The 144,179-nt window shown below is 44.5% G+C and overlaps 1 protein-coding gene and 1 pseudogene across 2 annotated transcripts; both read left to right on the top strand.

Annotated features, from left to right (window-relative positions):
- Positions 1-26,380: 26,380 nt before the first annotated feature.
- Positions 26,381-28,618, top strand: LOC101132944 (small nuclear ribonucleoprotein F-like; annotated as a pseudogene).
- Positions 28,619-42,293: 13,675 nt separating this feature from the next.
- B4GALT5 (beta-1,4-galactosyltransferase 5) lies at positions 42,294-123,053 on the top strand. Of its 2 annotated transcripts, none has more exons than XM_031004886.3 (9): positions 42,294-42,635; positions 99,254-99,388; positions 108,894-109,007; positions 112,311-112,435; positions 113,372-113,488; positions 115,284-115,471; positions 116,169-116,291; positions 118,532-118,633; positions 119,509-123,053. In XM_031004886.3, the coding sequence occupies exons 1-9, from the start codon at positions 42,521-42,523 to the stop codon at positions 119,654-119,656; spliced, it is 1,167 nt and encodes a 388-aa protein (XP_030860746.1). In that variant the 5' UTR covers positions 42,294-42,520; the 3' UTR covers positions 119,657-123,053. The 2 variants fall into 2 exon arrangements, with proteins under 2 accessions (XP_030860746.1, XP_055229163.1); XM_055373188.2 differs by lacking the exon at positions 42,294-42,635 and adding an exon at positions 78,981-79,000.
- Positions 123,054-144,179: the final 21,126 nt, after the last annotated feature.

Here is a 144,179-nt window from a genome sequence, read left to right as displayed (position 1 = left end):
TCCGAGACCACTTCAGCAAGAGCCGGCCTTGCCAGATTAAATGTACTTCTTTCATGCGCTTAAAAGAAATGAAAAACCTGGCTGGGCACGGTGGCTCACGCCTATAATCCCAGCACTCTGGAAGGCCGAGGCGGATGGATCACCAGAGCTTAGGGGTCGAGACAAGCCTGGCAACATGGCGAAATCACATCTCTACTAAAAACACAAAAAATTAATCAGTCGTGGTGGTGCATGCCTGTAATCTCAGTTATTTGGAAGGCTGAGGCACAAGAATCGCTTGAACCTGGGACAAGAAGATTGCAGTGAGCCGAGACTGTGCCACTGTACTCCAGCCTGGGCAACAGAGCAAGACTCTGTCCCAGAGAAAAAAAAAAAAAGGTCCCCAAGTGTTCCACATACTTTGAAGTTTTACTATCTACTTTTTGAAATGGTGAAAGTTGGCCCCAGAGAAACAAAATTCAAGCACACACAAAAAAATCTGAATTAAATAGGTTCCCCTCCACAGAGGCATTCAGCATTACCAGTCTTGTATATTTCCTTCCAGGTTAACTTTAGATGTATGGAAACATATATTGTTGTATCTGTTGGGATGCTTTTGGCTGCAAATACAAAACAATACCCAACCCGCAAATGTATAATTTACCTATGAGGAGTCTGGATGTAGAACAGTTTCACAGTTGGTTCATTTAGGGAAGCAATGCTATCACTAAGGATCCAGATTCCTTCTCTCTTCCTGCTCTGGCATCCTTAGTACTATAACTTTGTGTCTTTTTTTTTTTTTTTTTTTGAGATGGAGTCTTGCTGTGCTGCCCAGGCTGGAGTGCAGTGGCTCGATCTCGGCTCACTGCAAGCTCCGCCTCCCGGGTTCACGGCATTCTCCTGCCTCAGCCTCCCGAGTAGCTGGGACTACAGGCACCCGCCACCACGCCCAGGTAATTTTTTTGTATTTTTATTAGAGACAGGGTTTCACCATGTTAGCCAGGATGGTCTCGATCTCCTGACCTCGTGATCTGCCCGCCTCAGCCTCCCAAAGTGCTAGGATTACAGGCGTGAGCCACCATGCCCAGTCACTTTTGTGCCTGTTTTTTAATTTTTATTTTTTAATTTGAGACAGGGCTTCTCTGTTGCCCAGGGTGGAGTGCAGTGGTGCAATCATGGCTCACTGTAGTCTTGACCTCCTGGGCTCAAGTGATCCTCCCACCTCAGCCTCCCTAATAGCTGGGACTACAGGAACACACCACCACCACTCCAGGCCAGCTAAAACAATTTTTTTTTTGAAGAGATAGGGTTTCACTATGTTGCCCAGACTGGTCTGGAACTCCTAGACTCAATCAATCTTCCTGCCTTGGCCTCCCAAAGTGCTGAAATTACAGGTATGAGCCACCGTGCCAGACTTTTGTGTCTTGATACTGGGTGAGTCAGTAGCATGGGCAGAAGGAGTATCCTGGAAGCCATTTCTCTGCCAGGACAACAAGCGATACTTTCCTTATTCACCGAAAAGATCGTGAGCTACCAGACTACATCCCGCTAAAGCTGCGTGCAGTGGTGCACACCTGTAGTCCCAGCTACTCAGGAGCCTGAGGTGGGAGGATCACTCGAGCCCAGGAGCCCAAGTCTAGCCTGGGCAACATAGTGAGACCCCCAACTCTATTTAAAAAAAAAAAAAAGATTACATCCACTAAACCCAAATTTAATGGATTCCCTAACTCATCTTCCCCTTAGCTGATCCCTGCCCATAGCTCCCCAAAATGCCACCCGATGCACATTCCCAGGCAGGCAACGTTGGGGAGCTGGAGAGACCGTGTCTAACCAGTTGCAGCTAAAATACTTACCTTTGCAGATGTTGCAGAAACACATGACTGTGTGAACACATTGCTAGATTTGGAAGGGGCTGTGCAATTGAAGAGCCCTGATCTCAGCTTTGCTTCATTCACTTAATGATGGATCTATCTCCAGATTTTCAGAAAAGCTGGACAGGACTAGGTGATGAATCAGATGTAAAAAGTGAGTGAAAGGCCAGGCGCGGTGGCTCATGCCTGTAATCCTAGCACTTTGGTAGGCCAAGGCAAGTGGATGACTTCAGGTGAGGAGTTCGAGACCAGCCTGGCCAACATGGCGAAACCCTACTCTACCAAAATACCAAAACTCTACTAAAAATACCAAAAAAAAAAAACAAAAAAAAAAAAACAAAAAAACCTGGGCATAGTGGCACACACTTGTAATCAGTTACTCCAGTGGCTGGTGCACAAGAATCTCCTTGAACCCAGGAGGTGGAGGTTTCAGTGAGCTGAGGTGGCGCCACTGCACTCCAGCACCCCCCAAAAAAAGTGAGTGAAAGAGAGAAAAATCCAGAATTATTTCAGTGTATTTTTGGCTTGAGTAACCAGGTATTTAGTAAGGGAGAAACAGGTTTGGAGGGTGAGGAATCAAAAAGCTTAATTTTATTAGACAGGCGTGGTGGTGTGCACCTGCAGTCCCAGGAGGCTGAGGTGGGAGGATTGCTTGAGCCTGGGAAGTTGATGCTGCAGTAAGCCAAGATTGCACCACTGCACTCCAGGGCAGTAGAGTGAGGCTCTGTCTCAAAATAATAATAATAACAATAAAAGTTTAATCTTAACCATGTTAAATTTGAGATTCTTACTAGACATTAATGAGCAGTTGGACACAGAAATTAGGCATTTATTATCTCCACAGTTCTTAATAAGTAAATCTTACATCTGTAGGTTTTTTGTACTTAGTCAAAGCATCCCAATAGTTACAATATTTGCATATATGTGTGTACTATATTATACACACATATATATACTTCTATTCATCCGTCTATCTCTCTACAATTTACCCGGAAGATGATGCATGAAACTAGTCATAGTGCATGCCTCTGGGGAGGGGGGACTGTGGGCTACAGGATGGAGGTGGGAGGGAGGCGGGAAGCATCCTTTTACTCTGCTTGAATAAAGAACTGGAGACTAGGAGGAAACTTACTTAAGGTCACAGAGCTGGTGGGTAGCAGGGCTGCCATTTGGGCTGAGGTTGGCCTGGCCCCAAGTCCAAGCTCTTTCTGTTCTGACAGGTTCTCTCTCCTAAATGTGTACCTCCAGGATCAATGCTGTCTTTCTTGCTGCCTCTCCCTGGTCTGGCTCCTCTGTGTGTCTCACTGCGGCATCTCCTGTGGCTGAGCATTAATAACTGGCTAAAAGGATTCCTGCCTGTGGCCAGGAAAGGCTGGGTGCACTCTTCTTCCCCTCCATTATGGAAATCATCTATGTAGCCTGTGGCTACAGCTGCAAGTGAAAATAGTGCTGGAAGGTTCCCAGACAACACACCTGCCCCAAATGGACCAATTTCTCCTGCGTTCCTTTACTTAAGGATTAGAGATGTTCAGAATTCTGGTCACAGGCCTGGGTTATAACTGCTGCTCTTTCACTGCTAATGGTGCTGTGTGTCCTTGGGAAAGTTACTTACCTTCTCTGTGCCTCGATTTCCTCATCTACAAAATGATATTAATAGCAGTAGCTATCTCACAGGACTGTGGTAAGGGTCAGTGAGCCAGCAGGTGTAAACTGCGTGGCTCTCTGCCTCTCTGGCACACCATCAGTCAACAGGCATTGCTCCCGCCCCACACGTGTCCTTCCCCCACAGTGCCTTAGCACATGGAGTTCCTTCTACCTGGAATGCCTTTCCCTTCCCCTCTTATTAGTCTAACCGTCTAATTAATGACCACTCACCCTTCAGAGCCTCCAACATTTTACTGTAACATTCACAAAGACAGGACTGCTTGTGTCCCAACACCCAGCACACATGGTATTTGGCATATAGTTGACATTCATTAATTGTTTATCCATTGAGTGAGTGAATGACTAAGTGAATTAATAAGGTGAAAGATCAGGTAATGCTCACTCATTCAATATATGTTCTGTAAATGAGGATAATAAACACCCATCTGACTGTATCATTAGGCTTAAAAATGCTGCGCATTTAGGTCAGGCACAGTGGCTGACGCCTGTAATCCCAGCACTTCGGGAGGCTGAGACAGGTGGATCACTTTGAGGCCAGAAGTTTGAGACCAGCCTGACCAACATGGTGAAACCCCCGTCTCCACTAAAAATACAAAAAATTAGCTGGGCGTGGTGGCACACACTTGTAATCCCAACTGCTCCGGAGGCTGAGACATGAAAATCACTTGAACCCAGGAGGCAGAGTTTGCAATAAGCCAAGATGGTGCCACTGCACTCCAGCCTGGGGGACAGAGTGAGGCTCTGTCTCAAAAACAAACAAACAAAAAAGCAAAAATGCTGTTCATTTAAGTGTCTGGAGTGATACCTGGTCAGCAGCACTGAATAACGTTTATTATTAGTGCTATTTTATATTATTATCATTTAAAAAATTTTTTTGTCGTTTTTGTGGAGACAAGGGGTGTGGGGAAGGGGTTGCCAGGTTGCCCAGGCTGGTCTCAAACTCCTGGGCTCAAGTGATCCTCCTGCCTCTGCCTCCCTGAGTGCTGGGATTACAGCTGTCAGGCACCACACCCAGCTATGATCATTATTATTATTTCGCACAGGTGTTCTTGCATCTTACTGGTGGGCTTAGGCGTTCTTGGCCCTGCTGTCATGGACAGGCCCCTTCAGAGCTTCACCTTGGCAGCTGGATGCACTTCTCTGTCCAAGCAGCCTCAGCCTCCAGATGCAGGAATGTTCCTGTCTTGGGGAAACAAATTCTTAGCTTCAGGCCTGACTTCTGCCTGGCCTTGGCTTCAGTTTCTTTGTAGATAACTTCATTCAGCTGCAGAGCATCATGGACATATCGTGTGGTTTCTGCCCAGTTTGTGGTGGCCCACCTCTCTTTGAAACAGGTGCAACTACCCCATGAAACCACGCGTACAAGCTACTCAACCCTGCCCTCCAGCCAGAATTGACTGCACAAAGACGGGCACCTGACTGGTTGAGGTGATCAGATTCTCTGTCTTGAGAATTTGGTGAGTCTTGCGGGCTGTTGCTTAAAGGAAGGGGTTGTGCTGTCAGGTGCTATGGGGCAGTCGGGTTTGCTCATGGGCTCAGGGAAGAAGACAGGGAGAGGGAAAAGAGAGAAGCAGAGATGAGGAAACCTGTGGGCAGAGTCATAGAGAGACCAGGATTTGGCTGCCACAATTCCTGGTGGCCTTTCAGGTGCTCATTTAAGAAATGTGCGAGGCCACTGCACTTCCTGCCCTTGTGTTTCATGTGATAACAGCAGTTCTCACAAAAAGTATAGCCAGGTGGCATAATAGACACCTGTTGTCTTTGCCTTTCTGGCCTTGATGCCCCTTCTGGAAACAGCACCTGCATTCTCCCGGGAGCTACGGGTCTCCTCCTTTCTGTCCGTGGGGGCCAGCTCTGCCTAGTTCTAGGCTGGCCCAGTCACAGCGATTGGTTTAGAAATGGGCATGTGACCAGGCTAGACCCAGTGAGACTTCCTTCTGGGGTTTTCTGTTCTCATCCGTGAAAAGATAGAATTGCCTGGCTCTGCGGTTGCTGAGAGGCCATCTTGACCCAGGAGTGGGGACACAGCAAAGGCTGGAGCGCAGCACTGGAAATGGAGGGAGAGTCCCTGGAGCCACATGTTGGCCCTTGGGTCCAGCTGTGCTGGAAGCTGGCACTTGTCCTGATGTTTTCAATTAAGTGACCAAAAATAAAAGTTGATTCTCCTCATGCTTCAACCAAATTTAGTTGGGTTTCTGCAACAGCAGAAACACTCCTGACTGATACTTCTTATGGTGAATTTCCCCTTTATTTTCTTTCTTTTTTCCTCTTTTTTTTTTTTTTTTTTCTGAGACAGGGTCGCATTCTGTTACCCAGGCTGGAGAACGGAGAACAGTGGCACAATCATGGCTCACTGAAGCCTCAAACTCCCTGGGCTCAGGTGATCCTCCCACCTCAGCCTCCCAGTAGCTAGGACTACAGGCACTCACCACCACACCCAGCTAATTTTTTGTATTTTTGTAGAGACAGGGTTTCGCCCTGTTGCCCAGACTGGTCTCAAACTCCTGGGCTCAAGCAACCTGCCCGCCTTGGCCTCCCAAAGTGCTAGGATCACAGGCTGAACCACCGAGCCCAGCCTCCCCCTTTTATTATAGTTGGAGCCACTTTTAGTGGGTTATTTTCCACCAGATCCACAGATCTTGGACTGGGATATTGAGCCTCCATTCTAATGCCCACACTTCTGTTTCATTCCCAGTGATTTTGTAGGTTCCCAGATTTTGGCCTTAGTTCCTTTTCCTTTTGCTTTTGAGAAACTGCCTGGGATAAAAGAAGTGGGAACTTCCATTCATCAAGCGATTACAATTTCAATAATTGTAACTTCCATGAGGAAGTCATTCTAATCAGCCCCATCTTGGGATATGGTGGTTTAGAGTCAGAAGTGAGATGAGGACCAAAGAAGGCAGGATTTTACAAATGAGGAAATGGAGGCTCAAACTGGTGAAGTGACCTGCCAAAGATTACCCAGCCAGTAAATACTGAGCTGGGATTTGAACTCTGCTCTACAGGACTTCAAAGCCTGGCTTTTAGCCACTATCTGTCCTGCCCAGGAACAAGAGCAATCCAATGCACAACCACCTGCCTAAGTAACATGCATTGGAGGCCCCAGGTTTATGCTTTTCCCCCTGCAAATTCCAGGTCTAGGTGTTTAAGAAACAAGCAGACAAGAATAGCTGAGGATGTGTTTCACAGCACTGAGCATGCAAAACTAGGGCCAGGCGCGGTGGCTCACGCCTGTAATCCCAGCACTTTGGGAGGCCGAGGCAGGTGGATCACGAGGTCAGGAGATTGAGACCATCCTAGCTAACAGGGTGAAATCCCATCTCTACTAAAAACACACACAAAAAAATTAGCCGGGTGTGGTGGCGGGCACCTGTAGTCCCAACTACTCGGGAGGCTGAGGCAGGAGAATGGCGTGAACCCGGGAGGTGGAGCTTGCAGTGAGCTGAGATGGCGCCACTGCACTCCAGCCTGGGCGACAGAATGAGACTCCGTCTCAAAAAAAAAAAAAAAAAAAGAAGAAAAAAAAGAAAGAAAGAAAAACTAGAGACAATCTACATGTCTCCGAATGGAACATTAGATAAAATATGATGGCTGGAGGCCAGGCGCAGTGGCTCACACCCGTAATCCCAACCCTCTGGGAGGCTGAGGTGAGCAGATCACTTGAGACCAGGAGTTCGAGACCTGCCTGGCTAACATAGCGAGACCCTGTCTCTATTAAAAATATAAAAATTAGCCGGGCATGGCGGTGCACACCTGTAATCCCAGCTACTGGGGAGGCTGAGGCAGAAGAATCACTTGAACCCAGGAAGCAGAGGTTGCAGTGAACCAAGAATGTGCCACTGCACTCCAGCCTAGGCAACAGAGCGAGACTCTATCTCAAATAAACAAATAAATAAAAACAAGTAAATACATACAAATTTAAAAAAAAAGAATATTTTGTGACACATGAAAATTATGTAAAATTCAAGTTTCAGTATCCAGAAATAAAGTTTTATTGGCAGGTGGGCATAGTCATTTGGTTTTTTGTTGTTGTTGTTTTTGTGTGCTGTACAACAGCAGAGTTGAATAGTTGTGGCAGAGACTGTACTGCCGACAAAGCCTAAAACCTATATTATATGGCTCTTTACCTGAAAGGTTTGTCAAGCCCTGGCTTATTTGATTCTTATAACATTTTTATCCCCTTTCTACGAGTCCTATTTTTATCTACTATCACATATTTATTCCCTTTCTACCAATGAGAAGACTGAGAGAGAGAGGTCTCAGAGAGGTTGTGCCATGCCCAGGGTCACACAGCAGAAAAAAGCTAGGATAAGAGCCTAGGAGCCCGGCTTCTGAGTTCAGGGCTTAACCCCAGGTTAGAGCCCTCCTAGCTCACAGCCTCTGTGCTTGGGACTCGCCCTGGGAATTCCCCGGCCTTCAACTCGCAGCCCTGTGCTGGTGGAGGCCCATCCAGGGTGAGGAACTGCAATGTCTCCTCAGATAGCCTCACAGGGCACCTTGCCAGGCCCTTTTTTCCTCTGGAGCCTGTCCTGGCTCACACAGGCCGCTCTGTGAGGCTGTGGGCAGGAGGCCTCTCTGGCCAGCAGTGTTCGGTTACTGCAGTGACATTCAATTGTTCCTAAGAGAGGAGGCCTGTTTTTGGCAGCTCCTAGACCTGGATTCCAGGAAGCTCTGCCTGACTCCCTTTCTGTTTGTTTCCCATCAGCGAATCTGCCTGTATCACTTTCCACCAGGTTACGTAAGTCAGCCTGTCACTCTCACTCTGTCTGTCTTGCTGTTATCTTCTTATCACTCTCAGCACATTACCAGCCAGGGAGGAAGACTCAGGACTTAATAATAGGGGGATGGGACAAGACACAGGGCATGTCTGTAGTTTAGTACTTCCAAGATGGACCGAAACTTCAGCTCTACCCAGTTCCAAGGCTCCAGGGATGCATGTCTTACCCTAGATCCAGGGGCCCAGGGCCTCAAACCTGGAAAGTGATCCCTGGCGTGGCAGTGCGGCTCTGTGGGTGAAGGACCCATGCCTGTGTGGACACTAGCATAGTCCCTCTGCAGGCTAGCTTGGTAAGAGCTAGGAAAACAGAAAATGGATATTCAGACTCAAGAAGTGGATGTTTGAGTTCACATCTCAGCTCTGTCATTTACTGGTTATGTAATTTTGGGCAAATTTCTAAAACTGAGGCTCAGATTCTGCATCTGTACTATGGAAATAATAATAAAACCTCTCTTATTCAACATAATAAATTTTTTTTAAGAGACAAGGTCTTGCCGGGCACGGAGGCTCATGGCTAAATACAAAAATTAGCTGGGCATGATGGTGTGTGCCTGTGGCCCCAGCTACTTGGAAGGCTGAGGTGGGAGGATCCCTTGAGCCCAGGAGGCAGAGGTTGCAGTGAGCCAAGATCGCCCCACTGTACTCCAGTTTGGGTGACAGAGTGAGACCCTGTCTCAAAAAAGAAAAAAATAAAAGAGAGACAAGGTCTTGTTCTGTTGCCCAGGCTAGAGTATGGTGGCATGATCATAGCTTATAGCTCACTGCAGCCTCCAAGTTCTGGGCTCAAGAAATCTTCCCACCTCAGCCTCCCTAGTAGCTGGGACTACAGGCATGAGCCACTGTGCCCAGCTCGTAAAAATAATTACGTCATTTAATACAAGTAAAGGGCTTAGAGCAATGCTTCGGCTCAGGCAATAAGGGCTCAGTAAGTAGAAGCAATTATTATTATTACTAAAATAAGAACTATTGTTATTGGGCCAGGAGTGGTGGCTCACACCTGTAATCCCAGCACTTTGGGAGGCCAAGGCAGGCAGATCACTTGAGGTCAGGAATTCGAGACCAGCCTGTTCACAAACATGGTGAAACCCCGTCACTAATAAAAATACAAATATTAGCTGAGTATGGTGGTGTATGCTTGTAATCTCAACTACTTGGAAGCCTGAGGCAGGATAATCGCTTGAACCCAGGAAAAGGAGGTTGCAGTGGGCAGAGATCACTCCACTGAACTCCCATCTGGGCGATGGAGCAAGATGCTGAAAAAAAAAAAAAGAAAGTCGGGCGTGGTGGCTCATGCCTGTAATCCCAGCACTTTGGGAGGCTGAGGCAGGTGGATTACCTAAGGTCAAGAGTTTGAAACCAGCTTGGCCAACATGGCGAAACCCTGTCTCTACTAAAAATACAAAAAATTTAGCTGGGTGTGGTGGCAGGCGCCTGAAATCCCAGCTACTCGGGAGGCTGAGGCAGGAGAATTGCTTGAACTTGGGAAGTGGAGGTTGCAGTGAGCCGAGATCGTGCCATTGCACTCCAGTCTGGGTGTCAGAATGAGACTCTGTCAAAAAAAGAAAAGAGAGAGAGAGAGAAAGAGAAAGAAAGAAAGAAAGAACTATTGTTATTCGTACTCATCAGAGAGAAAAGGTCATGCACGTGCCCAAGAAGGTATGAACAGTAACATTTGTTGCAGGTCTATTTTTAATAGAGACAAATTGAAAACCATCTAAATGACCCTTGAGGCCAGGTGTTCAGGACGAGCTTGGGCAACATAGTGAGACTCCATCTCTACAAAAAATTTAAAAATCAACCAGCACAGTGTTGTGTACCTGTAGTCCTAGTTACTCAGGAGGCTGAGGTGGGAGGATCCCTTGAGTCCAGGAATTCAAGATTACAGTGAGCTATTTTCAAGCCACTGTACTCCAGTCTGTGACAGAGTGAGACCCTATGTCTCTTGTTTTTGTTTTTTGTCTTTGAGATGGAATTTTGCTCTTGTTGCCCAAGCTGGAGTGCAATGGTGTGATCTCGGCTCACTCCAACCTCCGCCTCCAGGGTTCAAGCAATTCTCCTGCCTCAGCCTCTCGAGTAGCTGGGATTACAGGCGTGTGCCACCACGCCCAGCTAATTTTTTGTATTTTTAGTAGAAACAGCGTTTCACTATGTTAGCCAGGCTTGTCTCAAACTCGTGACCTCAGGTGATCCGCCCACCTCGGCCTCTGAAAGTGCTGGGATTACAGGCGCGAGCCACCACGCCCAGCCTTTTTTTTTCTTTTTTTGACATGGAGTCTCATTCTGTTGCCTAGGCTAGAGTGCAATGGCACGATCTCAGCTCACTGCAACTTCTGCCTCCCAGATTCAAGCGATTCTCCTGCCTCAGCCTCCCGAGTAGCTGAGATTACAGGCGCCACCACACCTGGCTAATTTTTGTATTTTTAGTAGAGACGGGGTTTTGCCATGTTGGCCAGGCTGGTCTCAAACTCCTGACCTCAAGTGATCTGCCCACCTTGGCCTTCCAAAGTGCTGGGATTACAGGCGCGAGCTACCATGCCCGGCCACAAGACTCTATCTCTAAAAAAAAAAAAAAAAAATCAATAATAATAATAATAATATTGGCCAGGTGTGGTGGCTTACATCTGTAATCCCACCACTTTGGGAGGCCAAGGCAAGAGAATTACTTGAGGCCAAGAGTTCGAGACCAGCCTGGGCAAAAATAGCAAAACCCTGCCCTCCCCCACAACAAATCTCTAGTTTTTCGAAAAAAGAGAAAAGTAAGTAAGTAAATAAGTAAATGTCTCCCGATAGAGAATGGCTAAACAAATTATGGCACATCTATACTATGCACTTCTGTGCAGCAAGTAAAAAGAATGAGGCAGATCTATAAGGTCTGATATGAAAAGCCTTCCAAAATGTAGTGTTGCTCAACACAAAAAAGTAAGTAGCAGAAGGCTACATGCAGCATGAAAATGTATGTAAAACAAAAACACAAAATAGCCCCTGATGACATATACATATGCAAATGCCCAGAAAAAAATGTCTAGAACAGTTGATATGCTTGTCACCAGCCACATGTGGCTGTTTACATTTAAATGCAAATGAATTACAACTAAATAAAATGTAAAGTTTAGTTCCTCAATGGCATCAGGCCCATTTCCAGCGCAGCTAGTGGCGGGTGGATTAAACAGTGCAGATACAGGATCTATGCGTCGCTGCAGAGCCTTCTATTGGATGGTACTGGTCTAGAAGAATAGCAAAGCCAAATTGATAACAGCAATTATGTTGGCATAGGGGAGGAACAGGGATTGCAGGGCTTTATTTATTTATTTATTTTTGAGATAGAGACAGGGTCTTGCTATGTTACCCAGGCTGTTCTCAAACTCTTCAGCTCAAGCAATCCTCCCACCTCAGCCTCCCAAAGTGCTGGGATTACAGGCATGAGCCACCATGACTGGCTGTATTATTTATTCTTTTAAACACATATTTATTGAGCATTTACTCTGTGCCAGGCACTGTCCTTAGCACTGAGACCACACTCTGCATATATCCATGCCTTCTGGGTGTTCCCATTCCAGTGGCTGATATATCAAGTGGAAATAAGTGCTTTGGCAAAAAAAAAAAAAAACAGAGCAGCGGATATGGATAGAGAATTTTGGCAGATGGCACAGGGTGATCATTAAAGACAATTTTTTTCACTTACTTGCATTTTTTTAAAGATGAGACCTCCTTACTTTTTTTTTTTTTTTTTTTGAGACGGAGTCTTGCACTGTTGCCCAGGCTGGAATGCAGTGGTGCGATCTCGGCTCACTGCAACCTCCGCCTCCCAGGTTCAAGTGATTCTTCTGCCTCAGCCGCCTGAATAGCTGGGAATACAGGCGTGTGCCACCACACCCGGCTAATTTTTTTTTTTTTTTTTTTTGGTACAGATGAGGTTTCACCATATTGGCCAGGATGGTCTCGAACTCCTGATCTCGTGATCTATCCACCTTGGCCTCCCAAAGTGCTGGGATTACAGGCATGAGCCACTGCGCCTGGCCCTCCTTACCTTACATACTTTTACTCCTTATGTACTTTTAAAACTATATAAAAGGAGTGCCAGCTGCGGTGGCTCATGCCTGTAATCCCAGCACTTTGGGAGGCTGAGGCAGAAGGATCACTTGAGGTCAGGAGTTTGAGACCAGCCTGGCCAACATGGCAAAACTCTGTCTCTACTAAAAATATAAAAATTAGCCAGTTGTGGTGGCACATGCCTGTATTCCCAGCTACTCAGGAGGCTGAGGCAGGAGACTCATTTGAACCTGGGAGGCGAAGGTTGCAGTGAGCTGAGATGGAGCCACCTCACTCCAGCCTGGGCGACAGAGTAAGACTGTCTTTAGAAAAAGAAAAAAGAGAAAAAAAGTACATAAAAGGAAAAAAACATACCCCAGGACTGGAGAGAGGAAACCTGAATTCCTACCCAGTTGTGCTCTTGCCTTGTGTGCCTGATGCCAAGTGGCTTAACCTTTCTGGGCCCCCGTTTCTTTATCTGCAATATGCATTAGACAAAGGCTCCAAGGCCATCAGCCCTGTTGTCCTGCGGCTGGATGCTTCTGTGAGTTTCTCTACCTGTCCAGGAAACCCACGGATCATTGGCATTCTTTGGAAGTGTTAAAATGGCAAGATTCTGCAGGAACCTGTTGCAAGAATCACAACAATCCAGAGGGAAAGAGGAGAAGAAGGAGCAGGAGGAAGAGACCTAGGCAGCCAGCAGAGGCTTCGATCTCCAGCAAACTGCCTGAGGGCTGCTTCCGTGAACCTGGCTTAAAGCAATACAGCATTCCTTAGAAAGTCATGGGGCGTGGTGGCTCACAACTGTAATCCCAGCACTTTGGGAGGCCGAGGTGGGTGGATCACCTGAGGTCGGGAGTTCGAGACCAGCCTAACCAACATGGAGAAACCCCATCTCTACTAAAAATACAAAATTAGCTGGGCGTGGTGGTACATGCCTGTAATCCCACCTACTCGGCAGGCTGAGACAGAAGAATCGCTTGAACCCGGGAGGCGGAGGTTGCAGTGAGCCGAGATTGTGCCATTGCACTCCAGCCTGGGCAACAAGAGTGAAACTCTGTCTCAAAAAAAAAAAAAAAAAAAAAAAAAAGTCATGTTATAGCAGTGCAGACAGACACTTCCTAATAATGGCTAATATTCCTTGAGCACTGACAGTGCTCTGGGCACCCTTTATGCAGATTAATTCATTTAATCCTTGCGACAGCCCTGTGGAGGGAGTTCAGAAAGGCTGGGCTGCATAGCCCTCAGTCTTAATCACTGTGCTTCAGCACCTGCTGCGTACAGGAAACTAAAACATTAGACAGAAGAAACCAAGGCGTTTGCTTGTTTAAAGCAATATATTCATGTGCCCTGGGTACACAGACTAAGTGGAGATTAATTCTGATTGAGAGTGTTGGGGTCTTCCTGCTTCTTCCCAGCCGCTTCTCAGATGCCAGAAGAATCCTGAATCAGACCCTGTTTCTCTGCTGAAAATCTTCCTGTGGCTTCCACCTCACTCAGCATGAAAAGCCGAAGTCTCACTGTGATCCATTGACAAGGCCTTCCATGATCGCTTGCTCTGCCGTGCCCTCCGATCTCATCCTTCCACTGTCTCATCCCACTCCTGCCAAGCTGGCCTCCTCCCTGCTCCTCTGCTCCCTTGCTGGAGCTGCGGCCTCCTCCAGGGAAGCTCCCTGGAGGTGAGGTCTGAGCTGAGCCCAGCAGCATGTGTAGGTATAGTTAGTCTAAGAGAGTGGGAAGGTGAGGGGAGGGAAAGATGTAACACACAGCGTGAGCAAGCGTGGCTCATTCAGGGACTCAAAGGAAACCAGTGTGGTGGTGTTCGTAAGAAAGAAACTGAGTGGAAAATGGCAGAGGAAGAGTGGCAGAGGTGGGCAGACCTGCTTTATGCAGGGGCTGTGAGGCGTGTCAGGCTGTTTGGATTTTTTCCTGAGGGCAATGGGGAGCTATGGAAGAGTTGATTTGCTTCTTATGTTTTTTAATTTTAATTTTTTAAATTTTTTGTAGAGACAGGGTCTTGCTACGCTACCCACGCTGGTCTCGAACTCCTAGCCTCAAGTGATCCTCTGGCCTCGGCCTCTCGAAGAGCTGGGATTATAGGTGTGAGCCACCACATCTGGCTGGAAGGATTTTGAACAAAGAAAGAACATGTATGGGGCTGGGAGTGGTGGCTCATGCCTGTAATCCCAGCACCTTGGGAGGCCAAGGCAGGCAGATCACTTGAGCCCAGGAGTTTAGGACCAGCCTGGGCAACATGGTGAAACTCTGTTACTACAAAAAATACAAAAATTAGCCAGGCGTGTTGGTGTGCACCCACAGTCCCAGCTACTCAGGAGGCTGAGGCGAGAGGATAGTTTGAGTGTGGGAGGCAGAGTTTGCAGTGAGCTAAGATCATGCCACTGCACTCCAGCCTGGGCGATAGAGTGAAACTCTGAAGAAAGAAAGAGAGAAAGAGAGAGAGAGAGAGAGAGACAGAGAGGGAGAGAGGGAGGGAGGGAGGGAAGGAAGGAAAGGAGGATGAGAGGGAGGGAGGGAGGGAGGGAGGGAGAAAAGAGCTGTAGCGAGAACCCCGATCTTCTCAAAGAAGACCTAAGTGGTCATAAATAGAATGTTGGTGAAAATATGGATAAGAAAGGTCATTTTGATGAGGCCTCAGAGAGAAATGAGGAATATGTTACTCGAAACGGGAGGAAAGGCAATTCTTGTTATAAAGTGGCAAAGAACTTGCCTGAATTGTGTTTATGACCCACTATTTTGTGGAAGAACTTGTGAGCAACAAAAGTAGACATGTAGCTTAAGCTATTTCTTTTTATTTTATTTTTCAAGTTGGAGTCTGGCTCTGTCACCCAAGCTGGAGTGCAGTGGCACAATCTTTGCTCACTGCAACCCCTGCCTCCTGGGCTCAAGCTATTCTCATGCCTCAGCCTCCCTTGTAGCTGGGATTACAGGCGTGTGCCATTGTGCCCAACTAATTTTTGTATTTCTAGTAGAGATGAAATTTCGCCATGTTGGCCAGGCTGGTCTCAAACTCCTGACCTCAAGTGACTATAGGCGTGAGCCACCGTGCCTGGCCTGAAGCTATTTCTAAGTAAAGAGTTGAGGGTGCAGCCTGGGTTCTCTTGACTACTTATAGTAAAATGAAGTGAGAGAGAAATGACTTAAAGATGGAATTGTTGGCCAGGCACCGGTGGCTCACGCCTGTAATCCCAGCACTTTGGGAGGCTGAGGCAAGTGGATCACCTGAGGTCAGCAGCTGGAAACCAGCCTGGCCAATATTGCAAAACCCTGTCTGTACTAAAAATACAGAACATTAGCTGGGCGTGGTGGCAGGCACCTGTAATCCCAGCTACTTGGGAGACTGAGGCAGGAGAATTGCTTGAACCTGGGAGGCGGAGGTTGCAGTGAGCCAAGACTGTGCCACTGCACTCCAGCCTGGGCAACACAGCGAGATTCTATCTCACCAAAAAAAAAAAAAAAAAAAAAAATGGAATTGTTAATCAAAAAGGTAGAACTCAAAGCCTACCCATATTGGAAAAAAAGAGAAAGCCTATATAAGACAGAACAGCTGGGTGTGGCAGCACAGGCCTATAATCCCACACTTTGGGAGGCCGAGGAAGGAGGATAGCTTGAGGCAGGGAGTTTGAGGCAAGTCTGGGCAATATAGCAAGACCCTGTTTCTAAAACAAATAAAAAAAATAGCAGGCTGGCATGTGCCTACAGTCCTAGCTGCTTGAGGGGCTGAGGTGGGAGGATCACTTGAGCTTGGGAAGTCAAGGCTGTAGAGAGCCATAAACACACCACTGCACTCCAGTCTGGACAACAGAGCAAGACCCTGTCTCAAAAAAAAAAAAAAAAAAAAAGAGAGAGAGAGTGAGAGAACAAAGGTGTGGCCAAGGAAACATTTGATAAGGAGATTAGTATGGATCAGCCATCTCAACAGAAACCAGGATCTATTGTCCAAGAGAATGAAAGAAGGACCCCAAGGCCGGGTGCCATGGCTCACGCCTGTAATCCTAGCACTTTAGGAGGCTGAGGTGGGCAGATCACTTGAGGTCAGGAGTTTGAAACCAGCCTGACCATCATGGTGAAACCCCGTCTCTACTAAAAATACAAAAATTAGCCGGGCGTGGTGGTGCGTGCCTGTAATCCCAGCTACTCCGGAGGCTGAGGCAGGAGAATCTCTTGAACCTGGGAGGTGGAGGTTGCAGTGAGCCACAGTTGTGCCACTGCACTCCAGCCTGGGCAATAGAATGAGACTCCATCTAGAAAAAAAAAAAAAAAAAGAAGGACCCCAAAGACATTTCAGAGATGACTGGAGCTGCTCCTCCCGTGATAGGCCCATTGTGCCAGGGCCCAGAGGACAGAGCAATTTCAAAGCAGGGGCCACCAGGGCCTGTGGGACTTTGGCTGCCACTGCCTCTCGACTCTGCTCCCCACACTCCATTTCTACCTCCTCGGCCATCCCAGATGCTGCTCCAGTGGGCCCTGGTTTGGGGTGTACTGTGCCCAGCAAAGCTGTGGGGACGTGGCTGCCTCCACCTAGGTTTCAAAGGATGCCCCCAGAAGGCCTCAGGGCCTAGGCAGAGAAGCAAGGCAGCAGCATGGCCTCTGTGGAGAGCCCCCACAAAGGCAGTGCCAAGTGGAGCCATGGGGGTGGGGTGCCTGCAGAGGTGGGGCCACCCTGAGACTCCAGACTGGTTGCACCACCAGAGCGTGATGCCAGGCTGGGACAGCCACAGGCACATTACTCCAATCCATGAGAACTGTGGCATAGGCTGCACTCAGCAAAGCCGTGGGAACAGAACACTCAGAGCGTTGGGGGTCAAACTGCTGCCCAGCCAAACTGTGGAGGCAGGACCTCCATCCCAGTGGGTCCAGAAGTCAGGGCACAGCCCCCAGTGGGCCTGGAGGGCAGAGCCTTGAGTCAAAGATTGTTCCTGAGACGTAAGGTTTTGGACTTGCTTCAGATCTGTCACCCCTTTCCTCCTTCCTACTTCTCCTTTTCGGAATGGGAATGTCTGTCCTATGCCCGTCCCATCGATGTATTTTGGTAGTTCACAGGTTCATGGCTAGAGAGCAGTTTGCTTCAGGATGAATCGTATCTTGAGTCTCACCTATATCTTATCTTTATTTTATTTTATGTTTTGAGATGGAGTCTCGCTCTGTAGTCCAGGCTGCAGTGGAGTGGCGTGATCTTGGCTCACTGCAACCTCTACCTCCCAGGTTCAAGCGATCCTTTCACCTCAGCCTCCCGAGTAGCTGAGATTACAGGCCTGTGCCACCATGCCCAGCTAATTTTTTTGTATTTTTATAGAGACAGGGTTTGACCATGTTGGTCAGGCTGGCCTTGAACTCCTGACCTCAAATGATTCACCCACCTTTGCCTCCCAAACCGCTGGGATTACAAGCGTGGGCTGATATTATGGTTTAAGACTTTGGGGGCTATTGGGATGGAATGAATATATTTTGCATGCAAGAAGGACATGACTTTTGGGGAGCCAGGGGAGAAATGCTAAAATCTGAATGTTTATGTCTCCCCTACCAAATTCATACATTGAAACTTAATCACCAATGGGGTGGTATTAGGAAGTGGGGCCTTGGGAAGGGTTTAGGTCATGAGGGTGGAACCCACATAAATGGGATTAGTGCCACATATAAAAGAGGCCCCAGAGAGCTGCCTTCCCCTCCTCAACCATGTGAGGACACAGCAAGAAGATATCGTCCATGAACCAGAAATCAAGCCGTCACCAGACACTGAATCTGCCAGTGCTTTGATCTTGGACTTCCCTGCATTCAGAACAGTGAAAAATAAACCTCTGTTGTTTAAAATCCACCCAGCTTATGGTATTTTGATATAGCAGCCTGAAAAGATGAAGACAATGAGTGAGCAGATGAAATGGAGATAGGGGGAGTTCAAGGGAATAGATAAGACGGACCGTAGATAGCCAAGAAGCTTAAAGTCCAGGGACATAGCCGGGTATGGTGGAATGCACCTGTGGTCCCAGCTACTCCAGAGGCTGAGACAGGAGGATCACTTGAGCCCAGAAGTTTGAGGCAGCAGCAAGCTATGATGGCACCACTCTACTCCAGCCTGGATGACAGAATGAGATCCTGTCTCAAATAAATACATAAATAAGAAAAAATTTTAAAATGATTAAAGTCCAGGGACAAAAAGTACCATAAACAAAGTCAAAACACAAATGACAAGCCAGGAAAAATGTCAACTTGTATAGAAAGGGCTGTATCTTCCTAATACATAAAGCATATTCTTTCTAGAAATAGAAAAGTACACACCCAGTGGAAAATGGCAAAGGAAATGACCGGAAAAATACAAATGGCTCTTACATATATTAAAAGATGCTTGAATTATCACAGAAGAAGAAATGCAAGTGAAACTATGTGACGCTCACTCTGTTGTGCTGGCAAAGATCAAGCACCCTCCCATGTTGCTGGTGAGCATGTAAACTGGTACAGCACCCTTGGGAGCAAGGTCTCTATCATCATTACAAAGACATACCTTTTGACCCAGAAAGTCCATTTCTAGTCATTAATCCTACAGACACACCTGCCCATGTGCAAAATAATGTATATATATTGCAACATTGTGTTAAGGTAGAAAGATTAGAAACAACCAAATTTCTATTAGAAGAATAAACTAATTATGGTTTATTCATAAAACTGAATATTACGTGGCTATTAAAAAGAATCAGTGGGCACGGTGGCTCACACCTGTAATCCCTGCATTTTGAGAGGCTGAGGCAGGTGAATCACTTGAGGCTAGGAGTTCGAGATGAGGCTGGTCAACATGGCAAAACCGCTTCTCTACCAAAAAAACAAAAATTAGCCAGGGGTGGTGGCACACGCCTGTAATCTCAGCTACTAGGGTAGGTGAGGCAGGAGAATCACTTGAATCTGAGAGACAAAGGTTGCAGTGAGCCGAGATTGTGCCACTGCACTCCAGCCTGGGTAACAAAGTGAGACCCTGCCCCCTCTCAAAAGAAAAGAACAGGAAAAAAAAAAAAAGAGAGAGAGAATCAGGCTGGGTACAGTGGTACACACCTATAATCTCAGCACTTTGGGAGGCCAAGGCGGGAGGATCTCTTGAGACCAAGAGTTGGAGACCAGCCTGGGCAACATAGCAAGACTCCCTGTCCCTACAGAAAATAAATTAATTAATTAAATAAAAAGAATAAGGCAAGTGTAACGCACTGAAATATTAAATGAAAAAAGAAAGGGCAGAACAGTATTATGCTATTCTTGTGTAAGAGCATGGGGGAAAAGAATCTATGTTTATATTTTATGCACATAAAAACTGGAGAAACACAAGAAACTAACAATAGTAGTTAGCTTTGTGTGTGTGTGTGTGTGTGTGTGTGTGTGTGTGTGTGCATGGCAAGGAGCAGCTAGTGATGGGAACTGGTTCAATGGAGAACAAAAGTGGGAAGGAGATTTTTTTTTTTTTTTTTTTTTTTTTTTGAGATGGAGTCTCACTCTGTCGCCCAGGCTGGAGTGCAGTGGCGCGATCTCGGCTCACTGCAAGCTCCGCCTCCCGGGTTCACACTATTCTCCTGTCTCAGCCTCCCGAGTAGCTGGGACTACAGGCGCCCGCCACCATGCCCAGCTAATTTTTTGCATTTTTAGTAGAGACGGGGTTTCACCGTGTAAATCAGCAGGATGGTCTCGATCCCCTGACCTCGTGATCCGCCCACCTCAGCCTCCAAAAGTGCTGGGATTACAGGCCAGCCACCACGCCCCGCCAAGACTTTTTATTGGATTAAAAAATATATGTATATGTAACAGCTTTATTGAAATATAATTTACATGCGATACAATTTTTCCATTTAGAGTATTCAATCTGCCGGATGCGGTGGCTCATCCTGTAACCCCAGCACTTTGGGAGACTGAGGTGGGCAGATCACCAGAGGTCAGGAGTTCAAGACCAGCCTGGCCAACATGGTGAAACTCCATCTCTACTAAAAATACAAAAATTAGCCAGCCATGGTGGCACACACCTGTAATCCCAGCTACTCAGGAGGCTGAGGCAGGAGAATCACTTGAACCTGGGAGGCAGAGGTGACAGTGAACTGAGATTGTGCCACTGCACTCCAGTCTGGCAACAGAGCGAGACTCTGTCTTTAAATAAATACATAAATATTCAATCTAATGGTTTTTAGTATATTCACAGAGTTGTGCAACCACACCACAATCAATTTTAGAACATTTTCATCACCCCCTTAAGAAGCCCCATACCATTTAGCAGTCACTCCCCATTTCTCCCCATGCTCTCAGGCTTAGACAACTAATCATCTATAATAGATTTGCCTATTCTGTACATTCCTAGAAATAGAATCATACAGTATGTGGCCTTTTGTGTCTGGCTTCTCTTATTTAGCATAATGTTTTCAAGATTGATGCCTGGCCAGTCACAGTGACTCATGCCTGTAATCCCAGCATTTTGGGAGGCCAAGCGGGGAGGATCACTTGAGCCCAGGAGGTCAAGACCAGCCTGGGCAACATAGTAAAACCTCATCTCTACAAAACAATTTTTAAATAGCTGGGCATAGTGGCATGCACCTGTGGTCCTAGGTACGTGGGGGACAGAAGCAGGAAGATGTCTTGGGGCTAACAATTGGAGGCTGCAGTGAGCCATGATTGTGCCACTTCACTCCAGCATAGGTGACAGAGTGAGACCCTGTCTCAAAAATAAAAATAAAGTAAAAAGATTAATGCCCGCTTATGCCGAGGTACATGCCTGTAACCCCAGCTACTCAGAAGGTTGAGGGAGGAGGATCACTTGAGCCTAAGAATAAGACTCTGTCTCAAAAAAAAAAAAAAAAAGGTTCATGCACATGGTAGCATTAGCATACTTCTTTCAGTACATCATTCTTCATTTTCCTCTTTTGAGACAAGGACTCACTCTGTTGCCAAGGCTGGAGTGCAATGGTGCAATCGAGGCTCACTGCAGCCTCAACCTCCCCTGCTCAAATGATCCTCCCACTTCAGCCTCCTGAGTAGCTGAGACCATAGGTGCACACCACTACACCTGGCTAATTAAAAAAAATTTTTTTGTGGAGATGATATCTCACTATGTTGCCCTGGCTGGTCTCAAACTCCTGGGCTGAGTGATCCTCCTGTCTCAGCTTCCCAAAGTGGTAGAATTACAGGAATGAGCCACCAAGCCCCGCCTCATCTTTTATTTTATTTTATTTTATTTTATTTTTGGCTAATTTTCCATTGTATGCCTATACTATATTTTGTTTATCCATTCATCAGTTGATGGTATTTTGATTGTTCTCACCTTCCTCTCCCCGCTCCCCGCCACCAGCTTTTTTTTTTTTTTGACACGGACTCTCGCTGTCATCCAGGCTGAAGTGCAGTGACAGGATCTCAGCTCAGCTCACTGCAACCTCCGCCTCCCGGATTCAAGTGATTCTTGTGCCTCAGCCTCCCAAGTAGCTGGGATTACAGGCGCCTGCCACCACGCCTGGCTAATTTTTTTGTATTTTTAGTAGAGACGGGGTTTCACCATGTTGGCCAGGCTGGTCTCGATCTCCTGACCTCAAGTGATCCACCCACCTCGGCCTCCTAAAGTGCTGGAATTACAGGCATGAGCCACTGCACCCAGTAACTTTTTTCCACTTTTGGCTATGATGCTGTGAAAGGAAAATAAATCTTAGGGCCCCCAGATCCCTAAGCTAAAGGGAAAAGTCAAGCTGGGAACTGCTTGGGGCCAACCTGCCTCCCATTCTATTCAAAGTCACCCCTCTGCTCACTGAGATAAATGCATATCTCTTTGGCTCCTTTGGAGAGGCCAATCAGAAACTCAAAAGAATACAACCATCTGGGCCAGGCGCAGTGGTCCTTGAGAAACTTTTAAGCAGGGAAGTGTGAAAATAAGTGTTTCAAAATCTGAGCCATTGAGACTTTAAAATATTTCAAGCCTTAAGGGAATGTGATTGTGGGACACAAGTCTTCTGAACCTACTCAGCTGTAACCTAGGCAGGCGTTACCTTTGTTTGTTTGATTATAATCAGCCCTCTTCTCTACCTACATTGTTTTAGAAAGTATTGTAAACCGCCGGGCACAATGGCTCACGCCTGTAATCCCAGCACTCTGGGAGGCCAAGGCGGTCAGATCACGAGGTCAAGAGATGAGACCATCCTGGCCAACATGGTGAAACCCTGTCTCTACTAAAAATACAAAAATTAGCTGGGTGTGGTAGCGTGCGCCTGTAGTCCCAGCTACTCAGGAGGCTGAGGCAGGAGAATCGCTTGAACCCGATTCTCCTGCCTCAGAGAATCCTGCAGAGGTTGCAGTGAGCTGAGATTTTACCACTGACTCCAGCCTGGCGACACAGCGAGACTCCGTTTCAAAAAAAAAAAAGAAAGAAAGAAAATATTGTAAATGACTAAAGGGCACCAGAGAAGACCCCTTTCCTCTTCACTGTTCATCTTCATTGTATAATAACTTCCCTCTTACCTTTCTCACACAAAGACTTCATGACTATCATCATACTGTCTTGAGATGGAATGTCAAATACACTCTTTAAGTGTATTTCTAGAAAGGAAATAAAAACAAATCATAACTAATTAAATTGTTGTAACTCATAAACCAGCCTTGTATAGAAAATGTAATGAAGGCAGGTTCAGTGGTTCACGCCTGTAATCCCAGCCACTTAGGAGGCTGAGATGGGAGGATGGCTTGAGCCCAGGAGTTTGAAGCTGCAGTGAGCCCTGATCACACCACTACATTCCAGCCTGGGCAACAGAGTGAGACCCCATCTCTTTAAAAACAAAAGTCATAATCCTGTTAAATTTCTTTGTTTTCTTCCTATCTAAGCAAAACCCTAACTTTTAACTTTTGAGTACTCACCCCATTTCTCTGGAGTCTGTGTTTCCGAGTGGCCATTCACAGCTTCTTGCTTGAATACTCTCTTTAAAACTGGATTCTCCACTGCACTCCAGCCTGGGCGACATATTGGGATCCTGTCTCTTTTTATTTAACAGCCAAAAAAAAAAAAAAAAAAAAAAAAACCTGGCGGGCTTTTATTTAAAAGCCAAAAAAAAAAAAAAAAAAAAAAAAAGGTGGCTCATGCCCATAATCCCACATTTCGGGAGGCCAAGGCAGGCGGATCGCTTGAGGCTAGAAGTTCAAGACCAGCCTGGCCAACATAGTGAAACCCCATCTCTACTAAAAATACAAAAATTAGCTGAGCATGGTGGTGCACACCTGTAGTCTCAGCTACTTGGGAGGCTGAGGCAGGAGAATCACTTGAACCCAGGGGACAGAAGTTGCAGTGAGCCAAGATCCCGTGACTGCACTCCAGCCTGACAACAGAGCAAGACTGTCTCAAAAATAAATAAAGAAAGAAATAAATAAAATTATATAGACCCTGACACTGCATTTATTTAATTTAATAAATTAATTTATTTGTTTTTATTTATTTTCTTTTTTTGAGACAGAGTCTCGCTCTGTCACCAGGCTGGAGTGCAGTGGCACAATCTCGGCTCACTGCAGCCTCCGCCTCCCAGGTTCAAGCGATTCTCCTGCCTCAGTCTCCCGAGTAGCTGAGACTACGGGCATGCGCCACCACGTGCAGGTAATTTTTGTGTTTTTAGTAGAGACAGAATTTCACCATGTTGGGCAGGATGATCTCAATCTCCTGACCTTGTGATCCAACTCCATATGTACATGTATATATATATTCAATTTTATATAGATACACAATTACTTTTTTTTTTTTTTTTGAGATGGAGTCTCACTCTGTCACCCAGGCTGGAGTGCAGTGGCGCGATCTCAGCTCACTGCAAGCTCTGCCTCCCGGGTTCACGCCATTCTCCTGCCTCAGCCTCCCAAGTAGCTGGGACTACAGGCGCCCACCACCAGGCCTGGGTAATTTTTTTGTATTTTTAGTAGAGATGGAGTTTCACTGTGTTCGGCAGGATGGTCTTGAACTCCTGACCTTGTGATCCATCTGCCTTGGCCTCCCAAAGTGCTGGGATTACAGGCGCGAGCCACCGCGACTGGCCCCACAATCACTTTTTAACTTAACGCTATATCTTAGAGACTTTTCTACATCCTTATGTAGACAGCTTCATCATCCTTTTTTTTTTTTTTTGAGATAGTCTCACTCTGTCGACCAGGCTGGAGTGCAGTGGCTCAATCTTAGCTCACTGCAATCTCTTCCTCCTGGGTTCCAGCAATTCTCTTGCCTCAGCCTCCTTTGAAGCTGGGATTACAGGTGTGTGCCATCCCGCCCAGCTAATTTTTGTATTTTTATTTATTTATTTATTTTTGAGACTGAGTTTCGCTCTTGTCTCCCAGGCTGGAGTGCAATGGCGCGGTCTCAGCTCACTGCAACCTTTGCCTCCCAGGTTCAAACGATTCTACCGTCTCAGCATCCCAGGCAGTTGGGATTACAGGCGCCCATCTGGCTAATTTTTGTATTTTTAGTAGAAATGGGGTTTCACCACCACCACACCTGGCTAATTTTTGTATTTTTAGTAGAGATGGGGTTTCATCATGTTGCCCAGGCTGGTCTCAAACTCCTGAGCTCAGGCGATCCACTCACCTCAGCCTCCCAAAGGGCTGGGATTACAGGCATAAACCACCTCACTGGGCCATGAAATCAAGGAATATTTACAGAATACCCTTCTATCTGTAGTGTCATTAACAGCAGGCAGAGTTCCCTATGTTTAGTATTATGGAATCTTTACAGAGCACCCTTTGTTCTGGGTAGGTTCAGGGAAACCTGTACCCTCCTTTAGGTAGAATCATTAATTGTTTGAAGAGTGCTCTTCAGCTATAGAATCACCAACTGTGTACAAAAGCATAAAATCAAGAAGTTCTATATAGCCCATTTCTATCTATTAGAAGTATGTAATATTTATAAAGCCTATTCAAGCAATGAAATCATAAATGTTTACAGAGCACTTCCTGTGTACAGAATTTCAGGGTGTCAGAACAAATAAGTTTTCCTTCTTGTATATGGAATTATGAACTGTCGGCCAGGAGCAGTGGCTCACGCCTGTAATCCCAGCACTTTGGGAGGCCAGGGCGGGCGGATCACGTGAGGTCAGGAGTTTGAGACCAGCCTGGCCAACATGGTGAAACCTCTTCTCTGCAAAAAATACAAAAATTAGCCAGGCGTGGTGGCCCATGCCTGTAATCCCAGCTACTTGGGAGGTTGAGGCAGGAGAATCGCTTGAACCCGAGAGGCAGAGGTTGCAGTGAGCCGAGATCGTGCCACTGCACTCCAGCCGGGCTGGCAGAGTGAGACTCCATCTCAAAAAAATAAATAAAAATAATAAAATAAAAAAATCAAATTATGAGCTGTTTTTGAGGAACACCCACATGTATACAGAATCATGGAATGTACACAGAGTCCTTTCTTTTCTTTTCTTTTCTTGAGATGGAGTCTCGCTCTGTCACCCTCACTGGAGTACAGTGGCGCGATCTTGGTTCACTGCAATCTCCACCTCCCGGGTTCAAGTGATTATCATGCCTCAGCCTCCCAAGTCGCTGGGATTACAGGTTCCCATCACCATGGCCAGCTATTTTTTGTATTTTTAGTGAAGACAGGATTTCACCATGTTGGCCAGACTGGTCTCAAACTCCTGACCTCAGGTGATCTGCCCGCCTCAGCCTCCCAAAGTGCTGGGAATACGGGTGTGAGCCACGCGCCTGGCTAGAATCCTTTCTTGTAGCATGAACTTTGAACCGTTTGCAGAACATCTGTCCATGTATAAAATCATTGAATGTTTGCAGAACCTTTTTGCTTATCGTTATGGAATGTCTACAGAGCATCCTCATCTGTACAGACTTAAGGAATGTTAGCTAAACCCCCTTCTACGTGGAATCATGGAATGTTGGCTGAGCCTTCTATGGTATAAAATCATGGAATGTTACCAAATACATTTCTTACTATAAAATCTTGAACATAGTTTTCTCCTGATGCTCAGTGGCTCAGGACCTGTGGTAGCTGCTGTAGTCAGGAGCCTGGTCAGCCTGGTCAGCGGCCTGCAGCATTTGCCCATAGCATTTGCCTGTGGTTACGATGATGAGTTTATGTCTCAATCCCAAATCTTTCCTCAGTGGAGTAACAGGAAAGCCAAGGATGGTGAAACTTAAGCGGGGAATGGAGTACTAGGGCTACCTGGTATCTGTAGATGGCTACATGAACATGCAGCTTGCAAATACAGAAGAATACATAGACGGAGCATTGTCTGGACGTCTGGGTGAAGTTTTAATAAGGTGTAATAATGTCCTTTATATCAGAGGTGTGGAAGAAGAGGAAGAAGATAGAGAAATGATTGGGAGGCTGAGGCGGGTGAATCACTCAAGGTCAGGAGTTCAAGACCAGCTTGGCCAACAAGGTGAAACCCCATCTCTACAAAAATACAAAAATTAGCCGGGTGTGGTGGCACATGCCTGTAATTCCAGCTACTCAAGAGGCTAAGGCAGGAGAATCGCTTGAACCCAGGAGGCAGAGGTTGCAGTGGAGATCACACTACTGCACTCCAGCCTGGGTGACAGAGGAAGACTCTGTCTTAAAAAAAAGAAAGAAAAAGAAGATGGGGAAATTAGAGAATAGCATCTTTTGTGGGGGATTTTTAAAATATATATTTCTAGACAATAAAGATTTGTTTTTCAAAAAAATAAAAATAAATGAAATACAATATTGAAACATTAGCTCTATATTCCCTACTTACATGTTGGAGAGGGCCGGGCATGGTGGCTCACACCTGTAATTCCAGCACTTTGGGAAGCTGAGACAGGCAGATCTCCTGAGGTCAGGAGTTCGAGATCAGCCTGGCCAACATGGCAAAACCTTGTCTCTCCTAAAAATACAAAAATTATCTGGGCGTGGTGGCACACACCTGTAATCACAGCTACTCAGGAGGCTGAGGCAGGAGAATCGCTTGAACCTGGCAGGCCGAGATTGCAGTGAGCCAAGATCGAGCCACTGCACTCCAACCTGGGAGACAGAGTGAGACTCCGTCTCAAAAAAAAAATAAAATAAAATAATTTTTTCAAAACAAAGCAAAAAAAGATTTTACTAAGTACAGTAATCTACAGTAAATCTTTTGATATATTAAAACTCATCTTGTAGGGCAAGGTCAGCAAAGTACAATCCATGAGCCAAATCTGGTCTGCTGCTTGTCTTTGTAAAGAAAGTTTTATTGGAACAGAAACACACTCCTTTGTTTACATAGTGGCTATGGCTGCCTATGTGATAGAATAGCAGAATTAATTGACTGTGCCAAAGATTGTATAGCCAGTAAAATAAAAAATATTTACTATCTTGGCTGGGCACAGTGGCTCATGCCTATAATCTCAGCACTTTGGGAGGCTGAGACAGGCAGATTATTTGAGGCCAGGAGCTGGAGACCACCCTAGCCAAAATGGTGAAACCCTATCTCTACCAAAAATACAAAAATTAGCTGGGTGTGATGGCACATGCCTGTGGTCCCAGCTACTCAGGAGGCTGAGGCAGGAGAATCGCTTGAACCCTGGAGGCAGAGACTACAGTGAGTTGAGATCAAACCACTGCACTGCAGCCTGGGCAACAGAGCGAGACTCCATCTCGAAAAAAAAAAATTTACTATCTCTAATCCCAGCCCTTTGGGAGGCTAAGGTGGGAGGATCACTTGAGGCCAGGAGTTTGAGACCAGCCTGAGTAATATAGTGACACCTTGTTTCTATAGAAGAAAATAAAAAATCTTTGCCAGGCATAGTGTTGTAAGTCTGTGTCCCAGTTACTTGGGAGGCTAAGGTGGGAGGATCACTTGAGCCCAAGAGGTCCAGGCTGCAGTGATCATGTGACTGCACTCCAGCCTGGGTGACAGAGTGAGACTCCGTCTCAAAAAAACAAACAAAAAAATTACTATCTGCCTCTTTATAAAAGAACTTTGCTCACCTGTGCTCTAGTGGGAAAATATACTCTGAATTTCTTTTTAATATTTAGTTTTTTTTCTTTTCACAGCAGACTCAGTTGAATTCATAAATAGTTTCATTAATTCATTCAACCAATATTTACCAAACACCTATCAAGTGCTTAGGGTGCTAATTTAGGCACTGGGGTGCAAATACGAAAAAAAGACAGTGCTTGCCTTCAAGGACAGGCCTTCCCATCAAGAGCATTCCCCATGGCATTATGAAATCTACCCATAACCTTACATAATTTATAAGAAACCAGTTGTGTGACCTTGGGCAAATTTCTTAATCCTTCTAGACTTTGATTTCCTCATCTGCAAATGAGGGTGGCAGTAGTACTTACCTCAAGATGTTGTTGTAAAGATTAAGGGTTTTGTTTGTTCAGTGGTTTGTATTGTTTCGTTTTGAGACAGGGTCTCGCTGTGTCACCAGGATGGAGTGCAATGGAACGATCTGGGCTCACTGCAACCCCTGCCTCCCAGGTTCAAGCCATTCTCCTGCTTCAGCCTCCCGAGTAGCTGGGACTACAGGCGCATGCCACCACGGTCCAGTTAATTTTTTGTATTTTTTAGTAGAGATGAAATTTAGCTGTGTTGGCCAGCCTGGTCTTGAACTCCTGGATTCAAGTGATCCGTCCCCTTTGACCTCCCAAAGTGCTGGGATTACAGGCAGGAGCCACCACACCCAGCCCATTAAGTAAATTTTTTTTTCTTTTTTTTTGAGATGAAGTCTCACTCTGTCGCCCAGGCTAGAGTGCAGTGGCAGGATCTTGGCTCACTGCAACATCCACCTCCTGGATTCAAGCAATTCTCCTGCCTCAGCCTCCGGAGTAGCTGGGACTACAGGTGTGCGCCACCACACCCAACTAATTTTTTATTTTTAGTAGAGGTGGGGTTTCACCATGTAGGCCAAGCTGGTCTTGAACTCCAGACCTCAGGGGATCCACCCGCCTCGGCCTGCCAAAGTGCTGGGATTACAGGTGTGAACCACCATGCCTGGTTGTAGATTTTTTTTTTTTTTTTTTGAGATGGAGTTTCACTCTTGTTGCCCAGGCTAGAGTGCAGTGGTGCGATCTCAGCTCACTGCAACCTCCACCTCCCGGGTTCAAGATATTCTCCTTCGTCAGCCTCCCGAGTAGCTGGGATTTCAGACACACACCACCATGCTCAGCTAATTTTTGTATTTTTAGTAGAGATGGGGTTTCACCATGTTGTTCGAGCTGGTCTTGAACTCCTGACCTCAAGTGATCTGCCTGCTTTGCCCTCCCAAAGAGTTGGGATTACAGGCATAAGCCACCATGTCTGGTCCGTAAATTTTTAATAAAGTGCTTAGACTAGTGCCTGACACAGAGTAAGTGCTATTCAAGTGCTTTTTTAAAAAATCTTTTATTTTATTGTATTTTTTTGAGACACAGTTTCTCTCTGTCACCGAGGCTGGAGTGCAGCGGCATGATCTTGACTCACTGCACCTCTGCCTCCCAATTTCAAGCGATTCTCCTTCTTCAGCCTCCCGAGTAGCTGGGATTACAGGCATGGGCCACCATGCCTGGCTAATTTTTGTATTTTTAGTAGAGATGGGGTTTCACAATGTTGGCCAGACTGGTCTCGAACTGCTGGCCTCAAGTGATCTACCCACCTTGGCCTCCCAAAGTGCTGGGATTACAGGTGGAAGCAAGCGCGCCTGGCCCAAAAAAGAATTTTGAGGCTGGACAGTTGTTCACACCTGTAATCCCAGTGTTTTGGGAGGCCCAAGTGGGAGGATTGCTTGAGGCCCGGAGTTTGAGACCAGCCTGGGCAACAGTATAAGACTCTGTGTCTATAATTAAAAAATAATAATAATAATAATAAATAAAAAAGATTTAATACAGGGATATAGGTGCTTACAAAATCATTAGGAGGTCTGGAAGAGTAGAAGTCAGGGGCCATTTCAGGCTTTTGATTTCAAGGTTCCTCCAGCAAGGCCTTGCTCCCAAGGTTACCAAACTGCTGCTTCCCTGCCACCACCATGGCCTCCATCCTACTACCTCACACCCTCCTAAGTGGGGACTGCACAGTGGACTCCACTGTACATGCTCCTCCCACCTGCAGAACCGCTCCCTTAGCTGACACAACTCCAGCAAGACGACCTCTCCCTCTCTCCCATCCTCCAGATCTCATGCAAATGAATCTAACTGACAGAATTTAACTTCCCACTGTCATAGCTGCAAGAGAGCCTGTGGAATGCTGTTTTAAGCTTTTGAGCCTCTTCCAACAGAAGGAGAGTAAATGGAGGTTAAGAACATCCATCCAGGCCGGGCGTGGTGGCTCAGGCCTTTCTAATCCCAGCACTTTGGGAGGCCAAGGTGGGCAGATCACCTGAGGTCAGAAGTTCGAGACCAGCCTGGCCAACATGGCGAAATCCTGTATCTAGTAAAAATACAAAAAATTAGCCAGGCATGGTGGCATGCGCCTATAATCCCAGCTACTCAGGAGGCTGAGGCAGGAGAATTGCTTGAACCTGGGAGGCGGAGGTTGCAATGAGCCGAGATAGCGCCACTGCACTCCAGCTTGGGCAACAGAGCGAGACTCCGTCTTAAAAGAAAGAGAAAAAAAGAACATCCATCCAGAATCAAGTCCAAAAATTCTGCGAGGTTTCAGGATGGGAAAAAATATTTAAGCTGGATCTTAGAGGATGAGGAGAAAGAGAACACAGTATTTCCTGGTAGCAGAAACAGCACCTAAAGGCGTGAAGCCATTGAAAAAAAAGTTGGTGTGGTCCACAAATATCTGTTGTTTTTGCCTGCCCAGCAACAATTCCACTTGAATAATTGCACTTTGATTTCCCCTCGGGGAGCCACTCCTCCCTACATCAACCATGTGGTTCACAGGAAGCTGATCTTTCTTCCTGGCTCCAGGGTGGGGGCGGGTTGGGGAGTGGGTATGTGACCACTTCCGTCCAATCAGCACACTCCATCCCTTTAGTCACAGGGATCGGTTCGGGGAGGAACATATGAATGAAGCCAGACCAATGAGACTTTATTATAAAATTTCTTTTTTTGGCTAAGTGACTGGGCTGGGGAATGGAAGCCTGGAGCAGCTGAGAATAAGCTGGTCAGGAGGAACACATGAATTTGATGAAACCAACTCAGAGGGAAGCAGAACTAAGATATTGAGAGAAACTAAGGCTGCTGATATCATGTGAGCCCCCCAGCTATGCCTGACTAATACACTACATCAAGAGAGTATTTCACAAGCCTGAGAGCCACTGTCCCAGGGAGCTTTATAGCAGCTTTATTCCTAGTATCCTCTAACTAGAAACGATCCAAATGCCAGATGACAGCAGTTGACTGGAAAGTAAACTATGGTGTATTCACACAACGGGATACTATTCAGCAATTAAAATGAATGGTTTTACAATCTCACTCATCGGTATGCATGAATCTCACAAACATGGTGAGCAAACGGAGCCAGACGTAACAGCACAGATGCTCCTCAACATACAGAGGGGCTACATCTTGCTAAATCCATTGTGAGCTGAAAATACCGTAAATTGAAAATGCATTAATCCACCTAAACTACCAAACATCTTAGTTTAGCCTAGTCCACCTTAAATGTGCTCGGAACACTTACATTAGCCTAAAGTTGGGTAAAATTAACACAATGCCTATTTTATAATCAAGTGTTGAATATCTCATATCATTTATTGAACACTGTACTGAAACTGAAAAACAGAGTGGTTGTATGGGTAGTTGAAGTCCAGTTTCTTTCTTTCTTTTTTTTTTTTTTTTTGTGAGATGGAGTCTTGTTCTCTCACCCAGGCTGGAGTGCAGTGGGGCAATCTCGGCTCACAGTTACCTCCGCCTCCTGGGTTCAAGCTAATCTCCTGCCTCAGTCTCCCAAGTAGCTAGGATTACAGGTGCGCACCACCATGCCTGGCTAATTTTTTGTATTTTCAGTAGAGATGGGGCTTCACCATGTTGACCAGGCTGGTCTTAAACTCCTGACCTCAAGTGATCCACCCGCCTCGGCCTGCAAAACTTCTGGGATTACAGGCATGAGCCACTGCGCCTGGCCTTCTTGAAGTCCAGTTTCTACTGAACATGTATCACTTTCTCACCATCATGAAATCAAAAAGCGGTACATCAAACTATCATAAATTGGAGACCATGTACATCATATACATACACATATTATATACATATGTGATGTACATGTATACATCATATCATGTCCTTATTTCTTGATGTGAGTGTTGGTTAAATGGGTATATTCCATTTGTAAAAATTTAGCAAACTATACTTTTGTTACAATGTGTATTTTTCTGTGTGTGTGCTATGATTCAATTAAAATAAAAAAAATACTTGTAAAAACCTCAGCAGATGCAAAACTGGGGAAGGAAAGAAAGGCAGGTTAGGACTAGGTGAATTCAAGAGTCAAACTATATCATTAGGACTCAATTTCTCTTTGCTGTTTGTATCAGTCTGTTCATATGCTCATTTCATTCTCAGGTTCCACATGTTGATAAAACAGTTGCCATTGCTGTGGCCTCACAACCTGTCATGTTTATGTCTAGCATGAAAGAGAAAGTTGGCATCTCCAAAGGCACAAAGAAAGCTGGACATTTAGCATCATTGGCTCTGGCTGGTCTGCTCAGCCCTGAACCAATCACTGTTGCAAAAGGAATATAATATTCTGACTGGCCAGGCTAGTTCATATCATGTCTGGAGATGGAAATGGACTTAACAACCTCAGAGAACCACGTAGACTGAAAACAAGGAGAGAAGGAAATCTGGCTGTTTCAGAAGTCAAGTGAATGGATGCTGGGTGACTAAAAAATTCAATAAATACCTGGTCCCTAGATGGCAGTGGCATCATCATCATTCTCATCATAATTTTCTCTTAGCATCTAGAAAAATGTCTGGCATCTAGTTTGGTACTTGATAAATATTATTATTTTTTCTTTTTTTTGAGACAGAGTCTCACTCTATTACCCAGGCTGGAGTGCAGTGGGGCGACCTTGGCTCACTGCAACCTCTGCCTTCCAGGTTCAAGCGATTCCCATGCCTCAGCCTCCCGAGTACCTGGGATTACCGGCACCTGCCACTACACCTGGCTAATTATATATATATACATATTTTTTGTATTTTTAGTGGAGATGGGATTTCACCGTGTAGGCCAGGCTGGTCTCAAACTCCAGACCTCAAGTGATCTGCCGGTCTCGGTCTCCCAAAGTGCTGGGATTACAGGTGTGAGCCACCCTGCCCGGCCAGTACTTGATAAACACTAATATCTGTTGAATGAGAGAATGAGTTATATCAGGCAATACTAGGAGCAATCTTGTCATGCCTTAGGCCTTCCTCTACAGGATAGGAAAGACTGAGGAGAATTTAGAGAAGGGATATAAGTCAGTTTTTATTTTTTATTTTTATTATTATTATTATTTTTTGAGACAGAGTTTCACTGTTGTCGCCGAGGCTAGAGTGCGATGGTGTGATCTCAGCTCATTGCAACCTCTGCCTCAGCCTCCTGAGTAGCTGGAATTACAGGCGCCGGCCACCACGCCCAGCTAATTTTTGTATTTTTAGTAGAGACGGGGTTTCACCACATTGGCCAAGCTGGTCTTGAACTCCTGGCCTCAGGCGATCTGCCCGCCTTGGCCTCCCAAAGTGCTGGGATTACAGGCGTGAGCCACCATGACCGGGCTATTTTATTTTATTTTTAATTTTTTAATTATTTTAGAGGCAGGGTCTCATAATGTTGCCTAGGCTGGAGTGCGGTGGCTATTCACAGGCGCGATCCCACTACTAATCAACACTGGAGTTTTGACCTGCTCCATTTCCAACCTGGGCTGGTTCATCCCTCCTTAGACAACCTGGTGGTCCCCCCATCCTGGGAGGTTGCTGTATTGATGCCGAACTTAGTGCAGACACCCAATTGACATAGTGCACTACAACACAGAACTCTTGGACTCAAGTGATCCTCCTGTCTCAGCCCCCCGAGTAGGTGGGACTACAGGCTCATGCTACCACGCCTGGCTATAAGTCAGTTTTTTTTGACAGCAAAGACATAGTCCTGTACAGAATCAAAGCTCTTGGAGGCCTTTGCTAACTGTTACCTTACTCTCTCTCTTCAGAGGGGATTGGTGGCAGAAGGACCAAACCCTGGAAAATTCTGATTACAGTAATGGTGGGTGAAGCAGGAAATAAAGGAAGCCCTCCTTCACTGCTGCTGGGAGTATAAATTGCTACAACCATTTTTGAGAACAATTTGGAAAATAGTAAAGCAGAAGATATGCGTACCTCACCTGTTCACCAAATGCTCTTTTGTAAACCATGTCACCTGGAGACATTTTTGCCCCATGCACAAATTATATACAGACGCGTGTTGAGCCGGTTGCAGTGGCTCACGCCTGTAATTCCAACACTTTGGGAGGCCGAGGCAGGGGGGTAGGGGGAATCACTTGAGGTCAGGAGTTCGAGACCAGCCTGGACGACATGACGAAACCCTGTCTCTATTAAAAATAAGAAAATTAGCTGGGCGTGGTGGCGTGCACCTGTAATCTCAGCTACTTTGGAGGCTGAGGCAGGAGAATCACTTGAAGCCAGGAGGCAAAGGTTGCAGTGAGCTGAGATTGCACCACTGCACTTCAGCCTGGGTAAAAAAGCAAGACTCCCTCTCAAAAAAAAAAAAAAAAAAGTGTGTTGCTCCAGTTACTACTGCTGCAGCATAACAAATTATCCCAAATTTAGTGGTGTAAAACAATAACCATTTTATCATTTTGGAAAGGGCACAGTGGGACAGCTTGTCTGGGGCTTTAGATGGGAAGGTTTAAAGGGTGAGGATGACTTGACAGCTGGGAGTTGGGACATCTAAAGCCTTGTTCTCTGACATGCTTGGTGGCTGATGCTGGCTATCATCTGGAACCTCTGCCAGGGCTGCTGACCAGAGCATCTGTATGTGGCCTCTCCACTTGGCCTGAGCTTCTTCACAGCATAGGGGTTCCAGGCTCCAAAGGTGAGTGTCCCAGTGATCAAGTCAGAAGCTGCCTTGCCTCACAAATTGTGCAGGATCATTTCCATCTTTTTTTTTTTTTTTTTTTTTGAGACAGAGTCTCACTCACTCTGTCTCCCAGGCTGGAGTGCAGTAGGGCAATCTCAGAATCTTGGCTCACTGCAACCTCCACCTGCCAGGTTCAAGCTATTCTCTCACCTCAGCCTCCCAAGTAGCTGGGATTACAGGCATGCACCACCACGCTTGGGCTAATTTTTGCATTTTTAGTAGAGATGGGGTTTCACCATGCCAGCCAGGTTGGTCTTGAACTCCTGACCTCAGATGATCCACCTGCCTCAGCCTCCCAAAGTGCTGGGATGACAGACATGAGCCACCATACCTGGCCATTTTCATCTTTTTATTGGTTATAGATGATTCACAATCCCACCCAGATTCACAGGAAGAGGAATTAGAGAAAGTTCTAGAAGAGCATGAGGACAGGAAATATTGTTGAGGGCATCTTTGGAAAATGCATTCTGCCACACGCATACATCGCAGTCATGTTTGTGCCTGTCCACCATCCCTTATCCAAAGCCGTTGGGGCTAAACGTGTTTTGAATTTTAGAAATTCTTAGAATTTTGAGGCTGGGCGTGGTGGCTCATGCCTGTAATCCCAGCACTTTGGGAGGCCGAGGTGGGTGGATCACCTGAGGTTGGGAGTTAGAGACCAGCCTGACCAATATGGTGAAACCGTGTCTCTACTAAAAATGCAAAATTAGCCAGGCATGGTGGTGCACGCCTGTAATCCCAGCTACTTGGGAGGCTGAGGCAGGAGAATCGCTTGAATCTGGGAGGCGGAGGTTGCGGTGAGCCGAGATCAGGCCATTGCACTCCAGCCTGGGCAAAAAGAGTGAAACTCAGTCTCAAAAAAGAAAAAAAAAAAAAGAAATTCTTAGAATTTTGAAAGACAATATGGTGCATTCATGAAATCTCCTATCATACCCCTTGAGAGGACTGGTTCATCCTGTAAGCAAAAATCTAAACTCGGTATGGTGGCCCATGCCTGTAGTCCCAGCTGTTCAGGAGGCTGAGGCAGGAGGATCGATTGAGCCCAGGAGGTTGATGCTGCAGTGAGCTGTGATTGCGCCACTGCACTCCAGCCTGGGCGACAGAGGGAGACCCTGTCTCAAAAAAAAAAACAAAAAACAAAACAAAACAAAACAAAAAAACACTAAATATTTCCTCAGTGGAACATATGAATATTCACATTAAGTGGCATAATGATTATAAATAGCTTTCTGTCTATTCAGGTCAGGTTTTGCCACTAAAGAAGTTCAAATCAGGTCAGATCTTGCTGCTAAATAAATTATAAAAAGCCTTCCATTTTTAGGTTTCCTGGAATTTGAATTGTAGCTAAGGATTTATGGACCAGTATGAGGAAAAAATTGGAACAAACTTAAATAGACATCATTAGGAAAAAGGATTTTAAAAGGTGAGGCCAAGTTATATGATAAAATATTACACAGCAGTGAAAATGAATAAACTTGAGCCACATGTATCATTATGGAAATATCTTATAAAAATAATGTCAGGAGAAAGCAAGTTGCAGAACAGTATATTTATGATAAGTAAGGATAGGCCAGGTTTTCTGTATTAAAAATAGCCCTTGGCCTGGCGCGGTGGCTCATGCCTATAATTCCAGCACTTTGGGCGGCCGAGGCGGGCAGATCACTTGAGGTCAGGAGTTGGAGACCAGCATGGCCAAGATGGTGAAACCCTGTCTCTACTAAAAATACAATAATTAGCTGAGCATGGTGGTGCACGCCTGTAGTCCCAGCTACTTGGGAGGCTGAGGCAGGAGAATCACTTGAACCCAGGAGGCAGAGGTTGCAATGAGTCGAGATCATGCCACTGCACTCCAGCCTGGGCAACAGAGCAAGACTTGTCTCAAAAAAAAAAAAGCCCCTATATCTCAGAGGCTTTATTTATTGCTCATGCTACGTGTCATTATTGGCAAAATGGAGTTGGGAGCATCTCCTCCTCATTCTGGAACTTAGCTGGTGGGCGGCTGCTCTGAAGAACATTGATAGTTATTTGACAGAAGGAAAAGTAGAGGGAAGGATGCACCGGCTTTTTTTATTTTTATTTTTATTTTTTTTCTTGAGACGGAGTTGCGCTCTTTATTGCCCAGGCTGGAGTCCAGTGGCATGATCTCAGCTCACTACAACCTCCGCCTCCTGGGTTCAAGTGATTCTCCTGTCTCAGTCTCCCGAGTAGCTGGGATTACAGGTGCCCACCACCACACCTGGCTAATTTTTGTATTTTTAGTAGAGACGCAGTTTCATCATGTTGGCCAGGCTGGTCTCGAACTCTTGACCTCAGGTGACCTGCCCATCTCAGCCTTCCAAAGAGCTGGGATTACAGGCGTGAGCTACCATGCCCTGCCGGATTGTTTTCTTTATGTGTTTGATTTCAGCCAGCCTGCAATTGGGTGTTGACAAGCACAAGAGGCCCAACCTGTGCTCTCCTGAGATTTCACCAAGGACCTCCCTTTCTTTAGGCCACTCCCCTGCGCTAAAACCTTCAAGGGCTCTCTATGGCTCAGAGGAAAAAGTTAAGAATAGTGATGGCTCCCATGGATTGAGCACTTCCTACATATCAGGCCCTTTATAGAGATACTATTTGTAATCTGTGCACAATCCTAGAAAGAAGGAACTGTCTGATCTCCATTTTACAGATGCGGAAATGGAGGTTCTGAGAGGTGAAGTGACTTGCCAAGATGACAGAGTGAGGGCAGGGAGGAAGGAAGACTGGCAGCCAGATCCATCTAATTCCAGGGCCCATGCTGAGCCACAGGGTCAGGCTTCACTCCTCCAGCCTCACCCCTCACCTCTTTCTTTTCCTTGGCAGGACTAGCTGCTCCAACCAGGCAGGCCTCTTCTCACTGCCCCTTGAGCAAACCTGTCACAATGTCCCTTCAAAGACCATCTAGAATCTCACAGAACACCTTTTCCTACTGCCAGCCATGCTGAGTCCTGCCCTTATGACAGTGTCCCTCAGTTAGTCACTTTCCTGTAGCTCATATGTCACTAGGCTGCAAGAATGTCTTAGTCATCTTTGCATCTGCCATGCCCAGCACACAGTCACTGCACACCTGTCGTCCTTCAACAATTATTCAGCGCCTACTGGCTGCTGAGCACTGTGCTAGGTGCAAGGATACAGCAGAGAGTGAAACCAAATCCCTGCTCTCGTGAAGTTTACATTCTGATCTGGGAGAAGAAAATGAACAAGTAAACCCGTACATGTATAGTAGAATGTCAGGGGATAAAAAGTGCTATGGAGAAAAATCAAGCTGAGGAAGGCTATGGATAGAGAGTGCTGGGATGGGCAGAGGAAAGCTACTTTAGAGGAAAGGTCTTTTTGAGACAATAACATTTGAGCAGAGATTAGAATACAGTGAGTTTGTCTGAGGAACTGAATAGTCAAATGAATATATAATGAATGCATGCTTTAGTGAGTTGGAAACCTAACTTGGAGATGAAAAAGTAGTGTGGAGGAAGGAGTTTGAGGTAGGGATCCCTGGATACCCCTGACATACTTCTTTTTCTTCCATTTAAAAACATAAACTGCCGGAGGCGGTGGCTCACGCCTGTAATCCCAGCACTTTGGGAGGTCGAGGCAGGCAGATTACCTGAGGTCAGGAGTTCGAGACCAGCCTGACCAACATGGTGAAACCCTGTCTCTACTAAAAATGCAAAATTAGCCGGGCATGGTGGCGTATGCCTGTAATCCCAGCTACTTGGGAGGCTGAAGCAGGAGAATCTCTTGAACCTGGGAGGCGAAGGTTGCGGTGAGCAGACAATGTGCCATTGCACTGCAGCCTGGGCAACAAGAGCGAAACTCCATCTGAAACGAATAAACAAAAACCATAACCAGTTTATTTATTTATTTATTTTTGAGACGGAGTCTTGCTCTGTCGCCCAGGCTGGAGTGCAGTGGTATGATCTCAGCTCATTGCAACCTCCACCTCCAGAATTCAAGCGATTCTTGTGCCTCAGCCTCCCAAATAGCTGGGATTACAGGCTGCCTGACACCGTGCCTGGCTAATTTTTGTATTTTATATATATATATATTTTTGAGGTGGAGTCTCACTCTGTTGTCCAGGCTGGAGTGCAGTGGCACGATTTTGGCTCACTGCAACCTCTGCCTCTGCCTCCCAGGTTCAAGCAATCCTCCTGCCTCAGCCTCCCGAGTAGCCGGGATTACAGGCACGTGCCACCACGCCCAGCTAATTTTTGTATTTTTTAGTAGAGATGGGGTTTCATGTTGTTGGCCAGGCTGGTCTCAAACTCTTCACCTCAAGTGATCTGCCTGCCTCGGCCTCCCAAAGTGGTGGGGTTACAGGCGTGAGCCACTGTACCCGGCCTAAAACATAACCAATTTATTTTGATGCCTTGTTATTTCAGATAGGTCAGAAATAGAGACTGATCATTGGTACATAGTTTAGATGTAGGAAGGTTTCTCTTTCTCTGTCTATCCAGAACAGACTGGATGTTACAGAATGTTATGGTATAATTGTTAATTCTCTTAGTATTACTGTGGTTCTGAAGGATAATGTAATTTTCCTTAGGATTTGCTACTGAAGTATTAAGGCATGAAGTACTAGTAAGGCAACAACTTACTTTTTTTTATTGTTTTTTTGAGTCAGGATCTCACTCTGTCTCCCAGGCTGGAGTGCAGTGGCACTATCTTGGCTCACTGCAACCTCCACCTCCTGGGCTTAAGAGATCCTCCCACCTCAGCCTCCCAAGTAGCTGGGACTATAGGCACACGTCATCACGCCCAGCTAATTCTTTTGTATTTTTTGTGGAAATGGAGTTTTGCCATGTTGGCCAGACTGACCTCAAACTCCTGAGCTCAAGCGATCCATCCGCCTTTGCCTCCCAAAGTGCTGGGATTACAGGTGTAATCGCCCGGCCTACCTTTAAATATTTAGCAAAAAATACAAATTTTCAACATATGAATATAGATACATACATGTGAAAAAATGATAACAATGATCAAATCCAGGTGGGGAGTGTACAGATGTTTCTTGTACTATTCTTTCAACTTTTCTATATGTTTGAAAATGTTTCATAGATACAAGGCTTGGGAGGGGCCATTGTGTGGGCCAACAAAAAGTATTTGCAAGTTAGATGATTCCAGCTAGTCTGGGATTTCTGGTCCAGGGCCTTACCTGCACTATTTCATCGAATCCACATCACATCCCCGTGGGGTGGGCAGCACTGGGTCCGATTCACAGGTGATGAATAGAGAAGCTCAGAGAGGTAAGTGACTTTCCCAGAGTCACACAGCCAGGAGAGGCCAAGCCGAGATTTGAACTCACATCTATCTGAGTCAAAATTCTCTGCTTTCCTTTTTGGTCGTTTAAGCCTCTTCTCTTCCACCATACCATTCTCCAGGGGTATTGAATTAGGTGACAGCTAAGCGCACTTACTACGTGCACTTTGCATGTATTACTTAAATCCTCGCAACAACCTGATGAGGTTGCTAATAACCTCCTCCATTTTACCGAGGCACAGAGAGTTTAACTTGCGTGAGGTCACACAGCTAACAATGGAAAAGCTGGGAGTCAGAGAACCTGGGCATTGTGGCTCTAGACTCCCCACTTAAAGGATCAAAGAAACACTGTAAAAAGTAGAAATCACTTTAGGAATATAACTCAGGATTATTGTTGATTCTCACAGAATCCCTGCAAAGTCCTCTCCCCTCCCCACTGCTTCTGGCATTCCAAGACAGTACCCTAGTTTCAGATATGTCTACACATGGACACTGGCCTCCTCAGTCCAGCTTCTTGAGGCTACTGCTTCTTGCCATAAATTTCTAGGACTGTTCATTGCCTTCTGAGGTCCTTTGAGCTGATGCTGATCTGAAAGCATTTTTTTGGATATGGTCCCATACCCAGGTGATGGGGATAGGATACCGATTTGCCTGCAGGATAAGAATTAGAGGCCATACAGACTGCTGAGACAGTTACAACCTAGAGGTCAAGGGCCTGACATGGGAGACAGGCCAGTTTTGATTTGAGCCCTTACTGCAAGGCTTGGGTGAATTGCCTTTCCATCTAGAAACCTCAGTTTCCTCACTTGTACGATAGTAATAATAACAGCACACATCTCAAGACTGGTGGGGGAATTTCATGGCATGAGTAAAGTCCATGTTTCTCAGCAGAAGTCTAGAGACATTGACAATTGTTATCATTATGCTATTTCTGATACAGTAGGATCCCTGACTACGGCTCCAAGCTCATCCCTATTTCCCCCCCTACTTCACTGGATTTTTCCATGTTGGCCTTGGATTCAACTCGGGGGCAGATCAGCCCTTTTCCTACCTCAGGGCCTTTACACCTGCTGTTCCCCCTGGTATGACTGCTTTTTCCCCAGCTTATTAAAAAAAGCTGGCGCTTTCTCACCCATTTATATCTCAGTTCGTGTCACTGCTCAGTGAGGCCTTCCTTGACCACTCCAGCCTGCCTGCAATACATCCTCCTGTTTTATCGTATTCATATGTGTTACCAGTACCTGATATTACTAGCTGATTTGTTTCTTTTACCTCTCACATAATGTAAGTTTCAAGTAGACAGAGATTTTTATCGTTTTTTTCTCTGCAGCATGCCCAGCGCCAACAACTGTTTCTGGCATTCAATAAATAAATGGTGAATTGAATGAATGAATGAATGAATGAGGGTGTATACCAGGCCGAACCCCCAAGCCTTGCAGTCCTCACTCTTCTGCTGCAGTGGGCAACGAGATGAGTCAGACTTTGTAGATGGCCCCTTGGCCCCCGAGATGGGGGGCGAGCTAGCGCGGAGCACTTGGGAGACGTTCCCCGAAAGCCTGGGCGGTGGCCGCACTGGGAGAGGGTCTGTCGCCATTTGGCGATATTCCATGCGGGCTGCTGTGGGCGCCGAGCGAGGGTCGGCGGCGAGCGCAAGCGCGCGGGTCTTTTGCGACGGTGCCCGGCGGCGCTGGCCCCGCCTCCCGCGCGTGCGCCCCGCCTCCGCCCCCGCCGCTGCGCCCGCTCGGGGCCGCTCTGGCCCCCGCCCGCTTCATGTGGCCCGGCCCGCGACGGCCGGCGGCTGGGAGCGGCGAGGCGGCGGCGGCGAGTGGCGGCCCGCGAGGCCCGGGAGGCGGTGGCCAAGGCCCAGGCGGTGGCGGCGGCGGCCCAGGAGGCGGCGGACGGGGAGCTGCGGAAGCAGGCCCGGCCCGGCTCTCGAGCGGCCGCCCTGCTGCAGCATGCGCGCCCGCCGGGGGCTGCTGCGGCTGCCGCGCCGCTCGCTGCTCGCCGCGCTCTTCTTCTTTTCTCTCTCGTCCTCGCTGCTCTACTTCGTCTATGTGGCGCCCGGCATAGGTAGGAAGGGGGCTTGGGACCGCGGCGGCTGCCGCTCTGGCCTTGAGGGACCCGGGGAATCCCCGCCCCTCCCTGAGGGGCCCCGGCCGGGAGGCGGCCTTGAGCCTGGTCCTCCGAAGACTCCAGAGTCCTGGCCCGGCTCTCGGGGACGCCAGGACATTCCTGCCCTCTGCACCCCAACGGGCTCCCGGGATCCCTCTCCCGCGCCAGCCTCCGGCCCACCCCGCCCCTCCTAACGCCACCCTCGCGAACCCGACTGTGCCTTCACGCCCGCCCCTTGCTCCGGAACCCCCTTCCCACTCTTGCCTCGCTGGAACTCCCACTTCCCGCTCCTCTGCTCGAGAACTCCCGCTTCCCCTTCCCTTCCCCGGGGTCTCCTCGAACCCCCATTCCCGGCATTCCCCGCACCCCAGTCCCCCGCGGCGCGCCCGCTCTTCGCCGAGCCCATGTGCCCGGGTCCCAGGCCGCCCCACCTTCTAGCTCCCATCCATCCTCCCCCACTCCCCGTGACTCCATCGTTTCCTATTCCCGTGAGCCCCCTCCCTCCCCTTTCTTCCTCTACTTCCCCTATTACATCCACCTCCAGGTCCTCCTCCCTAACTCACGTTCACCTCTTCAGTGGCCTGATCTCTCTGCCTGCCGGTGGCACCCCCCTTCCCCTTACAGAGGTCCACCCCCATTCAATCTCCTGCTAATCCCCTGAGTGTCCCATGCCTCTTCCCCATCTCCCCCCCCCCCCAGCTCGCGTACCCACAAGGGCACATCCTTGTCACCTTTGCCCCCAGCCCCCCAGACTTTCAGCCACAGCTTCTTTCTCAACTGAAGACCTGGGGAAGGGGTGCTGTCTGTGTTCTCCTTTCTTCCACTTCTGCCCTCTCCTAGCCTTGAGGGTAGATGGTGTGGTTCTTCAGTATTGGATAGTGCCTGCTCTGGGGACAAAGGAGAAGTTTAAATTGGCCGTAGAGAAGGGGATATGATTGGGGCCTTTGGGAAATGGTACCAGGTGAGAAGGGGGAGCATGGAGGAAAGATGTACTGGGTACTCCTTCTTTTCAAAGTCTTTTTTTTTTCTTCTTTTTTTTTTTATTATACTTTAAGTTTTAGGGTACATGTGCACATTGTGCAGGTTAGTTACATATGTATACATGTGCCATGCTGGTTCAAAGTCTTATCCTTTAAAGGAAAGGCGGTCTCTGGAGAAACTGACCCTCCCACCCCTCCCCCGCCTGCCCCAAGCATAGTCTTTTATAAGACCACAGGGCACCAGTTAGGACAGGAAGAGATCAGAAGGAAAGACAGCATGAGGGTTAAGAGCGGAGGACACAGAGGTCGGACTTGGATTCCAATCTCTGCCCTGTCTGACCTTGGGCAGGTTACTAAGCCTTTGCTTTTCTCCTCTGTAAAATGGGAATGTGAGTCCCAATCTCATACAGTGTTAAGGATGGAAGTGGATACATGTTCTTTAAAAGCACTTTCCACTGTACCTGATGCTTGAAGAGTTTTAAGAATAAGTAAATAAAGGCAGCTATTACATGTAACTTCCAGGAAGAAGGGAGTTAGGTGGAACGCTTAAGGAATGTGTTTGCCTGACTTGGCATCACTGTGAGGAAACCTCAGTTTATGGTGAAAAATGATCAGAAGATGCTGCTGGGGTAGGGGCAGGGAGAGTAAATTCTGCTAGAAAAATTTTGGATTATATGGATTTTAGGAAAGGGTTGATGGTTTAGCTGTAGGAAAATGCCTTTTAGGATTGTAGCAATAACTAGTGCCATTCTCTGTTGACCTGTCAACACAGAACTAGCTGAATAGAGAAATTTCCAGATAGAGCAGGAGGAGATCGTCTCCTGATTATTTTTTTAAGCATATTTTTCTTGTGGTTAATGTTGATGTTTTGAACTATCAACTAGATCTGGGAAGATAGAACAGGCAGCATCAGATTGCCTTGTTTACAAAGTGTCATCAGGAAAAGTGTCCCTCTAGGAAGGCATAATATGTGGCCTGATGGATTTGATGAGTAGATTGTAAAAGGGTTGGGATTCTGGCAGAACAAGAAGAGATAACTAATTAGTGGAATTAACTGAGAAAAGAGTTCATTAGCATGTTGGCTATTAGACTCTAATAAAAATGGGTGTGAAAAGATGGGATTTGGACCTAGAGGCAGTCTTAGAGCCATAATCCCTTTTTTCTCCTTTTGTGAAAGTGACAGGTACTTCTGGTCTGAGTCCATAAATCAGCTATATCTAAATGGAAAACTGTATCCCACTGGGATGGTAATCACCCTTTTGATAGAAAGGTTAGAAGCCAGATTCTTCAACAGAAATGGAACTTATCAATTTAATTAAGATTACTCAACAGTAGATTTTTAGGTCAGTGGAACCCCTGTGTAAAGTGATGTGCTACTGCCATGCCTAGAATCCTGTATCACTGATAGCTGAAAAAGAGGCAGAGCACTTACATTTTCATTAGTACTGTATCTCCTTGAATGTAAGCCTTCTGAAGGGGAATTCTACTTAGGATGGAAATTTTGTTCGTGAGAAAGGGGAACAATAAAAAAAGGATGTGGAGTAGTTACATTTAGCTGTTTGCCCTTCCTACTAATTTTTTTTTTTTTTTTTTGATACAGAGTCTCTGTTGCCCAGGCTGTAGTGCAGTGATGCTCATAGCTTACTGCAGCCTTGATCTCCTGGGCACAAGGGATCCTCCTCCCTCAGCCTCCTGAGTAGCTGGGACTCCAGGTACATGCCACCCTGCCTGGCTAACTTTTAAAACAGTTTTTTGTAGAGACAGGATCTCACTATGATGCACAGGCTCTGTTGAACTTAAATTTTTAGAATGTCTAGCTTTGGACAGTGGGGTGGCAAATTTTTTCGAGGTTAAGGCAATCTGGAGAAATAGAAGGTTGTTTTGTGTTCCTTGGGTTATGAAGACCTTATTTGAACAGTTATTAAAATGAGCTTAGAAAATAATACTAGGTTGGCTGGGCGCGGTGGCTCACACCTGTAATCCCAGCACTTTGGGAGGCTAAGGTGGGTGGATCATGAGGTCAGGAGTTCAAGTCCAGCCTATCCAAGATGGTGAAACCCTGTCAGTACTAAAAACACAAAAATTAGCCGGGCGTGGTGGCAGGTGCCTGTAATCCCAGCTACTCAGGAGGCTGAGGCAGGAGAATCGCTTGAACCCAGGAGGCAGAGGTTGCTGTGAGCCGAGATTGCGCCATTGCACTCCAGCCTGGGTGATAGAGTGAGACTCCGTCTCATACACACACACACACACACACACACACACACACAAAAAGAGAGAGAAAATAACAGAAAATAACATTAGGTTGAGCCATATGAAATTTCTGTTTTTGCAGGTCAAAAACAGTTGTATATCAGCAGTTTCATGTAGTTCACTTTAATAAATTTCCCAGTGACAATTCTGTTTTCTGGCACAGTGGAATTATTGGACTTATATTTCCTTCTAGGTTTAACTTTTTCCAGTGCTTGCTTTTGATTTGCTTTGTATACCCTGTGGCTACATTGTGCTCAAGGGCTAGAGATATCATCACTCCAAGAGTATATTACAATTATATTCAGAAATAGTAGACTTGAATTTGAAATAAGAAAAATCATGTAGCTGTAAATGTTTTGAATTGTCCATGTATACTGTAACCCAGCCAAAATTTCAGCCTAACCATTAACTTAGTATTTTTGAGCTCTAATGCCACTTAATATGGGTGACCCGTATTCTAAGAGCAAAGGAAACTTTTCTTGGACTTGAGAGTCATCCGTGAAATGGGGTACCATCTCACAAAGAAAATTGGATATGAGGAAAATTACTAAATAAGACTATTAATAGTGTGTTTGCAAAAAATATAAAATGCCCTCAGCTACTATAATGATACCATTTGATCCATTTAATGTTTTAAAAATACGACTTTGTTGGAATTTTTTTTTTTTTTTTTGAGACGGAGTTTCGCTCTTTTGCCCAGGCTGGAGTGAAATGGTGTGATCTCAGCTCACTGCAACCTCTACCCCCCAGGTTCAAAGGATTCTCCTGCTTCAGCCTCCAGAATAGCTGGGATTATAGGCGCTTGCCACCACTGGCTAATTTTTGTATTTTTAGTAGAGATGGGGTTTTACCATGTTGGCCAGGTTCGTCTCGAACTCCTGACCTCAAGTGATCCACCCATCTCAGTCTCCCAAAGTGCTAGGATTACAGGCGTGAGCCACCGTGCCTGGCTGGGAGTTGTGTTTGTGTTGTTAATTTTGGAAGTAGTGTTTTATATCAGCAATTTAAAAGGAGAAGGTTGGGACAGAAAGTGAGAGAGTGAAAGAGAGAAAGTGGTGGATTTGATAAGGAGCAAGGTAATAATGTTGCATGAAAATGTGATGTCCCTTCTCTTCAACCCTCTACCCCCTGGCCTTTATGATTCTCATTTATTTAATCACTTGTTTTATTTGCAATGTTGAAATATCCCTATTCCCTTCAGGGTTCTGCAGAAAACTTTTGAACTTATTTATGACCTGTTAACTTAAAAAAAAATCCGAGAGCTCAGAGTACTTCCGTACTCCAGTCTGATCAGGTCTTTTAAAAGATAACAGAAGCGAGCTATTTATAAATATACATATGAGGTGCTGATTTAAAATCTTAATAAGTTTATGGTACCATCATATGGCAAGGTTGTGTAGAGGTTACTGACCTTAGCAAATTGTCAAAACAGTTATCGGTTTCAAGAGATGCATGGTTAGGGGTAATTGTTTATGCATTGATGACTTTTTTTTTTTTTGAGATGGAGTCTCGCTCTGTTGCCCAGGCTAGAGTGCAGTGGCGCAATCTCAGCTCACTGCAACCTCCGCCTCCTGGGTTCAAGCAATTCTCCTGCCTCAGCCTCCTGAGTTGCTGGGATTACGGGCACCTGCCACCACACCCGGCTAATTTTTGATGGGGTTTCACCATGTTGGTCAGGCTGGTCTCGAACTCCTGACCTCGTGGTCTGCCCACCTTGGCCTCCCATAGTGCTGGGATTACAGACGTGAGCCATTGCACCTGGCCGATGACATTTTATTAATTGAAATTCTGTTCTACATTTAAACTAATTTTTCTCTTCCCTTGATTACTAAAGAAAAGAGATGGGGAATGATTTTGACATTTTTGGCCTGCTTAGTTCCAAGAGAAGTTTGATTTATGGCTGGCTTTTGGAAGGCAGGAGCCAGTAATTCTAATCTTACCTGATTTGACCAAATGACCTTGAGCAAGTGACTTGATTTCAATGATCTGATACTTTCAAAAAATCCCAAAGCCCTTTGAAAAACTAGAACTGCATCTTAGTCAATCTTTTAGAGAATTTTTAAGAAATCATACCTCAATAAAACTAGTGAGATGCTTTCATATATAGAAAGTTGATAATTCATTTACATTCTACATAAACATTGGTCCTAAGATTTTAATTTATTTTTATCTTACTATTTTTTGAGATGAAGTCTCGCTCTGTCACCCACGCTGGAGTGCAGTGGCATGATCTTGGCTCACTGCAACCTCCACCTCCTGGGTTCAAGTGATCCTCCTGTCTCAGCTTCCCAAGTAGCTGGGATTACAGGCACCTGCCACCATGCCCAGCTATTTTTTTTTTTTTTTTGTATTTTTAGTAGAGACGGGGTTTTAGGTTTTACCATGTTGGCCCAGGCAGGCTGGTCTCAAACTTCTGACCTCAGATGATATGCCCACCAAAGCCTCCCAAAGTGCTGGGATTAGAGGTGTGAGCCACCGTGCTCGGCCATTCCCAAGATTTTAGACAAAAAAAAAAAAAAAAAAAGGCTGGGCAAGGTGGCTCATGCCTTTAATCCCGGCACTCTGGGAAGCCAAGATGGGTGGATTCCTTGTGTCCAGGAGTTCAAGACGACCCTGGGCAACATAGTGAAACCTCGTCTCTACTAAAAATACAAAAAAATTAGTTGGATGTGGTGCATGCCTGTAATCCTAGCTACTCGGGAGGCTGAGGTCAGAAGATCACCTGAGCCTGGGAGGTCGAGGCTGCAGTGAGCCATGATGGAACCACTGCACTCAGTCTGGGCACCCAGAGTGAGACCCTGTCTCCAAACAACGATTTTAGAGAAGATACATGTTTTATATAATCAAATACAACTTTTCCTAATAACCACATGAAAATTTCAGATTTTCCCCATTCAAGTGTAGTCTGAAAATAGCCTTTTTTTTTCTTGACATGAAAAAGCCCTCTGAATCCCTCAGCACACTCAGTTTCTGAGCTTTCTAGAATGAAATACATATGGGGAAATATGGGTTACTTCGCTTTAGAGAATTAAAGAGCCTTATCCTGTGAAGGACACCTTTTTTTTTGCTCCAAATCCACATGCACTCTTGCACGCATATTTGAGTATAGTGTTGTCCCTTCTTCTTAGGAGGAAGCCATGTTTGGAGAACAGGTTGATGTTACAAAAGTAAACAGCACCACTTTTGACCAGGACTTTGGTGGTTTTATGTTCTCTTTGTGGAGTTTTTGCTATATTGGAAGCCAGGTCTTGGGTTTGGAGTTGAAATTTTCTTTAGTAGAAAGAAAGTGGTTGGTTTTGGATAGTCTCAGCCATTCAAACAGTATTAATTACTGTTCCAGGATACCTAGCCGGCAGATGATTCTGTTCCAGCATCGACTCCCCCCGCCCCAGCTGAACAGGCCAGTGGGAGCCTTGTATAATAATCACCAGGAAGGAGGGGCTCTGTGTTGCCATGCCTCTTTAGAGCTCTCTGAGAGAGCAGAAATTCCAAAGCAGCAGAAGGCCAGAATACAATTGACTTCTTGCTTCCCTAAATTTTGCTGCCTTTTAGATCTTGGAAGTATGTTGGGCACATCTAATCACATAAGGCAAAGAAAAACCTTAGCATGTAAGAAGTGAGCAATGTAATGCTGCTGAGGCCTGTCAGAGAAATAGAGAAAAAGGGAGGTTACCACTGGCTAAGAGAAACAGATAATCATAAGCAAGCAGGTTGGGTGTGGGCTGAAGAGAAGAGGCAGGCCTGTGTGCACTGTGGGGAAAAGGGCAGTTGTTCTTCACTTTCTAGTAGCCAATAAAGGTATGCTTGCCTTTGCACACGAGTTACGTTTTGTAGAAAATTGTGAGGAAAAATTAATGGGATTTTAAGATCCACTTAAAATCCTGGAGCTACCCAGGTACCCAGCATTTGAGTGTCATGTTATCAGTTATGGGAGATCTTTGAATTCTAAACTTTTGACTACGTCTCTCAATTTATAGATGATCATATAAGTCAAGTTGAGTCATTAACTTGCCCAAAGTTGAGAATTACTAAGATATTCCTGAAGCACATACAGTATGGTTGAAAAGAGATCTGGGTTCAGATCAGCTTGGAGTGGGCAGATTCATTTTGTTTTCAAATAGAGGATACTACCTTTCTCAGGCTACTTGTCAGAATTAGGTAGAATATGCACATAAAAGGGCTTAGCACAGAGCTTGACACAAAGGTCCTTATGTTTGTGATTTTTTTTTTTTTTTTTTTGAGACGGAGTTTCGCTGTCTTGTTGCCCAGACTGGAGTTCCATCGTGCGATCTTGGCTCACTGCAACCTCCGCCTCCTGGGTTCAAGCGATTCTCAATCTGCTTCACCCTCCTGAGTAGCTGGGATTACAGGCACCTGCAACCATGCCCAGCTAATTTTTTTTTTTTTTTTTTTTTTTTGTATTTTTAGTAGAGATGGGGTTTCACCATGTTAGCCAGGCTGGTCTCTAACTCCAGACCTCAGGTGATCCGTCCTCCTTGGCCTTCCAAAGTGCTGGGATTACAGGTGTGAGCCACCGCACCCGGCCTTATGATTCTTATTTATAACCATAGGAGGTGCCCTCTTGGTCTCATGCTCATATTAAACTGAGATTAGGTTTGGGCTCCTGTCTGACTTTACCAATAACTAGGTATGAATTTTTTTTCCTGTTTTCTGTGAACTGAGGAGACTGGACTATTGTGCAGAATCTAGGGTCCCTTTCAGATCTGAAGTTTCATGATTCTGAGCATGTGTGAATTGAACCTTTGAAGTAAAGAAGGAATAATTTTGTCAAGTAAAGACACTGTCTTTTAAAGTTCTGATTTCCCGTTGACTTCATCTCCTCCCCAGACTGCTGTGGTGAGAATGGTGACATGCTTGTGTGTAATCTTCAGACTTTATAGTTTCAGTCTTTGGGGTGAATGGCAAGGTCCCCACTGTGCAGTGCCATTGCTTTCGGACATTAGCCTGGAAACTCCAGACTTGGTGTCTCTACATGGAAATCTATCTTTGAAATCATTGTCACTAAGGAAGGGAGGGAAAATTGTGCTGTCTTGGTCAAAGGAAAGAAAATCAGAAAGAATTTTTGGAAATATCTTTGGGATGTTAAGACCATTTTTTTCCTTTTTTTGGGCCATTTTTTTTGTCCTGTAGGCTAATCCTTTTACATTTTGATCTGCTAAGCCAGTCCTTTCCTCTGGCTTCACACTTCAGCTTTTAAGTGTGAAATAGAGCCCCAGACTCATTACCTCAATCCTCTAGGTAGTTGGATGTTAAATGAAAATGAATATTGCATTTGGATCCAGTAATTCTTTTTATATGGTGCCTTTTATACTGAGGAGCATTCCAGCTCCTGCTGGTTGCATGAATTCAGTGTTTTCCCAAGCATGGGAATCACATTAAATAATTTAGAGTGCTGCCCCTTCTCTAATTCCTCCTTTTTTTTTCTCCTTTTGTTAGTTTGAGTAAGCAATTATTAGACCCTGGGTATTGTTCCTCTGCCTTTGCAGGTGACGGAGCTACCCAGGTACTTTGCAGCAATCAGAAGCGAACCTGTTCATTGTTTCTGAGGCACGTTCATTACTGTCATCAATTATGAACAGTTCTCTTAGGCAGTTAGTAGCCTAATTATAAAGATGAAAAATATTGTGGAGTATTGGGTACCGGAAAGAGTAGGTTGTAAGACAGCAATGTTGTGTTTTTACATGTCAGTGGATCCAGGGTATGCTAGTGAGCACAACTGTATGTTTATTACAAAGTTGTAGGATATTTAAATATCAGTAAAGAGGTAACTTTTTCCACCCCCTCCCAAGTAGTCCTAAAATTATGGATAATTGACATTTAAACCTTCTTCTTAATTCTACTGTGTTGAACAATCATAAGCTTGGGAAGATGGAGAGACAGGGTTATTTTTTCCTCACAGAGCTGCTCATTATCCCATTTTAAGTTCTACTTTCAGGAACCAAGCCTAAATTGTATTCCTGATCAGGATGTATGTATTTGCTGATTGGTAGACTTGGCTGGTGAAGGTCATAAAATAGTGTTTTCCTAAATAGTGTGTTGTGTCTTGCTTATGTAATTGAAAAAGGAAAAAAATGTTTTATTCCTGTTCAGAAAAATGACAGAATTGCCAACCTAAGGAAGTCAAACCAGATAGACCAAAAATGATAGTAGACTGGCTTTAGGATTCATGATATAGTTATTTTGAATCTGTATTTTTTTTTTTTTCCTGAGATGGAGTCTCACTCAGTTGCCCAGGCTGGAGTGCAGTGGCGTGATCAGGGCTCACTGCAACCCCTGCTTCCTGGGTTCGTGTGATACTGCTGCCTCAGCCTCCTGAGTAGCTGGGATTACAGGTGAGCGCCACGACACCTGGCTATTTTTTTTTTTTTTTTTTTTAGTAGAGATGGGGTTTTGCCATGTTGGCCAGGCTGGTCTCGAACTCCTGACCTCAGGTGATCCACCCGCCTCGGCCTCCCAAAGTGCTGGGATTACAGGCTTGAGCCACCATGCCCGGCTGAATCTGTATGTTTTAAATAAAAGCATTTAATCCTTTAACTTTTTTAGAAAAGCTCATTTGACCCATATCCTCATAATCTATATAGTCATGAGAGGGAAGTTTTCTGGATTGTAATTTCCTTGTGCCTAGGATGGTGCCCAGCACGTTGTATGTACTTAAATATTTAATGAAATGAAAGAAGAAACTATTGTCTGGGCTGACCAGCCTCTTGGTCGTTGGACTGCATTTACTTTGGGGAAAGGAATTAATTAATCCTGATTTTGAAGTGACTGAATTAATTTTTTCCAAATCTACTTTGTACTTTTTTCTTCTTTTGGTGGTAAAATATGAAATTTGCCATGTATCTATTTTGGTAATTTAAGTAATTAAGTGTATAGTTTAGTGGCATAAATTACATTCATAATGTTATGCAGTAATCACTTTTTTTTTTTTTTTTGAGACGGAGCCTCGCCCAGGCTGGAGTGCAGTGGCGCGATCTCGTCTCACTGCAAGCTCCGCCTCCCGGGTTCGCGCCATTCTCCTGCCTCAGACTGTCGAGTAGCTGGGACTGCAGGCACCCACCACCACGCCCGGCTAATTTTTTTGTATTTTTAGCAGAGACGGGGTTTCATCGTGTCAGCCAGGATGGTCTCGATCTCCTGACCTCATGATCCGCCCGCCTCAGCTTCCCAAAGTGCTGAGATTACAGGCGTGAGACACCACGCCTGGCCAGTAATCACTATTTTTTAGGGTTTTTTTTGTTTTTTGTTTTTTGAGATTGACTCTCGCTCTGTTGCCCATGCTGGAGTGCAGTGGTACTATCACGGCTCACTGCAGCCTCAACCTCCCAGGCTCAAGTAGTTCTCTCACCTCAGCCTCCCAAGCAGCTGAGACCACCAGTGCGTGCCAGCAAGCCTGGCTGATTTTTACATTATTTGTAGAGATGGGATTGCCCTATGTTGCCCAGGCCGGTCTCAAACTCGTGGACTGAAGCCATCCTCCCACCCCAGCCTCCCAGAGTGCTGGGATTACAGGCATGAGCCACCATGCCCGGCCTGTTAGGAGTTCTTTACGGATTCTGAATAATATTAAACCTTTATCAGATACATGATTTACAAATATTTTCTATTCTGTGGGTTGTCTTTTCACTTCTGATAGTGTCCTTTGATGCACAAAAAAGTTTTTAATGAGGCCCAATTTACCTAATTTTTTGTTTGTGCTTTTAAAATACACTACTTTGTAAATATTATCACTTACCTTTTGCTCCCTACAGTGTGCCCATTCTTTTTCTGCCCATGAGGGTCTTTATAAGCTACTGATGTGATTTTTGAGAAAGCAGGAGTCATGGTTTTTTTTGTTTGTTTGTTTCTCTTGCTCTAACGTGTTTAAGTTTGAAGCTGTTTTCTTTCTTTATTATTCTCTGTCTTTATTTATTTATTTAGATTCGGATTCGGCAGGCGACACGGGATTTATTTTTTGCCATGCAGGAATGAAAAGACATGATGATTTCGAAGATAGGGAAAAGTACATTTTGTTTGGTATTTCCTTTTTTTGTTGTTGTTTTTTGAGGTGGAATCTTACTGTCACCCAGGCTGTAGTGCAATGGCATGATCTCAACTCACTGCAACCTCTGCCTCCCAGGTTCAAGTGATTCTCCTGTCTCCGCCTCCTGAGTAGCTGGGGTTACAGGCGCATGCCACCACGCCCAGCTAATTTTTTTATTTTTGGTAGAGATGGGGTTTCACCATTTTGGTCAGGCTGGTCTTGAACACCTGATCCACCTGTCTTGGCTTCCCAGAGTGCTGGGATTACAGGCATGAGCCACCACGCCTAGCCTGTTTGGTATTTTCTTAGCCCCAAATCTCCATCAACCAGCATCATTTATGTTTTGGTGTTTAGTATTAAGTAGTTACAATAAAGACCCTGAGGCATGACTTTCAGTTTGGTATTGTGGGTGTTTTTTTTGTTTTTGCCTTCTAATTCTTTGAAAATTAGTAATGCTTTATTCACCAGAATATTCTGTTTCCCCGTGCCTTCCTCGTCCACAACACAGGCACAGGGTGGCAGGTGGTGAAGAGAAACAGGCTGCCAAGATGGTCCCTAGATGACTAGGAGGGGCGTGATGTGTGCACAGGGTTTTTTTTTCTATTATCCTTTATAACATCAGAAAATGATGTCAAATGCTGACGAATGAGGAAATAGAAAGATCTAACGTGTAAAAGCTGCTGGACTCCCACAGCTCTGACTTAGTAAAATTTGACAATTTGATACATATTTTTTTTTCTGATATCAGCTGAACTGCAAATGTATTTATCTAAATGTGAGTGATAAAAATGGTGATTAAAGGCAGGGGTGGGTACTTAGAAAACTTTTATGTTCTGGTGCCTGTGATAAAAGAGAAAAAATTACAAACTGGTCTTTGCATTTGCCTGATTTTGCTATTTTCTTATAGCTAAATTCATTAATCTCTGTGTAACACCCCTACAGTGTGCTAGACTTGAAGGGTACAGTGATGAACAAAGCAGACAGTGTATCACTGTTATTTTTTGAGTCTTCTAAGGAGCATGCTTCACTTTAGTAAATTTTTAGTTTTGGGTGATTTTATATTTCTGGACAGATGTGTTTAATTGAGGGCCAATTCATCTGGTGTTCAGTTGGAGTTAACATTCTTTAATTGCCAGGAATGATAGTGAATACGGTAGTCACCCCCTTATCCAGAGTTTCACTTTCTGTGGTTTCACTGAGTTCTGAAAATATTAAATGGAAAATTCCAGAAATAATTCACAAATTTTAAATTGTGCACCATTCTGAGTGGCGTGATGAAATCTTTCACCATCCTGCTCTGTCCCCCTTTGTCTTGCCTGGGATGTGAGTTATTCCTTTGTCCAGCATACCCACGCTGTATACACATTTAGTAGTCGTCTGGATTATCACATCATCATCATGGTGTCACAGTGCTTGTGTTCAAGTGACCCTTATTTTAATTTTATTATTTGTAATACTTTTGAATTTTAATCTTATGGCCAGGTGTGGTGGCTCATGCCTGTAATCCCAGCATTTTGGGAGGCCGAGGCTGGAGGATCGCTTAAGCCCAGGAGTTTGAGACCAGCCTAGGCAACCTGGGGGAAAACTTGTTTCTACAAAAATACAAATAAAAATTAGCCAGGTGTGGTGGCACATGCCTGTAGCCCCAGCTACTTGGGATCGCATGAGCCTGGGAGTTTGAGGCAGCAGTGAGCCATGATCACTCCAGCCTGGGCAACAGAGTGAGACTCTCTCAGAAAAATTAATTTTACTTAATTACTTTTATTATTGTTATAATTGTTCCATTTTATTGTTGTTGTTGTTATTGTAAACCAAATTGTAAAACCATTTTATATTTGTTGCAAACCAAAAAGTATCTGAGACAGGTCTCAATTTATTTAGAAGTTTATTTTACCAAGGTTAAGGGCGTGCACCCAGGCCCAAGGTCTGTGCCTTTCTCCTAAGATGATTTTGAGGGCTTCAGTGTTTAAAGGGGGAGAAATTTTAGGAAGGCGTGGTAGATAGGAGGCAAATGGTTACATTCTTTTGAGTCTTTGATCAGCTGTTCACATGTGGCGGGCAAGGGTGGGGGGCAGCGGAGGAATAGTCCCTTATGCATTCATCTAGCTCAGTGAATCTGCATTTTTACATAAGACAAAATATACTTACAGGGCAGAGGAAGTGATCAGATTATGCATTTGTCTCAGGTGAGCAGAGGAATGACTTTAAGTTCTGTCCCTTGTCCCATACCTGTGAAGATAAGCTGTCAATTTACGTTGTCAGGGTGAAATTCAGCAGAGTGGTTGTAGGGTAAGGATGTTGAGGTCCACAAGGAATTTCCTACTGGGCAGATTGTGAGGGAGGTAGGTTTGCATGATGCCGTTCCTACCTTGACTTTTCTCTTTGACTTAGTGGGTTTGGGGTCCCCAAGTTTATTTTCCTTTTACATTGTTATTCATCTTTTACTGTGCCTAATTTATAAGTTAAACTTTACCATAGGTATGTGTGTATAGGAAAAAGCAATGTATTTAGATCTGGTACTACCTGCAGTTTCAGGCACCCACTGGGGAATTTCAGAACGTATCCCTTGAAGATAAGGGAGGACTACTGTATGATTCATAGCACAGTTTCAGATTAATCATGTCCGATGCAGTCAGATGCTTGATGGTTATATGGGGCCTGGTTTGTGGGCAAATGACTAGTGGGGTTTTTTTTTTTTTTGCCCATTTAGGATTCAAGATGGGTTTTAACCTTTTAAGTTACAATTAAGCACTTTGTGTCGTACAGTATGTATACAATAATGCTTTGAAATGGCTAGTCATGAATGTATTAATGGTTTGTCTTGCACTGAAACCTGAAATGTAGATGAAAAAGTTGATAAACATAAGGCAATCAGTACTGATTGTCGTTGTCATCTACCCCAGTACATTCTAAGTGGGGTAGATATAGTAATTCTTATATGTTGCTATTAACGTCATTTCTGATTTTTGATTAGAAAAATATTTAGGTTAATGGCTTTCTTGTTGGTTTCAAATTTATAATAAAAGCTATACCTTTATGTCTTGAATCTGCTTGCCAGTCTTTGCTTTGAGAGGTGGTTTTTGCTTAGGCTACGATAAATTGTTTCATCTTTTCTAAAGAGGGATGAGGAAGTATTTACTTTGTGAAATTGGAAAACCGTGTGGTTGGTGTGGAAAATAAGCATGTTATTAATAAACAGCTAGTCTTGTGCTCCATACTCTTGGATGGAAGGTAGAAATAACCTTGCCTCTATTGCTGAGATTTAAAAAAATAAAAAGCTAGGCTACTACCCGTGCCTTCCTCGTCCACAACACAGGCACAGGGTGGCAGGTAGTGATGAGAAACAGGCTGCCAAGATGGTCCCTGGATGACTAGGAGGTGTGTGATGTGCGTCCAGTTGTCTGGACGGGGCAACTGGAATCCTTCATTGTGTGGTTCATGCTTGTGTGTGTGTCTGAATGCGAGAGTGGGAGGAAGTTCAATGTTTTGGCTTTGGTGTGGGATTAATTTTCTCTTCGGTTGTTAATTTGGCATACCTGACTTTTTCATTCTGGTTTAAAGTATTAGAAATCTTAAGATTTGTGTGAATTAGAAGATTGGGATTTCTTTGAATTTCATTTGGCACTAGGGAAAATTCACTTTAGGTAAGAGCTACTTTTTGGGTTGGCTTTATGTTCAAAGCAGTTTTTTCCTTAAGAGTTTCATTTTATTATGGAAATTTTCTTTTTTCTTTTTTTATTTTTTTGAGATGGAGTTTTGCTCTGTCCCCCAGGCCGGAGTGTGGTGCCACTGTCTCGGCTCACTGCAACCTCCACTTTCCAGGTTCAAGCAATTCTCCCGCCTCAGCCTCCCGAGTATCTGGGATTACAGGTGCGTGCCACCATGCCCGGCTAATTTTTGTAGTTTTTACTAGAGATGGGGTTTCGCCATGTTGGCCAGGCTGGTCTTGAACTCCTGACTTCAGGTAATCTGCCTGCCTCTGCCTCTCGAGTAGCTGGGATTATAGGCATGAGCCACCGCACCTGGCCGGAAATTTCCAAACATATAAAAGTAAACTTAATAGTACAGTATAATGGGACCCCATGAACAAAAGTAATTTTTCTAACCTCAAAAGCGGGGTCAGTTTATTTAATCAGGTAAAAACTGAGCCTTAAAAGTCAGACTTTGCTAAAAGAAAACAGTATTTTTTTCACTGTCCTGAATATAACATTAAGGAAATAGGATTTGGTTAGGTCTAGATAACATTTAATAATTTCAACTGTGTTAAAGACAAAAGTAATTTTTGATGTGACCGTGGACTTGTCATGAAAAATATAAAGGTGAAAGGGATTCCATCCCCCTTCCTCTAAACAGAATGGAACATAAGCACAGGTTTAGGCTAATTCATAACCTGGATTTTTAAAGCTTTTACATAGTTGGGTTTCATGTTGTTCAGATGTCTTACTAAACCAGGTATCTAAATGAGTGTTTTTCTGTTAAAAAAAAAAAAAGGACATGTCCTCTTCCTCTTTGCCATCCCTTAATCACGGGGCTCCACTGGAATAGAGATGGGCGGATAAAGAAGGAAACTTAGTGTTAGCAGCTCCAGTGAACTGGTATGAGGTAGAGGAGGGTTGAAGCCATTGATCACAGTGACGTTTCCAGAGGATTTAAGCTTTCCCATTGCCCCATCCTTCATTTGAACCCTCAGAATGTACAGCCAGAAGTCCAAGAGCAAGCGTCTCTGCGAAGGGTAAACCTTCCAGACTGTGCTCCCTCAAAGGCGCCGCTGCGCTTGAGGAGCAGGTGCTGTGGCTGCTGAAGTCAGGTGCTCTGGGAGCGGACAACGACTGCCTGGGTGTGTAGCACCTGTGTCCTTTTGGCTCCCCTGGCCTTGTCTTCTGAGACTCTGTTGTTAATTTCTTTAGCTGTTTATGTCAGCTTTGACCAAAGCCCACTGCAAAGCTTAGAAGGGTAAGGGAGGCAACAATATCCCTTTGAAGACTTATTTTGGCACAGATTTTGTGATTTGTGAATAGTAACATTCCTCAGTAGCCACAAATTAAACAACATCGATCTAATTTTGGTATTAATTAGTTGTATAATTAAAATAGTAAAACCATCTGCATAGATTGAAGCTATAGTTTCAGGTTGTATTATATGTGTGAAAAACCGACTCTTCATTGTGAATTTTGAGTAGACTTCCCAGTAGATTATTTGTGTAAGCTGTGTCATCAGAAACATTCCAGAATGAATCATGTTTAATTAGGATCTAACAAATGTTACCACCTTTGTTCTGTTGAACAATATTTCTAAACCATAAATCAACTTGGTTGATAAAAGGAAATTGCAGTAATTTATTCATAACCCTTTCATCACAAGTGTTTTCACTTGTGTCCTTGTCATTGTATACACAGATATTTGAAAATTTTGCACCTCAGGAATTGCTAGGCTGGGAGAAAAAGGATGGCAGCAATTTAATTCTGTATTTGTGCTAGAATAATCTTTTACAATCTCTTTGCTATAAGATCTTTTCCTGGCCAGTTCTGTTTCCCCCACTATAACGAAACATCATATCTTAATATAAGATTATTTCTGGCAAGGAATTCTTGAAAGCTGTAAAGAAAACATACCTGCTGTTTTTACCGATAATGTGGAAAACTTCATGGGAAATTCTAGCCCCTTCGATGTCAAGTCTATTTAATCTCATTCCTTTGCTATTAATAAATTTAAATAGATGAATTTCAAATCTCATTAAATGTTACAACAGTATGTCTAATTAGTTTTTTTCTTTCTTTGATTGGATTCCACAAAGTAGAATAAAGCTCTTCTCAGAAACCTGTTTGGACTTAGTGATTATTTTTCTCTGGATTGTTATTTTTTTCTCTAGTTTGTCAAGAGTGAGTAAACTTTGAATGATTGAGAGTCTGTTATGACATAGGTCAAATCAATTGAGCAGGACCAAAGAATTGGGCTACCCTGGTCACATTAACTATATACATTTACTGCGATTATTTCCATTGTTTCTTCATACACAGCTGTGTGACACAGCTTGCCTTTTGCATCGGTAAAGGAGTTAAATCTGTAGTTAATTTGTGTGGCATTCTCTAGGCTGAGCCAGGCTTTCTTAGCCCTTTGGAAGATCCCACATGGAAGCATTAGACATAATGAAAACTCAGCATATTTCTTTGCTTCTGAGTTGTTGGAAATGATTAGATTGAAACTCAATGTGTTGTTTTCTTTTCCCACCCCCACCCTTTAGAAAGGTATCTGTATGTACAGAATGGGAATATCATTAATGTCATGCAGTTTATTCTTTTCTACAAAGGTGATTATATTAAATAGTTCTGCTATAACATGGCATAAGCATTTCTAACAGTGACCACACTGGCTGGGCCCGGTGGCTCACACCTGTAATCCTAGCACTTTGGGAGGCCAAACACCTGAGGTCGGGAGTTCAAGACCAGCCTGGCCAATGTGGTGAAACCCCATCTCTACTAAAAATACAAAATTAACCGGGCATGGTGGCATATGCATGTAATCCCAGCTACTCGGGAGGCTGAGGCAGGAGAATTGCTTGAACCCGGGAGGTGGAGGTTGCAGTGAGCCGAGATCGCGCCATTGCACTCCAGCTTGGCGACAGAGCAAGACTCCACCTCAAAAAAAAAAAAAATAAATAAACCACAACAGACTGTCATGATAGGTTCACTTCACCCTGTGGTTAATGAGTTAATCCATATAAAGCAGTGGTCTCCAACCTTTTTGGCACCAGGGACCAGTGTCGTGGAAGACATTCTGAAAGGGGCTGGGATTGTGTGGGGGGTTGTGTGTTGTGCCACTCCAGCCTGGGCAACATGAGCAAAAGTCTGTCTAAAAAAAAAAAAAAAAAAAATTACCGCACTATGCCAGATTGTTCAATAAAAGCCATAGAGATTATGAAAAATTGGAGTTAGGTGTGCAACATTCAAAAACTGCATTAGTTACTCATCACCAAAAAAAAAAAAAGAACCTAATGAAAACAGTGCAGGTGTTCACATGTTAAGCAGTTAAGGAATACTGTAAATATGGCACTTTGAAAATCTAAATCTGTGGTTTGCTCATAGAAGTGAGCATCAGCAGGGTTGCAGCTTGAGTTATTGTGAAGTGGTGGAAGGAGGGTTATCTGAAATGGCATTGAGAGTTCTAACATCAGATGTGTGTGGCACCCACTTGGTGAACTGAGTAGCTGGTAGATGCTTCAGGGGTGTGTGTGTGTGTGTGTGTGTGTGTGTGTATGTATCTGTCTGTCCAGCTGGGTGTAGTTTTCTGGGTTTTCCTCGTGGATGAAATTGTGCATATGCAAAGGCAGAGTTCAGGTTATGCTCATATTGTTCCCAGGTGTATCAGTTGTGTTAGAGCAAACTTGCCTTCCCTTTCCCTTTCCCTTTCCCTTTCCTTTTCCCTTTCCCTTTCCCTTCTCAGCAGGGCCTTGCTGTGTCACCAAGGCTGGAGTGCAGTGGTGTGATCACACCTCATTGCAGCCTTTACCTCCTGGGCCCAAGTGATCCTCCCACCTCACCCTCTCAAGTAGCTAGGACCAGTAGCTACTTTTTTAAAAATTTTTTTGTAGGGACTAGGTCTCCCTGTGTTGCTTAGGCTGGTCTCAAATTCCTGGGCTCAAGTGACCTTCCCACCTCGCCCTCCCAGAGTGCTGGGGTTACATGTGTGAGCCACCGTGCCCAGACTTTGATTTGCTTTTGATTTAGGAAGAGGAAGTTACAGTTTTCCCAACTATAACTTTCAAAAGTTATAGTTGGGAAAAGAAAAATAGATGCGCAAATCGGTGGTAGGTAGGTGTGAAACCTAGGTAAACCCATTCTTTTCCCATCTAGGCACATTGCATCTCTATACAGAAAGGGCACTTTGAAGTATGAGGAACATACTTTTTCTAACTTCTTTCTGGAAATAAATGTGAAAATTAGGGTGTTAATAAAAAGTACGTATACATAAGCTGTCTGCTTTTCAAGGAAGAGTGGCTTAGACTTCTGCTAGCTTAGTTGATCAGGTCATCTCACTTCTGTTATTTTTTTGTAAATCTAATGAGGTGGCTAATTATCGAAAGTGAGGTGTCCATCCTGTCACTTTGAGTTATCTTCCAGGTGCAGAGATTAATTTTGTCGTGCCTTTGTTCCCTTCATTAACTGTTTGTGGGTAGGCATTTGTAAGGTCACTTTCTGGGATTGGGGAACCTCCCCTGAGGCTACCCCTTATGCAAAGAGTTGTTCTTTATGCAAAGCTGCATACCTGCCCTGGAGTCCAACTGGCACCTTAACCTCATTTGCACTGCTCTCTAAACTTCTGGGGCCTAGCTAGTCACCTGAGCATAAGCGCACACTGCTGCCAGCAGGCTTTTGGAAAATGTCTTAAAAAGTGGTGGCGAAATAAGCTTGTTTCTTGATGATATGTAACCATGAATAGTGAAGATGTTTATACTCAGAATTCCTAGACTCCTAGAAATCAGATGTAGACAGCTTCCTTAGTCATCTACCATAGGGCCTTTAGAAACAGCAAGGTAGAGATACTGTGTTGTGTTGTTTAGGACAAGGAGAATTAGCCTGCACCTTGGAGAGAGAAACTGCAATGAGCTGTGGAGCCTAATGATTCTTAACTCTTGTCCCCGCTCTGCAACTTAGTGGTTTGGTGACTTTGGGCCAGTTACTGGACCATTCTGTTCGAACTTCAGTTTCTTCATTGGAATTGATATTAGTTTCTACCTGATAGTGAAGAACTTAGCAAAGTCCCTGTGGTGGCAAGCATATCCAGTCAGTGTTATTGCTACCGTGATTGATATTCTGACTATTGGGAGATTATAATCTCAGATGTGTTTTCAGGATGAATTCACAAACACAGTCATATGTTGCATAAGTATGGGGATACATCCTGAGAAATGCGTTGTTAAGCAATTTTGTCATTGTGGCAACATCATGGAGTGTACTTACACCAACCTAGATGGTATAGCCTATTACACCCCTTGGCTGTATGGTATAGCCTATTATTCGTAGGCTACAAATCTGTACAGCATGGTACTGTACTGAATACTGTAGGTAAGTAAATGTGTAGCTAAATATATCTAAACAGAAAAGGTATAGTAAAAATACAGTATTATAATCTTAGAGGATCACCATTGGATATGCAGCTAGTCATTGACTGAAACGTCATTATGCGGCGCGTGACTGTGTAAGATACAACAGGATCTGAAGAATTGCAACATTTTGGATAATTTTTTTTGGTATGTGTGTAATTTTCAAAAACATAATTGAACTTATATGTACAGTTGTATATACTAACTAAAAACGTTAAATGTAGTCTAGAGGCAGTGTGACAGGTTTTCAGTGGAAAGGATACTCAAAATTATTGGGCTTACCCCTGTATTTTACAGGTGGGAAAACAGAATCATGGAAAGGTTTAAAGGATATACTCAGCCTCCTAGGCAATGCCAGCACTACAACTGAGTCCCAGTCTAGTTGTTATTCCAAGGATTTTCACCAGTTTACATCAGGAATTTTCATAAAGTTGGCATTGGATGATGATATGGTGATACCAAGATATTTTCTATTGTTTTTGTTTTGTTTTGTTTTTTGAGACAGGGTCTCGCCTTGTCACCCAGGCTGGAATGCAGTGATGCCATCATAGCTCACTGCAGCCTTGACTTCCTGGGCTCAGGTGATCCTCCTGCCTCAGCCTCCTGAGTAGTTGGGACTACAGGCACGCGCCACCATGCCTGGCTACTTTTTTTTTTTTTCTTTTGTAGAGACAGGCTCTCACTTTGTTGCCCAGGCTGGGATGTTTTCTTTTGGATGGGAGTGAAAGGCTTATGTATAAATAGAAACAGCACACTCAACATACCTATTGTTTTTATAAGGCACACTACAGTGAATACATTTAAAAAAAACAGTAGGTGAGAATACTCTGAAGATAGTGAGAAAGCATAATTGTAGGGGACATAGTTTTTAAATGGTTGAATTACTGTCTGAGGCCTCTTTACAGACATGGGGTAAGTGGGATGCCAAGGTGTGTTGTTGCCAGGAGAATCAGGTTATATGTACCTTTGGGTGGCAGCAAGGATAAATCAGGACAAAGGGCATTCATTCATTGTAGCTTCATAATCACAGTGTGATAAAATCAGTCATTTGGGGATCATTACAGGTCAGTCACTGCCTAGGGTTTTGTTTTTTCCCCGGTATCTTTATTTTGGATTTGAAAAATAATACATTCAGTGTATAAAATTTGGGAAATACAGCGAAGCATAAGGAAAATAAAGACAATCTAAAACTTCATAACCCAAAGATAACACACTATTAACATTTTGGTGCTTTTTCTTCTGGATCTTTTTTTAGGGGAGTATGTGTAATTTTTCAAAAACGTAATTGAGCTTACATTATATGTACAGATTTATATACTAACTAAAAATGTTAAAACTGTAGTCTAGAGGCAAAGTGACTGTCAGGTTTTCAGTCCTGTAAGAAAATGTGGACTCTACCATATACTGCAGAAGAACATGTTTTGGCATGTGGGTTTTTTTTTGTTTGTTTTGTGAGACTCTGTCACTCAGGCTGGAGTGCCGTGTGGCAATCATGGCTCACTGCAGCCTTGACCTCCCAGGATCAAGCGATCCTCCCACCTTAACCTCCTGAGTAGCTGGGACTACAGTTACATAGTACCATCACGCCTGGCTAATTTAAAATTTTTTTTGTAGAGACAGGGCCTCACTATGTTGCCCAGGCTGGTCTTAAACTCCTGGGCTCAAGCAGTCCTTCCACCTCTGCCTCCCAAAGTGTTGGGATTACAGGCATGAGCCCCTGCTCCTGGCCTGGCATGTACTTGATATAGGAGCAGTGTCTAAAGCTGGCTGATTGCCCCGCACCGTCATTTTAATCAGAATGACTCATTTTTCCCATCTCTAGCTAGTCTCAAAAATTAATAATAAATTACTTAACCCTCCAGGAAGTTTCAGCAAACACCCGGTTGATCATTTACCACTCTTATCTGCTATCTCTTAAATAATATTCTAGGACCGGAGCACAGGCATAATCTGCTAATTTACGTTAAATTATCTGTCTGCCAGTTAGAGCCGGGTAACTACAGTTCACAGTAGAGGCAGCAATCCATTCTTGCCAAGAAAGGATTTCATTTGGTTATATGCAGAAGGGAAACCCAGGTATTCAAGGAATATAAATTATAGATAAATTGCAATTTCAGGGTAAGGGTTCTTCTCTAGGATATTTTGTGTCTCCATGAATTCATAAAAATAGAATTTTAGGAAACAAGAATACTTGTGTTGAACATATCAATCGGTATGCCTTCTTTGAGACTAAATATTTCATTGAAAATTAGCTGTTAGATTGATACCATTTAGATGGCTTATATGCATTTAAAGATGTAACAGATATAACTTTTTTGCAACTTTTTATAAGTATTAAATTTAGCTTCAGGAATATGGTTTCATTTACTATTTTATAATTAAAATATAATTGTCACCCCCCCCCTTTTTTTTTTTGAGTTAGAGTTTCACTGTTGTTGCCCAGGCTGGAGTGCAATGGTTCAGTCTCGGCTTACTGCAACCTCTGCCTCCCAGATTCAAGTGATTCTCCTGCCTCAGCCTCCCGAGTAGCTGGGATTACAGGCATGCACCACCATGCCTGGCTATTTATCCCTTTTAAACATTACTTTTCTAAGACTGTCTCTTCACACCAGAGACTTGAAGATTGTTCAAAGTGCCGTGGGTTAAAAATAACACTTGTGGCCAGGCATGATGGCTCATGCCTGTAATCCCCGCACTTTGGGAGGCGGAGGTAGGTAGATCACTTGAGGTCAGGAGTTCGAGACCAGCCTGACCAACATGGCGAAACCCTGTCTCTACTAAAAATACAAAAGAAGTAGCCAGGTGTAGTGGTGTGTGCTTCTAATCCCAGCTACTTGGGAGATTGAGGCAGGAGAATTGCTTGAGGCCAGGAGACAGAGGTTGCAGAAAGCTGAGATCATGCCACTGCACTCCAGCCTGGGTGACAGCGAGACTGTCTCAAAAACAAACAAATAACAACAACAAAAACACTTGTGCTATGTATGCCTAGAGACCTAGCTCCTCAGAACCTGAGGCCAGGAGTTCCAGGACAGCCTGGGCAACATAGCGAGACCCCGTCTCTAAACAAACAAAAAAACATTTATTCTGAGAGAGGGAAATAAGGGTAGGGATTGACTGGAAAGGGGCTTGGGAAACCTTTCAGGAGTGATTGTAATGTTTCATATCTTGATAGGGATTTAGATTACACAGGTATGTGCATTTGTCAAACTCCGCAAATGCACACCTATTCATTGCATGAACTTTTACACCAAGAAGGGAAAAAAAATCTAATTAATTAACATGCATGTTGAAGTGTTTAGCAGGAAGTATACTGATCTCCGCAGTTTACTTGGAAATAGGTCACAAAGTAAGATGGATTAATGGATATATTTGTGATAAGCAAGTTAATAGTGGAATCAAGATGGTGAGTATATGGGAGTTCACTGTAAAATCCTTTCAACTTTGCTGTATATTTGAAATTTTTCATAATAAAACGGTTTAAAAATGTTAAAAATTTTCACATCGGTGATTAGATATCAAAAAAGATGTTACAAATTTGTATCTGTGAAATTGTAGTTCCCACAGGGCAGAAACGGATCCATTGAATCAGACCACTCCCGTGATCATTTTAACTTTGAGATTGATAAGAGAGTGAGCTAAGAATTATCAGGTTCTTCATCCTCAGTATGTTAAGGATCTCTCATCTTTCTCATTGAGTCTAAATATTTTTTTCCTGATTATTTTGCTGTCTTTGTTACTTGGAAATCGAGTAACATAAATCCTGTATAATTGTCAAAGAGGTGACATCTGTGTTTATTTCTGCATGTATCATCCAATGGATACCTAAACACTGTTTTGCTGAGACATTTTCTCAGGCTAGCACTCAATACAAATCTGTATTTTTCTATTCTCCTTCCTTCTCCTCCAGCTTTCAGTCTAGATGTTTTCTGATGGCATAGCTTTTGGATCAATCATTCTCTTTTTTTGCTCTGTCTTACCCAATATTAAAATATTACACCCTGGTTTTTTTTTTTTTTTTTTTTTTTGAGATGGAGTTTCACTCTTGTTACCCAGGCTGAAGTGGAATGGCACGATCTCGGCTCACTGCCACCTCCGCCTCCCGGACTTAAGCAATTCTCCTGCCTCAGCCTCCTGAGTAGCTGGGATTACAGGCACGCGCCACCAAGCCTGGCAATTTTGTAATTTTAGTAGAGATGGGGTTTCTCCACGTTGGTCAGGCTGGTCTCGAACCCCTGACCTTAGGTGATCTGCCTGGCTTGGCCTCCCAAAGTGTTGGGATTACAGGCGTGAGCCACTGCACCCGGCCTTGACACTCATTTTGTCCTATCTTTTGGCATGCCTGTTAATTTTTATTGAAAAGTGGGCATTGTATATAAAAAAATTGTAGCAACCCTAGATGATTTTATAATATCTAGATGGCTCACACCGTTTGCTAGGCAAATAGAATGGGGGCTGATTCCATTTATCTTGTCTGAGCTGACCACAGCAAGGGCGTGGTTTTGGTCAGGCTCCATCTCTTTTTGGTTTGCCTCTACTCTTTGGAAGTACCCTGCAGGAGTTCTGGCTAAGAACTGGGGCCCTTCCCCCATGGTGTGTCCTAAACTTTAATCTTTGTCCCCCACGGTGTGTCCTGAACTTTAATCTTTGTCTTCTTAGTACATGGGATTGGTGAAGAAACCTGCTGTGCTAGTCAGAGGCTTTCTGCTTGGTTTCAGCCTTCTGACCTGTGCATCTTTGGGATTTTGTAAAATGTCTTCAGGGTAAAACACTCAGTTCTTTTCACAGGAATCCTAGGCCCTTGTCTCTATTTTTCTTTCTTCAGGCCTGAGACATTACCATGAGCTCTGCTGGTTTCTCTGCCTGTGAATAGTGGCTCTGGTCATGTTCCCAGGCTGCTTTTCTGTTTCCTCAGCCTCCTTCCTGGCACCTAGCATTGGCAAATTCCCTGAGGGGCAAAGCAGTTGTGGTATATTGGCTTGCTCCTAAAGGGTTTATCCTTCCGGATTGTGTCTCTTCAAGTCATAGTAGCTTCCACAGTTCTCCAAAGTCTTCAGACTTTGAAAAAAAAAAATTTTTTTTTTTTTTAAATTTTCTCTGGCTGTTGGAGTTGTTTCTCTGAGGGATCTCTGGTCTGCCACAGGCTCTCAGTCATAGCCAGAAGCAGAGGCTACTTGATGCAGATCTTGCACATGTGCATTGTTACTTATGTTGCAGAAAAGGTGATGCTAGTCTGTGCTCCATTTACTAAGGAAGAAATATTCAGTTTATAGGGAATCGAAAATAAATTATCTGTTTATTTTATTTTATTTTTTATTTTTTCCCAGGACAGAGTCTTGCTCTGTTACCCAGGCTGGAGTGCAGTGGTGCGATCTTGGCTCACTGCAACCTCCGCCTCCCGAGTTCAAGCAATTCTCCTGCCTCAGCCTCCCGAGTAGCTGGGATTACAGGCGCCTGCCACCACACCCGGCTAATTTTTGTATTTTTAGTAGAGACAGGGTTTCACCATGTTGGCCAGGCTGGTCTCGAACTACTGACCTTATGATCCGCCCGCCTCAGCCTCTCAAAGTGCTGGGATTACAGGCATGAGCCACCGCGCCCAGCATGTTTGTTAATCCAATAAATGTGAACCAGCAAATATAAACTTAACGTTTATGCATTACTGCTGTACTTTCTAACAATGTCAGTGGTTAATTTAAAAGTCAGTAGAAGTTAAGTGATTTGTCTAAGGCAGAGTTTCTCAACCTTGGTGCTGTTGACATGCTGCTTTGTTGTTGAGGCTGTCCTGTGCCTTGTAGGATGTTTTGCAGCCTCTCTGGCCTTTACCCAAGAGATGCCAGTAGCACCTTTCTCCCGCAGTGGTGACAACGAAAAGTGCCCCCAGATACTGCCAAATGTCCCCTGGGAAGCAAAAGCACCCCTAATTGAGAACTACCGGCCTAAAGGAAGGGATTAGTTTTCCTAATTTGATATAATGCCAGAAAAGCAGAATTGGATTTTGAGTTACTCAAGTCATTGTCTCTGACCATTGGACTATATGCCAGCTTCATTCTTTTTTTTTTCTTTGGTAGAGATGGGGTCTCGCTGTGTCACCCAGGCTGGAGTATAGAGGCATAATTATAGCTCATTGCAGCCTCTAACTTCTGGGCTGAAGGGATCCTTCCACCTCAGCCTTGTGGGTCTCTGGGGCTACAGGCATGTACCACCACACTTGGCTTTTTTTTTTTTTTTTTTTTGGGCAGAGACAAGGTCTTGCTATGTTGCCTATGCAACATAGCAAGAACCCTTGGCCTCAAGAGGTCCTCTTGCCTCGGTCTCCCAAAGTGCTGGGGTTACAGGCATGAGCCACTCCACCTGGCCCAGCTTCATTTTTTACTGACAATTTGATGGTAAATTCTAGGGTCCTAAAAATGGTTGTAAGAGTAAATGTATTTTTTTTTTAACCATTGGCTTGCCATCTGTGAATTGGGAACTTAGGTCACTTGGTTGCTTATTCTAGGGTTAAGAAGACAGACTCTTGATTTCTAGGCAGTAGTAAGTGTTAACATCCTATGTGTGGTATCTCTTGGGCTTCTGCAGAGCAGTTCTGTTGCAGTCTGTCTTCATTGGATCTAATGCGTGTACAGCAGTTCTTTAAAACTGACAGGAGCAAACCAACACAGAGAAATCCACTCAGAATGTAAGTAGTAACCATTTGGAATGTAAGGTAGGAAAGACATAAAGAGATCAGAATTAGAGCTAAAACTAAGGGAGAAAAAGACAACTTAGAAGATTAGAATGGACAATTTTGAATGGCATGACACTACCAAAAATAATTTAAGCTGTTAGCTCCCCTTTCTCTTATTCTGCAGACATTTTCCGGTTTTCCAAATCGTTCTGCTTTGATGCCAAATGTCTTGTTAATAATGCATGGCTTTTTTATAGTACTCCCTCCCCATCATGCCTCTTAGGTGCTGAGTCAGAGGAGATGTTACAGCAGCAGCCCAGGAGAAAGGAGAAATCCCTCTGCAATGCTCAAATACTACTTTTTTTTTTTTTTGCACATTTATCTCTTAGCAAGCTTTTCACTTTAAATACTCTAAAGCTTCAATTCAGGGGATGCATTTTTCTTACTGTTAAAGAACAAGACTTTTAAAACTATCCAAAAATGTCTAATAACGTGAGGTTTTTGAAAGCTCTTAAAAGCAGATCTAAATGTTAGTGTGGATTGTATTTGATTTCTAGGACAATAGCTGTTATTTTTCTACTTTTCTACCTATTGTCTGGATATGCCTCTTCTGAGTCCGTAATTCCTATTCTGTAAAATTTAAAATAATATTTTCACATTGCCTTTATGATAGACAGCTATAGGAGACAAACAGATAATTGAGGAAATGGGACAAATGATTGTCCGGTGAGCACTGGGATCCAGGCTTGGATCCAGCGTTTTTCTCCCCTACTGTTTGCCAGCCCATTGCATTCTGGGTGGCTACTCAGAGGCTGACTTTTGAGGCTCAGCAGTTGCTACCCCTGCTGCTTTCAAAGGCTGGGCTGTCTGGGTCACAGAGTTTTTCGTTTTCTGTTGGTTAGGAAATACTGTGTTTTGAAGGGCCCTGGTAGAGGGAAAGTAATTTTTGAAGCCCCTGGGTTTGTGGTATGAGTTGAGAGGAGGCACCCACTGCACCTGCTGAAGTTCCTTTTAGAGACGGTAACATGGAGAAAGTGTTCCTAGGTCTGTGATACACGTTAGCCTCTTAGTCATGTCTGCCTTTAAACTGTGTAACACATCTTAACAAACTTGGGAAATCAGTTCACCTGATGTGGAGTGGTGTGTTTAAGTGCATAAATCAGAAGTTTCCTAGAGTGACAGTATTCTTTGTTGTCGTGGATTTTTAAGGTGTAATTTAGAAATTGTTTACCTCTCTTCACAATCAGAATAACAATATTGGTGAAAATAAAGTAACAGCATGGAAACTCTGTGTACTATATTCACAACTTTTCTATAATTCTAAAATTACTCTAAACTGAAAGGCTTATACAAATAATAACTATGACTTCCTGAAGGCCTACTCTGTTTCAATCACTCTGGAATCTACATTTGTTATTTCTAACTCTCCTAAGACTGTAAGAAGTTTGGTCATGAGCTCGAGATCACACAGCTAAGCCGAGCAGGGACTCAAACCTCTGTCTTAGCTGAGTGAAACTCTAATCCTACCCCATGCCACCTCTGTTCTCTGGGGAATTGGAATGGAATTATTTGAACAAGGACGTGGCTCTTCAGTATGTCGTTTAAGTCTGCAGGTATGCCTTGATTTCTTTCTGTTGTAGATCAGTACTTACTGTATGGCACTTGCTGATTTTGCGTGCTTATGTCCTTGATATGTGGCCTCTTTCAGTTCAGGGACCAACTTTTTTTTCTTCTTGAGGAGTCTTGCTCTATCGCCCAGGCTGGAGTGCAGTGGCGCAACCTTGGCTCACTGCAAGCTCTGCCTCCCGGGTTCACACCATTCTGCTGTCTCAGCCTCCCCAACAGCTGGGACTACAGGCGCACACTGCCACGCTCAGCTAATTTTTTTGTGTCTTTAGTAGAGACCGGGTTTCACTGTGTTAGCCAGGTTGGTCTCGATCTCCTGACCTTGTGATCCGCCCGCCTCAGCCTCCCAAAGTGCTGGGATTACAGGCATGAGCCACTGCGCCCAGCCAACTTTTTTTTTTTTTAAATTAAACTAAATTCTGAATGAACACATTAGTGCTCACCATATACAAGACTCCCTTAGAGCTCTGCATGTGTTGCTTCTCTTCCTGACCCAGTGAGGTAGGTACTATTACTTTGCTCTTTTTTTTTTGAGATGGAATCTTGCTCTGTTGCCCAGGCTGGAAAGCAGCGGTGTGATCTCAGCTCACTGCAGCCTCCACCTCCTGGGTTCAAGCGATCCTCCCTCCTCAGCCTTCCAAGTAGCTGAGATTACAAGCATGTGCCACCACACCTGGCTAATTTTTGTATTTTTAGTAGAGACAGGGTTTTACTATGTTGGCCAGGCTGGTCTCAAACTTCTGACCTCAAGTGATCCACCCACCTCGGCCTCCCAAAGTGCTGGGATTACAGGCGTGAGCCACCGTGCCTGGCTGCAGTCTTTATTCTTAAATGTTTTACCAATATTAACTCATTCAATACAAATGAGATAGGGATATTATTATCCCCGTTTTATGGATGAGGAAACACAGAATGAATAATTTGCCAAAGGTCATTCAGCTGACTAGAATTTAAACCTGTCTAGGCCGGGTGCAGTGGCTCATGCCTGTAATCCCAGCATTCGGGAGGCCAAGGCGGGCAAATCATCTGAGGTTGGCAGATCATCTGAGGTCAGGAGTTCAAGACCACGCTGGCCAACATGGTGAAACCACATCTCTACAAAAATACAGAAATTAGCCGGGCATGATGGTGGGTGCCTGTAGGGTCAGCTACTCAGGAGGCTGAGACATGAGAATCGCTTGAACCCAGGAGGCGGAGGTTGCAGTGAGCCGAGATTGCACCATTGCACTCCAGCCTGGGCAACAGAGTGAGACTCCATCTCCAAAAAAAAAAAAAAAAAGAATTTAAACCTGTCTAGCCCTCCTCCAGAGTTAATACTTTCAACCATTAAACCATTTACCTGACAATTTATTCAGCTTAAAGATAAAAGGAAAACCAGAAAATACCTGTTAGACTAGACAGAACACATTTATGTGCAGATAGTTTGCAACTTCTAAGGAGAACATTATTTGTGAAATCAAAACAATTTATTTCTAGGATAACTTTTATTATTTAACTTTTAGTTGAGAATTTGTATTTGTTATATATAAGCATATGTCGTCCTTCTATGTCACTTTTTTTTTTCCTCCCCAGAAACAGGGTCTCCCACTCTGTTAACCAGGCTGGAGTGCAGTGGTGCAATCACAGTTCACTGCAGCCTTGAACTCCTGGGCTCAAGCAGACTTCCCACCTCAGCCTCCCAACTGGCTGGGACTACAGGTGCACACCACCATGCCTGGCTAATATTTTTTTATGTCAGTAGAGAAGGGGCCTTCCTATGTTGCCCAGGCTGATCTTAAACTCCTGGGCTCAAGTGATCCTCCTGCCTTAACCTCCTGAAGTGTTAGGATTGCAGATGTGAGCCACTGCGCCGGCCTAGAATTGGAATCTTGAATTTGTGCCTTAGGCTTACTAATAATACTCTTTTAACTACATTTAACAAATATTTATTGGGCTGCTGCTATATGGTAGGCAAACTTGTGTGTCCTTTTAGGTAATTAGTGCTTTGGAGAAGCAGAGGAAAGTGGATGCTTTGCAGGGAGTAGAGAGAGGAAATTTTGCAATTTTAAATATATTGTGATGAGGGAAGGTCTCACTGAAGTGAGGTATTCAGGAGGTGTGCGAGCAAGCCATGTGGTTGTCTGGGCAGCGCTGCCAAGAGAGTGGTTGGGTCAGTGGCCCGTGGTGAGAGCTTGCATGGGTATCTTCAGGACAGGACAGCGAGAAGGCCCGTGTAGCTGGAACAGAGTGAGTGAGGTGCAGAACTAGAGAGATGAGGTCAGAGGGATAAGGGAAATCATTTAAGAGCTGGTGTAGACAGACTTGCTCTGCGAAGGGCGAGATGTAAACGTTTTCGACTCTGCAGTCCATAGCAACAACACAACTCTGCCTGCAATGCCGAAGCAGTAGTAGGCAGTGCACAGAGGGGCACAGGGTGTCCAGCAGTGCTTTATTCACACTGGCAGGCACTGGGCAGGATTCACCCACCACAGCTTCTGACTCCTGGTTTAGAGCCTTGTAAGCCATTGTCCAGAGTTTGATGTGTACTCTGAATGAGATGAGAATTCATTGGAGGGTTTTTATTTATTTATTTATTTTTGAGACAGGGTCTGGCTCTTTTGTCCAGGCTGGAGTGCAGTGATGCAATGGAAGCTCACTACAACCTCAACCTCAAAGGCTCAAATGCTCCTCCCACTTTAGCCTCCCAAGGACCTGGGACTACAGGCGCAAGCCACCATGCCGGACTAATTTTTGTATTTTTTGTAGAGACGGGGTCTTGCCAGGTTGCCCAAACTGGTCTTAAACTCTTGAGCTCAAGCCCTTCGCCCACCTCAGCCTTCCAAAGTGCTGGGATTACAGACGTGAGCCACCACGCCCAGCCTTTCTTGGAGGTTTTCAAATAGAGGAATTAGAAAATTTGACTGCTGTTGTAAGGAATGCCACTGGTTGCCTACTTGAGAATGAACTGACAAGGAATGAGGGTAAAAGGGTAGAGTTACCATTAACCAGGATGGGAAGACTGCAGTAGAACAGGTTTGTGGACGGGAAGGACAGTGATCTGGTTTTGGACAAATTTGAGGTAACTGTTAGGCTTCTGAGTGGAGATGGCAGGGAGGCTGTTGGTCTACAATCCTGGTGCTCAGTGCAGAAGTCAGGGCTCAATATAAGGATTTGGGAGTGTCCAGCAAACAGGTGGTATTTGAAATCATGAGACTGGATGAGATCACCAAGGGAGTGAGTGTAGATCGAGAAGTCCAGGGTCTGGGCCTTGGGGATCTGCAGCATTAAAATGAGAGAAATTAGTTTGGGGCTGTTTTGTCACTTTGGGAGTGTGGATTCTTTGATTCTGATTACGGATGCATGTAGCACTCTGACTCTTAACATGAATTTTAAATACAGAACCTCAGTGTCCTTCCGGCTAGGTTTATTATTTACCACCTATGTTCTTACTATTTTTTTTTTTTTTTTTTTTTTAGAGATGGGGTCTTGCTCTGTTGCGCAGGCTGGAGTCCAGTGGTGTGATCATAGCTCACTATAACCTAAAACACATGGGCTCAAACAAACCTCCAGCCTCAGCCTCCTGAGTAGCTGGGACAACAGATGCATGCCACCATGCCTGGCTAATTGTTTTTGGTAGAAATAAGGTTTAACTCTGTTGCCCAGGCTGGTCTCAAACTCCTGGCCTCAGGCAATTCTCCCACGTCAGCCTCCCAAAGTGCTGGAACTTATTAAATTATAATTCTAGTTTTTATGTACAGTTTTTTTTAAATTGTGGTAAAATATATGGTAAAATAAACATAACATAAAATAGGCCATTTTAGGTTGTCCTGCCTATGGAGTAGCCATTCTTTTATTTCTTTACTTTCTTAATAAACTTGCTTTCACTTCACGGAAAAAAAAAGTACCATTTAAATCATTTGAAGTATACAATTTAGTGGCGTTAAGTACATTCTCAATATTACGCAACCATTACCACTATTCGTTTCCAGAACTTGATTTCTTCATTCCAAACAGAAACTCTGCACCTATTAAAAATTAGTCCCCTTCTCAACCTCTATTATTAGTCCACCTATTATTAGTCCCCTTCTCCCCAACTTCTAATAATCACCATTCTACTTTCCGTGTCTGTGAATTTACCTATTCTGGGTACCTCAGATAAATGGAATCATATAATATTTGTACTTTTGTGTTCTGGCATAGTTCACTTAGCATGTTTTCAAGGTTCATCTATGTTACAGCATGTTTCACTGCTTTTTAAATTTAAATTTTTTAAGTTTTAATTTTGTTAAACATCCTAGGATGCACATCAGTGCTTTTATTATTATTATTTTTTAAAACAACCTCTAATATCGAGTCTTATTTCTGACAGGAATTCTTTGCTGCAGAAGGGTCTCCATAGCTCAGCCTTATGTTCCAAAACACTCATGGTCTCTGTGTCCAGAACACTCCAAGAGCTTGTTGAAGTTGCTCTTCAGCCCATGCAGCCCTCTTATTTGTGCTACTAGTAAAATAATGATAATGCTATTGAATAGCTGGATTGTTGACCCTCTGGCTAATATGATTTGATGGATTTTATTATATGGCATTTTAATCAAAGGATAAGCTTGTCTCATTTGAAATAGATAGAAAACCTGAAAAAGGGACCGTTTAAAGGTAGCAATCAAGTCAAAATAGTTTTCTTCTTCTGGAATGCGATAAATGTATTTAGTGAGAGGTATCTTGGAGAGCGTGATTTTACCGCTTACTCATTTGACAAATTGCTGAGCTTAGGGGCCAAGTCCTGTAATATTTCCCTGTTGCTTCAAGGCAGGTATACTGAAAAAAATCAGTTATTAAATATTTGCCATATTTCCTAAATAACCTATTCATTCTTTGCCTGATAACAGCAGTTTTTATGGCAGCAATATGTGTTAAAGGAAAACCTGGCTGTCCTTTGGGGTTCAGTAGTCAGGTCCACTGAAAGTTCAGCTGATGTGTGAAACAAGGTTTTTGTTTGTTTTGTTTTTTTTTTTTTTTTTTTTTGAAGATGTAGTCTCACTTTGTTGCCCAGGCTGGAGTGCAGTGGTGGGATCTCAGCTCACTGCAACCTCCGCCTCCTGGGTTCAAGTGATTCTCCTGCCTCAGCCTCCTGAGTAGCTGGGACTACAGGTGCATGCCACCACGCCTGGCTAATTTTTTGTATTTTTTTTTTTTTTTAGTAGAGATGGGGTTTCACCCTGTTAGCCAGGCTGGTCTCGAACTTCTGACCTCATGATCCGCCTGTCTCGGCCTCCCAAAGTGCTGGGAAACAAGGTATTTGTTTAACTAACTTTTGATATTGTAGGAAAGACTCATTAATGTTCTTGATTGTGGTGCTAGAGAATGACCAAGGATAAAATGAAAATAAATTTTTAGCTTCATTTTAGGACTGGTGATTACGAAACAACAACAACGAAACAGCAAAAAACCCTTTTTAGTCAAAAAAATTGGGGGAGAAGAAAATTAGAGGCAAGAGGTTATTTTTAAGATGTGGCCACAGTTCAGTCTGGTTTCCAGTAGACCTTTTAGGCCATTTCCCATAATCTATTGAGTCATCCCAGCAGTTCTGCAGTCAGCTATAATGAAAGTTTAAAAGGAAGATCATAGTATCCATTCTTCTCTCCTTTTGTATTGTGGTTAACTTTGGGTCTTGGCTTTATGTTACCCTCCCCACCCCCAGCCCCTTTTAATGTAATCATGTAGTGGGCAAGGGATTAAATTAATGTAATTAGGAGAATGGAGGGAACTTTGCTTTCTGCTCCAGGAACCCTGGGGATTCCCCCCAGCCCCCATTACCAGTAACAGCACTAACAATGTTTATATTGAAGTGGATATGGAAGCCAAGGATCTTCAAGGTCTTAGTAGCAAGCCTAGTAGTGAGCTGTTAAGCCAAATGAAAGCAGTGATTGAGTCTCAGCTTGTTTTTCTATAAAATGAGAGTACTAATACCTACTTTATCGAAGTTAAATGAAACCTTTTAACCCTTAATATTGATTAAGGCTTGTGTTAGGAGGAAGTTTGAGAGAATGTGTCCTTGCTACATGTCTGTCCAACTCCCAAAGGCCCGAGGGTACCTGGATGGCTTCCAGGGCTCAGTGATTATGTATTTTATGCATTAGTAGGCTTCTTTCAAGATATCTTGGCCAGGTAATTATGAGGCTTGTCCTTCAGAGGCAGCATGCACACCACCACGTAGGGACTCATGGCTGGTGCCTGTCTTGCAGCTAGAATAGCAAGACATCTTCATTCTTGGAACAGTGAGAGTGAACTCAGAAAAGGGCCAGCATTCTTGTCCAGCCAAATTATTGTTCACCTGTCCTAGACTATAAATAATTTCATGACATGTGTCCAGTCCTGTGTGAGTTCCAGGGTTGGTTTTGCTTTTCTATTTTGATTGCCTTGGACTTGCTCTGCGAAATCAGTAACCAAGTTGACCTTCATCTTTTAGTTTAGCCCAGGACTCTAGGCCCTATGTGCTTGTCATATCAGGAGGGGTGAGATCAAGGCCCCACTTCCAGTGTCATTTGATTCTCTACCCTGCCATTCGCTCTGTTCTGAAGAAATAAAGTTTGTTTGCTGTTTGTCCTAAGGTGGAACATATCTTTCAGAGCACATGCTAACAAGATTTAAAAGATATTTCAGGCTGGGCGTGATGACTCACTCCTATAATTCCAGCACTTTGGGAGGCTGAGGCGGGCAGATCACCTGAGGTCAGGGGTTCGAGACCAGCCTGACCAACATGGTGAAACCCCTGTCTCTACTAAAAAATACAAAAATTAGCCGGGCATGGTGGCACGCGCCTGTAATCCCAGCTACTCAGGAGGCTGAGGCAGGAGAATTGCTTGAACTTGGGAGGCGGAGATGGCAGTGAGCCGAGATTGCACCATTGCACTCCAGCCAGGGCGTTAGAGTGAGACTCCATCCCAAAAATCAATCAATCAATCAATCAATCAAAGATATTTCACCTCACACAGCCAAATACAGATGTAATTTTGGGGGAGTACGATCCTTATTTTATATTGTGTTCTGATTATATGTAATTTTTGTTTTATCCTTTCAGCTGCGTAAGAAAAACTCAATTTCCACTCTTTGCAGACAATTCTTCAAAAATAGATTGCAAAGTTTTCATGTATTCATTTTACCATTTGTTCTTAAGAAGACTTACTTTAACATAATTACCAACAAATGTTTGCACCTAGCATTTCTGCTCAGAGAATGGTGTGAAAGGGGATAAAAATAGTAAGCCTTAGCCAGTGCCAAAGTTGTCAGTGGATTAAAGAATAGTGCTATCCTGGAAATGCTGCTTTAGGGGAGTTGGAGGCAGGGGGTCTTGCTGGGGGTGGTGTGCAGAGGGTGGTGCAGGTAGGAAGAGGTTCCAAGCACCTTGTTAGGCTTAGTTTCTGTGCTGTTATCTTACGGCTAGACTTTTGGGAGGGGTTGTACTTGTACTTCAGTTTGTATGTGGGTCATGTTTGCACCATAGGGGGTGTGGTTATTGACAACTGTGTTTCCCTGTGGTTCCCCTTCCAGCCCATGCTCACCAGATGCTATTAGCAAGTTGTACCTTCTCTAATACCCTGAGGTTTTTCTGAGAAGGCTGCAGAAGTACCCCAGAGAACAAAGAAGTCAGCAAAAACAAAACAAAACAAAAAACACCACTTAAGGGTAAGCACACAAACACATACAAATATAAGCACATACATCATAGGTATTGTAATGTCCCAATCCCATAATTTTGGAATGATTACATAGGTGGAATACAGAAGTATCCATGCTTTTCAGCATGACTGCCCTTGATGACTCACCAAAAAACAGCAGTGCTAGTCATCTTAGACACAGAGGATGTGTGCCATTTAGACTTGTTCTTTTAAATAGTGAAAATTATTGCTTTATGGTTTTATTCTGTGCCCCCCGCCCTCATGCCCCCATGGGCCAGAGAGGCAGTTCACCAACTTCTCTCCAGTTGTGCCTCCCCTTCCTTCCTGTGACTTTAGGGAGTTTGTACGCATCTGCTCTAGTCCTAGAACCATGGGGCCTTCATAGCCCCTGCGCAGTAGCCAAGAGCAGGGGCTACTCTTACGGAAGGAAGAGCTCAGTTGGCAAGTATATCCTGAGCTGAGTTGTGAAGGCACACATTCATACCTCTCTTTATTTTTAATGGGGTTAGCACAGTCTTCAATCAATAGCTTAACTTCATCTCTGCTTTTATTTCTGCTCCTAGCATAAATTATTTAGCACAAATGCAGACATAATCAATCTCAGAAATTACTTAGTATTAGTGTCCTGCTGTGAGCATCATTTTCTTGAGTGTGTTGTGTTCTAACTGCAAATTAGCAAAAGACCCTTCAAGAAAGTCTTTCTGTGGATTCATTTAGGGGGAATTTAGAAGGTTGTAGTCAGTGCTACCTGATCACTTTTATTTTCAGTGAAATTTTGTTTTATTCATAGTATAGTTAATAGCTTTCCTGTAACACTCTCTTTCTCTCTTTCTACATATATATGTATTATGTACATTTTTAAAAGTCACTTTTTACCTGATAATATCTTAATCCCTTAAGCATTTGTCAGTTGGCCCATCAGTGGATTGAGTCACTTTATGAGTAGGGATTCCGAAAATGCCAAGCTTTGTCTGGGGGGGTTGGGTTGGGGGAGGATGCAGTAATAAAAACTCTAACCTTGAAGATGCGGGGAGGGCCTACAGACATGTTGGAATTCAACAATTAGGTATATTTTAGTGTAGCCTCATAGTGCAGCGACCCAGCTGTAAAGATGAAGTCACTCATTCCTGTAATGATTTGCTAGCTTGTTGAAAATTCTGCTCCTTTTGAACAGTGATCTAATTGTGAAACGGACAGTTGGCTACTGACAGTTTTCAAATATTAGCCAGTTGCTGATTTTAAAAATAACTGTGAGAAAGGAAGACCAAGGTGAGAAGAGACTAAAAATCAAACAGTCACATGAGGTTTTGTATCTTCAGACAGCTGAAGAAACCCGACAACCTACAAAGATATGATATTTGCTTGGGTAGTTGTAGTTCAGGTGTTTCCTTGTGCACCGAGCCCCTAGTGCATTGCTCATAATAGGTTCTGGGGCAGAGGTACCTGCTCATAGCTCCACAGGGTCATAAGCAACTTTGAACACCCCCAGGAGCCTTGTTGTTGGGCGTGGTGGGAAATGTTAATTGGCCTCTGAGTGAACTAGGAGGTACTGTTAGGATTCTTATCCCTTGATAAACTTACTCCCTGTGGCAGTCTTGTTAATATTTAAAAGTGAAGTGTAAATCTATTACAGGACACCATAATTTAATATTTGTTGCATTTCTGAGCTATGTGGTTGCCAGCATAGGGTCAGTATCCTAAGGCCTTTGAGTTTTCTGAGTTTTAACTCTCAGCTTGACTGTGGGATGTGCGGGCTTGGGAATTGACTTTTGTTTGAGAGTAACAGCAGTCTTAGGAATTAGTGATTTTTTTGGTCCTTGCAAATGTTACTGAACACACGGAACAAGCCAGCCACCAGGCTGCTCGTGGAAGGGGAAGGGAGGCAAAGTTGGGTTTGGTCCCCATCCCCTGCTCTTATCCCCTCCACTCCCTTTTCTTCCTGAGTTCATGCTTTTGTTGTGATAGATTATTTTTCCCGGGATTTTTTGCTTTTCAAATCGTAGTTTTTGTGTCTTTGCACCTAGCCAGTAGGAGCAGCATTGTCTGAGATCTTAGCAGGTTCCAGAGAACTGTCCATTGTGGGTAGAGTTGGGAGTGGCAAGAACTGAAATTCCAGAGGCAGGAGCCAGGTTTTATGGACTTTTCTGAGTCATACCAAGCATGAGGAATTTGGACCTTGAAAGTGGTGGAAAGCCATTGAGAGACAACAGGAGGATATATTTATCATTTCTTTTAGTTCACCTATGACATTATAGGACGTTATAGGTAAAGACTAAATGCAATTCTTCTTCTTCTTTTTTTTTTTAAAATAGGGATGGGGTCTCGCTATGTTTCCCAGGCTGGTCTGGTCTCTGTAACTACTGGGCTCAAGTGATCCTCCCACCTCGGTCTCCTGTGCCTCCCTTCCCCTTCCATGAGCAGTCCTGCGGCTGGCTTATTCAGTAACATTTGCAGACTCACTAAAAAAAGTTACTAATTCCTGGGATTTTGTAATTCCAAAGTGTTGGGATTACAGGCATGAGCCACCACACGCGACCCTAAATGCAGTTCTTGATTCCAAAGACTAAAGAATACTTTACGGGCATAGAAAAACCCTGCAGTGCTTTAACTTCTTATGTGAACATTGCTAGGGTCTTTATTCCCTCTGTAACAATTCCTGGCCCATTTACAGGATTTTTAATATTAGTATACTTTGATTTAGGTTTAGTTGGCAATCTAGATACATCCCAAACCAAACTTTTCCCACATCTTTTTTTTTTTTTTTTTTTTTGAGATGGAGTCTTGCTCTGTCACCCAGGCTGGAGTGCAGTGACACAATCTCGGCTTACTGCAAGCTCTGCCTCAGCCTCCCGAGTAGCTGGGACTACAGGCACCTGCCACCACACCTGGCTAATTTTTTTTTTTTTTTTTTTTGTATTTTTAGTAGAGATGGGATTTCACTGTGTTAGCCAGGATGGTCTAAATCTCCTGACCTCGTGATCCGCCCACCACGGCCTCCCAAAGTGGTGGGATTACAGGCGTGAACCACCGTGCCTGGCCCCCACAACTTTTTATTATGAAAAAATTCAAACTTACAGAAAAGTTGCAAGAATAACACAATAAAAGCATTATCTTCCATCTGGAGTCAACAGTTACCACTATTTTGCTTTTTTTGTTTGAACTGTGGCTCTGCTTTCTCTGCTGAGCCATGTTAAATTGTTGATAATTATCCAGGCAGTTAACCTTTAAATACTTCAGCACACATCTCTTTAAAAAATGACATTCTCCTGTTTAATCAAAGTACTGTTATTGCATCTAAGAAAATTAACAGTACTTTCATAATCTTTTCAATACTTGATCTTAGCCAGAAGGCCGAGAAGTGATCATAATACTTTCTAATATCCAGTCCTCATCCAGTGGTGCTCAGAATGTTATTTGTAGCTGCCCCCATCCCCAAAATAACATATTACATTTGGTTATGTCTGTTAGTCTTTAGTAGCTTTCTCACCCCATCCACTGCTCATTGTAGTAACTCTTTGAGAAAGAGTTCAGGCCAGTTTTATTGCATGTCCTACATTCTGGAATTGCCTAGTGTCACTTTGATGTGTTCCCTAGTTTTCTGGTTTTTTTTTTTTTTTTTTTTTGAGTTGGAGTCTCTCTGTGTCACCCAGGGTGGGGTGCAGTGGCACGATCTCGGCTTGCTGCAATCTCTGCCTCCTGGGTTCAAGCGATTCTCCTGTCTCAGCCTCCTGAGTAGCTGGGATTACAGGCATCCACCACCACGCCCAGCTAATTTTTGTATTTTTAGTAGAGATGGGGTTTCACCATGTTGGCCAGGCTGGTCTCGAACTCCTGACCTCGTGATCCGCCTGCCTCGGCTTCCCAAAGTGCTGGGATTACAGGTGTGAGCCACTGCGCCTGGCCAATCCACTGTATTTTTGTAAACCAGAAGATAAGTCTAAGAGCTTGATTCAATTTAAATTAAAAGTTTTTGGCAAGAATACTCAGAAGGTAATCTTAGTTTTTTCTAGTTGGTGATACCCAGTTTGGGCACTTGGTTAAGTGATACCTATCTGATCTCTTCATTGTAAATGCACGTTTCCCCCTTTGCAGTTATGCGATCTGTGGGAAGAATTTGTTTTTAATTTTCTTTCCAAAGTGTAGCCTTACAAGATTTGTTTTTTGTTTGTTTTTTTTCTGGTTTGTTTTCTTTTTTAAATCCAAGCCTTTGGGGAGGTCGAGGCCAAGCCACCCACCTTGGCTTCTCAAAGGGCTTGGATTATAGGTGTAAGCCACCTTGCCTGACTCCTTACATGTTTCCATCAATCATGCTCTTCCAACGTGCCTTTTGTAGAGTAGGTTGGCCCTTCTGTTTCTGTGGACTTGGGTCTTGAATTGCTTTAAAATGTGAACATTACTTAGCTAAAGAAAGAAAAGTTTATATCTGATCAAGTGACAGAGTCTGTCTGTCATAATAGATGACAGAAAAATAATCCAGCATTCTGCATGGCCCAGAGAACCCGTTTCTAGGACTACAAGTTGATATATGCAAAAGACAAGCCATCTGGAGGAGAGGAAGGGTTTCATTACCCACAAGGTGTTAAGGAAAGACTTTGTTTTGCTAAGTGTGTGTGCCTTAGAAGCTAGAAATTTTCAAGTGCTTTCTCTGGCATCTTTTGCCTTTTTATGGAAAGCATGGCTCTGATTTCCTATGTTTGACAGTTTGGGTGTTAATACCAGTTGGAATGCTGCCTTCTTGGAAGCACTTAAATTCCCAACGAGTAGATAACCCATTAGTCTGTTACAAGCTTCCAGGCTAACAATAATGTGATTAAAATATATTATCCCCATAGGACATGAAGAATAATCTTTCCAAAAGAGAATCAGGAGGGAGACCAAAGAACAGTGTGTGGAAGAATATGTTTGGATGGTAGGCTAGATAGAGGAAACTTGCTTGATGAAGTTAAAGCTAGAAGCACCAAGAGCTTTAGGATCATTATGAATCATTTGGGGTAGGATAATTTGGGGGTAGAATAACAGTTTGAGATTAGGGGAATTATTAGGGTCTGGAGCAATGAAGAGGGGAGGAAACTCTTACTAAGGCAGAAGGTTGTGTTTTTGTGCTTCCCTCCACCCCATACAAAAATGTATTGATGATTGTTTTAAAAAAAATGAAAAGAAAAAGACGCTGCCCAAAGGCAGTATTCCTAAAGGGTGCTCATAAAGTAGATGCTGTGTGAAAAGGGGTTCTCAGTAACTTTGGAAACTTTGAAATTTTGGGTCAGTTGATTTAAACAGATTTGGTTACTGCAGTTTTTCACTAGTGGAACAGAGAACCTCCTTATCTTACAGGGTTCTGATGTTCATGGAAATGTTGCATTGTAACAAAGAAAAGACAACCCAGATGACCTGTAATTCTGCCACACAGAGATAAAACACTGAACATCTTGATAAGTAATTTCTAAAACTGTTCTAGGCTTATATTTTCCTTTGTGTCTTTAACACAAATGTGATATACTGTATGTAGTATATATACAATGTATATACAGTCTTGAATCAATAGCTTCATCTCTGCTTTTATTACTGCTCCTAGCGTAAATTATTTAGCACAAATGCAGACATAATCTCAGAAAATTATTATTTTTTGAGACAGAGTCTCACTCTGTCACTCAGGCTGGAGTGTAGTGGCATGATTTCAACTCACCACAACCTCTGCTTCCCAAGTTCAAGTGATCCTCCCACCTCAGACTCCTGAGTACCTGGGGTTACAGGCACGCACCACCACACCTGGTTAATTTTTGTATTTTTTGTAGAGATGGGGTTTCGCCATGTTGACCAGGCTGATCTTGAACTCCTGACCTCAGGTGATCCGCCCACCTTGGCCTCCCAAAGTGCTGGGATTATAGGCATGAGCCACCGTGCCTGGCCTGCACGGTGTGATTTTTAAATAGTGAGTACTTCTAAAACAATAATCATGATTTCAGTGATAGCTGAGTTAGTCATGGTCTGATTTTGCCATAATTTTTTTTCCAGACCCTTTTGGTGCATAGATAGGTTGGAGTTTTGCTTTTGTAAGTAGCACTGAGATAAACAGTATTGAACACATTTGTTATTTATCCAATTATTTCTTTAGGATGAATACCTGAAAGTAGGAACTACTGGGTTAGAGTATGAACATTTCACTTTGATCTGTATTGCCAACCTCTCTAGAGGTTATATCAATTTGTTTCCATCAACAAGGTGTGGGATACCTGTTCCACCAAAGCCTCTGAATGTTGGTGAGGCTTTGGTAGAACAGGTATCAGTCTTTTGACTCATTTAGACAAGCAGTTTGTAGTGTCAACTTAAAATTTTACGTTACATGTTCGCAGAGGGTTAGAAGAAACTTAGTTGTAGGCAGATAGCAGTTCAGTGTTGAAGAAATTCAACTTTTTGCTATAGAATTGCATTCTTTTAAACCCTCACTCAATCAGACACCATGATGCATGCCTGTAGTCCCAGCTGCTTGGGAGCTAAGGCATGAAGATCTCTTGAGCTCAGGAATTCAAGACCAGCCTGGGCAACATAGTAAGACCCTGTCTCAAAAAAATAAATCATTACTGTTGTAAAGAACATTGGTAAAACAGAAGGAAAAAAGGTCATCTCACATCACTGTTACTCCCTAACAGCAAAGCAGGTTGGTAAATTTGCCTCAAGTCTGTTTTAGCCTGATACATGTTCTTATTCCTTAGCAATAGTTGTCATGATATAGCAGAACTTTTTTCATGTTGTTAAAAATGTGATAGTCTATGCTAAATATTATACATAAGGTGTATGGTGATAAGGTTGCATAGTTTTCACTTTTAAAGATGTGTAAGATTCCGTCAAGTTTTGTGTCACAGTTTATGTGCTGTTGTTTTAGTAAGTGAAAGCAAGTTTATTAGAGAAGAAAAGAAACTGGCTACTCCACAGGCAGAGCAGCACTGAGAGCTGCTGGTTGTTGATTTTGAGTTGTTTCCCAAGATTTTGCTTTTAGAAATAATGTAATTAAAAACTTTGTGCATAGAATAGCCTCATATTTAGGATACTTTGCTAGCTCAGAAGGTATGAGCATTTTTATGGCTATTGTTGAATTTGCAAATAGTTTTCCCAAAGGGTTATACCAGTCTGCACGAACACCAGCACAGTTGGTGAAGTATCAGTTTCACTGTGACCTTTTCTGGCTTATAGCCTTTTTTTGTGTGGTTGCAGAAAAACCAGTATACTTCTACCTTAAAAAAGCAAGGCAACTCCTCCGGCTATCACAGCATCTGTGTGCCAAGCTATAATTCTTTTTTTTTTTTTTGAGGTGGAGTTTCGCTCTTGTTGCCCAGGCTGGAGTGCAATGGCGCGATCTTAGCTCACCGCAACATCCGCCTCCCAGGTTCAAGTGATTCTCCTTTCTCAGCCTCCCGAGTAACTGGGATTACAGGCATGCACCACCATGCTCGGCTGATTTTGTATTTTTAGTAGAGACGGTGTTTCTCCATGTTGGTCAGGTTGTTTGTGAACTCCTGACCTCAGGTGATCCACCTGCCTCAGCCTCCCAAAGTGCTGGGATTACAGGTGTGAGCAACCATGCCCAGCCTATGTAATTCTTTAATAAATAGCTGAATGCCTACTATTTATCAGAAGTTGATGAAGAAAAGAATAAGACTGTCTGTACTCTTAAGGAGCTTACAGTCTGTTGGAAGAGAGAGACATGCTCAAATTTGTAGAGGTCATGGATAGAAGTTGGTGTATCAGTTGAGAAAGAGCCCAAAGATAGGTGTAGGCAGTTCTAATCTTGGGGGTGGGATGATACCAGGAAAAGCTAGGAAAGGGACATTAAAGCTTGGTATTGGCTGGGCATGATGGCTCTCACATGTAATCCCAGCAGTTTGGAAGGCTGAGGCAGGAGGATTGCTTGAGCCCAGGAGTTTGAGACCAGCCTGGGCAACAAAGTGAGATTCTACCTCTACAAAAATAAAAAAATTCACCAGGTGTGGTGGTGTACGCCTGTGGTCCCAGCTACACAGGAGGCTGAGGCAGGAGGATTGCTTGAGCCAAGGAAGTTGAGGTTGCAGTGAGCCGTGTTTGTGCCACTGCAATCCAGCCTGGGTGACAGGACGAGACACTGTCTAAAAAAAAAAAAAAAGCTTAGTATGAGCAGGTGTCACAAAAGCACGTTCATACAGAGGAGGTGTCAGTGGGGGTGGGAGGCTGGAACCACAAGGCAATTCAGGGACAGGGATTGGTCGGTGGAGTCGGGGGGGTGACGGACAGAGATTAGGACGAGGGGGTGCGGAGGTGAGGGGAGCAGAGCCTTTGTTCTGGTTTCAGTTCCAGAGAGGAGTGTGGCAGTGCTGGTCTTGTGCGTCTAGCACATTCCCATCAGCAACATCCGTCATACCCTGACGCCCCCCCCACCCCCACCCATTCTCCGCAGGGTTGTTTTGATAAGTGTACGTGTTCAGTTTCAATGGAACCAGCAAGGTAATTTACAGTTTTCTCCCACCCAAGCTTATACTGAGGTTATGTGGCTGTGCATGTGGATATTGGTACTTCTGAGGGTTGTTAACTGGTCATGCTATTAAGAATTTTGGGGGAAGCAAAGCTGAAGCTTAGATCAGTAAAGTACTTACCATAGGCTACCCAGCCATCTAATATCTGTTTAGACAGCATTTTCATGTCTAATCTTATGTACAGTTTAATAATTTAACAGATGGTAGACTAATAGGTCAGTGGAAATGTTTATAGGGTGCTTCATAGTTGTTAATTTTTACCACTTGGATTTTTTTAATAGCTAGGAATAGTAATTAGGGTGAAAAATGAAACCTACGAATGACTTCGTGATTTTTCCGCCTCAAATGAGAAGGATTAGGAAAGCAAAAGTTTCCTCAAATCAGTTTTTTCCCCCAAAATATTTATTTGGATTATTTACTTTGTTAATGTGTGTATGTGTCCCCCCTCCTCCCAGTTCTCTTTAAACACTTTTTGTATGAAAATTGTCACACGGTTGCTCCAAAATATTTAAATAGATAAGACAATGGGTGTAAATTTTGCTGCCAAAAATTCCTTGTATCTTAAAAAAGCTGTATTTTCTCTCTTAAATGTATGTTAATGTCTTCCAATGCATAGTGTGAGTATCCAGCATTTTAAGCAGATTTAAAATGGAAAAATTCATGATTCACATTAGAGCTTCAAACTTATAAAATTTGGGGGATGCATTATAGCGTGAGTATTGGCACCCACTCCTGAAGTGGAATATTGGAAGCCTGAAATATATGACATGTTGACAGTAAAGATCCAGGTAATATTGGCCATGCGGGGTGGCTCACACCTATAATCCCAGCACTTTGGGAGGCCAAAGTGTGAGGATTGCTTGAGCCAGGGAGGTTAAGACTGCAGTGAGCCATGATCGTGCCACTGCACTCCAGCCTGAGTGACAGAGCAAGATCCTGTCAAAAACAACAACAGGCCGGGCGCGGTGGCTCACACCTGTAATCCCAGCACTTTGGGAGGCCAAGGCGGGTGGATCACAAGGTCAGGAGATCGAGACCATCCTGGCTGACACGGTGAAACCCCGTCTCTACTAAAAATACAAAAAAAATTAGCCGGGCGAGGTGGCAGGCGCCTGTAGTCCCAGCTACTCGGGAGGCTGAGGCAGGAGAATGGCGTGAACCCCCGGGGGGCGCAGCCTGCAGTGAGCTGAGATCACGCCACTGCACTCCAGCCTGGGCGACAGCGAGACTCCGTCTCAAAAAAAACAACAACAACACAAGCCAAAAAAAAAAAACACTTCAAAAAGATCCAAGTAAAAGGAATCAAACAAAGTGTGGGCAGCATAGCAGCTGTGGATTCAGGGGATTGAGCATCTGAGAGGCAGTAGAGCATGTTTGTTAAAAATCTGGACTCTGGAGACAAAGCCTGCTGTGAAATCTTGGCTCCACATGGTCAGATTGCGTATTCAGACCTGAGTTTTTTTCATCTCTAAATTGATGGTAACAACCTGCCTCTCAGTTATTGTGAGGATGAAATGAGATAAAACACAGGCATTTGGAAAGGTGCTGGCACATAAGGACTCAATAAATGCATGATTAGTTGTATAGGAATCCATCTCTTTATAAGCAGAATAAGCAGATTCTTTCTTTACCTGTTGTGCAGAGCAGTGAACACTGATCATCTGCTTGTTTGGGGGTAAGGTTCAATTATTTTTCAGGTTGTGCTTTTTCCACAAAATATTGGTCTAAAAAGATAATGCAGGTTTTGCAGATACTCTAGCATGGCAGAAATCAAACTTCAACATTCCTTTGGCACATTTTGTTTTTCCTTAATTTTTATTGTGTCTTATCTGTGTATTTTGTATATGGGGGAAGGAGAGAGCACTAGCAAGCATGAGCGTGAGAGGGAGCCTCCTGTTCTATTTATTCATTTTCTGCTTCTCTTCTCTTTAGATTCTCTTCCCTTTTCTCTGTTCTTTATGTCAAAAGCATGGACATGCTAAAGAGGTAGAACCTCTGATCCATAGATTGGCTCCAGTGTTTTTCTGGAATTTATTTGACTCTGTTATAAATCCCACATTTTATAGTGGGATGATGATGTGAGTAAATTCAGAGAAAGAAAACCCAGTCTAACAGACCCCCCTGAGCACCAAGCAGCACCTTTGCTGAGTGTCATTCTTTCTGGCTCTGGTCAGTTGTGTCTAGCTTTATATCTTGACATTTTCCCTCCACTCTACATGCCATGGAGATGTGGTGTTCCTCTGCATTGCTCCATGTAGAAAGTACAGTCTTTGCTAAGATTCAGGCTCCCAACTTTTATTAATCACTTGGGGGATTCTACACACAGAATCTTATTTAGTTCATCTAAGAATTTAGATGTGGATACTAAAAAGTTCAGTCCTTAATCTGGAGCCAGGAATTTTGAGTAGGGTAAATTTACTTGTTCCAATTGATACCTACTCATTGGCCCACTGGAAATCCAATCCTGGACCGTTTCTGCAATGTCGTGGCTTTCAGAATCAAGTTCAGACCCCAAGTATAGTGCGTGAAGCCCTTTCGCTCTTGCTCCCCCCATTTTTCTAGCCTCCCGTCTCATGTTCTTGCCATATGTAACCTTCGCTCCAGCCATATGAAACTTCTTTGATTCCTCAGATGTATTTCCCCCTGGATGGCTCTTTGTTTTCATTTATGCTGGTCCCTCTCCTGCTTCAGTGCTCTTCTTTCAGGACCATACTCTAGAATTACCTCTTCTGAGAGTATTTTCCTGGCCCCTGCTCCCAATATGATCTAGTAGCTACTCTCCTGTACCCCTGAACAAACGTGACTATTCTTCCATTGCAAGGTGATGGCAGGGATTGTGTCTTATTTGTATCTCTTTATCTTTAGAGTATAGGGCAGTCCTGGAACATCATTATGTATATAATGAGTGTTGAATGAATGTATGTCTGAATTACAGTTTGTAACATTTATAAAAGAATTCATCATCTCTTTGTAGCTGGTGTTTTATAGAAGTGTAAAAAGTCCTTAGGACTTGATGTTTCTTCATTATTATTATTACTACCCCCCCCCACCCCCCTTTTTGAGAGACAGGGTCTTGCTGTGTTACCCAGGCTGGAGTGCAGTGACATGATCGTAACTCACTGCATCTCAAACTCCTGAGCTCGAAGGATTCTTCTACCTTGGCCTCCCAAGTAGCTTGGGAGTACGCCATCATGCCCAGCTGATTTTTAAATTTTTTTGTAGAGACGGAGCCTCACTAGGAACAGCCCAGGCTGTTCTCAAACTCCTAGCCTCAAGTGATCCTCCTGCTTAGGCCTCCCAAACTGCTGGGATTACAGGCATGAGCCACTGTGCCCAGCTCTGTTTCTTCATTAAATAAAGTTGGGAACTTGGCCACTCCTGGAGAGTAAGTGGCCACTTTACTTTCCCCCTTTTGGAGAAAGCTTGAAGTCCAGCAGAACAGTAACCCACTTAACCTGGCAGTTGCAACACATTAATTAACAACCTTTTATTTTTCTTTTGGAAAAAAATTGCAAATCTGTAGAGACATTGAGAAAATAGTACAATAAATATATGCTCTACACCTGAGTTCACCAGTTGTAGCATTTTGTCACATTTGCTTTAACTTTTTATATGCGTACATAAGCTCATACATGCATATGTGCATATGCACACATTTTTTTCAGAAGCATTTGAAAGTAAAGTTGTAGACATCATGATGCGAAACCTCTAAATACTTCAATATACATCTCCTGAGAATAAGCGCATTCTGCATAATCACAGCACTATGATTACACTTAAGCTTAACATTTAGTAATATCTGATATACATTCCATGTTTAATTTTTCTCACTTGTCTCAAAAATATCTATTTTAGCATTCTGATTTTTCTATTCAGAATTTAGTCAAAGTTCATGTATTGCGTTTAGTTATGTCTCTAATCTAGAATAGCCCCTGCTTTTTTTTGGTCCAGATCAGTTATTTTGTAGAATATCCTATGTTCTTTCAGCCTGAAGAATCTGAAGTGTGTGTGTGTGTATGTGTGTGTGTGTGTGTGTGTATTTGGAGACCTCATCTCTAAAAAAATATAAATGTTAGCTGTGTGTGGGGGGGCATTCCACTGTGGTCCCAGCTCCTCCTGAGGCTGAGTTGGGAGGATCACTTGAGCCCAGGAGTTGGAGGCTTCAGTGAGCCGTGATCATGCCACTGCACTCCAACCTGGGTGACAGAGTGAGATCCCAACTCTTAAGGGATATTCTAGATTTATCTTCTTGTTTTCTCTTCAGTAGATTAGCAAGAATATTATATAGGAAGTAAATATCTTACATTGCATTAGGAGCCTGGAACTGTAGGTTGTTCTAATATTGGGGTTGCTGAGTTGAGACATTTGGTAAAGGGATGAGCTGCTAGATCTTCCTCTTATGCAGCAGAATTACAAATGTCAGTTGTGATCGGCATGTAATTTGTGGGGTGGTGCATTGAATATGTGTTTTGACTATCCTCTTCAACAACCCTTTCACCTGAGGGTTTTAGCATCCGTTGATTTCCATGTCATGATTATGACCCAAATATGACTGTAATCAACAGACCTGCTAAACAGAGTTCCATATTCTTTACGGTTCTTTTTGTCCTTACAGTATATCTCTCAAAGAATGTATCGGAGTACTTTTCCGTTGGTTGTGTTTTCAGTACGATGTATTATTAGAATTATTTGTTTGTGTTTGTATTTAGTTTTAGGGTTTGCCCATTTTTCATATATATATATTTATTTTCTTGAGATGAGTTCTCACTGTGTTGCTCTGGCTGGACTTAAACTCCTGGGCTCAAGCCAGCCTCCTACTTCAGCCTCCCAAGTAGCTGGGACCATAGGTGTGTGCCACCATGCCCAGCTAGATAATTTTTTTAATATGTAAATGTCCAAAATATAAAAGGTGTACTCAGGCCTCAGTCCTACCCCTACATTTTTATTAGTTTCTGGTTTACTCTTCCTATGTTTTTTTTTTTTTTGTAAAAATATGTGAGTGCATATCAATTTCCCTTTATTAAGTAGCATAATATGTCTTGGAAGTCAATTCATGGGTTTTGCTCACCTTATTTTTGGGGAAGGTAAATTTTGTTGACATATAACATTAAAATGTGTACATGGAAGCAAAAAGCTTGGTGAATGTTTAGAAAATGAATATATCTGAATAACCAGCATCCAGGTTAAGAAATAAGATGACCAGAAGCCACCTTCAACTCTCCTGCACTCCAGGGTAGCCATTCTCCTGACTTTTATGTTGTAGATTAGCTGTGCCTGTTTTTGTATTTTATCTACATGGAATCATACCACATGTGTTCTTTTGTGTCTGGCTTCTTTGTGTCACATAAAGTGTGAGAGATTCATTCACGTGGGTGCATGCAGTTCTAGTTTATTTATTCCTGTTGCTGTATAGTATTCCAAAATCGGAATAGGCTACAAATATTTAATCTCTTCTGAGTTCTTTCTAGTTTTGGACTATAACAAATGTTTTCTCATTCTTTTTTATGGTCTCATGGTACTCATCCATGGGAGTGAGTATAAAAATGTATTCAACCAGTCTCCTTTGGATGGTCATTTAGGCTTTTTTCCCTAGTGTTTTTCTACTACAAATATTATTGCACAAGATTTTGAATAAACTTGTGCATTATAGTATGGAACATGTTTTTAAAAGCTTTATGAGGAATGAGAGTAACAGAGAACATTTTGGGGGGAAAGCTAATCTTTTTGGCAGTGCTGCTCAATTGGTGGAAAGGAATGACTGAGCTTTTCTTAGGAACAGGTTAGTGCAGTGAAACTGGTTAACTTACGGTATTTTGGGTTCCTCTCAGAAAGGAGGAGGGGGCTAATGCAAAATAAAGAGAAGGGCTTGAAATCCATCTCCATGCCTCCTGGAGCACAGCCAAGTTCAGAAAACTCTATATTGTCTCAACTTATTATTTTTTAAATTCAGATATTTATTATGCATCCTCTGTGTTCCCGACACACCGTTCTAGCCACTGGGGGTACAGCATTAAAGGAAGTAGGCAACAGCCTTGCCCTCATGGAGCTCACATTCTTATGGGGGACAAGATAAATTTTAAAATATGTTGTATGTTAAGTAGAAAACCAAAGCAGAGGAGGGTGATTGGTGTTTGGGTGTGAGTGTGTGTGTGTGTTGTATGTTTGCATATGTTGGGGGTGAGATACAGATTGTAAAAAGTGGTCAGGAAGGGAATGGTTTCTTTTCTGGTTCTGAACCTTCTTTTAGCTTACCAAGCCAACCGCAGCAAACATTAAGGATACACATTAAGGTTCAGTGAGAAAGGAGGAGGTTTTCCTGTTAGAATCAGAAGCAGAGAGGAAGAAAGGCACCGTTGTGTGGCCAAGAGGTGGCTGAAGGGCAGGAAACCCAGTCCTTCGCCCCTGGAAACTGTCCAGTTAAGCCATGGCCCAAGGCTGCTAACACTGGCATCTGGATGGAAATTTCTAATTGTGTAGACCTGAATGGGGCTTATTTTTCTCAACTGAATTATGGTTATATATAAGAGATCCCTCCTCCTAGATATGAGGCTGGATAATAATTACATTGTCTCATGAAAGTGTAAAACAAATTATTAGTAAGTGTGAATTTGTGTTAAATGTTGTCGTCGCATTTACCACACTGCATTGTAATTCGTTGAATTTTGTCTATATATTACTCATCTATTCAGCGTTGCCTTATGCATACTTGGCCTCCAGTGCCCTCGTATGGTGCCTAAAAAGCACACAGTAAAGGAGGTGCTCAGTAGAGACTCGTTGAAACTGGAGGATTTAACCACTGCACACCAACTTAAAATTGTTTTTTTTAACTTTGATTCAGCCACTGTTGCTCAGGACCATATTATTAGAAAGTACTGCTTTCAGAATTTTCAAAGTTAGCTGGGTGCGGTGGCTCACGTCTGTAATCCCAACACTTTGGGAGGCCAAGGCAGGCAGATCACCTGAGGTCAGGAGTTCAAGACCAGTCTGGCCAACATGGTGAAACCCCATCTCTACCAAAATACAAAAAATTAGCTGGGCATGATGGCAGGTGCCTGTAATCCTGGCTACTCAGGAGGCTGAGGCAGAAGAATCGCTTGAACCTGGGAAATGGAGGTTGCAGTGAGCCGAGACGCGCCACTGCACTCCAGCTTGGGCGACAGAGGGAGACTCCATCTCCAAAAAACAAAAAGAAAAAAAAAAGTAAAGCTCATCAAAATATATGCAGCAACTCAGTTCACCTCTCTGGTTTTGATTTCTCTAACCATATGACCTTGGGCAAATTACCCCCTGGAGGACTTGACTTCCTAATCTAAAATAAACACTCAAGATGATATCTACTTCACAGAGATGTGAATTTTGAATGAGATAATTTAGATTGAAAGCAACATGTGTATGCATATGTACTTCCTAGTTTAGGCCAGAGCCATGGCCTAAGTTTATTAACAAGACTGCTTTTTTTGTTGTTGTTAACCAGACAGCATCTCACTGTTGCCCAGGCTGGAGTGCAGTGGCACAATCATGGTTCACTGCAGCCTTGATCTGAATGAGTAGCTGGGACTACAGGTGCACACTACCACACTCGGCTAGTATTTTTAAAATCTATTTTTGTAGAGACGGGATTTTGCTGTATTGCCCAGCTGGTCTTGAACTCCTGGCCTTAAGTGATCCTCTTGCCTCCGCCTCCCAAAGTGCTGGGATTACAGGTGTGAGCCACTGCGCCCAACCAGTAACAAGACTTTTAATAGAGACACCTGAAAGGTCCTACAGTTTGATTTATATAACCAACTGCATGAGCATTGCACAGGAGAAGGGCAATTTAGCATCTCTAAAAAGATTAAGGGGATTTTGCTTCTAGCAAGCTTGATATGAATTAGTAATAGGATGTGACTGCTGTTTACCAACAACATTCAGCAAAGATCGATTGATTGATTACCTAACCATGTAATGGACGTTTAAAAAGTCTATTCATAGAAATATCCAAAACTGAATTTCCCAAAGTAAGTTCTGCAGAGACTCACTTGATGTTCTGGTTTGGGAAATGGCAGGCTAAATAACTAAACATCTCTCTTCTGGGAATTTCTGGGCCTTGAGTTATTGTGCATTGTGAATCTCCAAAAAGGGGCTTGCTTTTACAGATCTTTGGTAACAGATGGAACAGGGCTGCTGGTGGTTTGTGTGTTTCTAGGCTCATCCTATTGCATCTGGACAACTCCGTTAGTGTGGTCACAACTCTTTGTCAAGTGTAGACAACTGGGCCAGTATGCAGAGAGCGCAGCCTGGATGGGGAGTGAGGTTGTGATGATGAAGTTGTGATGATGAAGATGTGAAGTTGTGATATGGGAGGGGCACACATAGAAGGGGCCTGAGTGGGAGAGGGTGTCTGGGAAGGTTGAGAGAGAACCAGTGGGCAAAAGTGACTGGGCCAGCCTGGCCAACATGCTGAAACCCCGTCTCTATGAAAAATACAAAAATTAGCCAGGCATGGTGGCATGCACCTGTAGTAGTCCCAGCTACTTGGGAGGCTGAGGTATGAGAATCACTTGAACCCGGGAGGTGGAGGTGCAGTGAGCCAAGACTGCACCGCTGCACTCCAGCCTGGACAACAGAGTGAGACTCTGTCTCAAAAAAAAAAAAAAAGAAAAGAAAAAACAAGTGACTGGGAAACATTTTGTACCCAACCAAAGTAGGTTTTCTTTGCTGATGGCCATATTTTCCCTGTTGACTCTGTGTTCCTGGAGGTCATAGTTCCCCAGTAGTGGGAAGCATTCGATGATATTGGTGAGTGTTCCTTAAAATCCCATCCAATCCCAAGTTGTGGATTTGTGATTATTTCCTTTTGTTTGGCAATCTTTACTCCCTCAGTTTTTATTTTTTTAGCATTGTGCTAGTTCCTTTCGATAATTAGAAAAAAAATACTATGTGGTTTACGTTAATTTATTAGTTGAATGACGAGACTAACACGAGACAGTTGTTAGCGAATTAATTCAACATGGAAACAAATCCAAGTTTTGATAGTCTGTAATAGACCATCACAGAAACTGGAGAAGGAGGGAGACTGACACGATACTGAAAGCTTCCTCAAGAGGTCTGTGAACTGGGGTTTGAAGGATTAATGGGATTTGCACGGCAGAAAGAATAGACCCCTTGGGGTAGCAGCAGCTCAGGGATAAAGGCAAGAGACGTAAAAGACTTTTGAGCAGGAACAGTGTGGATAAATCTGTAATTAAGAAAGGTCAAGAAAGATCCATCTGGCAGCTTGGTGCAGGAGATGAAGATGTGAGAGCTATCTCCTTAAGAGTAAGCATTTAAGCCATGTGGGTGCTTGAAATCTTTCAGAGAGAGATTGTGGCTAGAACATGGATGAGCGAGGTATAAAAGCTTAGTGGTTAAGAGCACAGACACACCTGGTTCAAATCCTAGTGCTCTCAGTTGACCTTTGTGAAGATACTTGGAGAAACTGAAGCCTAGAAGTTGTTTGTAAATTGGATAGTATTACGTGCCTCTTAGGATAATTATGAGGATTAAATGCAGTAAGGAATTATGTAATTAAGTACGCAATAAATGTTGCTTACATTTATTATGTGGCCAGAGTTCCCTAGAGCAGTGGTTATAGAAGTGTGGTCCTTAGTCCAGCACATTTATCACCTGCGAGCTTGTTACAAGTGCACATTCATGGGCCCCACTCAGACCAGCTGCATCAGTCTGGGTAGTGGGACCTAGAAAACAGGCTTCTTAAAAGCACTCTGGGGGATGGGTGGGAAACATTAGAGAATGACTGCCCTAGAGGAATCCTCCAGTTGGGATGCAAAGCTAAGAAAGGGAGAGTGTTTAAAGGAGGGGCTAAGCAACTGTGTCCTTTGCAATGCAGAGGAAGGGAGGTAGTGAATTCTTGGTGGCACCTAACTATAAGCTTTACACAAGATTTTCAATAAATACAATAAATACAATAAAAGCTTTACACAAAATTTTCAATAAGACAACTGGTTTAGTAATATGTTGGGATGAAAGGAAGATTTCAGGGCAGTGGGAACATACTGTACAGCCCAAATGATTAAAAACAACAACAACAACAACACAGGACTGAATTAGAAATGTGATATTAGATGAAGTTTAAGTCTTAGGTTTAACAAGTATTTGTGGACTGCCCCCCTACTGTGACTGGCAGTGTACTATCTGCTGGAAATAGAGAATGAGGTGTTACTCCTGCTTTCAGAGACTTCACACAATTATACTTTTTTTTAATAATTGGAAGCTGTCTTTTTTCCTTAAAATCTTTCCTAGCTACTAGAGAATAAACACAATATCTGATCTATTCTCCGACGGTGCCAGAAGTTAAGCATAGGGCTGTCTCCCAATCAATGCAAGGCCGCATTTGAAACTGCTGCCTCATTTCGGAAAGCATTCTGAACACTGGTCCTTTTTGCTTATTATTTTATGGCTTGGGATATACCTTAAGAGATGATTTGAAATCTTTTGAAAGATTTCAATGTCCCTGTTTAATGTTGGCCACGTGGGGTTTTTGACATTATGCTAACCCACCCCACCTCTGTCATTCCCAGTATAAAGCACCAAAAGCACTAGCTTGAAATACAGTGACTTCTAAGCTTCGTCCATTATTCCATTCAGTCATTGTTTGCTGCGCATTATGTACAGGATACTGCTTTAATAGTGATGAAACATAATGTCAGCCAAGTGTTTTGTCAAAGAGCCAGAATCCACATCCCAAGGCCAGATGTAGTGAGTGTGGAGGAGGCACTGGGGCCTGGTCCCGAGGTTAGCCAAGCGGTTAGATGAATCCACCCCCAGACACCCACAAAGTTTAGATTTGTAAATGTTCCACCCCTGTAACACATCCCCCTTTCACAATGACAAAGGCAATTTGAGGGAATTAGAGTGACTGGTTAAGAAACTATGTTTTACAATCTCACTGTTTCTTGAAAATAGATGGCATAGCAGTGGAGTTTGCAAGTAGAATATGGGGATTACATTTTGATGTGTTTGTGAGCTTCTAGTTTTGTATCATGGAGAGACTTCAGGAAAATGCAAGTGGAGATCACTTTCCAAAGAAGACGAGATTGGCAGGTTAATCTGAACACTCATTTGTTAAGAGCATGTTTTAATTGACCTTGGACTGTGCTCTTTCCCTATTGCTTTGGACTTTTGGGCTGGGATGGGTGGATAGTGAGGACTGCAAATAGTCTTTCGTTACTCCTTTTTCTTTCCAAATCCCCCAAGGGTAAGTGATTGGAGCCTCAGTCTACCCCTTTGAAAAGGTTGCCAAGACCAGACCGTGGCTTCAGACCATGGCTTCAGTGCTTCTAGCGGTCAGAGAGTCAGTGGTTTCTTTTCTCTATGAAGAACCATGAACTAATTCTGAGAAGGTGAACTTAAAGAGAGCAGAAACCTTTAAAAAAAAAAAAAAGTTTTAACTAATTCATAAAGGTCTTTCTTCTGATGATCAGAGTGCTAGAATACAGATTGGGTATTTAGAGAAGAGATGGAATATATTTTTTTTTAAGTTGATGCTTTTTCTAGAACTGCTGGATATTGACAGAAATTCCTCTAAGCTCTACTAGCTACCCAAAGGATGTTGGTGTCCTGAAAGGTATGGAAAATAGAGTTATGGTCGTGTAGGGTTTTAAAAGAACTAAAAGAGGCTTTAAGAGTCCAAAAAGAAAAAAAAATCCATAGCTATGTGGTATTTTTTTTAAATGATTGCTTCTGAATCCACCTCTTTTTCCCCTTTTTGCTTTCTGCAGTGAACACCTACCTCTTCATGATGCAAGCTCAAGGCATTCTGATCCGGGACAACGTGAGAACAATCGGTGCTCAGGTTTATGAGCAGGTGCTTCGGAGTGCTTATGCCAAGAGGAACAGCAGTGTAAATGACTCAGGTATATTTTTAGTAAAGAGGTGGTCTGATTAGAATGTCTCCTCCCAAGAGAGGTAAATTCGGTTGCAATAATTATTTTCAATGGGAAAAGCGCATTGTAAAAGAGGGATTTGGCTGAGTTTTACTTTACTGCTAAAAAAGCTCTTGCCAAATGAATCCTCGTTCATTTTTGTTAACAATATGACTCAGTCTGTTTGTGTTGCTATAGAAGAGTACTTGAGGTTGGATAATTTACAAAGAAAAAGGATTTATTTGGCTCATGGTTCTGCAGACTATTCAAGAAGTGTAATGCCAGCATCTGCTTCTGGTGAGGGCCTCAGGCTGCTTCCACTCTTGGTGGAAGGGGAAGGGGAAGCCCGTGTGTATGGTGAGAGGAAGCAATGTGGCAGGTGAGAGGAGGGCAGGGCGAGGCTCTTCTTAACAACCAGCTCTTGTGGGAGCTAATAGAGGAGAACCTACCGCAACAGCAGCAAGCCATTTATGAGGGATCTGCCCCTGTGACCCAAACACCTCCTGTAGGCCCCACGTCCATCATTGGGGATTACATTTCAGCATGAGGTGTTCAGGGGACAGACATTTAAACTATAGCATAATACATTAAGAGTGACTGGATGACTACTTCTTTTTTTTTTCTTTTTTTTTTTTTTTTTGAGACGGAGTTTTGCTCCTGTCATCCGGGCTGGAATGCAACGGGTGATTTCGGCTCACTGCAACCTCCACTTCCCCAGTTCAAGTGATACTCGTGCCTCAGCCTCCTGAGTAGCTGGGATTACAGGAGCATGCCACCATGCCTGGCTAATTTTTGTATTTTTAGTAGAGATGGGGTTTCACCATGTTGGCCAGGTTGGTCTTGAACTCCCGACCTCAAGTGATCTGCCTGCCTCGGCCTCCCAAAGTGCTGGGACTACAGGCATAAGCCACTGTGCCAGGGCTCTTTCTTTTTAACTCTTTCAAAAACGGAATACAGTAAGGAAGTAATACTTCCACATGATTAAGTGGGACTCTCTTGAGGCCTCTCTAGTCCAGCCAGGGATGGTTTTTATTTAAAAAATAGATTCTGAGATTTCATTTTACTAAGGATTCATGATTCACCTCGTTTCTGTAACTGAGGACTAATGTGCTTTCTGGGTTTGTTTGGGTTTTTTTGAGATGGAGTTTTGCTCTTGTCACCCAGGCTGGAGTGCAATGGTGTTATCTCGGCTCACTGTAACCTCCACCTCCCGGGTTCAACTGATTCTCCTGCCTCAGCCTCCCGAGTAGCTGGGGTTACAGGTGTGCGCCACCATACCTGGCTAACTTTTGTATTTTTAGTAGAGACGGGGTTTCGCCATGTTGGCCGGGCTGGTCTCAAACTCCTGACCTCAGGTGATCCGCCTGCCTCGGCCTCCCAAAGTGTTGGGATTACAGACATGAACCACTGTGCCCGAGCTTTTTTTAAAATTCTCTTGAGATGGCATTTCACTTTGTCTCCCAGGCTGGAGTGCAATGGCATGATCTTGGCTCACTGCAGCCTTGACCTCCCAGGCTCAAGTGATTCTCCTGCCTCGTCCTCCCAAAGTGCTAGGATTAAAGGTGTGAGCCACCGTGGCTCATTTTTTGTATTGTTTGTAGACATGGCTAATTTTTGTATTTTTTGTAGACACAGCTTTCACCATGTTGCCCAGTCTGGTCTTGTACTCCTGAGCTTAAGCGATCCACCTGCCTTGGCCTCCCGAAGTGCTAAGATTATAGGCATGAGCCACCATACCCAGCCTCCTGTGGCTTCTTAATGATTTCGTCTAAGCCCAATATTTTAAAATATTTACATTAAAAAAAAAATTATCCCTCTAAATCAGTCCTCTCTTCTTCTCTAATAAGTTACAAGATTTTTGGAAGTTCACTGTTGAATGTGAAATTGCTTTGCAAATGTTGCAAATGCGAATTATTCTGTGGCGCTTAGGAAATCAAGAGAAAGCATTGCCTCTCTTAAAAGAATTGCCTCTCCTTAAAAGAATTGACCACATCCTAATTTATCAGTTTCCTCTGCTGTCCACTTTAGCAACAGAGGACTGTAGTTAGCAAACTGATAAACTTTTGATACTTTCTTGTTGGCAAAGAACAAGTGAATGACATTTCAGAGCTTTTTAGACAAATTGTGGTCGCACTGGGTCAAGTTACCTGAGCTCTGAACCACACCTGGGAGAGGAAACCCTGCAGTTTCCGTCTTGCATGTGGTGGTAGGTTTTGCACACAATCCGCACACACATTCTCACTCGACTCATGTGGCTCTGTCAGTTAAGGCAGAATTTTATGCTGTTTGCATTTTTCACACATAGTACATATAATCTTGGGGAAGATGGCGCAGCTTGATCATGTGACTCTTTCCCTAAACCCTGCCAAAATCCTGCTTCTAGTTAGGTGAAGAAACGAGGCAGTACTGACTGCCCTTCCAGAGCGCTCTCCCCTGTATAGCACTGAGTAAGGGAACATTTGTGTCCTCATGACATTTATCCAGTCCAGATGTCATACTTCTGCAGTGTTAGATGAGGCTGGAATATCTGTCTCTCTGGGCATTTGGCAGTACTGGCAGTTCTCTCAGAAGTTAGAGGGGCATGCAGCAGGACCCCATTTCCACACCACTGCCGGTCTGGCAACACAGGATTGCGCTACTTCCTGAGTTGCTATCTTTGAAAACTGAGTACAGAGGTGAGTTTCACCCTTGGAGGGTGTATCCAGTGACCCATTATTATTGAACTTGATGTACTTTTATTCTCAAATTATCATACACCCAAATACCTTTTCCTTGCATCTGTCTGGTTAGAACAATCTATTTTTTGTTAAACGTGTTTATTTCTCTAATAGATTGGAAGTCTGTGCCATCAGGGACTCTCTTACTGTTTATTAGATACTTGACTCACATGATTTCATGTAGTCCCTCACAAGAACCCAGAAGGTAGCTACTGTGTCCCCATTGTAGGAATAAAAGGAACAAGGCACATGGAAGTCATGGAACTTGATGCAGCAGCAGGGTTAGGGTTTGCTGATTCTCTGACTCCAGGGCCTGTGCCCTGAATCGCAGTAATGGCTTCATTCCTTTTGTCATCTTTGTATCCTTAGTACCTTATACACTGCCTCGCACATAGGAAGCACTTGGTAAGTTATTTTTGTATGCATGAAGGAATGAATTTAACAAGAAAGCGCGTCTTAAGTGTTGTAGCATGTTTCTAAGGAGGTCACCATCTTGTGGAGCTGCTGTATCACTGGCACATCTTTGGCGAGTAAGTACAGGTTGAGCATCCCCAATCAGAAAATACCAACTCCAGACTGCTCCAGAATCCACACATGATGAAACCTTGAGTGCCAACACGACACTTGAAGAAAATACTCAATGGAGCATTGCAGATTTCGGATTTTTAGATTGGGGTTGATCAACTGGTAAGTATAATGCAAATATTCCAAAATCCTAAAAAATCAGAAATCTGAAACACTTCTGGTCCTAAGCATTTCAGATAAGGGGATACTCAACCTGTACTGAAAAGAAAATAGCATTTCACTGAAAGTGTATTTAATGAAAACCCATCATTCTTCTTCATTTCAAAGCAGTTGTCTACCTAGCACAGTCAGAGAGGGTATTCTGGGCCCAGCACTGCTGAGACAGCCAAATGACTGATACCTCTGGCCCGACCACTTCTGCCTGGAGCACTGTTGGCTTAATGGTGGTAACCTGGATTATGTACCATCCTCTGCTGAAATAATGCTGAGGCACATACCCACATTCAGGCATCTGCATTAGGCCAAGCATAGCTCAAAAGCCCAGGGTGACATTTAAGTCATGCTGGTTTTCTTTAAGTTTAAAAGCAACATGGTGATTAATGAATGAAAACAGACTTTTGGGGATGGGGTCTGTGAACCTGGAAATAAACCTGAAGTAGTGACCAGGAGAAGCTTCCTGTTGTCACTGAAAGCCATTGGTTTGTGAGATTGTGAATCTGCAGAGTGAGTAAAGTCATGCTGGTGTACTTTGTAATCTATTAATGGAGTGGGTCATCTTCACCTCTTTCTCGGTGGTTTTAGATGTCCAGTCTGTAGTCTTCGACGTGGCTACCCTCCCAGTAGGTAGTCATCCTTTAATGGACTAACTCTTGAAGAATGCTAATTCTTTATATTTCACAGATATTTGTCCCAGTGGCATCTTTCTAGTATATATAAATTTCCATATTTTTTTCAAGCAGAGAGGCAAGTGTTTGGTCTTTTCTCAAATGGGAGGGGAAAGTGGTGATTCTTGCTGGGGTCCATTGGTCAGCACTTTCGATTCCTTCTCAACTGGATTTGGTAACACAAGGGAGAAGGCAGGTTTTTACCTCCTCCAGGTATTAGGGTAGCAATACCAAGCTTAGCTATACATTGGAATTCCCAAGGAGCTTTCCAAAGTACTGATGTCTGTGCCTGACTGCTAGAGATTCTTATTTAATTGGCCTGAGGTATAGCCTGAATGTTAGAATTTTGTTTGTTTGTTTTTGTTTTGAGACAGTCTTGCTCTGTCACCCAGGCTGGAGGGCAGTGGCACCATCTCAGCTCACTGCAGCCTCCGCCTCCTAGATTCAAGTGATTCTCCTGCCTCAACCTCCTGAGTAGCTGGGACATCAGGCGGGTGCCACCACCCCCGGCTAATTTTTGTATTTTTAGTAGAGATGAGGTTTCATCATGTTGCCCAGGCTGGTCTCAAACTCCTGGCTTCAAGTGATCTGCTCACCTTGGCCTCCCAAAGTGCTGGGATTACAGGCGTGAGCCACCACACCCGGCCTGGTGTTAGGATTTTTGAAAGCTTCTTAGATGATTCTAATGTGCAGCCAAGGCTGCTGAACCACTGGTGTGAAGCAGTGCTGAATAAGCAGTTGCTGTTGGACAGCATCTGCAAGCCCATGATATCAGTAGCCATTTGAACCTGTAGGTAGGAGTCTGTTGTTTTCCCATTTTCTATCTATCTATCTTCTTTTTTTTTTTTTTTGAGACGGAGTCTTGCTCTGTTGCCCAGGCCGGAGTGCAGTGGCACGATCTTGGCTTGCTGCAACCTCTGCCTCCCAGGTTCAAGCGATTCTCCTACCTCAGCCTCCTGAGTAGCTGGGATTACAGGCACCCACCACCATGCCTGGCTAATTTTTGTATTTTTAGTAGAGATAGGGTTTCACTATGTTGGCCAGGCTGGTCTCAAACTCCTGAACTCAGGTGATCCACCTGCCTTGGCCTCTCAAAGTGCTGGGATTACAGGTGTGAGCCACTGTGCCTGGCCTGTTTCCCCATTTTCTTTTTTGAGACAAAGTCTCGCTCTGTTGCCCGGGCTGGAGTGCAGTGGCGGGATCTCGGCTCACTGCAGCCTCCACCTTTTGAGTTCAAGCAATTCTCCTGCCTCAGCCTCCTGAGTAGCCAGAACTACAGGCGCATGCCACCGTGCCTGGCTAATTTTTTGTATTTTTAGTAAGAGACACAGTTTCACCATGTTGGTCAGGCTGGTCTCGAACTCCTGACCTTGGGTGATCCATCCGCCTTGGCCTCCCAAAATGCAGAGATCACCGCGCCCGGCTTGTTTTCCCATTTTCTAAATGTAAAAGCGGCTGCCTTCTTTGCCCTTCAAGAACATGTCCAGGTTTGAAATAGATTAGATTTAAATTAAAAAGTAAAAACCGTGGCTGTAGAAATTAAACAGGCTTGTTTTTCTCTCAGCATTTTCCTCATTCAGTAGGTACATGCTTTAGAAGAGTAAAAAGTTATATTTGGAACTCCAAGGGGATAAGGTATAACTCCACCCGTTGCTGGACAGCTAGCAGGGGAGAAAAACAAGGGCTCCTCACGATAACTGCACATAGTTTTACCAGGTCGTGAGCAATTAATTTCCTCTGTCTCTTTCATTTTAAAAGGCCTCTATTGCTACTGAAAAGCAGACTTTGTTTGTTTGTTTGTTTATGATGGAGCTTTGCTGTTGTTGCCCAGGCTGGAGTGCAACCGTGTGATCTCAGCTCACTGTAACCTCTGCCTCCTGGGTTCAAGTGATTCTCCTTCCTCAGCCGCCTGAGTAGCTGGGATTACAAGCACCTGCCACCATGCCCGGCTAATTTTTGTGTTTTTTTTTTTTTTTAGCAGAGATGGGGTTTCGCCATATTGGCCAGGCTGATCTCGAACTCCTGACCTCAAGTGATCACCCTACCTTGGCCTTCCAAGTAGACTTTATTTTAATTAAAGTTTTATTTAAAATTTTTTAAACAAGAAATCAGGACATTAAGCCACCCCTCCCAAGATGTAGAGTAAGTTTCTGGAAGATTTTTGCAATAGAGTTGTTGTGTATTTGAGGATTCTTAAAACAGTGACATATTATTAATTTAGTAATCAGAAGAAAAATAAATGCTTTTTTTTTGTTTCATGCTAGTTGCTACCAGGCTTACTGTATCATTGTTTGAAGGAAGTAGAAAGGAATTTATCTGTCTTCAAAGAAACTGCAAATAGTAGAATCATTAGAGTTAGTGATATCTTGTCTCTTGCCTCATGTTTTTTAAATTCTAGTTTCCTGATTAGGTTCTAGCTCTAGGGCTTGGGTCAGTCATTGACCAGAATGATTATTATCTTCGTTTTTGTTGATTTGTTTATGAAAATATACTTAGTGTAATACTTTTGGGAATTTCATTGCCTTCTAGTGAATGTATTGACTGTGCCAATACATGTTTCCAGCCAGCGTCTCTTGCCACACATGGGCGTATCACAAACACAGGCACATTTTCTAGTACTTGTGAGGTCTTTTAATTTTTTTCTAAAGGAGAATAATTTCATCTATTAGATTCATCCAGAGTAATAATTAGGATGAGGGGTTCTTCACATAGATTTTTGAAGTAGTTACTACCTTCAGAAGAAGATTCAACCCAGGCCAGGTTTGCATGTATGAGCTGAGCTCAGAGAATTTCTGTGTAAATATTATCTTTAAGGTTCTGTCTTGGTTCATGTTTTTTTGTTTTTTTGTTTTAAGATAGGATCTCACTCTGTCACCCAGGCTGGAGTACAGTGGTGTGATCATTGCCCACCGGAACCTCGACCTCCCAGGCTCAGGTGATCCTCCTGCCTCAGCCTCCCGAGTAGCTGGGACCACAGGCGCGCACCACCAGGCCTGGCTAATTTTTTAAATTATTTGTAGAGACAGGTTCTCAGCATGTTTCCTGGGCTGGTCTTGGCCTCCTGGGCTCAGGCAGTCCTCTTGCCTCAGTCTCCCAAAGTGCTGGCATTATAGGCATGAGCCACCACACCCAGCCTGGTTTATGTCTTTATATAAATTAGTCTCTACTATTCTCTATAAATGCAGGCTTAGTGTTTTTCAGGAAAGCTACTACTGAAAAGGACAGAAAGCATTCTGTTCCTTCCCTTGTTAAGACACTGTTAAAATTTTCAAGTTGCGTCTCGTTGAATTTTGCCCCAGAGTACTTGCAGAGTAGGCAGCGCAGAGTAGGCAGCCGTGTGCATATATAAAAGGATTCAATGTGTTAGCCATTTGATTCTTGGAAACCTGCTCATAGTGCTTTTTCAAAAATATCTTAGTGGAAGATTCTAGAATTCTAGGGTACAAAGTGAATTTGAACAGGATGTTTTAATTTTCATAGAATCAGCATGGATCCAAAAGGATTTAATATTCTGTGAAAAAAATAAAAACAATACAGTATACTGGAAGGATCTCTCATTCAGAGTTTAGTTGGAGCTCTGTCATGCATTAGCCAGGGCTCCTGGTCTGAGTTCTGTGTATGTTGTTCCAGTTATTCATCTGTAGAAAATGAGGTTGGAGGACCCTCCTCCTACTCTACAAGTACAGTCCCCTAGGAAAAAGACATCTGCCATCACACTCTTCATATCCACTAACGTGACTCTAAAGGGGCATACATATGTGAGGGTTTTTAAATTATAAACCCTTGAGAATGAGAACACGAAAGGAGACCACAGCAAAAAACCTTGGTAGGTAGAAAGCAGAAGAACCACTGGTAAAAGACTTAACAAACCCAAGAAAACTGACTGCTCAAAGCAGCAACAGGAGAACCAGCAACCACCCCAGGATCCCCCAGAAGCTCAGGAACTAGCAATATGGGAAGTAGGAGCAAAGGTGGCAACTAAAATAAAGGGAGATTGAAAGCTGTTAAAAAGCAGTCAGATACCCAGACCCATTTCCCCATCCTGGCAAGAGCTGGAGACTTAATAACCCCAGAGATGGCAAAACAGAGGCTCCTCAACCTGGGGATACCTGGCATGACCACAGTATTTGAAAAGATGGGGATTACATATGCCCCCGCCTCTTTCTCTTCTTTCTTAGTTTCAGGATGTTTATAGTCAGGACTCTACCATTCTGGCAGGAGATTCGAGTGGATTTCTCTGGAGAATCTGGTCAGACCAGGAGAAAAGACCCAAAGATATTGACACTGGAGATACCAATAAGAGAAAAATGACTGCAAACGTGAAACAAGAATATAGTAAGAAATGAACATTCAGGAAACAAGAGCTCTTCAAAGTTAAAAAATATGATAGCAGAGATGATGATTAAAGGAAGGTTGAGTAAAGTTGAGGAAATCTCTTGGAAAGTAGGGCAGATAAATGGCAAGACAGAAAACTGGATAGAAAAGATGAGACAGAGGACCAGGAGGTCCCACATCCAACTCCTGTTCTGTATTCTCCAGAAAGGCAGCACAGAGTACAGAAGGGAGGAATCATCACCGAGAGAATACCTCCCCCCAAGCACTTTTGGCATGGAAGAAGGCCAGAAGCTGCCACACCTCCTCTGGGAGGATGAAGTTGAGAGAATACCTAATGTATGTCTTAGGAGGAAATGTCTTGATGAAAGGCGTGGTGTTGAATTAGAATCATTGCATATAAAACTGAGCAAACAGAAAAACAAGATGCATAACTTTCCACATTTCTCAGCGATGACTAGTACTTAACAGCAGCATCGTAATACAAAGACTGAAGATTGTCCCAACCACAGCTATGATATGTGACCGATGGGAGACTGGGGAATGGAAGGGGATCGTGTGGCAGGGGTGGCAGAAGGAAGGGGATAAAGTTTTCACCTCCCATAGTGGGAGGTCAGTAGGTAAGACTGAAAACAGAAACATCACGACCAGCCGTAGAGGCTGACAGAGGTGAATACTGCATATAAATGCTGAAATACTTGGCCAAAAGAAGGGCAAGTGGTTCCTTTAGAAAACAGAAATGAGAGGAGGGCAACTGCTGTTTTTAAAATTACATTTAATTACAGTTGACTGTAAACTGAGTGCTGCATATAAACCTATAAAATCAATAGGAATAGGAACACTGGTTAAAATCTGCCATTTGGCTGACATTGTTATTGATGGCTTCACATTTTTAGCTGCATCAAAGCGGTAGTCCAGAGTCCTGTCTCCTTCTACCAAGATGATAGCTAAGAGAAAGACCTACTTGGTAGGCATCTGATAATTGCACAGTTGATCACACATACCAGTCTGATCGACTTTTTTCCTTTCCCTCCCTAGATTATCCTCTTGACTTGAACCACAGTGAAACCTTCCTGCAAACTACAACATTTCTTCCTGAAGACTTCACCTACTTTGCAAACCATACCTGCCCTGAAAGACTCCCTTCCATGAGTGAGTACAGCTCCGGCCTGTCTTCCTCTGCTTTTAAAATGGATAAAGGGGAAGGCACTCTTGATCTCTCTGTCTGGCTGCAGAGAGAATATAAATACCTCCCTGCCATTGGAAACAGGGTTTGTGAAAGTTGTGCTCCTGGCTCCTCTTCAAAGCCTGCTGCAAGGTTGCCTGTGTTCTTGGGTGCCATTTTCTACCTTTCCTACTTTTTCACTCTTCCCTTTGCCCTTGCCTGTCCTTTGTAACTTGGGTTCTGTTTGAACTTCCTAGAGAAAGTATGAATACAGTCATTCATAGCTTAACAACGAGGGTACTTTCTGAGAAGTACATCATTAGGTGATTTTATTGTTGGGGGAACCTCCTAGAGTAAAATTCCACAAATCTAGATGGTGTAGCCTGCTACACCCCTAGGCTGTATGGTATGGCCTGTTGCTCCTGGGCTGCAAACCTGTGCAGCATGGTACTATACAGTAATTGTAACTCAATGGTAAGTATTTGTGTATCTAAACGTAGAAAAGGTACAGTAAAAAATGAGATATAAAAGATAAAAAATGGTACAGCTGTGTAGGGCACTTACCATGAATGGAGCCTGCAGGAATGGAAGTTGCTCTGGTGAGTCAGTGAGTGAGTGAACGTGGAGTGAATGTGAACGTGAAGGCCTGAGACATGACTCGGCACTACTGTAGACTTCATGAACACTGAACACTTTGGCTGCACCAAATTTATTCAGAAAATATTTTTCTTTAATGGTAGATGAACCTTACTATTACACCTTTTTACTTTCTAAACTTGTGAACTTTTAAAAAGTTTTAAAAAAAACTGCAGCCTTGAACTCCTGGGCTCAAGCAACCCTCTCGCCTCAGCCTCCTGAGGAGCTAGGACTACAAGTGCCTGTTGTCAATGCCTGGCTAATTTTAAAATTATTATTATTACTTTTTTAAGAAATGGGGTGTTACTGTGTTGCCCAGGCTGGTCTTGAACTCCTGGCCTCAAACAACCCTCCCACCTAGGCCTGGGCAACAGGCTGCAGTGTGCCATGATCGTGCCACTACACTCCAGCCTGGGCAACAAAGCAAGACCCTGTCTCAAAAGGGTAAAATAACAATTTAAAAATATAGTATAATAAATATATAAACCAGTAACATAGTTTATTATCATTATCTAGTATAATGTACTCTACATAATTGTATGTGCTATACTTTTTTATTTTTGAGATGGAGTTTCGCTCTTGTTGCCCAGGCTGGAGTGCAGTGGTGCCGTCTCCGCTCACTGCAACCTCTGCCTCCCAGGTTCAAGTGATTCTCCTACCTCAGCCTCCCGAGTAGCTGGGATTATAGGCACCTGCCACCACACCTGGCTAATTTTTGTATTTTTAGTAGAGATGGGAATTCACCATGTTGGCCAGGCTGGTCTTGAACTCCTGACCTCAGGTGATCCGCCCACCTCAGCCTCTCAAAGTGCTAGGATTACAGGTGTGAGCCACTGCTCCCAGCCTTGTGATACACTGTTATATGACTGGCAGTGCAGTAGATTTGTTTATACCAGCATCACCAGAAACACTTGAGTAACACAACAATGCTATGGCAGCTATGTCATCACTAGGCAGTAGGAATTTTTCAACTCCATTGTGATCTTATGCAACCACCGTATATGCCATCCGTCACTGGTGAAAATGTCAAAGCACATCACTGTATAGGCAGTCAGCTTTGTCTTTTTAGTATAAATCTCCCACTGATTGTAGTGCTTGATCTTAGAGGTGGGGGTCTCACTATGTTGCCCAGGCTGGTCTCCAACTTCAGGGCTCAAGCAATCCTCCTGCCTCAGCCTCCTGAGAAGCTGGGACTACAGGCATGAGCCACCATGCCTTGCTTGGAAGTTATTTTCTTAACAAAGTGCTAGTTAAAACAATTCTTAGATCTTTTTGTTCTTTTTTTTGAATCTCGTGTAAGCTAAAACAAGGACAGTAAACTCTTATACCTTTCCTATACTTTTAGGCTTCTTATATAGTTCCCCACTTCTTTTTTTAAAATTGTTTTTTTTTTAAGAAGTGAGATCAAGAAAAGGAAAATCTTACATTTGCAAAGTTGACTTTTATGCACAAACATAGTGAAAATAGGGAAAATGTTAGAAATAGTCGTGCATGGTATTTGAACATATTCTCATCCATATATAAATAATTAATTATAAGTATGTAAGTTGTGTTGGAAGCCTTACTGTTTCATTTGCATGTCTCACCACACATATATAGGTTTTCCCTTTAAAACCTGCATTTGTCTGCATCTAGATGTAAGCTTAGTTTGGGAAGGCTGAGATTTGTGTATCAGAAATAGGCGTTGACGGGCCTAAAACTAATGTTATCAGTTCATTGTTTCAGTAGAATTTATTGATTGTTACTGTACCACTTCCTGACTTAAGTCAGAGATGACCAGCATTCTGAGTTAGGACATAATCACTCAGGGTCCTGACCCACTGGTGAATGGATTGAGAGAGGTAGTGTGGCTGCACTTGCATCAGGAGCAAACCTGACATGACTCTAAGCTCAGCTGCTTTTCTCCTTCTCAGAAAAGCTCAGCTGCAGCCAGGTGCAGGGGCTCATAGCTATAATCCCAGCACTTTGGGAGGCCAAGGTGGGAGAATCACTGGAGCTCAGGAGTTCAAGACCAACCTGGGCAACATAGTGAGACCCTGTCTCTATTTATTAAAACATATTAATAAACAAAACAAAAAAAAGAAGGCTGGGCACAGTGACCCACGACTGTAATCCTAACATTTTGGGTGGCCCAGGTGGCTGGATCCCTTGAGGTCAGGAGTTCGAGACCAACCTGGCCAACAAGCTGAAACCTCGTCTCTACTAAAAATACAAAATTAGCTGGGTGTGGTGGCATATGCCTGTAACCCCAGCTACTCAGGAGGCTGAGGCAGGAGAATTGCTTGAACCCAGAGGCAGAGGTTGCAGTGAGTTGAGATCACACCACTGCACTCCAGCCTGGGCGACAGAGCGAGACTGTCTCAAAAAAAAAAAAAAAGAAAAGCTCAGCTACTGTTTTTCTTAAAGTTTTTATTTCTTCCTGGCCCCTGACAGAAGCAGAACTCTAAAGTCTTAATTCCTTGATTTGCCTCTTCACCTTGAAAATAGTGAGGAACTGAAATACGGTGAGATGGAAAGCAGAGGAAGGGACTTCCATCCTTGCTAAAAACAAATTCAGCTGAAAAAGCATTGCGCTCTCCAGAGACTAAAACCCCAAGCATAGGGAAACCTATCATTTTCTGACCTCTTAATCCCTTTTCCCCATCTCTGTTCAGAGGGCCCAATAGACATAAACATGAGTGAAATTGGAATGGATTACATTCATGAACTCTTCTCCAAAGACCCAACCATCAAGCTCGGAGGTCACTGGAAGCCTTCTGATTGCATGCCTCGGTGGAAGGTAGGGTGTGAAGTCACAGCCAAAATGCTGAGAAGCCCACCTGGGGTTTGCCTTTGGTCCGAATCACCATGGGATTAGCTAACCATGACATTTTGTCATTTTCATCCTACCACCCCATGCAAATGTAGAAACATTTTAGAGGAATGGGTTTCCACAAGGACTCTTTTTGTAGATACAGAAATTTGCATTATTCTGATGACCGAGCAAGACCCTTTGGTCTTCCCACCAGGAATATTAACAAAGCAAGGGTGGCGTTGGTGGTCTCTAATGATCCATTTGCAGAAGTCATCTGCAGAGTCAGTGCTTCATTCCTGTTCTCCATTGGTTACTACAAGATTAGTGGATTAAAAAGCAAAGTTACCTGGCTTGACATTGAGATTTAGTTTTTTTCTGCCTGACCATAGTCAGAAGACATCAGTAGTTTTCGTTAAGCTGTGACCCCAGCTGAAGTCCATTCTTTCAACAAGTATCTATTAAAATGCGTATTCTGTGCCAGCCTCGTTAAGTGCTGCTGATGCAGCAGATCTGGAACACATCAGTATCCAGCCCATCGCTGGGAAATAAAAACAGTTGAATAACCAGCATGTGTACATTGCACATTGTAAGGGGAAATACTGTTTTGTGAAGCTTGTTTTAATTGTAAGTTTATAGATGTATTTTTGTCACAGTGTAGAATGTGTGTTTTCCTATGAGTTATGGCCTAGAATAAATTGTAGGCCTACTATGTACTATAAGATATGGTATATGTAAGAATCACATTCATCTAGGTCCAAGGGCCAACTTGCCAACATAGATCTTTGTTTAGAGAAAGCTGAGGACAAGATAGCCAGCCTCCCAGAACTCCCATGGGTTGGTCAGCAATTCAGCAGGGGTGTCCTGCTAAGGAGTGAAAGCTGAGAGTCCTAACTGTGCTTCTTTTGCTGTAATCCACTCCAGGTGGCGATCCTTATCCCCTTCCGGAACCGCCACGAGCACCTCCCAGTCCTGTTCAGACACCTGCTTCCCATGCTCCAGCGCCAGCGCCTGCAGTTTGCATTTTATGTGGTTGAACAAGTGAGTAGTCCTTTCTTTTCCTTTCTTCTTTCTCTTCTGAGACAGCAGTTTAGGTTGCTGCAAGCTAATCCACTGTTGGTGTGAAGAGCCAATAAAACTGAGATCTTAGGATCGAGTTGCCTGAGGTTTGAAGGGGGAGCAGAGAGCAATTCTGTGCTCCTGGTTTGAGATGTTTGTTGCCCAGTACTGGGCACACTTGAATCCAGGAGAGAGCTTTGTTGGCTCATGAACAAAGGCCTCTTGTATGATGGTTTTGTTGGTGCCTGCAGGCTCCAGACCCAGGAAGTTCCCCTTAAGATAAAGAGCTGCAGCAAGGTACAGCACAGAGGATGTGGCCTTGGAGTCAAGAGACCTCAGTGCTTGTCATGTCTGCTGTTAATCAACCAAGTGGCCTGGGACATTTGCAAACTTCTCTAAGCCTGAGGGTTTGGTTTTGTTTTAATCTTAAAAATATTGGTAGGGAACCAGATATAGAGGTCACAAACTCAAGAAGACCGCATGGCAAATTCAGTCTGTAAATCTTTTTTTTTTTTTGGTCCTGCATATTTTTTATTTGCCTTTAGATGGAACATGACTGTCCTACTGTGGTTTTCTCTTGCCAGGCCTACTTTATATGTTTACATTACTGAGTTGGCTTCTGTAGGCATTTTGAAGTATGTGATCCTTGAACTAGAGGTGCTATATCCATAGATAAACAAAAGGTTGACAGATTTCCCTGAATACACTGATCGTCAGCCTGAGGGTCTGTTGCATGCTCACCTCTCCCTATGGGCACACTTTTGAGTCTCACAGTCTGAGTTGCTGTTAAGTGGTCACCCTGGAGCTTGCCTTATACTGGAGTGAGAAAAAGGCTGAGCACCACTGTTCAGCAAGGCCGGGCATCTGGGAAATGCTAACGGTCTATCTGCTGGTCCTAAGTTGGGTATTTTGATAGTGGCAAGGGGGAGTCAATGTAGCTGTAACACTAATTAGGCTGTTAACTGATTTGAACTGGTTTCTTCATGAGCCACTGAATTCTTTGTCCATAGGCTTGAGTCCCTGGCATGCTCAGTGACTGTTGTCTTAGATCTTAAAAATAAAACAAGACAAAACTAAAAACCACTCTTTGTACTAGATTTGGTTTATGAACAGTTAAGAGATTGGTTGATGTGCTGAAGAGCAAGTGGTAAAGAGTAGAAATGGTAGTGTTGTCTCTTCCGTTTGTGGAGCGGGGCACTTTTCTAAATGCTGTTACACGGTTGAATTTCTGCCTTCAGTAGCCTTGGGAAAGAGAAGGTTGGGTTTGCTACCACTTACATTTTTAAAGAAATTGGGGCCAGAGGTCCAGTGACTTTTTCTTTTTTTTGGAGATGGAGTCTTGCTCTGTCACCCAAACTGGAGTACAATGGTGCGATCTTGGCTCACTGCAGCCTCCGCCTCCCGGGTTCAAGCTATTCTCCTGCCTCAGCCTCCCAAGTAGCTGGGATTACAGGCATGCGCCACTAAACCTAGCTAATGTTTTTGTATTTTCAGTAGAGATGGGGTTTCACCATGTTGGCCAGGCTGGTCTCGAACTCCTGATCCGCCCACCTTGGTTTCCCAAAGTGCTGGGATTACAGGCGTGAGCCACTGTGTCCATGCCAGAGGTCCAGTGACTTCTGGGCCACACTGTGAGTTGATTTGTGGTGTTGGACCTGGTTACACTAGCCCAGTGATCTTTTCCAGTTGGCTCTAATAAACTCTTCTTTAGGCACAGGAAAGACAGCAAAGATTTTGCTTCAAGATTCTTTTAAAAATAAAGTTCTGTTTCTTTTAGGTTGGTACCCAACCCTTTAATCGAGCCATGCTTTTCAACGTTGGCTTTCAAGAAGCAATGAAGGACTTGGATTGGGACTGTTTGATTTTTCATGATGTAGATCACATACCGGAAAGTGATCGCAACTATTATGGATGTGGACAGATGCCGAGGCATTTTGCAACCAAATTGGATAAGTATATGTATCTGTGAGTATCATTTCCTCTTAATTAAAGAGGTTAAATCTGAAAGGGTGGTGAGCGACGTGAAAAGGAAATCTAATTAGCTGCAACCTAGATGCCCATCAACTGATGGATGGATAAACAAAATGTGTGTATCCATACAATTGGAGCACTGTTTGGCAGGAGAAAGCAATGAAATACTGATACGTGCCAAAACACGGATGAACTTCGAAAACATTACGTTAAAGAAGCCAGACACAAAGGTTGTGTATCATGTGATTCCAGGTGTCTGAAATGTCCAGAATAAGCAAATCTATAGTGACAGAAAGTAGATAAATGGTTATAAGGGGCTAAGGAGGATAGGAGGAGTAGGGGGTGATTGCTAATGGGTGCAAGGCTTTGTGGGGGACAGTGATGAAACATGTTAATATAGATTGTGGTCATGGTTGCACAATTCAGTGAATAAACTAAAACCATTGAATGATATACTCTAAATGGGCGAATTGTGTATGGGTATGTCAGTTATATCTCACTAAAGCTATTAAAAATCAGTTTGCAAAAATTAATTTTGCTAATTTGATACATGTCAGCATGAGGAAGCAAGTTCATACAGTTCAGGTCAGGAGCACAGAGAGCACTGTTTTTAGTCCTCAAATGAGAACCTTCTAGGGAAAACAGTTACCCTGTAACACACAGATGATTGATGTCCCACATCTCCTCCTAGGCTTCCTTATACCGAGTTCTTTGGCGGAGTGAGTGGCTTAACAGTGGAACAATTTCGGAAAATCAATGGCTTTCCTAATGCTTTCTGGGGTTGGGGTGGAGAAGATGATGACCTCTGGAACAGGTACCTCTGCCGTTCTTTCGGTGTCTTCTAGAAATGCTACCTTAGACTGCAGACCAATACTATCCAACAGGAATATAATGCAAGCCATGTGTGTAATTTAACATGTTCTAGTAGCTACAGTTTAAAAGGTTAAGGAAAAAAAATGAAATTGACCAGCTGTGATGGCTCACACCTGTAATCCCAGCACTTTGAGAGGCCGAGGTGGGAGGATCACTTGAGCCCGGGAGTTCGAGGCCACAGAGAGCTGTGCCACTGCACTCTAGCTTGGGTGACAGAGTGAGACCTGTCTTAAAAAATACACACACACACACACACACACACACCACACACACATCCAAGTTTTTAGAGAATATCTTTAATCTTAATTTAAAAATGTCTTAATATCTTAAAAAACAAACTGTATATCCCAACAAAGCAGCTATTTTCATTTTTCTCCTTTGACATGCAAAAATCAACAAATTATAATTTAGCAATTTTTTCTTCTAATAAATAATACGTTCATTATAAAATACAAATGAGTATAAAAATAAATTACCCATAACAATAAGTAACATGTTACCATTTCATTGAGTTTATTTTGTGTTTAAAAAGTGGCAAGTGAACAGTAATTTAAAATCTCTGCCTATCAGTTTTTAAAATCACAAATCTCAGGATTGTGAGGATTAAATGATGTAATGTGTATAGAGCTCTGGCATATCTGATATGTGATAAGCTCTCAATAGGTGTTACTGTTTTTATTATATCAACATTAAATACTCTGTAAACAGGATCTTAAGTGGCTCCATTTAATTCGGTTATATAGATGTACTGTAATTTATGTAACTATTTCCTGGTGTATATTTAGAATCTTTTCCATTTTCCACTATTTAGAGTGTGATATAGTAGATAATTCTTTTGCCTGTTATTCCTATTTAGGAAAAATTCCTATAAGCGAATGTAGTCATTTTAAGGCTCTTTTTTTTTTTAAGCTCTGTCCTTTAATGGATGCAAATAGGGTTTTTAAGGCATATTATAACTAAGTGCCCCTCCTGCTAAAGGTTCTAACAAAACTTTTCACTTCACCAGCGTTCTCTGTACTAAATGCCCATTTCACTGGAACCACTCCAAACTGAAGGGTGGAATATTAGTGATATGTCTACACAGATTTAGCTGCGCCATCACATAAGGCTTGTACTGTACAAGCTTGGGTGAACAGTCCTGTGTGTGAGTGGAATAAAGTAATATTTTTATGGAGTAAGTAAACAGTAACCTCATGAGGAACAAATGCAAAATACCACCTGGTATCTGTTTCCTTTGTAGCTTGGCTTTTGAAAAGTATGTGTTTGTTGTTAATTACAAGGACTATTTTGCTGATAAAAATTCAAATGATAGGCTGAGCATGGTGGCTCACACCTGTAATCCCAGCTCTTCACAAGGCCTAGGCTTGAGGATCACTTGAGCCCAGGAGTTCAAGACCAGCCTGGGCAACAGTGAGACTTTGTCTCTACAAAAAATAAAAAAAATTAGCCGGTTGTGGTGGCGCACGCCTGTAGTCCCAGCTACTCAGGAGGCTGAGATGGGAGGACTAATAGAGCCTGGGAGATTGAGGCTGCACTGAACCATGATCACCTCACTGCACTCCAGCCTGGGCAACACAGTGGACCCTGTCTCTTAAAAAAAAAAATTAGATGATACAAGTGTCTAAGTATTAATCCCTATTTTGATTCTATTTTATTCCCTGGAAGTAACCATTTCTTTCCGTACTTTTCTTTTTTGAGACAGATTTTCTTTCTGTTACCCAAGCTGGTGCAATTTTGGCTGACTGCAACCTTTGCCTCCTGGGTTCAAGTGATTCTCCTGTCTCAGCCTCCTGAGTAGCTGGGATTACAGACCTGCGCCACCACACCTGGCTAATTTTTTTTTTTTTTTTTAAGTAGAGATGGGGTTTCACCATGTTGGCCAGGCTGGTCTCGAACTCCTGACCTGAAGTGATCTGCCCACCTCGGCCTCCCAAAGTGCTGGAATTACAGGCGCGAGCCACTGAGCCCAGCCTATTTTTTCCGTTCACATAAAAACTTTAATTCAGTTAAAATTGAGTTTTAACTCAGTTTTTAAGAAATGACACAGTGAGTCAGTTGAGCGGGTGAGAGCTTTTGCTGTGTGTGATTTCCAGGGTAAGCTTGTAACATGTCTTGTAGGCTTTGGTCACTCCTGGGCTATTACCGTTGTATCTAAAAGCCTGTTCTCTTGGTCTTGGACAGAGTACAGAATGCAGGCTATTCTGTGAGCCGGCCAGAGGGTGACACAGGAAAGTACAAGTCCATTCCGCATCACCATCGAGGAGAAGTCCAGTTTCTTGGAAGGTTGGTGCAGTTTATCTCTGTCTCTTAGAAGTATCCCCTATACTTTCATGTCCGGATGTCTTAGAGCATATTACAGCCCCTTCTCCTACTCCCCACCCCGAGGCCCTGTTCTGACAGCTGTTTGACAGCTGTTGCATGTATTCTAACTCTGAGGCAGACCAGTGTGGGGATCAGACCGTTGGTGAACATTTTCAATAGTAAGATTCTTCTAAGGAAATCACTTGTCCTGTGTCTTCAGCCTTGTGGTCTCCCCAGTAGCCTTTGGGGAATTTGGGAAGAAACGGCTTGGATGAAGGTCCCTGAGGTGACAGAGCAGTGGCGCCCTTTCCGCAGGCTCCCGTTCCGAATGGTGTCCTGAGCTTCTGTCTGGGTGGCTGCAGTTGCTGTGTTACGTTTTCTTTTTGTGTGTGTGTGTGTGTGTGTGTGTCTTTTCTAAATTGTGGGGAAGACTGTGCTCTAGACAACCAATTCTAGTTGCTGAAATTCTGTTTTCATGGGAGTAAAATGGCACTGAATACAGAGTATGAACTTTCTCATCTGTTGTATTTTTAATGCTTTACCTCCCACTTCCCCACTCTCTGACCTTGGGCAAGTTACCTCACATTACTAAGCCTTGGTTTCCTCATTTGCTAGCAGGGGCTGGCGTGAGCATTAAATGAAATAATTAAGTGAAGCACCTGGCATGAAACACAGGCGGTGTTTCTGACCACAGCACTCAGCCTGGCATAGCAGAATTGGCCGTGCGCCCGCCTTGTGCTGCAGAAGTGCTGCCATGGGTTGCGTCCTCTGCTGTGGGACGCCCTGCTCCATCCTCTGGCTGCAGAGGCGTGGATCCTCACTCAGAGCCACCTCTTCTCTGTTCCCTCCCTAAACAGGTATGCTCTGCTGAGGAAGTCAAAAGAACGGCAAGGGCTGGATGGCCTCAACAACCTGAACTACTTTGCAAACATCACATACGACGCCTTGTACAAAAACATAACTGTCAACCTGACACCCGAGCTGGCTCAGGTGAACGAGTACTGAGAGGAGAGAATGTACGTTTGCTTTACCCACCGCCACCAAGAAAGCAGTCCGATGAGATTTTTTTTGGAGTGGGGAGGGTCTACACAGCAAGAGAACAGAAATACCGTGTCTCATGAAGGATCACAGAGTTCAGGGGGAAAATGTGACAGCACACGCACAAACGCCTTCACTGGATCAGCCGCTGGAACTGAGGGAGTGAGCTTGGGGACTTCCTTCGTCAGCACTGGCTTTCTGTTTTCACAAGACAGACGTCTGTCCCGCTGCTCTCTCCCCATCTCCTACCCCACATCCTGTCTCAGCCACAGTCTCCAGAACCCATGATGAACTGTGATCTGCCGTGGTCCTGCCGTGGTCCTGCCGTGGTCCTGCCGTGGAGCCTGTCCCTACACATGACCTTGGAGCCTCTTGGCCTTCAGAGCAGAGGCAAACCCACCACAGGGCAGCTGCGTTTTAGGAAGAGCAAATGAAACTCCACACCATTCTTCTAGATCTCTGGTGTTCTCTTTGGTTTCATTTTTTTAAAAAATTACCTTCTTTGGGTGGGGATTGAGGGTGGAGGGGAGGTGTTTGGGAAAGATAAATAGACATAAATATATAACAATCACTTCTTGAAGAAGTATAATTGTAAATAAGCCATGTAAAATGCCTTTTTAAAATTTAATTTTCTAGCTGGCTCCAATTCAAATTGAGGATTTATATATTAGGCCACTTACTTGGTTGGCAAGTGCAGGAACTCAGTTAAAATGCAGTTGAAGAATGTCATCTCCCGAATTGCTGTCACTTTGGGGAGGGAGTGGATATAGGGCATGTCACAAAAGAACAAAATAACCCGACCTTTATTGCTGGGAGCTGGCTTCTGTCCCTTTCTTCCTCCCCCACGAGTCTTGCCCTTGACTTCTGCTCTGGATTCACTCTTCCCTGTCGGCTGCGCACGTGCTCATCCCACTCTCCGCTAAGCGGGAGGCTGCTGTTAGAGCAGGCTGCTTCCTGCCTAAAGCAGGCCCTTCGGGGCTCGCTGCACACACATCTCTGGCTCTCCAGGCTTCGTGTTCTGTCTTTTCATCAGCATGGCGGGGCGGGGGGCGGGGGGCGGGGGTGTGTATGGGAATCCCTCCCCCTCTTACTTTTTCTCTTGTGGAACTTGGCCACAGTTTCTGAACAATGTGCCTACATTACCAGCTGGCTTCAGTGATTCCTCTGTGTCCCTTTTTGGTTTCTGGAAAGATTCTTTGTCAACATTAGTAACTGATACATAGAACCGAGGAGCACTCAAATAGGGAGCCAGGGAGCTGGTGACACTTGTGTGCTGTGGGGCAGCTGGGATCCAGGTAAGACCGGATTGAAGCTTTGAAATTAGACTAACAAAGCTCCAGACAGCAAGAGCCCAGGTGCACTGCTCACACCCCCACCTGCATTTTGAAGTCATATTATTTTTTGTTTTGTTTTTTAAGACGGTCTGGCTCTGTCGCCTAAGCTGGAGTGTGGTGGCACGATCACAGCTCACTGCAGCCTCCATCTCCTAGGCTCAAGCCATTTTCCCACCTCAGCCTCCCGAGTAGCTGGGACTACAGGTGCACACCACCACACCTGGCTAATTTTTTGTATTTTTAGTAGAGACGGGGGTTTCTTCCATGTTGCCCAGGCTGGTCTCGAACTCCTGGACTCAAGCAATCCGCCCACCTTGACTTCCCAAAGTGCTGGGATTATGGGCGGGTGTGAGCCATTGCGCCCAGCCTTGAAGTCATATTCTAAATTGTATTTGAATTTGTGCCTCTTTGTTTTTCCCCAAACCAAAGCCCTCAAATTGTAGTCTCTGTCGGCTTCTGCAGAATTCTGGAAAATGCCAGTTTTCCTCCCCCGCCCTTGTTTTCCATAAAACATATTTATATATTGTGATGAGGAGTACTTTCTGAAGAGTACTTCGTATTTTTTTTTAATTGCCTTGTTTGCCTTCAACTTCCTTGATTTTCATAGTTTACATAGTTTACATGGGTGTGTGTAGGGGTGTGTGTGTGTGTGTGTGTGTATGTATGTGTGTGGGTTAGGGCTTTTTTCGTTGCATGTGATGGTTCTGTGGACGTATGATCCCCACAAACTGTGGGAGTGATTGGCCAGGCCTTGTTTTTTTTTGTTTGTTTGTTTGTGTTTTTGTTCTTTTGAAGAATAGAGTGGTATTTAGAAAATAAATTGCATTGCAAAGCTCTTATCGGCTCATATGAGAGAGCAGGTTCCTGCCCTTGAAAATGCTGGTAAGCTATAGCATATGTTTTTTAAGACTTAAGCATTTCATGCTTTAAAATACCTTCACAAGTGAACATTACACACGGAAGTTCATTTGGTTTTCCTTTGTTTTATGGTGCATATAGCAATAAAGACCCCCTCCACCCTGCAACCCCCATCCCCCACCGGGCCTTTGTCCCTGCCTTGGCTTTTCTCCCCTTCTCATTCTCCTCTCCCCTTTTCTCACTGAAGGCTGTGAGTTGCTTTCAATGTGACAACACTATGATGTCATTTGGAAGGATTTGCCAGGACAGACTGATTCTGAGTCATGGGTGCCGTCCGTGTGTGTATGCGGCAGTGTTGTCAGGCGATCTTGTTTGAAGCTCTACGTTACCATAATTACCATCAAGTACACACTGTTGGCAAAAGGCTAACACCTGACTTAAGAAAATGCTGATTTGAGAACAAAAGGAAAGGTCTTTTTTCACTGCTTAAAGTGGGGTCACTTTGATACCTTTGCGGTCGTGTCTGTGTCTGATGAGTGTGGAATCTGGATGTGCACTGTCAGTCATGTGTCTACCAGGCCTCGAATATCATACGGGAAATGTCATAGTTAAAAACGTACAGCCAGGCCCGTGTGCTGTTAATAGTGTGAAATTGTCATGTTAAAAAAAAAAAAAAACAGAAACCAAATGAGACCTTGTGCATATATTGGTAGCTGAAAATCTTCAAGGCTACTGATGGGTGGCCCCTTAATCTTGTCTTTGATTGCTGTGTGCAGGGAAAGGTGTCCCCGTTCGTTCATGCTGTTTTGGGGGGTGGGGGGGTATTTGCAAGAATACTCATTTTGACATAATAGGTCCTCTTGTCAGAGATGCTCTACCACAGACATTAACAGCTGAGCAGGAGCCACATGGATTGATTGTATCCACTCACCATTGACGATGGCATTGAGCGTAGCTAGCTTATTTCCATCACTACGTGTTTTTGAGCTTGCTCTTACGTTTTAAGAGGTGCCAGGGGTACATTTTTGCACTGAAATCTAAAGATGTTTTAAAAAACACTTTTCACAAAAATAGTCCTTTGTCATTACATTATTTACTCATGTGTTTGTACATTTTTGTATGTTAATTTATGAATGATTTTTTCAGTAAAAAATACATATTCAAGAACCAAACCTTGGTGGTCGTTTCTCTTTGTCTAGGACAGTTTGGGTCCTTGGGGGTCTTTCCTTTTTCCTTTCCTTTCCTACAGGAGTTCAACTTAAGGCAGCTCAGCTGAGCTCTGGGTCTTGCTGGGGTAAATACTGCCTGACCCGCGCTGCAAGTGAACGGGCTGAGTAAAAAGCTACGCAGTGTAACAGAAGCAGTCCTCCACTGTGCCGCCCAGGCACGCCCACACTTGGGTTTTCTTTCAAGAATCACCCAGGTGGTACCAAGAAAGTTGCATAAGACACTTGGGTGAGGGGACTTGGGGGTGAAGGGGGTGGTGAGGGTTGATGGAGTTTGATTCCAGAAGGTTCTCTGGGATCAGTGTAGGGTTTATATGCCAGATTCTGCTCAGAGATTGTCATCATGGCTTCTATGTGTTGAATGTTTGCCACTCACAGTATTAATAGTGTCAGATGCCGGGGACATAATAATAGAGAAAATAAGACAGGATCAGTGGCCTCATTAAACTTACGGTCCACTGGGGGGTATGATTAAAATTGTATCCTCAATACCTGGTCCAAAAGGGGAAGCTGCAGGTGATGAGTGCATGGTAGGGTGGGCATTCCAGTTGGGAATGTAGGGAAGGTGGAAGCAAGTGAGCTAGGGGGAGACAAGGAGCGTGTGGCACACAGCTGCAGGGCAGGGAGGAAGCCAGCGTGGCTGGAGTAGAGGGGGCAGGGGGGCGCACAGGGGGAGGAGTTTGCATTTCATCCTTAGAGCAGTGGATTCAAGAGTTTTCAGCAGGCAGGGCTGTGTGATGCGATTCAGATTCCATAGCAACTTTGAGAGACGGCTCTGGTTGCAGGGAGAACGGGCGATGGTACAGAAGCAGAAGAGAAGCAGGGGCGAGTGAGATGGGTGCAGGGACGATGGCGGAGGGGAGACTGGGAGATACTGAGGTCGTGCTCCCAGGACCTGCCAGGGGTGATGGGGATGGAGGACTCCACCTAAGCTGCTGGCTTCCCACTTGCACAGGTAACAGGGCCATTCCCTGAGATGGGGGCACTAGAGTCAGACCAGATTGGCGGGATAGATACGAGATCAGTTGTGACTGCTGAGTTCAGGGAGTTTTGAGACAACCTGGCAGAGACAGCAGGGTGGGGGCTACAAGGCAGACTGGGGAGTCTTTGGGTGGAGGAGGTTAGTAAAGACCCAGCAGCGGGTGAGATTGCTGGGGGATTGAGAACAGGAAGCATAGAGTAAGAGAAGGCAGCAGCCTTGGCCCAGCCTCTGAGAACCTGGTTGAGAAAAGGAGGATGAGTGAGCAGGAGGAGGGGTGGGAGGACAAGCAGGCCAAGAGGGAGAGTGGTCAGCAGTGCAAAGGCAGCAGAGAAGCGATACAAGAGGAAGGGAGAAGCAGTGAGTTGGCAGTGGCCAGGTGTTGGAAATGTGGCAGGAGCCGTTTTGCTGACCTGATGGGGTGGAAGGAGGAGATAGCAGCAGAGTGGGTGTCTCTTGGATTTCCTGGGAAGGGGTGGAAAGAGGAGGTCAGGGCCACAGGAAGCGTGGGAAGCTGGGGGTGGGAGGTGAGGTAGGGTTGGGTTTTGGTTTTCCCACAAGAGAAGCTTGAATGTGTTTCTTCTGAACCACAGGGAATGTCTGAGAGAGGACAGCTGAATACGTACAAGAGACCAGGTGATCTGGTGGGAATGTCCCTGAACTACTGGCGGGAGATGAGATTCAAACCAGAAAAACCAAACAGAAGGAACGAGGAGCTCTGTATAGGCCATCCCATTGGCAGACACACACCCTGTGAAGACCGTTGTTGCTGTGGAGGTCAGAGATCCCTTCCAGCCAGCTGCTGGAATTGGGATTCAGCAGAACTGATTCCTGGCACTACCACGTCCTCCACACTCTCAACATTTTTTTTTTAGTTTTTGGGGAAGTCCAGTAATAAAAATAGTTCCTATTTATTAAGTACTTGCTATGTGCCAGGGCCTATGCTAAGTGCATTGCACACCGTGAGTCCTCAACTCTTGAGAGGCGGACACTGCCACTTGTTCTAGAGCACGGCTTCTCCACATTGCTCTTGACAAATGGGGGAGCTGTCCTGCTCATTGTCGGGTGTTCAGCAGCACCCCTGGCCTCCTCCCTCTAGGTACAAACCCAAATGGAACAGCTACTCTAGACAAACTGAAGCCACAGCTTGCCTGAGGTCACAAAGCTGGCAGCTGAGCCGGCTGGGGACATTTTTGCCCCAGGGAAGATGCTCTTAACCCCTAAGCTGCTTCTGCTGACCCAACTCTTTTGCATATGTGCTCTAAATAGCTTTTGTTCACAGAGTTGAAAAGTCTATTCTAAAAGTAACATGTGAATATGTGCTTGCTGGAAAATAAGTGTTAAACCACTCCTTTAATATTAGCAGTTTGACTGATGTCTACATTTTTTAGTTTTTTTTGAGATGGAGTCTCTGTCACCCAGGCTGGAGTACAGTGGCACGATTGTAGCTCACCACAGCCTCAACCTCCTGGGCTCAAGTCATCCTCCCGCCTCAGCCTCCTAAGTAGCTGGGACTACAAGCCCACACCACCACGCTCAGCTAATTTTTATAATTTTTGTAATTCTTGTAGAGATGGGGTTTCACCATGTTGCCCAGATTGGTCTCGAACTCCTGGGCTCCAGCCGTCCTTTTGCCTTGGCCTCCCAAAGTGCTGGGATTCCAGGTGTGAGCCACCATGTCCAGCCATTGGCTGATGTCCAGATCTATACCTGTATACCTATATGCATGCTTAGGAAAACAAAGGCATAGTTTAAAAACCATAAGTTGTCCTATAATTACTTTTGTTTTTTGTTTTTTTTTTCTTAATGTTTCTGGAGACCTCTTTTCCGTGAATGAAGAGCTCCCTCAAATAAAGCCCAGATGTTACCTCCTTGGAGAAGATTTGATGAGCACCCAGTCTGAAATGCCACCTCCCTGTCCCTGTTCCCCCTTACCCTGTTTTATTGATTCACAATATTCTCACTCTGAATCGTACTATATTTTTATTGTTCTTTGTTCATTGGCTGTCAACCCCACTAAAATATAATCCCCATGAAGGCAGAGACTGTTTTGTTTTCTGCTCTATCCCCAGTGCTAAGAACTGGTCTTAGCACATAGTAGTTGCTCAATAAATATTTGTTGCATGAATGACTGAACCTATCTTATTATTTGAATTGTGGCACATGGTAATCTCTTGTGTGGATGTATGTAATTTAGCCATTCCCCTCCTAATGGACATGGAGGTAGTTTCCAGTTTTCCACTATCACATTATATGCACCACAGTGAACACAGATGCACATCAATCCATGTGCACATATATGTGTAGGCCAACTTGAGAGAGTCCAAGAAATGAAATTGTTGGAGCAAGGGATACACACACACCCACACCCACCCCCCCCCCCCACACACATATATATATGCACACATGCACACACAAATACATACATATATTTATTTGTTTATGATATAAGGTCTCACTCCATCACCCCAGGTTGGAGTGCAGTGGTGCGATCATGGGTCACTGCAGCCTCAACCTCCTGGGCTCAAGCTATCTTCCCAACTCAGCTTCCTGAGTAGCTGAGACCACAGGCACACACACCACACCTGGCTAATTAGTGTATTTTTTGTAGAGACAGGGTCTTACTATGTTACCCACACTGGTCTCAAATTCCTGGGATCAAGTGATCCACCCGCCTTGTCCTCCCAAAGTGTTGGGATTACAGGCGTCAGCCATCACGCCCCACCTGCACATTTTAAATGTTGAAGGAGCCTACCAAGTTGTCCTACAAAAAGGCAGTATGAATTAATCCTTCTACCATCAGTGAATGATCATGCTATTTATATCTTTAACCCCTGGAATTAAAGGGGATTTTGTGTATGATATTGTCAGGAGGGGCGGTCTATAATTTATTTTTTCCAAATGGATTGCTAATTGTCTCAACAGTATTTATTGAACAATCAGTAATTTCCCCATGTCTTACACATTAAATTCTGTAGCAAGATTCTTCCATTTCATTGAGCTATTTGTCTTATTATGCCTTACAATTTTAATTACGATAGCCCTGTAGTATGTTTTTATAAGACGTTTATCTCTACTTTCTATATCCTACCCCAAATTTTGTAAACATTTATAGAAGTGTAATATACATACAGAAAAGTCCATAAATCCAAAGCAAACAGCCTTTTGTCAGGGTGAACATACTTACACAACCCCATTCTCATCAAAATTTTCAGCCAGGCATAGGCAGGAGGGTCACTTGAGGCCAGGAGTTCAAGACCAGCCTGGGCAACATAGTGAAACCCTGTCTCTACAAAAATTTAAGAAAAAATTAGCCAGGTGCAGTGGTGTGTGCCTGTAGTCCCAGCTACCAGCGAGGCTGAGGCTGGAGGATCACTTGAGCCCAGGAGAGTGAGGCTACAGTGAGCCATGATCGCACCATTGCACTCCAGCCTGGGTGACACAGAATGAGACTCTGACTCAAAAAAATTGTTTTTCTTGGCTATGTTTATGTATTTTCTCAATCCAGTGAGATTTATTTTGTCAAGTTATATTTAAAAATCTATTTAAGGGCCAGGCATGGTGGCTTATGCCTGTAATCCCAGTACTTTGGAGGCCAAGGCAGGAGGATCACTTGAAGCCAGGAGTTTGAGACCAGCCTGGGCAACAAAGAGACCCTGTCTCTATATTTTAAAAAATTGCTTTTTAAAATCTAGGATCATGACTGACATTGCACTAAATTAATGATCTGGGAAGACAGCATCTTTAGCATCTTTACAGTATTAAGCTTTACCTCTAGACTTACCAAATTCTTTTGCTGAGGTCAGGCGCTGTGGCTCACGCCTGTAATCCCAGCACTTTGGGTGGATCACCTGAGGTCAGGAGTTCGAGACCAGCCTGGCCAACATGGAGAAACCCCGTCTCTACTAAAAATACACAAAAAAATAGCCAGGCATGGTGGCAGGCGCCTGTAATCCCAGCTACTTGGGAGGCTGAGGCAGGAGAATCACTTGAACCCGGGAGGTGGAGGTTGCAGTGAGCTGAGGTAGCGCCATTGCACTCCAGCCTGGGCAACGAGAGCGAGACTCTGTCTAAAAAAAAAAAAAAAATGCTAGTTTCCTCCTAACCTGGTACCCTCGATGCCACAGTACCTTGCAGGTGGGCTGTTCTTAATAAACACAGTCACTGAGTAACAATTCAGATTTACCATCACATGCAAACTAGCTGTAAGGGCAAACGGTTAAGGAGGATTTATGCCGCTTGTGAAATGCAACCTGCTAGATGCTGGCAGAAAACTTTCCAGGCAGGCTACATGCCCTGAGACTCCTTGAGGAAGCACAGCCCTGAGTCCTTTTCTCACTGCTCCAAGACACACCTTTTCTCTGCCACCACGCCCGCCCCACTCAGCACCCTGCTACAACTAGATGTGGGACTGACAAATGCCACTGTTTGACTTATTTCTAGGACAATGGTGGGTGGCAGTCATGTAGGAGAGAGGTCTCTGCTGTGTAGGGAGGCTCAGAGGTAAGGAATAGGTGGGAGTAGGGTGTACATCTTCCACTGTGAATTCTAGGAAGAGCAGGGCCCAGGAGAGATGATCTGCTGGTTGCACTTCTACAGCCAACAACTCCATGGCCTGGGGAAGTCACTTCACTTCCCTGCAACTTCATTTCCTTGCAGTCAGATGGAGAGACAGCACTTTGGGAGGCTGAAGCAGGTGGATCATTTGAGGTCAGGAGTTCGAGACCAGCCTGACCAACATGGGGAAACCCCTTCTCTACTAAAAATACAAACATTAGCTGTACGTGGTGGCACATGCCTGTAATCTCAGCTCACTCAGGAGGCTGAGGCAGGAGAATCGCTTGAACCCTTGAGGCAGAGGTTGCAGTGAGCCGAGATCGCACCACTGCACTCCAGCCTGGGTGACAGAGCAAGACCCTATCTCAAAAAAAAAAAAAAAAAGGCCAAGAGGACAGGGCTCAGAGAGCTTCCAGATAGCTGAACACACGGAGGTTTGTAAGAAGGTGAACAAGAACTTATCCACGTGCCGGGAGGGTGACATGGGGACAGGCTCAGGACCCTTCCAGACCTCACTGTGTGTGTCTCATCTGGCTGTTTAACTGTGTCCTTTAAAAGAAACTTTGTCATAAACCAGTAGACGTAAAAGTAAGTTTGCCTGAGTTCTGTGAGCTGCTTTAGCAAATAAATTAAACCCAAACAGCGGGTTTGGAGCTGATCGGTCAGAAGTTCTGGAAGCCTGGACTTGTGACTGGTGGGAAGGAGGGGACAGTCTTGGGGACTGAGCCCTCAACCTGTGTGACCCGAGGCTATCTTCAGGTAGACAGCATCGGAGTGGAATTGGGGGATGCCCCGCTGGTGTCCACTGCTTGGTGCTTGGGGAAAAACAGACACACATTTGGTCATGGAGATGTTCTGTGGCCAGGTGCACTGGCTCACACCTATAATCCCAGCACTTTGGGAGGCTGAGGTGGGCAGATCACCTGAGATCAGGAGTTCGAGACCAGCCTGGCCAACATGGTGAAAACCCATATTGACTGAAAATACAAAAATTAGCCGGGCGTGGTGGTGGATGCCTGTAATCCCAGCTACTCTGGCGGCTGAGGTGGGAGAATCACTTGAACCCGGAGGCGGAGGCTGCAGTGAGCTGAGATTGTGCCACTGCACTCCAGCCTGGGTGATAGAGTGAGACTATGTCTCAAAAAAAAAAAAAAAAGTCTTTAGTGTTGATTGCTGTAGTGTGAGAGCAGAGGAAAAACAGTTGTTTTTTCCACCCTCACGGGGGCCGTATGCAGTCTCTGTCACTCAGCTATTCAACTTCTCAATTCTGCCCTCATAGCTCAAGCAGCCCCAGACAATATATAAACAAACAGGCTTGGCTGCATTCCAATAAAACTTTATTTACAAAAACAGGTGGGTGGCCGTAATTTGCCAACCCCCGAGTTTGACTGAAAATCAATAGAAATGTGAACGGTGACGGAGGATTATGAACCGGGAGGCAAACCAGGGGAAAAATAACAATGTGTCCTGGCTAGTTCATCGCTATGTAACACATAATAGCAATAACATGGAAGGAAATCAAACCCCCTGAGGACACAAGAGTGGCTAAACAAGCCAGACTCTGACAACACAGAGGAAAAGGAAGTGCCACAAAGTGATAGATTGCACAGGAACAAGAAATGGCAGGGCTGTGAGTGAAGACTGCAAGTGAAGAAAGGACACACCACAAGAAGGATGCGCTCATTACAACAGAACCCTGGGCTGGGCGGCGCGGTGGCTCACGCCTGTAATCCCAGCACTTTGAGATTCCGAGGTGGGAGGATCGCTTGAAGCCAGGAGTTCAAGACCAACCTGGGCAACATGGCAAGGCCCTGTCTCTACAAAAAATATATATATATAATTAGCTGGGCATGATGGTGCTACGTTTGTACTTCCAACTATTCGGGAGGCTGAGGTGGGAGGATCCACCACTGCACTCTAGCCTAGGCAACAGAGTGACACCCTGTCTCAAAAACAAATAAATTTTACATTCCTTGGTCCTCAGACATGGCTAAAGAGATCTAGGGCAATAGAGACACTACATTTTTGTGTCTGTCAATCCGCCTGATGACAGAAATAGAATAGAGTCTGGGTGCAGAGGGTCATGCACGTAATCCCAGCACTTTGGGAGACTGAGGCAGAGGATCACCTGAGGTTGGGAGGTCAAGACCAGCCTGGCCAACATGGTGAAATCCCGTCTTTACTAAAAACACAAAAATTAGCCAGGTGTGGTGGCGGGCACCTCTAACCCCAGCTACTCAGGAGGCTGAGGCACGAGAATCGCTTGAACCCAAGAGGTGGAGGTTGCAGTGAGCTGAGATCATGACACTGCACTCCATCCTGAGCAACAGAGTGAGACTCCATCTCAAAAAAAGAAAAAAAGAAAAAAGAAAAGAAACAGAATAGAAGTAAAACAGTTTAGTACTGAAATGAACTGTTGAGAATCTTAGCTGCCCCGTCCCTCTCCAACATCATATATACTGTGAAGTGCTGTTTTCGTCTTGTTTTGTTTTGTTTCTTTTCTTTGTCTTTCTTCCCAACTGGGACAGGGGACAAAGGACGCTGTTTTGCTCCCTGTTCCATCTCCAGCACCTAGTCCAGAATTCGGCATACTGCAGGACAGAAGGCAAGGGGCAGGTGCTCAAATATTTGCTGAGTAAATGACAATGAGCCTTCTCAATCTGAAGATTCCAGATGTAGGAAGAGCCAGACACCCCCAGGCTGAACCCACTCAGAAGCTGGGTGCTCTTGGTAAAGTCACACTTCTCTTACACTGTTTTCTCATTTGGAGAAGGGAGGTGGTAAAACTTTCCGCGTGAAGTTATTGTGAACAGGAAATGCAGCAACATATGTGAGTTACCAAGAACAATGCTTCACACACGATTGGTGGTCGGTCAATGGAAGCTTTCATCATGGCAGCTTCACTGCAAAGCACCGTCTATAAATCTAAAGTACTCTTGCTATTAAAGCCTTGTTGTCTGTTTTTTTGTTTGTTTTGTTTTGTTTTTAATGAGACAAAGTCTTGCTCTGTTGCCCAGGCTGGAGTACAGTGTCGCTATCTCGGCTCACTGCAGGCTCAACTTCCTGGTCTCAAGTGATCCTCCTACTTCAGCCTGCCGAGTAGCTGGGACTACAGGCATGCGCCATCACACCTGGCTAATTTTTAAGTTATTTGTAGAGACGAGGTCTCCCTATGTTGCCCAGGCTGGTCTTGAACTCCTGGCCTCAAGTGAGCCCCTTGCCTCAGTCTCCCAAAGTGCTGAGATTACAGGCATGAGCCACCACATCCAATCCTAAAGCCTTAACGCCTTTTTCTTTCTTTTTTTTTTTTTTTTTTTTTGAGACAGAGTCTCGCTCTGTCACCCGGACTGGAGTGCAATGGTGCGATCTCGGCTCACTGCAACCTCCACCTTCCAGGTTCAAGCAATTCTCCTGCCTCAGCCTCCTGAGTAGCTGGGATTACAAGTGCGCACCACCATGCCTGGCTAATTTTTGTTTTTTTTTTTAGTAGAGACAGGGTTTCACCATGTTGGCTAGGCTGGTCTTGAACTTCTGACCACATGATTCACCCACCTCGACCTCTCGAAGTGCTGGGATTACAGGCGTGAGCCACTGCACCCGGCCAAAGCCTTGTTCTTAAGACCGACCTACAAGAGAAGTAACTGGGAGCCAAGATTGCCAACCTTGCTGGTGGCAAGGCCACTAACATTCCTGTTGACAGAATAATCAATGGAACCAAATACAAAGTAATACCACCACATATTAAGATTTGTTTGCCTATCTTTGAGAAATTTTTCTTTTTTCACACTTTTTGGTTTTAGATCCACTGACTAATAAAAATATAGCTGCAGTGTCATAAGTTGGTCACAGCTGGAATGTATAGTCCAGATTTCTGTCAGCAAAATAATTTTTTTTTTTTTTGAGATGAAGTCTTGCTCTGTCATCCAGGCTGGAGTGCAGTGACGCAATCTTGGCTCACTGCAACCTCTGCCTCCCACATTCAAGTGATTCTCCTGCCTCAGCCTTCCGAATAGCTGGGATTAAAGGTGCACACCACCACACCCGGCTGATTTTTGTACTTTTAGTAGAGATGGGGTTTTGTGGTCTTGAACTCCTGACCGCAGGTGATCTGCCTGCCTTGGCCTCCCAAAGTGCTGGGATTACAGGCCTGAGCCACTGCACCCGGCAGAACTAGCATTTGAGTTGGTGTCAGGAGCTGCCTGTCAGGCCTGGGGTGTCCCAGTGGTCAGTGACAGCATCAAGGCCACTGCAGATATAAATACAACATAAGTAAAGACAATGGGTTTATTGGGGTAAGGTGGCTTCAAGAAAAGCCTCCTATCCCAGGTGGCCATAGAAACTCTTTTTTTTTTTTTCCTTTTTGAGATGGAGTCTCGCTCTGTTGCCCAGGCTGGAGTACAATGGTGCTATCTCGCCTCACTGCAACCTCTGCCTCCCAGGTTCAAGCGAGTCTCCTGCTTCAGCCTCCTGAGTAGCTGGGATTACAGGTGTGCACCACCATGCCCGACTAATTTTTGTATTTTTAGTAGAGATGAGGTTTCACCATGTTGGCCAAGCTGGTCTCGAAATCCTGATCTCAAGTGATCCACCTGCCTTGGCCTCCCAAAGTGCTGGGATTACAGGCATGAGCCACCACACCTGGCATAAATCTTTAGCCACTATTTATTGTGCTGGCTTTACAGATGAGGAAACATGCTCAGTAAGGAAACTCTGGTCTAGTGAGAGTTTGTAAATGGCAAAGTGAAGTTTCAAGACAGAGATGTTTCCAAGCCACATTCTCATTTCATAATCCAATAAAATTCAGAATAAATTATCAAAAGCAACCTCAAAATTTTAACTTCTTGAAAAATAGCTATTATTTCTAAATGGCCCCTGAATCAGAGGAAAATCAGAACCAACATGGAAACTTATCTAGAGTCTTAAAAAGCAGACACTGTTCATACTAAAGTGTGTGAGACATAGCTAATGCTGCCCACAGAGGAAAATGTATAGGCTTAGAGACGTCTATTATTTTTAAAAATTGAAAACAAAATGGATTAAGTATTTAACTTAAGAAAATAGAAAATATAAGAAGCCAAAAGGGTAGGAATAAGAAATTAAAGGTAAACTATGCAATTAATGAAATAGAAAAAACAAAATAGAAGTGATAAATAAAGTGAAAAAGGTGTTCTTTAAAAAGAAAGCACCTGAAGACAGATAAATCCTGACAAATCTGATTGATTAAGGCAAACAGTAAAAAGAGCAAGATCAGCAATAAGTAAGGAGACAGAATCATGAAATCATTATTAAGCCATTCAACAAATAGACAACACCTACGACGCATTGGTTTCTGGTTTAGATGCTGCATGTAACAGAGTTGAACAGGCAGATGCGATTCCTACCCCCACGGAGTTTATTCTGATGGAAGGAGACAGGAAGTCAACTAGTAAAGTCATAAGATAGTTTCAGACAGCGAGAAGTGGTTTAAAAGGAAGGTAACGTGCGAGGAATGTGGAACCACTTTAGATCGGATAACCAGGGAATATCCCTCTGAGGAGGTGACGTGTCAGATGAAACTTGAAGGACGTAGAGTCAGCCATGGGAAGATCTGAGGGAAGAGAAGGTCAGGCAGCGGGAACAACAAGAGCAAAGGCCCTGCGGTGGAACACAGCTGCTGTCTCAAGAAAAAGAGAACATTGAACGTCATGATGGATTGTTATAAAAGAGAGAGAGAGAGAAAGGGCTGAAGCACAGTGAAGGGAGAGGTCATAGGCGGAGGCACGGATCACTCAGGATTTTATTCTGAGTGTGTTTTGTTCTGGGAGGCCATTTGAGGGTTTCAAGCAGTGAAGTGAAGTGATCTGATTTCTGTGCTGGGAGACCCCCTGTGGCTTTGGGTTCCTGGTGCAGATTGGACTCTGTGTTGGTGAAGGGCCAAGCATGAATGCTGAGCTCCGGGGAGGAGCTTAAGGCTGCATCCAGATGAGAGGTGATGGGTTGGCTCCAGGCGGTGGAAGTGAAGAGGAGTGGACCTCAGTGGAGACTGTAGTCTGCCACCTGGATTCTCCTTCAGGACAGAGGCTCCAGGATTCACCTTCAGCCAAGGAGAACCGCCTTGCCTAAGACTGCCTCCTCCACAGGGGCAGGCCACCTCCAACATCGGGTTGACATGGGGGTCTAACGACCCCATTTCATGGTCCTGATGTAGGCAACTCAGAAGGGCTGTTCCAGCCTCTGAGCTCTGGTGAGGCCTCTGGTGTGCCCGCATTCCAGCCCCACATCACTGCCCCCCACACCACTCTATCCCCTTCACAGGTGCTGTGGGTGAGAGCACTCCCCAGTTAACCACTTGAGTGCCCAGGTCTCTGAGTCTGTTTCCCAGGGAACCCAACCAAAGACGCTGATCGATCAGAAGAGCGGTACGAGTAGAACACACCACTCAGTGGCAAGTCCTTTCTCCACAGATGATGACTCAGGGAAGGTCCCAGAGCCTCTGGCAGGTCACAGAACCTCTGGCAGAGCTGAGGTGACCCCAAGCTCTCCTCTTCACAGCTCTGCTCCTCTTCCACCTGCAAACCAAGAGTCACAATGGAAGGGCCCAAGGTCTGCAAAAACCAAAAGTGTGTCATCAGGACAGGACACTGAAGAAGTGCTACTCTTAGTTGTGGGAGTCTTTGTGGCTTTGGTTGCAATTACGTGGGAGTGTGCTTTTTAGTCTGACACTGTGCTGCTCTTATAATTGGAGGATCAGGTCATTGGCATTCAAATCAGTCCCTCCCGAGAGACACTGCCAGTCTAGTTTATGGTAAGTTTCAATTTTCCTGTCGCTGCAGAGCCCCAGCTTTACATACTTTTGAAACCTTGGCCAGGAGCAGTGACCTGAAACAGTGAAACTACTCTCCTGTTCTAAATTTGAACTGTTCAGCCCTCTGGGTCTGAAGCTTCCTGCTTTTCGCTTGCTGGCTTTTTGGGGCAGAGTGGGGCTGCTTTCACTTGCTCACTCGCTCACTCAGTCATGTATTTATTCATCAGACACCTCTGATGTTGCCGACCAAGGGCTCAATGTCTAGACAGAGAGATGAAGATGACCCTGCCCTCAAATGGCTCATGCCCAGATCAAGGAGAGAGATGGTTAACTGATCCACTTCCTAATGCTTCAGTATGAATGACTTATCTTCTCACTTATCACTCACTGCACCCCCACTTTGGAACCAGTTCAGAACGCTTTGAATGTCCCAGAGGAGAGTTTGCTGTCTATTCCATAGGCAGTGGGCAGCCAAGTTAGGTTCTGGAGAAGGAGAGCGGCATGATTAAAGGTGTACTTTAGGTTTGTTTATCTGGTTGCATATCCATCCATCCATCCCCCATCCATCCATCCATCTATCCCATCCATCCCATCCTCTCATCCATCCATTCATCCTATCTATCCATTACCCACTCATCCATCTATCCATCCATCCAGCCAGCCAGCCAGCCATCATCTATCCTATCCACTCATCCATCCATCCATCCATTCCATCCATCCATTTATCCATCCACCCATCCCATCTATCCATTACCCACCCATCCGTCCTTCCATCCATCCATCCATCCATCCATCCATCCATCCATCCATTCATCCACCCATCCATCCCATCCACTCATCCATCCATCCATCCATCTATCCATCCCATCCATCTATCCATCCATCCATGTCATCCACTCATCCATCCATTCATCTCATCCATTCATCCATCCCAACCATCCATCCCCCACCCACACATCCATTCATCCATCCATCCATCCCATCCATCCCACTCATTCATCCATCCATCCCATCCATCTCATTCATCCATCCATCCATCCATCGATCCAACTATCCATTCATCCATCCATCCATTCACCCTATCCATCCATCCCCCACCCACCCATTCATCCATCTATTCATCCATCCTATCCATCCCATTCATTCATCCCTCCATTTCATCCATCCATTCATCCCATCCATCCATCCCATCTATCCATCCATCTCATCCATCCATCCCTCATCATCCATCTATCCATCCGTCTCATCCACCCATCCATCATCCATCTATCCAACTACCCATTCCAGCTATTGATTACCCATCCATCCATCCATTCATCCATCGGTTCATCTCAACCATCCATTTATCACATCCATCCATTCATCCCATCCATCTATCATCCATCCATCCCATCCATCCCATCCATTCATTCATCCATCTCATCCATCCATCCATCCAATATTTATTGAGCATTTTCTATGTGCCAGGCACTGTGCTGTGTGTACCTGGTTTCCATCTAATGCACTGAACAAGAAAGATATTAAATCCCTGCCTTCATGGGACCAACATTCTGGGGAAGAGAGGTGGATAGTCAATAAACAAGTCAACAAGTAAGTGAGCTCCTGACATTGCTGAGTTATGAAGGGAATAAACAGGGTGATAGGGTTGAGAGCGACCAGGGTGAAAGGTGAGGTCCTTCAATTAGATGATCAGGGAAGTGATCTCTGGAAAGGTGATGGTTGAGCTGGGCTTTAAAAGAAGAGAAAGAGGCAGTTATAGGAAGAGCAGAAGGAAGAGAGTTACAGACAGAAGAAACAGCAAGTGCAAAGGCCCCTAGGCAGGAAAGAACTTGGCTTGCTGGAGAACATGAAAGGAAGCCAATGTGGCTGAATAGGAAGGGAGGAGGGAAGGCTGGAGAAGAAGATGGGGCCTTGTAGGCCAATGTGAGGACTTGGGAGTCTTTGGAAAGGCAGCCAGAGGCCACTGGAAGGTTTTCAGCAGGCAAGTGACATGTTTTGATTTATGTTTCTGAACGTTCCCCCGGCAGCATGGGAAGCAAATGTAGCAGCAAAACAAAAAACAAAAAACAAAAAAAACCCCAAAAAAAACAGCAAGGAGGTCAAGGGTGAGGACGGTAGCAGCCTGGACCAGGGTGGTGGCCATGGGGTTACAGAGAAATGGAAAACTCAGGACAAATTTTGGAGGTGGTGGGAGGGAAACAGAGGACTTGAGAATGATACCTCACTTTGATGCTTGAGCTACAGGGTGGTGTCACTGAGGAACAAAGACTGGAGAGTGCGGAGATAAGGAAGGAGGAATGAAATAAGTCTTTGTGGGAAACCAAGCTGTGTTTTTAGGATATTTCAAGTAGGTAACTCGACATTCAAGTCCAGAGCCCTGGAGAGAGATCAAGGATGCTGTTGGGAGTCTCAGATATATCAGAACACGTTTGTTTAAAACCAGAGTTGGAGCTGCCAGGGAGGAGGAGGAGAGGCGGGGCCCATGGAGCATCTAGTGTCAGGAATAGAGGCTGTTTCAAGAAGGATGTTTCGAGAAGGAGAGGGAGGTCAATAGTGTCAAACATTGCTGAGAAGTGGCTCTGAGCACGGGATCCCACACTGGGACTTGGCAGCAAGGATCACAACACCCAGAGCCATTTGCTGACACAGGGGATAGAGGCCTGCTCAAGGGCACCAAGGAGAGGGTGGCGGTGAGGAGAGGGTGGCCGTGTAGAGAGGGTGGTGGTGTGTAGAGGGTGATGGTGTGGAGACGGTGGGGTGTGGAGAGGGTGGGGTGTGGAGAGGGTGATGGTGTGGAGAGGGTGGTGGTGTGGAGAGGGTGATGGTGTGGAGAGGGTGGGGTGTGGAGAGGATGGTGGTGTGGAGAGGTTGGAGTGTGGAGAGGGTGATGGTGTGGAGAGGGTGATGGTGTGGAGAGGGTGGGGTGTGGAGAGGGTGGGGTGAGGAGAGGGGGTGAGGTGAGGAGGGTGCAGGGTGAGGAGGGTGGCGGGGTGTGGAAGTGGGTCAGGGAGTATGCACAGCTTCCACCAGAAGTTCAGCCTTAGGTGGGACGGAGGACCAGGGTGCTTGTTGGAAGATGATGAGGGTCAAGAGAGTACACTGTGCGTTTTTTTGTTCTTGTTTTTGTTTTGTTTTGTTTGAGACGGAGTCTCACTCTCTTGCCCAGGCTGGAGCGCAATGACGAAATCTCGGCTCACTGCAACCTCCGCCTCCCAGGTTCAAGTGATTCTCCTGCCTCAGCCTCCCAAGTAGCTGAGACTATAGGCACGCACCACCACACCCAGGTAATTTTTGTCTTTTTAGTAGAGACAGGGTTTCGCTGTGTTGGCCAGGCTGGTCTTGAACTCCTGACCTCAGGTGATCTGCCCACCTTGGCCTCCCTAAGTGCTGGGATTACAGGCGTGAGCCACTCCGGCCGGCCACATTGTATGTTTTTTTTTTTAACACAGGAGATCCCGGGAGAAAAAGAAACTGAGGCTGCACAAGAGAGGCAACTGGTTCCAGTTGTACCAATTGGTACTGGTTCCAGTAGTACCAATTGTGTGCTCACTCTCTATGTGACCTTGGGCACGTTATAGGGACATTCTGAGCCTCAGGTTTTACATCCCTAAAATGGGCTCCTCGGGCCCCAGGTGACTTGCATGTTGAGGTGAGCTCGTCCTGGGTGGGAGAGGTCCCCAGGACAGGGCAAGCTCCAGCACAGAGCCAGCTTCTGTTTGCGATTGTCCCAGGTTGTCCCCAAGGAGGCCATCAGGCCCCACCAGTCTCACTTTACTGCACTGACAATCCTGCCTTGCTCTGAGGTTCACAATCAGGCCTGGCTGGTCCCTTGAGGCTCAGTCCTGAATGCTGCACTTTGCTGCGGGGTTGGGGGGTGGATTAGAGCTTTAGAATCTGAGGGGCTTCCAGGTCCAGGCAGAGGCTCTGGAATGACAAGGACTTGGATTTCACCCTGGCTCTGCCACTTCCTGGCTTGGGGACCTTGAGCAAGGACTTTGCCTCTTTAGGTCTTAGTTTCCTCATCTGCAAAATAGAAATCACCATGCATCATGATCATCATCCGCTATTGAGAAGATTAAGTAATAGAATAGCTGTAGAATGCCTAGCACATATTAAGTGCTCAATAAATGCTAGCTGGCTTGCCCTATCTATCTGTCTTGCTTATAGAAGCCGAGTTCTGCTTAGGAGGCTCTCTATTCTTGTGTCCTGTTATCTGGGTGGAGCCTGGGCCCCTGGGGCTGTGATGGGCAGCCTTGTCCTCTGCCACACCCACAAGAGTCTAGTCCTGTGGGCTTCCCCACTGTCTGCACTTACCTGTCCCGCCTTTCTGCCCTCCGGTCTAAACTCAGTATCAGCAATTGGCCAGGATTCTACCCAGCACAAAGGGAGGGGCACTGCGGCCTGGGGCTTGGACGAGACAGCAGGTGCACTGCAGGCCAGGGAGGGCAGGGGACTTGCCAGAGGCCACACAGCACAGGGAGGAGGGCAGATTTGGGGGTAGTTTGTCACTCTGGCTTCTGCAGGACATCCAGCCCATGTGGCAGTGGCTGTGCTTGGCAGCTGCTGGGCAGGGCACCAAGGACGGACCCTGGGGCGGCTCCTGGCTGCCAGAGGTTAGCTCTGGGCCAGGCCTGGTGACTCAGCAGACCTACTGATCAGGGCCTGGTCGTGTTCCCCACAGTCCCACGGTGTAGGTCCTTCATGCCTGCCAACACCCAGTGTCACCTAGAGGTCGCAGGGCAGAGCTTAGCAGATGGGGACCTGTGCTGGCTCCAGCTGGCATTGTTCTATCCCCTCCAGCCCTGCAGATCCCACAGCCCAATGGGCTGAGGCTGAATCCTGGCACTGTCTCTACGTAGCTGTGTGACCTTAGGTAAATCATTCAATCTCTGAGTGTCAGTTTCCTCATCCGTGAAATGGGGATGATAATAATGCCTATGCTCTTTGATAGGAGGATTTAAACTGCAACTGTCTGGGCATGGTGTCTCATGCCTGTAATCCAAGCACTTTGGGAGGCCAAGGCGGGAGGATCGCTTGAGTCCAGGAGTTTGAGACCAGCCCTGGCAACATGGCGAGACCCTGTCTCCACAAAGAATAAAAAAAATAGCCAGGCATGGTGGCGCGTGCCTGTAGTCCCAGCTACTCTGGAGGCTGAGGTAGGAGGATCGCTTGAGCCTGTGAGGTCGAGGCTGCAGTGAGCTGAGATTGCACCACTGCTCTCCAGCCTGGGTGACAGAGCAACACCTCGTCTGAAAAACAACAACGACAACAACAACAACAAACCAATCAAACAAAAAAAAAAACCCCACACACAACCACCAAACCCTCTGGAGGCTCCCACTGCACTTGGAAGAAAGCGCTATTCCCTACTCGCAAGGCCTTGAGAGGTCCAGCTGGCTCACCTCCGCGGGGCCTCCCCTCCCCGTTCTCCCTTTGTTTTCTCTACTCCAGCCTCTCTGGCCTCCTCACTGCTCCTCTGTCTCTCTGAGCTCGTTCCCACTCCGGATATTTACCTTTGCTGGTCCCTCTGTATCTAAGTCCCTGGAGGTACCCAGTGCTATGTGGGTGAAGAAGGGCAAAATAAGGCCAGCTTTTAGTAGCCAGTTTCTCATTCACCCACTAATGCATTTCTTCATTTAAAATCATTTCCCTGAGCACCTACTATGTTGCAGGCCCCGAGGTAGGTGCTGGGGATGAAGCTGTGGAGTATCCTAGTTATATCAACTCTCAGGGTAAGAGGGGCTGACCCTTGACTACCAAACCTTCAGTGGCTCCCTATTGTCCCAGGCCAAAGTTCATACTTCCGATCTCAGAATGCTTGCTTTTCCTATGTGGGTCCAGGTGGCTGTGTTAGTAGCTCTCAGAGTCCCTGAGGCCATTGCCACTGCTGCCGAGTTTTTTTTGTTTGTTTGTTTGTTTGTTTGAGATGGAGTCTCGCTCAGTCACCCAGGCTGGAGTGCAGTGGCGCAATCTCGGCTCACTGCAAGCTCTGCCTCCCAGGTTCACACCATTCTCCTGCCTCAGCCTCCCGAGTAGCTGGGACTACAGGCGCCCGCCACCACACCTGGCTAATTTTTATTGTATCTTTAGTAGACACGGGGTTTCACCGTGTTAGCCAGGATGGTCTCGATCTTCTGACCTCGTGATCTGCCCGTCTCGGCCTCCCAAAGTGCTGGGATTACAGGCGTGAGCCACCGCGCCCGGCCGCTGCCGAGTTGTTTTACATTCTCAGGGTTTCTGCTCCTGCCGCCCCCGACCCTGGCACCTGGCTGCGCTCACACAAACATACAGGGGTTGCCTCCTATTCCTCCTGGCTCTTCCTGGCCTTGCTCACATCCACCTTCCCCCCAGAGCCTGGGTGAGTGTTGATGCTTTCTCAGTCCAACATCATTTATTTATTTTGAGACAGGGTCTGGCTCTGTCACCCAGGCTGGAGTGCAGTGGTGCAATCTCGGCTTACTGTAGCCTCAACCTCACGGGCTCAAGCGATCCTCCTACCTCAGCCTCCTTAGTAGCTGGGACTATAGGCACACACCACCATGCCTGGCCTGCGTCGTCGTTTAAGGCCCTCAGCCTATCTGTCATTCTTTGTAGAAATATTCTCTCATCAGGACCTCACATCAACCCCATAGCCTAGTTAGGTTGATCTTATCCCTGTTTCACAGATGAGGAAACCAAGGCACAGAGAGGTTAAGTAACTTGCCCAAGGACACAGAGCTAGTACAGGGCACTTGAGCCCAGCAAGCTGATCCCAGGTCTGCGTTCTTCACATTCCTGCTCTGCTATCTTCACTATTCAGCTGGGCCTTTCCAGAAATGCTTCCTGCTATCAGGCTGGGAACATGCCCTCATGCGTCCCCCCTGCCCGCGGGGGGAGGCCCAGCTCCTGTTTGTTTATAGCCACTCCTCACCTGCTGGCTCTGCAGACCTCCTTCAGTCGGGAGGCCTGCGCTTTCCTTGGCCTGCTCTTCTGAGGCTGCCCTCCAAAGCCCTGGAACATTCTATAATCCCAGTGCTGGGCCCTCTGTGCTGGGCGCTTCACAGTCATTGCCCTGTGTAGGGCTCTCATTATCCCCATCTTACAGATGGAGGAACAGAGGCTTGGAAAAAGGAGATCATATCTGCCCCACACTGGAAAGCAGGAGACCTGTGGAACCCAGGTCTGTCTGACCAAACACCCCAGCCCTGCTCACCTGACGGTCCTCATGCTTAGTGTCGTGATAGCCGACCATGAAAGTTGACTACTATGACCGACCACCACTACTGACCGCCACAGATGGCCACTCCAGCCAGCCACTATAGCTGACTGCTGGAGCTGACCACCTGCTCTTAAACACCTGCTGAATCAGGCCTGGTTCCCACTACTCTACCCAGGCAGTCTCACACCATTGCTGGAAGGTTGCTTCTATTTTTCACCCCATTTCATTTATTTATTTATTTAGACTGAGTGTTGCTCTGTTGCCCAGGCTGGAGTGCAGTTGCACGATCTTGGCTCACTGCAGTCTCAACCTTGCTAGCTCAAGTGATTGTCCCACCTCAGCCTCCCGAGTAGCTGGGACTACAGGCGTGTGACACCATGCCCAGCTAATTTTTGTATTTTTTGTAGAGACGAGGTTTCACCATGTTGCTCAGCTGGTCTCAAACTCCTGGACTCAAGCGATCTACCCACTTTGGCCTCCCAAAATGCTGGGATTACAGGTGTGAGCCACTGCACCCAGCTTTCACCCTGTGTTAGAGATGAGGGAACTTAGGGTCTGAGAGGGAGCATGACATGACCAAGGTCACTCTGCTAGCAGGGGGCAGGGCTAGACTTAGAACCAGGGCTGGGGGACTGCAAAAGCCTCACACAGCTGCCCTGCGTGTCCCAGTGACCAGGCCACCTGCATTTTTGCCCCACCCCAGGGAAACTTGAGTCTCCTGAGAAGGTCTGGCTTTTCTATTGTCCCCACCCAAAGCTCCTTGGGAGTTGACAAGAGGGAGCAGCCTTGGGCTTCCGGCTTGGGTGCCCTGGACCTTTCCCATGCAGCTGTCAATGGGCCTTTGTGTGTCCAGGCTGCCTGGCCCTTGTCCACACCACATGGCTTCCCGATGACTTGGGGCACTCGGCCAGCAGCTGTGTGTGGCCTGGGGACCCATCACCCACTGGGCAGGATGCTCTAAATGCCTTAAGGCAGGGACTTGAGCAGCCCCTAGGCCTTCACCCTGACTTTTCCCTCTGCCAGGAAAGACCTTTCTTCAAATTCTGCCATGATCGGCAGCTTCTATCCTTCAAGGCACAACTCAAATGCCACCACTTCAAAGAGGTGACCATCTGGCTCACTGGAAGGTGCGCTCTAAGAGGGCAGGGGTTTGTCTGCTGGGTAGGGGAGACAGACAATAAAGAAGGCTAGGCAGAGTGGCATAATCCCAGCACGTTGGGAGGCAGAGGCGGGAGGATCACTTGAACCCAGAAGTTTGAGACTAGCCTGGGCAACATAGTGAGACCCTGTCTCTACTAAAAAAAAAAAAAAAAAAAATTAGCTGGGTGTGGTGGTGCACACCTGTGGTCCCAGCTACTTGGAGGCTGAGGTGGAAGGATCACTTGAACCCAGGAGGTTGAGGCTGCAGTGAGCCTAGATTGTGCCACTGCACTCCAGCTTGGGTGACAGAGCAAGACCTTGTCTCAAAGCAAAAACAAAAACAACAACAACAACAAAAACCCAAAAATGTAATAAGTTAACATTTCAACAAGATCCTTTCAGGTCATTGAATGG

The sequence above is a fragment of the Gorilla gorilla genome, chromosome 21 (assembly GCF_029281585.2).
Source record: "Gorilla gorilla gorilla isolate KB3781 chromosome 21, NHGRI_mGorGor1-v2.1_pri, whole genome shotgun sequence".
Classification (NCBI taxonomy): domain Eukaryota; kingdom Metazoa; phylum Chordata; class Mammalia; order Primates; family Hominidae; genus Gorilla; species Gorilla gorilla.
This window is presented reverse-complemented; position numbering and strand designations above follow the sequence as displayed.

Excerpts from the sequence above, each read along its gene's own strand:
- B4GALT5 (XM_031004886.3), top strand. The coding sequence starts at position 42,521 with ATGCGCGCCCGCCGGGGGCTGCTGCGGCTGCCGCGCCGCTCGCTGCTC. Across the intron at positions 42,636-99,253 it reads CTATGTGGCGCCCGGCATAG|TGAACACCTACCTCTTCATG; the intron begins GTAGGAAGGGGG and ends TGCTTTCTGCAG. Across the intron at positions 116,292-118,531 it reads GATGATGACCTCTGGAACAG|AGTACAGAATGCAGGCTATT; the intron begins GTACCTCTGCCG and ends GGTCTTGGACAG.